Source organism: Gymnoscopelus braueri (genome assembly GCF_963280865.1).
Source record: "Gymnoscopelus braueri genome assembly, chromosome: 22".
Classification (NCBI taxonomy): Eukaryota; Metazoa; Chordata; class Actinopteri; order Myctophiformes; family Myctophidae; genus Gymnoscopelus; species Gymnoscopelus braueri.
In genome coordinates this window covers 18,036,368-18,180,546 of record NC_137624.1, presented here as the reverse complement: position 1 = coordinate 18,180,546, position 144,179 = coordinate 18,036,368, and the positions used below count along the sequence as shown (strand labels likewise).

At 41.6% G+C, this 144,179-nt stretch overlaps 1 protein-coding gene across 1 annotated transcript; it reads right to left on the bottom strand.

Moving 5' to 3' along the window:
• Positions 1-75,202: 75,202 nt before the first annotated feature.
• On the bottom strand, positions 75,203-117,387 carry LOC308078875 (UTP--glucose-1-phosphate uridylyltransferase-like; the record flags this gene model as incomplete). Its single annotated transcript, XM_080420218.1, has 6 exons — positions 75,203-75,349; positions 75,682-75,829; positions 104,280-104,472; positions 110,162-110,165; positions 116,004-116,259; positions 116,312-117,387. 6 exons carry the CDS (start codon positions 117,385-117,387, stop codon positions 75,203-75,205), a joined length of 1,824 nt encoding a protein of 607 aa, XP_080276344.1.
• Positions 117,388-144,179: the final 26,792 nt, after the last annotated feature.

Below are 144,179 nucleotides of genomic sequence, written 5' to 3'. Positions count from 1 at the left end.
AGACCGAGAAAGCATCTGTGTCATTTTAAGATCTTTGGCTATTCAAAAATCGCAGATCTACAAGCTCATAGCGCGGCACCGAGTGCCACGCTATGAGCTTGTAGATCTGCGATTTTTGAAAAATCTTGAAAATTTGAGCAAAGCTTGAATATATATATTTTTCAAAGCGAACATTTGTAACTAAAATCTTTGTTTCTGGGGGATTCTACAACTCTTCTAAATCCTAACAGTTTTTTGAAAAAAATATGCTATAATGCTATAACCAGTGGTTCTCAAACTTTTTCATGTCAAGGACCCCCAAAATCATATGAATTGTGGCCACGGACCCACATCTCAAAAATATTTTGTTCCAGGGACCCCCAAGAAGTTGTAACAGAGTTAAAAATGTTCGCTATGGAAACATAGATATTCACAAAGATTTTCACACATTTTCAAAAAAATAGCAGATCTACAAGCTCATTGTGTATGAGCTTGTATATCTGCTATTTTTGAATAGCCAAAGAAATCTTAAAATGACACAGATGCGTTCTCGGTCTGAAAGGGTTAAGCTCTGCACCTCACTACCGTGGCAGGTTTATTCCCCGACAGAGGGCCAAGAGGAGAGAGGAGAGAACACTTTCAATGTGAGCCAATTAAGGCTTGTTTGTTTTTCTCCACCGTCTAATAAACGTCAGTTGCTCTTTTTTAATGGCTTGGAAACAGGAGTGTGATTAAAATTCAGACCCTCGGGGTGACCAAACATGGAACCAGCCACCAGTTTGTGGCGCTTCATCATGCGTAGGTCCCTCCCCCAACCCCTCAGCAATATTACAGAAGGTTATGATGATGGGAATATTAATGGGAGCCTCCTCGCCCCTCCGTACAAGCACAACGGTAGCTCTGAGAGGTCAATACGCTTCATAAATAAAAAGCCAGCCACAAATAGCGGACCGTAGCTCTTTCAACCTAGCGTCCCTATTTTTGGGCATGACCTTAATGCAGGGGTCTTCAACATTTTCAGGCCAGGGACCCCCAAACTGATGGGGAGATGGAGCAGGGACCCCCTACCTCGTAGGGTAGGGGGGGCTACCACATACATTGTATATTTATGTATACAATTGTGTTTTATATTGCCTGCTCCTATACGCACCTGCCCCAGTAGTGTGCAAAATAAAAATTCTCTACAAAATATGTATAAACATACCATGTTATTGTGCATTGTGCCTCCATTTATCTGTTTGCTATGGATTCATGTCATGTTTAAAGACAATTTGACATTTTGGAGGAAAATTTTTTTTTTTTTCAAACAAAAATATTGTTTAATCAAACAACAATTTCGCGGACCCCCTGCAGTACCTCCGCGGACCCCCTAGGGGTCGCGGACCCCCTGTTGAATACCTCTGCCTTAATGTTATTGTCATTAAGTTATAAATGTTATAAAATAGTAAACAATGGTGAAATATTTCCCCCAAAAAATCCAAAATAGAGACATTCGCCATACAACAAAGTACATAGGGCTTAAGTGGCTTAAACGGACCATTCCAGCATCATTACATCATTGTCTATTCACAATTTCAGGCCACATAATGGGCCACATAATGGGCCTCATTTATCAACTATGAGCCCAAAGAATTTGATTGGAAATCAAATTAGTAAATGCAGATCACAGGGCCTTGTCTGTTTGGAGGTAGTCCAAAATGTTTAACGATGTTATTAACGATGCTATTAGCTTATTATTTTACCTACTTACTATTTCCATTTTTTCCTTCCTTCTCAAGCATGCTCCTTCCTCATAATTAATTTTCTTTTTCTTTTTTTCTTTTAAATATGTGACATTTAGAAATGTCAACAGCATGCACAACACCTAAAATATGATAATTTAGTAACTGATTAGCTCTCACTTGCTGAGACATTTTCAGCATTAAAATGAGGCATTATACTATTGTTTGGAGCTTCTAGGTCCCGGGGTTTGAATACATGTTGGTTGATTGATTGATTGATTGAATGAATGATTGATTGATTGATTGAAAATTAATATACAGTAGATAAATGAATGCTTTCATGTAATGTCTGATCAAGTTGAGGTACAGGTGGCAGGTGGCAAAAAAATCACACCCAGTGTGAAGTGGGCGGTGTGGTCATCACAGTGGTCATCACAGTGATGGAAGCTCACTTTAAAAAAAAGTGGGTTTTTTTAAGTGCATAGTCCTATTTATAGGTTATCAATTTCATCATGTGTCTCGCTAGCCAATCACAGTGCTGAATAGAGTCAACCAATAGAGTCAGCCAATCACAGTACAGCTAGGGGTGTACTAATGCTAGGGGTGTACTAATTATGAGCCAATCACAGTACAGCGAAGGGTGTACTAATGAGGTGTCCCAACCCCACTTATAGTGGCGGCTACACCGCCCAAAAACAAAAACAAAAATGACAAAAATTGACAAAACTACTAACCACTTAGAACCTATTTGACCGGGGTCATCCAGTGCGTTACACTTGCTCGCTCTTTTTTTCCCTCGACAACAAATCTCTGCCCGTTATCAATATCATAATACTTGGAGGCCAATATATGACGTCAGGACTATGACGTCATATTGATGACATCAGGGATCTCCATATAGGGGCCTAAACGGGACACAGACAGACAGACAGACAGACACACAGACAGACGGACGGACGGACGGACGGACGGACGGACGGACGGACACACACACACACACACACACACACACACACACACACACACACACACACACAGACAGACAGACAGACAGACAGACAGACAGACAGACAGACAGACAGACAGACAGACAGACAGACAGACAGACAGACAGACAGACAGACAGACAGACAGACAGAGATTTGGATTTTTGGTACTGGACAACTGGTGATCCGACTGACTTCCCACTCGGCGATACACACGGCAAGTTTGAAATCAATCGGTCGGAAGGTTCTCAGGGAAAGACACACATTGTGGTTAATGGCATTCTGTATTAGACTGTGTTAGCACAATTCTAATCTCTCCTTCAACACACGAGAGAAGGGGCCGGCCGTATCCTTCAGAATCAGGATAAAAGCCTGGGGAAATTAAATTGTTATTGTGCTCTTCTCAAGCCTCTTCCTGGTTCGTTTTCTGTGGTGTGCATGCTGCATTAAGTCAAAGTGGAAACAAACTCAAAGTCAGGACAACATTGCATGCTAGATTAGCCCGTTAGTGTTGGCAGGCATGCACGCCGGATGGTCGCGTTCCAAATCAGAGGCAAAATGTTGCAAAAATCTCAGCTGCAAAACCACGTGGGGGGCTGCCAAAAGCCTTTCTGTCCTAACTCTCAAAGAGTCTCTCACCCCCTGCTGCTGGCTGCTACACGCTCAGCTTGCTCCTTCCCCCAAACAAACAATTCTTTCCTCTCGCCGGATCAGAGCTGGCTGTTAGAATGTTTATGTCATTCTTCTCACCTTCAGAAATATGCATGCTATGCGGCACCTTGTGTGCGAGCATGCACACACACACACACACACGTGTGTGTGTGTGTGTGTGTGTGTGTGTGTGTGTGTGTGTGTGTGTGTGCATGTGTGCGTGTGTAAGTGTAAAAATAACAAGATAGGCTTGCACACTGACAATTGAATATTGAGGCTCTTTGGATGAAAAAATGCAAAAGTGCAAAAAAAGTGACATGGTGAAAATAAAGTGACACAGAGAGTGGATGTTTCGGTCCTCAGACCATCGTCAACACTACATAAGTGCCCATGCATGTTCTTTCTTACATGCATCTTACATTTGGGAGTGGCGCGCATGCGTGGCTGTGCCATGTCTGTGTCGTTCATCCGGGTCCTCCGAGGTGAGTGCAGGTGACTACAGCCGAGCTACAGCATTCGCTTTCGGTTTGCGTCTCGAAACAAACACAGCTGTTGCTTTCGCTTTTGGTTTGCGTGTCGAAACGGAAACGTCGACAGCCTACTACACGAGAGCCTCACACCCGTGTCTGTCAAGTTAAAACCGTGCGTTTGGCTGCTAGAGCCCCGTGCGCGGCTAGGGGGAAGGGCGCCCGTAGGCGCCCGGACCTCTACTATTGTACATGTCACAAGTCCAAGGAGACATATGGACCTATGGGGTGTGTGTGCGTGCGTTTGTTTGTGTGTATGGGCATATGTTTCTTTTCTACATTGGGGGAGGGACACTGTGTGGTACCATATAGTCATCCAGCTTCAAACAAGCCGCCCCTGCAGCCGTCCTGGGAATTACCCCATGGCTCTACAGGAAGCTGGCCGTCTATAAGAGGGTCGGTCAAGTGTGTGTGTAGTTTACACTGTGGTGTAACTAAGTACATTTACTCAAGTACTGTACTTAAGTACAATTTTGAGGTACTTTTACTTTACTGGAGTATTTCCAATTGTCTATAATTTTACTTCTACTCTACTACATCTCAGAGGCAAATATTGTACTTTTACTCCACTACAATCATTTTAACTTTAGTTACTAGTTACTTTGCAGATATAAAGTATCACGTTATAAATATATACATTAACCACTTCAGCCCTATTGTATACATAGGGTATTTGAAAATAGCAGATCTACAAGCTCACATCGTGTCGCATTGCGATGCGTTGTCAGCTTGTAGATCTGCTATTTTCAAAATGTTAGTACTTTACTTTTGGTACATTTTGATACCAATACTTTTCTACTTTTACTCAAGTAAATTTTGAATTCCAGACGAGTACTTTTACATTGCAGTATTGATACTTTCACTTAAGTAAAACATCTGAGTACTTTTCCCACCACTGAGTTTACAGAATATTTTTATTCGGGATTCGTGCCAAAATGACGTAGATACCAGAAATGTTCCGGAAATGTAATTATTTATCACACTCACTCACTCACTCACTCACTGTAACAAATAATTGTGAATTGCAGCAGAAACATTGATGTATTCTTCACATGCACCACATGAAATGAATGAATACATAAATAAATGAACAACATCATAATGTCTGAACAACGTCAGTACATGTATTACAGTATGTCGCCCTACAGCCTAAGAGGCACCATCTTCAATAATAAATGACAATGATTATACTGAGATAAACAAACATCAGATTTTAATCACAAAACAGGACATTTTATTCCCTCTGTCCAGAAGGTTTATTTTGTATTTATTTTTTAAATAAATATTTAAAAGTGAACATAATCGTTTATTAAGATTAACATTTAAAAATTATGTTGTGTTATATTTTGTTTAAAAATACAATGTGAAATTCATGGTAGCTTACAATTTAATTCATTGGTTTATTTTTGTTTTGTTAAGAAGAGCTAAACCAGCAGCATTTAATATGGCCCTTTGGTTAATGGTAAGTTTAATTCCTCCAGATCTGTAGAGGGCGCAGTGGAGTAAATACAAATGATTCCGTCTCCTGGACATATTTTATTTTCTGCCCAAAAAGTGTATTTTACAGAGTAGGTGGGGTGCTGAGAGGCTTCCCACCTCCGAGAATAGACTTTCAACAACACAAAACAGCCTTTGTTTTGGTGAGTAGCTAAGTGGTTTTGTTTATTTTTAGCGGTGCCAGCCGCTCTACATTAGACCGTGTGTGTGTGTGTCCGTCCGTCCGTCCGTCCGTTTGCGGACGGCAAATATGCATGCGGCACTTCAAGAAATGCACACACACACACACACACACACACACACACACACACACACACACACAGAACATGTGGTCCTGTGAGGCGCACCTTTGCAACACATGCGCCACTTAAAGACATGCATACACACACACACGACTGGCCCGCACGTGTGCACGCACACATACATACATACATACACACACACACACACACACACACACACACACACACACACACACACACACACACACACACACACACACACCCAACCACGCACACACACACACACACACACACATACACACACACACACACACACACACACACACACACACACACACACACACACACACACACACACACACACACACACACTAAAACGAACCAACATGAGTACAAATTATTAAAAGTAAATAAAGTGAGTACAAATATTTAAAAGTAAATACCTTGAGTAAAAATACTTCAGAGTACTTAAATTGAGTAAAAATACTTAAAAGTACTCAAAATGAGTAAAAATACTTAAAAGTTGATTTTTTTTTTAAATACTTAAAAGTTGATAAAAACAGTAAAAAATACTTCAAAGTTAATAAAAAGAGTAAAAATACTTTCAAGTAAATACATTGAGTAACAATACTTAAGAGTACTTAAATTGAGTAAAAATACTCAGTAGTACTTCAAATGAGTAAAAATACTTAAACATGGTTAAAATGAGTAAAAATACTTAAAAGTCGATAAAAAAGTACAAATACTCTTTTAGTACCGCCTCAATACCAGTCTGAATGCCAGCGCCCACACATCAAATAGATTTGTACCAACTGAATGACAGCACACACTCATCAAACAGAGTAGGCACCGCTTACTCACACTGGGTGTGATTTTTTACCACAGCTGGAGACCTCGCAGGGCAGTGAAATTCCTTGTACATGCGCAGAGCCCAGGGCCTGACAGGGCGTTAGAGAGAACTCACTAACGCTCTGGACCAGGGCTAACGTTCTCCATGCGTGAGTAAAAAGTAAACAACACGGATGTGGCGGGACATTATGGAATATAAAGACTTTGGGGCAAAACTAAAAGTTCATATTTACCACCATGCTCTCTGAAACCAAGACAATGTGGGCCTATGGAACAAAAGTGTGTTCTCTTTCGTCATCTTTGCAGAAGGTGAGTAAGTAATTAATCTAATGCTGACATTGGTGGAAAGTAACCAAGTACATGTACTCAAGTACTGTACTTAAGTATAATTTTAAGGTATTTTTTACTTGACTGGAGTATTTCCAATTTGCAATACTTTTACTTCTATTCCAATACATCTCAGAGGCAAATATTATACTTTTACTCCACAACAATTATTTGAAAACTTAATACTAGTTGCTTTGTAGATTTAAATTATTATGAGAAAACATACATAAACCACTTCAGCCCTATTTAAACTTTGGCTATTTGAAAATAGCCGATATACAAGCTCACAAGCGATGCGACGCGTGGTGAGCTTGCAGATCTGCTATTTTCAAAATATTTGAATACATTTGATTTTAGCCATGCACCCCCATCTGAAAATGGTTTGTGCCACGGACCCCCAGAAGAGAACATTTTGTCTTAAAAATTCAAAAGTATAAAAAAAATGTTGAAATACTGCACAAAAATAGCAGATGTACAAGCTAGCATCACGGGTGAACTGGTTTTAGAGTATTTGGTATTGTACAGTATGGTCAAGTTGGACAATATAGCTCTGTTTTCATCATGTGTCCCAACCCAATCGATTTAGCAAAAAAAATTAAATATATATTTTAATTAATTTTACATTTTTTGATAATAAATTGGTAAAATCAGGCAAAAATAGGAATTAAATAACATAACCCTAACCCTCCCAGCCAGCACGCCTGCGTGGGACCCATATGCAGGCTACTTGGGTACCAAGTGGGCATGGGCTTGAACTGGGCAAATTATGAGGGTCCCACATGGTCTGCATAACCCTAACCCTAAAATCGAAATAAAGTAAACGAAAAAAAAAACGTTACAAAATCCACCCAAAAAAAACTAAAAACATTGTGCGCGCGCACGTGCATGCTCCCGCTGCCCTCGCACAGGGCCTCGCATTTCTCCCAGACGGCCTCTGCCTCTGTCCCCAGCATCAGATTATCTCGTCTCAGAGATGCGTAGATCAGGTTAAAGATCCAAAGAAGTTTTTTCGGCCAGCGAATCCTGGAAGATTACCTACTTTCCTTTCTAACTCAAGTTTGACTTTGTGCACAAGGCAGACAGTAGCACTATTGTGGATCATAGCCATGTTTTCTGTCATCAGAGGGCACTAAATCTTCACTCAACCCCTGCAGAGGAAACAGGAATCACCGGCATCAACCTGATCAGAGCTTCCACCTGAGGAGACGATCATCTCACTTCTGTTGGCATTCCTTTAACCACGCTCACCCTGGCATCCCAAAATAGGGGCATGTCTTAACACATCGAGTGCCATAAACGGTCCGGACCGTTTTTGAGGATCCAAACGAGAAGTGCCGAAAACGGTCCGGACCGTTTTTGACCCAATTCTATTTTTATACGAGTGGCCCACGTGGGGCGCTAAAACGAAACTTTGACATCACCCAAGGAGTTTCTGAGAAGAAGAGGCTGGATGTGGCTCCATGTCAAAAATCCTTCCGGTCGGCGTTTTCAATGTTATCTCCTTGACTAAAAGCTTAATATCTCCATTTCTTTTTAACGTGGTGGAAACGAGCCGTTTTCGATCGGCGATCACGCTGCAATGGAGGATCGCGTTGGAAATATTATTGTTCCAGGCGTTAGTCGGGACCCTCCGCCGTCTCGCACGCACGCTTTGTTTACATGCACTTCCGCGTCGGGGCTTCCACAGCACGAAACGTATAACGCAAGTGGATGGAAGAAATGCAGGCACTCAACGTATATTATTTTAATAAACCTCTGGCACCCAATGTGTTAAAATGCCAAAAAGTTTCAATAAGTTAAACATTTCAAAAAAAGAAAATAAATGCTATTAATTTCCACATTTTAATAGCAGATTTACAGGCTCACAATGCATTGCAATGCACGCGTTGTGCACTTGTAGGCCGGTTATTTTCTCTATCTGTCATACAAGTAGGTTTCATGCATTAAAGACATCAATGGATGAATGGCAAAACAGACGGCAGAAATGCCTCTTGTGCAGTTAGAGAAACATGCACTGTAGCAGATACAAACAGCAGCAGGTATAAAATCCCAGTTTTGTGAAGTGAGTCATCCTTTAGCATCAGATATCAAACATGACAGCGTGCCTGTATACATAAGTGACAGTGCTAGTACTGCCACAGTTGAGCGCAGCCGCAGTCAAACCAAAAAAAAAAAAAATCCTGTGCGATGGCCTGTGTCGTCAAGCCAACATGGGACTCAGCACTTGTTTAACAACCTGATGGTTGCCAGGTGGAACTGTTCAGAGGTCTGGTGATGGGGCCTATTGCTTTTGATAGTACTGTATCCTGGTTTTCTTTCTTGGTCGTAACTCGGACTATACCAAGTGTGTGTGTGTGTGTGTGTGTGTGTGTGTGTGTGTGTGTGTGTGTGTGTGTGTGTGTGTGTGTGTGTGTGTGTGTGTGTGTGTGTGTGTGTGTGTGTGTGTCAATATGACTACTTTGTTGTACTGTACACTTGCTCACGGGGGGGGAGCTTGCACTGCTCCTCAAAGTATCTTTAGTCTCTGTGGGCTGCTGGTGCCTCCTGATAAGACCCGCTGTGCGCCGTGTGGTTAGTGGTTTAGTGGTTTAGTGCGTGTTCCATGGGGCTTCCAGTGTGTCACTGTGTTATCTGGGGGTCCCAGGGAGCACCTGAGGCCAGGCTCTCCGGGTCCCCAGTAATGAGAGGGGGATAATTACTGCACTCGGCTAATTGAACAGCGGGGGGGATAAAGGGGGCCTTTCTCATGCAGCCGCTTCCATTGCAAGCACAACATCACATGAACAATCATGCATAATGTGCAGTGGTGGAAAGTGGCTAAGTACATTTACTTAAGTACTGTACTTAAGTACAATTTTGAGGTATTTGTATTTACTTGAGTATTTCCAATTTCCAATACTTTTAGTTCTACTCCACTACATCTCAAATATTGTACTTTTACTCCACTACAATTATTTGAAAACTTTAGTTACTAGTTACTTTTCAGATATAAATGATTACATTATGAAACATACATTAACCGCTTTAGCCCTATTTTATACCTAGGCTATTTGAAAATAGCCGATCTACAAGCTCACAACGAGCTTGTAGATCTGCTATTTTCAAATATTTTAGTACTTTTACTTTTGGTACTTTAAGTACATTTTGATGCTAATACTTCTGTTCTTTTACTCAAGTAAATTTTGAATTCTGGACTTTTACTTGTAACAGAGTATTTTTATATTGCAGCATTGACACAGACACACACACACACACACACACACACACACACACACACACACACACACGCGTGTGTGCGGATGATGACTTACGCCGGGACAATTATGAGTCTCCTTGGACTTAAATTTAAACTTTCAACTAAAGCACGGTGTCAGCGTCGCGTTGAAAAACTGTTCCTCTTAGCGTTTTTCTTAAAAGTTTTATCAAAGCAGACATCCCATTACAGCTGATTGATGAACAGGCAGACAAGAACATGGAGTGGTAAGGAGAGAGGGGTTGAAAATAGAAAAATTGAGAGGCTTTGTGTATAGCCTCCTTTGACCTTGGTCTGTGATCAAACCGGCACACACACGCACACGCGCGCGCACGCACACCTTCGCCAGCTTCTTCCCTTTCTCCTCCACCTGCGAGTTGAGGACAAACATTGTTCCAAGCCAGAACAAAAAACAAAGGCAGGAGGAGGGGAAGACAGAGCACTTTGTCAGATCAGCTAATTGAGTAATTGGCCCAAAGCATTGGCCATTTATTAGACCCCTCCTCCTCCCCTCAGGCCCCCTGCATGCCCGGCCCACACTCGCACTGAGCTGCATGCTGCTCCCGGGCCCGGTTATACTATGTGTGCTGCTTCCACACTGCCTTTTTAACACCCCTGTTCCTTCCGCCCCCACACCCGTGTTGCCTCGTCTTCATTCATCACGGCGGGATGAGCCGCAGGTTTAAGTGAAAGTGATGAAAATGGCTGCGGGCCCACTGTGGACACAGCAGGACCCTCTGGGCTACAGTGCCCTGATCAATCACCAGCTCATCTGGGTCAGACTGTTGTCCTTCTGGTATCTGACTGGACGATGCATAAACCATAGCTACACGCGCACAAAGCTGACAAAAGCACACGCGCAGGATGCCGTGTACACATTGGAGGACAGCAACTGCGGCCCACGCACAGTGACTCACTGAAGTTTTCAAACACGCACGCACACATTATCCTTCGATCGGGGGAGAGGAAAGAATTGTTAGTAGGGTTAGTAAGGTAACCAGCATTTTCGCCAATATTTGTCCCATTCTTATTTCCTAATTTCAGCTCTCATTCCATGTCGTGGTCTGCTTAACTGTTTATTAAGTTTGCAATGGCAGATAACCACTTCTTCTAAATGGTGTAATTAGTCATTGTCCCAGAATGATACAAAGTCAAATTAATTGTGTTAATTTGAAGGAACCTGCCTACCAATGACATCATACAGTAGGTAGTAATTTCAAACATGATTTCAAACTTTTTTATTACATTTTGTATTGATTCAAAGAACAATGGCTTCTACTTCAGCATGTTAACATTCCAGGCAGAGAGAGGCTGTAGTTGGAATCCCCACTGATGATGTCATTGGTAGGCAGGTTTCTGAACTGTCCACAGCCCACCTCTAAAACACAGGAGTAGACAGAAATGGTACCTTGGTTGGTGGTAGCCTATCTTATAATGAGCATTAGTGAGGACTCGGAGGATCAATTATGAAGATACGGTGGAGAATGGGTTACATGCTTCTTAAACTCTGAAGATTGTACAAATGGGCCGGTCCATTTCGGTTCCATTTAGCTACTCTCCCGAGTTAAATTAAGGCTATGGATTGACTGTGTAATCAGACTGTCTACAGATTCTCCCTCTCCATTGCCATTAGAACAGCCGCGACTCCAGCAGTGCTCTTGGCATGCTCCTTTCCCTTTTGCCTCATTTAGTTGCATCAACTGAAGGGTTTGTTTGGAACAGTGTACACATCAAATGAATCGGAGGAGGTACTGGCAGCAGTATGGTGATCTTTTTGTTTTGTTCTAACCACTTTAAAAAAATAAAACACCCATATATGTTTAGGGGAAAGGGAATAAGGGACGGAATTCACGTTGACTGTATTCTCTTTGTTTGGTATACAAACAAAGAGAATTGAATAAACATTCTACAATTCAAACAACTACTCCCTAGAAAGTAAAGACACTCTGTGAATGCAGGTTATAGGCTCTATGCACAGCAGCCATATTATCCATTTAATCCATTTGGTTACACACCCGTATAGGTGCCAATTGGAAGCCCATGAGGGTCCCTGGACCACAACTTTAGACCCACTGGTGTAACAGAGTGTTTCCAGTGGGCCAACATGCACAATATCAGCACCCTGACCAGAATGGAACAGAGCCTTCATCATTAGTATCATTGGCAACACCTGTGAATGTCTTCACACTATGGCTGCTGTGCATAGAGCCTATTGGTACGCACTCCCTAAGCAGGTTTTGGGCGGGCTCTTTAAAACCCTCCAGTTTCCCCGCCCCCTCTCCCCCACACCTGCTGCAAACAGACAGACAGACAGACGAGTGTTTAATTGACACAAGCTCCATTATATTTGGAAGTAAAAGAGTGAAATACACAACTTGACGTTATGTAACGTTACACCTAATGGAAGTGTGTTGTCAGGGAGTGAAAAATCACATAGGCTATGAGTCACATAGGCTATGTGACAGTTGAAACAGAAGTTCATTATCGTCCATGACAAAACTGTGTTGGTCGTTTCCCCCCCCCCAACTGTGTTTATTCTCCAGGTGAATTAACATTTACATGAAATGGAGCTGAATTGTGTGTGATGGCACTGTCACTATTTTACTTGGTAAAACAAATGCTAGTCAGGGTAAAAGCACTGTTGTGTGAATATGTTGACTTTTTCATTTCAAGGACCCCTAAAACATTATGTATTGTATTATGTATTTGGACGTGGAACCCCAAAATATGTTGAGCCATGTTTCCAAAAATCTAGGATTTAACAAGATTTGGGGGAAAATCTTCAAGCCGATCTACAAGCTGAAAATAGCAGATCTACAAGCCGATCTACAAGCTGGCTTGTAGATCGGCTATTTTCAAATTTAAAATGTGTATAGGGTAAAGGGTTAAAAAGTGATTTTGATGCTACATTATCAAAATGTCTTTCTGTCTTTCTTTTTTGCGTTCTTTTTTGCTTTCTTTCTGACGCTCAAGGTTTATGGTGTCACTCCATACTTCGGACCATAGGAGCAATGTGCAGGGTACAAGAGCCAAGGTGATGACCCCAGACGGAAACGGTGAGGTGTTCTTCTCGGTCCTGCAGCGTCCGTTCTCCCATCTGTGAGTGCTGGACCCTGAAGCCTGCTCTGCAGAAGACCCTGGCCACTGTGCTACAGCTACAGCAGAATGCTACGTGTAATACTAAACGACAACCAGGATGAATATGTTACCAACAAGCTACCAAGGGTGAGTGAGAAGATGGCAGCCGGGAGAATGAGGCTGGTCGGTGCCAATGACACTGGGAGAGCCAGATTAATGGGGGATGGAGTTGACTGGAGACGCCAATGGAGGGCTCATCCATGGATGACCCAGAGAGAGGGGGGCTCTATCTTTCTATCCTGATGGGCTCCTAAGTTTGACCCTGGCCATCACTTACGCCAACTGATTCAATCAAGTAGAAGACGGCTCAAGGTAGGAACCTTGTTTTGTTTGTTTTTTGCTGCTGCTGCTTGTGTTTTATGTTTTGTGTACTAATTGTGATTCCAGCTGTTGTACTATTGTTGTCATTTTCGGACCCCCTCGGTGGCAATGAAACATGTTAAGTAACTGTTTCTGTTTCTGGCTCTGGAATTGAATGCTGATGTGAATCGACACTTTGGATGTTGTGTTGTGTCTGCTGTTTTAACGTATTGAGTTGTAACAGGGAACAGTATTATGTGTATGTAGTCCAGGAAAACTAGCGTTTCACATCAAAGTAACAGAATTGTTTTCACCATACATCATTTGTGGACTACCATGCTAAAAGTCCTAAGAAATCCTTGTTGCGGAAATATTTTTAATTGGCATCAATCCAAAATGGCCACCAATTATTGTCGAAAAGACATTAATGATGGGGAGTCCAATTTTCATTCGTCTGATATTTCAATTGACTCAAATACATTTTGAGGAGAGGAATTCAGATAAAATATTTTTTTAAACTAATATAACAGAACTACAGGACGTTATTACCAGATAATCTAGCAAACTAGCATTTTGCATTAAAGTAATTGTAACAGAATTATCACCAGAATTATCACCATACATCATTTCTATGAGGTGTCCAGAACATCATAACTAGGCCATTAGGATTTCTTAGGACTTTTAGTATGTTGTTCTGGACACCTCATTAAAATGATGTGTGGTGAAAAAAAAAATCTGTTACAATTACTTTGATGTGAAATGCTGCTGGAATATCCGGTAATGACATCCCGTAGTTCTGTTGAATTGGTTCAAAAATGGCTAAAATACGTTTTTAAATCTGAATTGTAAACCTCACCTCAAAATGTAATTGGAAGTCAATTGAAATCTCAGACAAATACAAATTGGACTCACCATAATTTCGTCTTTTTGACAATAATTGGCAGCCATTTTGGATTGATGCCAATTAAACATATTTCCACAACTAGGATTTCTTAGGACTTTTAGTATGTTGTTCTGGTGACTTCATAGAAATGGTCTGTGAAGAAAACATTTCTGTTACCATCATTTTATATGGCTTTTTGACAATAATTGCATTGGCGGCCATTTTGGATTGATGCCAATTAAGCGTATTTCTGCAAACTAGGATTTCTTAGGACTTTTAGTATGTTGTTCTGGTGACTGAGAAAAAAATGCTAATTTGCCTGGACTAATGAGGTTCTTGGTCACTTCAATACTTTGTGTGAGTTTGCTATTTCCTTTAAAGTTCAAGCTACATAGTAGAGGTTTTTGGCTCTGACATAACAGCCATCAATTCCAAATGTTCATTTGAAGACTGATGTGGATCTACAGTATGTGTGTTGTGTTGTGGCTGCTGTTGAAGGTTGTGACAGGGTGGTTGGTTCATATGATTGGCTTGACAACACTCTGTCCATGTAGGCCTTTTCCTAAGACATGTTGTGTGTCACGACTCACATCAGTTAATAGAAGTAAAAAAGTGGGTGAAATTCGTTTTTGTGCAAGTTCTATCGTTATGTTATTTCCATCGAAAGAAAAGAAAGGGGAGAAGGAGAAGGAGGGGGAGGGGGGAGGCAAGGGGGAAGGAGACGGGGAAAAGACTGGAGCACTGGTACAGGCAGGCAGGCTGGAGGCATATTAACCTAAAATAAATGATCTCAGAACCACTGGGCTAAACGAAACCTTTGGCAAATCATTACAGCTATGCTGTGTAGCATGCAGCCACCGACAATATTCTTCCCCCTGTTTCTTGAGAAAATAAGGGGAATATCCTGTGGTTGCATAGCTACGGTAATTTATCACCACCATAATTAAAAGAACATGAAAATCCCAAATGAACTGCTTTCAGCTTTATCCCATACCTCTGTTTTTACAGTTTGCCTTTTAGGCTTTTTGGCTGAACGCTCTCAGGTGCTCGCACACGACAAGCGGTAATACCTCTTTGCAATCCCTGAGACGTGCCGTAGTTTGAACATAACGAGAGAGGGGAAACACCTGCGTCCGCGGTGCACCACCTTTTGACAGAGAACGCCGCTCCTGACAACTTATCTAGTCGAGTCCAAATTCTGTTATAAATGAATGATATTAGAATAAAATCATACTTTTTTGACAATTATGTGGGGGGCCCACTTTGCGATATCCTCACGGCCCACCCCGTGAGCCCCAGCCCACAGGTTGGGAATCGATGGCCTATCCTATTAAGTTGAATGTGCCGTGCCATCCTAAGTTTTGCACTCAGTGGGCCATCCTTGCATTGGTGGAAAAAATACTCAAATTCTTTACTTAAGTAAAAGTACTAATACTGCAATAAAGAAATACTCTGTTACAAGTAAAAGTCCAGAATTCAAAATGTACTTGAGCAAAAGTACAAAAGCATTGGCATGAAAATGTACTTAAAGTACCAAAAGTAAAAGTACTAAAATATTTGAAAATAGCAGATCTACGAGCTCACAACGCGTCGCATTGTAGATCGGCTATTTCAAATAGCCTATTTATAAAATAGGGCTTAATGTATGTTTCATTATATCATCATTTATATCTGCAAAGTAACTAGTAACTAAAGTTTTCAAATAATTGTATTGGAGTAAAAGTACAATATTTGCCTCTGAGATATAGTGAAGTAGAAGTAAAAGTATTGGAAATTGGAAATACTCAAGTAAAGTACAAATACCTCAAAATTGTACTTAAGTACAGTACTTAAGTACATGTACTTAGTTACTTTCCACCACTGCATCCTTGTCACACAAAGCACCTCTATACAGAGCCAGCAGTAAACAAATACCATGCTTTTGTGCAAGGAAAACACTTGACCGTAGCAATTGAACGAGCAACCATTCTATTACAAAATGGTCTTTTCAACAGACATTCAAAGTCTTTTCAACAGACATTCAAGGCCACCTTGTCCCCTATTTAGCCGTTAAGTAAGAAAATGCAGAGACCACAGAGCATAAAGTCGTCCCATGTTGTGTAGACCCATGCTAGGTTGCGGCAAAATTCCACTTTAATTCTTGTATTTCCCTCTTCCCCCGCGTGTGTGTGTTTATGAATACAAAGTCTCAGGTGTATTATAACACTGCCCTGTTATATGTACTATCAAACAGGATGAAACGCCAATATAGAAATCTCTAAGTAGATTTATGCTGCAAAATAATCTCTATCACAACAAGCGAGATTACATTAAGATGACTATTTGAATGTCACTTTGAGAGACTAGCAGTGGAGCTCAGCTGTTCGGTCAGTTGGTCAGCTGGTTGTTAATCCAACATGTGTGTGTGTGTGTGTGTGTGTGTGTGTGTGTGTGTGTGTGCGCGCGCGTGCGTGTGTCTATGTGCCAATGGTCGGAAAGACTAGAACGGTGTGAAACCTATTCAATATTGTACTACCGTATGTGCCCATGCTTCGTTTGGAATAAGTTATTTTCCTAGTTTGTGGGGGAGATCAGATTGTATTGATGGTCCGTTTTGCTTGGCTGTACGTCTATCTCTTTGTTCCTCGCATTAAGGACAATTTACAGTCCTCCAATGAAACCACTTAATAATCAACAAAGTGAAATTAAAGTGAAGCACTAAAATGACTTCTACACCTCCTTGCTCACGCTCGGTCAATGTCCATCTCTAGAGATGGCAGCCATATTTTCCCATCTCATTAACAGTCATTTAAGCAGAGAGACGCGTGCAAGCTGGAAAACAATAACAGAAGTGAATGGTTGATGCAGAGGGAGGAGGGCGCTGCCTTCTCCTCCTCTCCACCCCCGGGGACCTCCCGTCTAATGAAATGCTGTCAAGGTCCAGTGAACTGAGCTGCAAGGAGAAAGCTTCAGAGGAGAGGAGAGAAGAGCCTGAGAGGCAACACACAAAGAAGAGAGGCAGATAGCAACACAAGCCCCTCATACACTTATTATATACCGGGAGCCATTCAGGCAGATAACGGTGGAGAAAACCACCTTCTGCTCGAGAACACGAGAAATCTGTTGCTTCGCTGCCAAAACTGAGATATTATTGAGTATATGTACTGTAACTCCCAACTGCTGACACAATAGGGTGAATTAATTTATCTACAGTAGCATTTCTATTAGTTGGAAGTCGTTTGTCCCACAAACCGTCGTAAAGAGCGAGAGGATAGAATTCCCAGTGGACCAGAGAACATTAGATCTGATGGAGGCATTTTTCAACAAAAGAAAGTACGGGCATGAAATGGAGAGCATATAAGAACGGGAGAGAGAGAGGGGGGGGTGAAGAACATACCGTAGTAATGGCAATAGTAGGGATGGAATTACCGAAATAGGAACCGTTAAGGTTATCCCCATGGCTCTGTCAGTACTAACTGATAGACCAAAGAAAGAGGTAATAAGAAGAGGAATACATACATTTGAGACTGACTTATACCATCCTATCCTACTCCCCTTGTGGTTCCAACATGTTAGAGAAGCTGTAATGGTTAACAGATAAGTTAAATTGTTCAAATAGCAAGCAAAAAGAGCAGTGTTTCTCAGCATTTTCTGGATCAGAGGCCCACTTGAAATTAAATCTCAAAAGCGTTTGCGGCCCACCCATCTGACCACTGTTCCCACTTGCGATATCCTTGCGGTCCGCCAGTGGGTCCCCGGTCCACATGTTGGGAATCGCTGTGATAGAGTTACATCTTGGACGAGCACCATACCTCACATAGGATTTTCCAGCTAATTAAACAGGAGGCCGACACAGACAGAGATGGATGAGACGTGGAGGGCCGGGATTCAACATGCAGCTGGCATAGCAAAAGAAAAAAGGAAACAAAATTACTCTGTCATAAATGCAGTGGTGGAAGAAGTACTTTAGATGTATTTACTTAAGTAAAAGTAACAATACCACTAAGGAGAAAATCCTCCTTCAAAATGTTACTTAAAAGTACAAAAGTATTGGCTCTTACAGTATACCAAAGCAAAAGTGTAAAAAAAATGATGGAAATTATTGGCATACTGGCAGAATATTGGCGATTAATGATACATGTTCATCACATTACTCCAGATATGATGTGCAGTGATTCTGAAGGAGTAGTGGTGACAAAACGTGGTGTTTTGAAGAAAAGCTAAATGGTGGAAAATGTGGTTAGGCAGAAATGGCACATGATTGAAATGGTGCATCCCCAGTGTTTATGCTCAATTTGGGTCATTTGGACACTGTCAGAGTTAAATTAACACTGCGGATTTACTGTGTGTGTCTCTCCAACAAAGAAGCATCACCTCCAGACTCCAGTTAGCCCCTCGGTGTCTGTGTGTGTGCCAAACCTGCAGTTTTCCACCGGTGTGTTGTTCTATTTCAGGTTTGAGCAAGATCAGAGAATGGCGCAGTATGAGGGGCATGCGGTGCAATCAGTTTCATGGTGAGCCTCTGAAAGCTACACAAAAGGAGCTAGACATGAAACAAACACTGAAAGAAACATCGTTTCATCCGCTGTGGCATAATGATAATGGTGCGGTTTCACTTTTTTTTCCCCCCGCAACACTTGTTTTTTGTTGAAAAAGGAGAAAAATAGGGGTTTTGTTCACCATGGCACTGTATAGAAAAACATAGGTCGAGAAAGACGAGACGGAGAAAAAGCTGAAGAGACCGGAAATTGTGAAATAACAAAAAATATCAGAGCTCATGTGCTGGATGTTTGTTAGCAGCTTTAACTTGCAACAAAACCCATGAACGCCATTCAGCAACCCTATAAGTGCTAGTGCTTATAACCATTGAACCGAGTTAAGTATCCCCTTTACAGCTGACCCCATGGTATGACAAGACAACCAGAGTCTCGGGAGACCAGAGGTTTCTATACATCTTGATCAATGACTCCTTTGAGGGAAACTATTAATATCCTCTAAACACCACGATCTATATAACTCATGGCTGCTGAAAAATTCAAAAGAGATGGCTGTCGATGGGAGACAGCAGTTTTAAAATAATCTTTATATATTATAAGTGCCATGTGAATATATATCATATTCACATGGCAGTTAACAATTTACACATACATACAATTTACAATTTACACATACATAGCCTAAGCAAGTATGCTTAGCCTAGCCAAGTATGCTTAGGCTATATTTGTCTCCGCCAGGCTGAAAGGCATGGCGAGAGTATGTTTTACCCCCTGTCCATCCGTCCTTGTGTGTGTGTCCGTCTGTGGACAGCTAATCTCCGGCACCGTTGGCCCGGTCGCTCTGAAACTGTGCACACACACTCCCTGGATGCCAATTCAGAACTTCTGCCCTTAATTTTTCACATGGGCCTGTTATAGTGCCACCAGGAGGCCGATTTACTCCTACAGATTTTATCCGAACGTCATGCAAATCGGTACACAGTTTCTCTATAGTCATGTGATCAGCACGGATCTGTCCCTTTTTCCATATTCCATCCTCATTGCCTATGGTTGGCTTCCAAAGTTTGCGGGATTGGTCAGTTTTGAACAAAATGCCTCAAATCATGAACGCAGCGTGTGATTTCCGTGAAATTTCACACGCACATTCCCACTAGGCCGAGGAAGAAATGACACCCTTTTTCACATTGGCCTGTTATAGCGCCACCAGCAGGTCTAATTTAGCAAAACACACACAAAATGCCTCAAATCATGAATGCAGTGTCCGATTGCCGTGAAAGGCCTAAGAAGAAATTACACCCTTTTCACATTGGCCTATTATAGCGCCACCAGGAGGCCACAATAACGTACCTGACCTGGCGGAGACCAGACCAAAGTGCTCCGAGGAGCACTTTTTCTAGTTCAAATGTTCATTCTATTTGGCATTTAAAATACTTGTGGGGTTGGGTGATTTTGGAGATATGAAGTTGAGTGCTACTCCTGGTTTGCTGATTGGATATTTGAGTACTGGTGGGTGGTGGCCAGGTTCTGCAGGGGGAATCCAGAATGCTCAGGGCAAAGACCCTATACACAATCTCTCTTCTGTCTTGCAGAGTGGACAGTGAGAGGGTGTGGAGTGCAAAGTGAAAGTAATAGAATAATACCCTGTCCTGCCAATTATGATTTGGCAGGCACGTTTTTGAACATAATCTGAACACTATCTGACCTGACAAAGCCAAGCTGCATTATTGCTACACAGCTCAGTTCAGTAAGAGGGAATGACAAACCTGTTTCTCTAGTTCTGCGAGTACAACACAAAACACCCAGGAGAATCAGATGAAGAAGTTCTGTCCTATAACAGTGGTTCCACTCACTTACGTAGCATAGGGATTGTCTGCCTGGTCCAGCGTTGTCGGATGATTAGAGCTCTCATTAAGAGTGCTGTTGGAGTGTATAAATCCCATGTGACAGTGAGGTTAAACATGTGTAGGGGGTCAGAACGGACAGAGCGTGGAGACGTGATGCACCCTGTCTGTACCGTCTGTCTCCAGAGTTTACAACTCTGCTGCTACGAGAGGATGAGGGCACCCCCGTAAAACATCTTTATGACTCTGTCAATAGTCTTGGTAAACTTTATCTTCATCCCGTTTCATCTCTCTCTCTCTCCATCTCTCTCGCTCTCTCTGACGTGGGCACGTTCTTGCTCTCCATTTCATGGCCTGTGCGTGTGTATCCCACAGACTGAAACCACATGCATAAAAGCATAATGTCATATTGTTTCTACAGCTGTGCATGTATATTCACAAATGTTTTCCAACTTTTACAGTAGGTACCTGTGGAATACAAGGAGCATGCATGACATGACAGATACACACACACAGAATGGTGTAGGCTACATAAAGTAAACTCCTTGGGTCAGTTTTACACTTTCAGATGTACTTTAACACTGAGGATTTTACTGTACAGCTCTGATATTAGGTCATTAAAAAAAAAGGTCAATGGAATTTTTTTAAATGGAAAATGTCTTAATGACTCAGGACCAGGGGGCATAGTTAATGACTCAGGACCAGGGGGCATAGTTAAGATCATGGCTTCAGTACTGTGTGCACAGCTGCAGGTGGGAGTGGTCAGACTGCAGGTGCAGAATAGCAAAAGATTGGTCCAAAATCCCAAGTGTTCATTTAACTGTGATAGTGTACGAATAGAGCCAAATGGACACGTGGTGAGGGTCCATTTTCTGTGTACCCTCTCAGAGTTACAAAGGGACACATTACCACTGAGGAGGATTATACCTTGTAGACTTCCTCCTTGCTTGATTGGCCTCACTTACAGTTGAGATAAATCAGGCCAGGCTGGTCTTTAACGAGGGGACTGATGCTAAAGTGTCCCTCCCAACCCCATTAACCTATCTGTGGGAAAAGGAAAGGGAGGGAGCAAAGAAAAAGGGAGCTGTACTAATAATTCAGCAGTATTTGCACAATTTAAGCAGGGTCAATTGATATGCATTTTACACCAATGTTTCCTCATTTATTTATTTCTTTTTGATAAAAACAAAAACAGATTTATAAATACAGTTTTTTGTTTTGCCTCTGAGGTAATTTATCCCAGATAGATTGAAAGCTGTAATTAAAATGTTATACTCACATACAGTATAATGGCCTTTGACCTTGAATAGCATATCCTTTTTAAATGTGATTATCCTTTTGTTTACTTTAAAGGACCATAGTGTTATTGCATGTGTAGCCCATTGCGAGTCACTGTATACTTCACATTACTGAGGACAAATTTCCAAAGCATAGTATCTTTTTTTAACATTTTAATCCATTTAGGTGATAAACTCACCTTAATATTCTTCGCTACCATTTCATTGATATACGACTCTAGACTTCAGAAACCCAGCTGACTCTAATGAGCAAGTACTTGGAAGACCAAGTAGGTTTCCCTGACAAGCAGCGGAACCATTACTTTAGAAACTATTTAAGACGTCTGCGAATGCAAAAATCCTCCACAGAGGACACACTGCACGAATGCTACAGTAGGTTGGCAAAGTTTTACTCAAACATAAGTGATGCCTCATGCCTGTAATGGATGTATAAGCAGTCCCCTGCAGACCCACCAGTCTGCATGCTGTGGTGGTTGTCTGCCCCAAGCTAAATGAATAGCCTGCTGCTGGACTATATATTTTTTAATCCTATAAGAAGGCTTTCAGTCGGACAATAGATCCTAACCCTCTTACCGCAATTTTTGGAATTCCAGCTGAGCCCCAAATACTGTACCTACTGCTATGGAAGGGATAATGGCCATCATCTCTTTGTTAGCTACACATCTCATACTACTTAACCTATTGAGACCGGGAACGCATCTGTGTCATTTTAAGATTTCTTTGGCTATTCAAAAATAGCAGATCTACAAGCTCATAGCGCGGCACCGAGCTTGTAGATCTGCTATTTTTTGGAAAATCGTGGAAAATTGTGTGCAAATCTTTGAATTTATATATTTTTAAAGCGAACATTTTTAACTCAAATCTTTGCTTCTGGGGATTCTACAAATGTCTTCTAAATCTTAACAGTTTTTTGAATTTTTTTTGCTATAATATCAGTGGTTCTCAAACTTTTTCATGTCAAGGACCACCCAAAATGATATGTATTTTGTTCCAGGGACCCCCCAGAAGTTGTAACAGAGATGTTCGCTTAAAAAAAAAAACATATTCAAAGATTTGCCCAAATGTTCACGAAAAAAAGCAAAAATAGCAGATATACAAGCTCATAGTACGGCACTCGGTGCCGCGCTATGAGCTTGTATATCTCCTATTTTTGAAAAGCCCAAAGATGCGTTCCCGGTCTTAAAGGGTTAAGCAAGTCTCTCCTCCTGGTGTAATTGTGTAAAACTGGAGGAAATCGTGTTCTGTGTGAAAGGCTCCTTTTGTTTGGTTTATTGTTTTTGTCATTATTGTTATAATGAAAAACACGTACAAGAAAGAAAAGAAAACACTACACCGGCTTGTCTCCTTTGAAAAGAGAGCATAATTTTCCAGTATGTAGCTGTCCAAAAACAATTAAACAGTATGTAGCCTAAGGCACAGTGGTCTTCAAAGTGTGTTCCGGGGACCCCCAGGGATCCTTGAGGCGGTTGCATGGGGTCCCCAGCCAAATGAGTAGTAGTTTAATTTCACTGTAATTCAATTCACTTGAAATGATTACAACAAAAGTGACCATTCTAATGTACAAAAAAAAGTGACCATTCTAATGTACAAAAAAAGTGACTATTCTAAGTACATTTATGACATTTAGACCCAGACCTCTTTTCATATCAGTCCCGAGCACATAATCATTTGATATGAATGTCCATGGACTGATCAAAGTCAATTTGGACGTCCATGCAGGCATAAAGGTTTTAAAACCTCTGGCCTAAGGAACACAACTTTTTTTTGTATGTGCGCTGACCAGAAACAAACAAATCGTACAATGCAATGTGACAAAGTTAGCTGGCTGACTAAGTTTAATGTACCCATTGAATGGGTCACCTTAGCCATCGTCATCGTCACAACAATTTAGCCACCCTGAGAGATCTGGCAGGAGCCTCCGCTTGCTCACCTTCTAACTGCAGGCGTTCTAATGCAATGAACTCTGGGATGGGCATGTGGCCAGATCTTATTGATCACAGAAGAACTATAGGTTACTGGACGTAACCCCGGTTTTATGATAATATGAGCGAGATGTCTCGCTATGGGAGAGCGCCCTCTGGCGTGATCACAGAAGTATTACCTTATACACTCCAGACAATTTCTATTGGCTGGACTCTGACCGCTCCCTGACAGGCGGGCCCGCCTCCACCTTATATCAGTCAGGGAGACGTCAGTTCATTCAATTCAAGATAACATTTTATTTCTTCTCGTTCGTAAACAAGAAGGGTGTCTTTCGAGACATCTCGCTCATATTATCATAAAACCGGGGTTACGTCCAGTAACCTATAGTTTTATTTCAAATATTCACTCGATGTCTCGCTATGGGAGATATAGTAAACTCCCTGATTGTTATCTCGAAGTCCAGAGTAACCAGCCTAGGGGCCTGACCCCCGTCTGGAGGCTACACTAAGGACCGTATGCGCCACAGGGGCCGCAATTACGTCCAGACTGTAGAATCTGGCAAACGTCAAGGGCGAAGCCCAGCTTGCCGCACTGCAGACATCCTGAATGGAGACCCCTCTAAACAGGGCCCATGATGCTGCCATACCTCTTGTGGAATGTGCCCTCAGCCCCGCTGGGGTCACCATTCCCGCACTGGAATAGGCCAACTGGATGGCCTCCACAATCCAGTGGGAGAGTGTTTGCTTTGTAATAGGTTTGCCCACCAACCGTGGGGCCCATGATACAAACAGCTGATCCGACTTCCTAGAAGTCCTGGATCTTCCGATGTACATTTTCAAAGTCCGAACCGGACAGAGACAATGCAATCGCTCATCCTCCTGTGAGGCAAAGGGAGGCGGGTGAAAAGCTTCCAAGGTCACAGGGACACATGGCATCAGGTGGTTTTTCGGTACAAAACCAGGTCTGGGTTTGACCACCACCCTCGTAGCCCCCTCATTGAACTGAGTACATTCCTCGTGTACTGACAGTGCATGAAGGTCACTAACCCTCTTAGTGGTCACCAACGCCATGAGCAGCGCAGTCTTAAAGGACAGATGCTTCATGTCAATCTGACTCAAAGGCTCGAAAGGAGGCTTGGTCAGGGAATCTAGTACCATGGCCAAATCCCACGACGGCACCGGGGATTTTGTCACAGGCAAGAGACGCCTGGCTCCTTTCATAAACTGACTGATCCTGAGGTTTTGGCCCACTGTCTCGCCACTAAAGCCAGTATGGCAAGCTGCAATAGCCGCCAAATAGACTTTTAATGTGGAAAAGGCCCTCCCTGTGTCTAACAGATCCTGCAGAAAGGACAGGATTACAACCACAGGGGCCTCAAATGCTATGGTGTGCGTTTTCTCACACCATTTTTCAAATGTGAGCCATTTGCCACCATACTGTTTCCTTGTGGATAGAGCTCTTGCGCACTGTATAGTCGAAATGACGCTCTGAGGTAGTCCCTCAGCAGCCAGATTCATCCTCTCACGGGCCAAGCCCATAGAGCTAGATGTTCCGGGTGCTGACAGGATATCTCGCCCCCTGCTTGTGTCAGCATGTCTGTGTGTAACGGTAGCAGCCACGGGCGGTCGTATAGGAGAGGTGTTATTTCCGACACCCAGTGTCCCCACTGTGGGGCCACCAGTATGACCGACAGTCCTTGCTCCTTCACTCTCCTGAGAGTGGGGGCTATTAGGGACAACGGGGGAAAAGCATACAGTAGTGTCCTGGGCCAGACGTGCGCTAACGCATCCAGGCCCAGAGGAGCCGCACCCCTCACTGCGAAAAACAACGGACATTTCGCGTTGTCTTGTGAAGCAAACAGATCCACCTGGGGCCGGCCAAACCGATCCCAAATCTGCTCCACTATTACTGGGTGTAGAGCCCATTCCCCATAATGGCACACGCCCCTGGATAGCAGGTCCGCTCCTTTGTTCTGTACACCAGCAACATGGGTGGCCCTGAGCGACAACAAGCGAGGTTTGCTCCAGACGAGCAGCTTGTGCGCCAGCCCGTGCAGTACACGGGATCGTGTCCCCCCTTGTCTGTTGATGTAAGACAGCGTTGACATGTTGTCTGTTCTGACTAGAACATGACGGGCCCGTAAAACCGGGAGGAAATGTTTCAGCGCTAGAAACACTGCCATTAATTCTAGGTAGTTTATATGGCAAGTTTTCAACCTGTTGTCCCATAAACCCCTGGCAGGTCTGCCTTTGTAGGTGGCTCCCCACCCTGTCAGGCTCGCGTCTGTGGTTATCACTTCCCTCGAAGTAATCATTCCCATGGGCATCCCCTCTGAGAGGAATCGTAAACTCCTCCAGTGGTTCAGCGCCGTCATGCATTCCTTGCTGACTTTCACACGGCAGTGATGACGCTGGCTGGGGATTCCCTGTGACGTCATCCACAGCTGAAAGGGTCTCATGTACAACCTGCCTAATGGTATCAGCGCTATCGCTGACGCCATGAGACCTGCCATTCTCATGCATAATTTGAACGCGACCCAGCGGTCCGTCTGAAATTGTGCTAGGCAGGATAGGAAGGATTGGACCCGTTCTGATGACAGTCTGGCTGTGAATGACAGCGAGTCTAGTGCTATGCCTATGAAATTCGCTGTTTGTGCGGGTATCAACACGCTTTTCTCGTGGTTGATTTTGAAACCCAGGTCTAAAAGGTGGGATATCACTCTCTGAGTGTGTTGTTGCGCTTCGTTTTCCGAAGTCGCTTGTATTATCCAATCGTCTATGTACGAAGCTATGCGAATTCCCTCCCTCCTTAGAGGTGCGATCGCGGCTTTCGTACACGTCACGAACACCCTCGGGCTGAGAGACATACCGAATGGCAGAACCATGTATTGGTAGGTCTGTCCCCGAAAACCGAACCTCAGAAATTTTCTGTGTGGCGGGTAAATGGGTACGTGAAAATAAGCGTCCTTCAGATCTATCATTGTATACCAATCGCCCTGGCGCAGCATGCGTAGGAGAGATGAGTTTGTCAACATTTTGAATTTGAACACTTTTAGGTATTGATTGAGAGCTCTTAGGTCCAATATTGGACGGAGCCCCCCCCCTTCTTTTTGACCAGAAAATAGCGAGAGTAAAACCCGCTGTTTGCCTGGTCTTTTGGCACTATTTGTATCGCTTGTTTGTTTAGTAGGGAGATTATCTCCTCCTGTAAAACATCGCCCGCCTGGCCCCGTGCCTGTGAGAAAAGTATTTCTCTGAAAGCAGGGGGTCTTGAGGCAAACTGTAGCATGTACCCTTTGGATATCGTTCGCAGCACCCACTGTGGTGCTTTGTATCGAACCCATGCTGGCAGTTTCATTGACAGGGGGAAATCTAATATTCTGTCCCTGCTCAAGAGAGGTGCAATGTCGCCCTCTAGTGGTCGGACAGAAATTTTGCCATAGGTTTGTTCCCACGAGAGAGGATTTTTTATTCCTCTCTCGTTGGAAAAAACCTGTCCCATCGTCTCGGGGGGTCCGTGGGACCCCCTGGACGTTGGGCTCATGTCTCTCATGTTCTGGGTATGTTTCATGTGTATTTCTGATGGCCCTGCCCCTGAAAGAATCAGTCGGTCTTGGCATTGAAATTTTATTTTCGAAACACAGACATTTGTTAAGCATACATTTACAACATTTACTAAATGTGGAATGTGCAAAGTCTTTTGTCTTTTTAACGGGCGGTGGAGCATGTGTCCCGAGTCCACTCTGCTCTGCCCGACCTCCAGAACTGGGAAAACAAACGAGGGGGGGGGGACGTTGTCCTCCGTCTCCCCCGGACACAGAGATAGCTATGTCCCCCTCTTCTTTTTGTGGTCACCCCTGTAGGAGCCTGCGTGAGAGCCTCCTCTGCCTGGTGGTGACTGGAAACGGCGTCTGTTCTGCGCGTTTCCTTGGCTAGCGCCGCGCGGGGCCGAGTGGCTCCGTGCTGGCTGTGCAGGCGCTGCTGCAGCCCGTTGTCCGCCACGGGGCGCCTGTGGTGCGTAACGGCGGGGGGCGGGTGCCGAGGCTTGAGGTGTGTTTTTCGGTAGGCACACAGTCATGGCCTCGTCCTCCTCCTTTTTAGATTTCAATCTGGCCGTCATCGCCGTCATGGCATTGCCAAACAGGCCGCTCTGGGAGATGGGTTGATCGAGAAGCTCAAGCCTCTCTTGGTCTGAGATTTTGGCGTATTCTAGCCATCTCGCCCTCTCCAGAGCCACCTGGTATGCCATAGCGCGTCCAGTGGCTACCAGGGTAGCTTGAGCGAGGTTAAGCATCTCATCTAGGATTCTGCGGACCTCTGCCATTTGTTCCAAAGTGGGGTTGTCTCCTCCGTCTCGGAGTAGCACGACAGCAGAGGCTCCCAGGAGCGCGGATGCGTTCGTTGCTCGGACAGAAGAGCCCAGAACGCCGTAGGCTCGTCTATTAATCTGGGAAAACTCTTTGTCTCGTTTGGAGACGAAACCGGGCCCACGCAGTAGTCCCGTTGCTCCCGTAGAGAGGAGGTATGAAGCGAGCCCCCTTTCCATCGGAGGGAGGGTCTCGAAACCTGCTTCTTTTGCCCCGGCACACTCCAGGTGTTTCAGGGGGGAGACTGCGGCGGTGATGGGTTTAATCCATGAGCCGGAGGCGAGTCTCGAGGCGTCCTCTGTGAGAGGAATCAGCCGTTTTGTCACCTTTCTAGCTCTCGCTCCGCTGAATCCGTCGAAGAGCGAGGCTACTGGTGTCGTCTGCTCTTCCTCCTGGGGCCAGGGGACATTAGCACGGGTGGCTGCCCGCTGCAGCAGCACGTATAGATCTGCCTGATCGACTGCTGGCCCCGCCGGTGGCGCGGTGCTCGTGGTCGCCGTGGCTGTACTGGCTGCTGTGGGTCTGGGTTGGGCTGAGGATATTTCTGCCTCCGCGTCCTCGGTCGGGGGAAGGATATCTTCTCCTTCCTCCTCGACCTCCGACTCGTCGGTCCCAGAGTACACTTCCTCATAATCACCCTGGTCCTCTACGGTCTCCTCGGGCTGGTAGTGCTCGAGGAGTCCAGACAGCTCGCCGTCGAGGATCGGGTTCTGTTCATCAAGGATCGGGTCCTCGGTGTCCATTTGACCGCCCCAGTCCTGTAGGATGAGGGTAAGGGGGTTCAACCCCTGGTTGGTCGACCGCCATGGCGTCCTCGTTGGGTCGCGGCGGTTTGTCGAACTTTTTAATTCTCTTCTTGAGGAACTTTTGTTCGGTCACACCGCAGGCCATGCAGAAGTTCGAGCCTTCTTGCATCCCGCGGATCGCATGGTCCCTTCCCAGGCATAAGACGCAGGCGGAGTGCCTGTCGGTTCCCGTCATTGATATGCCGCACCTCTCGCACTCCTTTTGTGGGACCGGGGCTCTGTTGGACCTGGTCCGGTGTCTTGGAGCTGCGGAGGCCATGTTCACTCTTGCTTACTAAGCTTTGTGAGGTGGGAAAGGGGCCGAAAGAAACAAACACTGGGGCCGAGTATATTACACTGGCGTGTTTTATCTTTCCAGCTGGCTCGGGGCTAGCTGTGGCTTTAGCAACATGTGAGGCTGGGGAGAGCGTATTAATCTCGTCCTTCGACTCACGGCTACTATGTTAGCAGATTATGCTTTCTTTTTAGCGTATTAAGCTAGGCTATAGAACGTATTAAGTTCTTTTTAGCAAGATAACGTGCGATATTATCACAGTTATATAGTCTATACCTTCGGTCGGCAGCGTCTCGCGGCCCGGGATACTATCCTGTCCTTTTGAGACTTTTCGCCGTGCTCGACTCAGAGAGGTAGACTGGGAAAAGGTACTTCTTCGATCGGACGAGAAGAAAACTGAATTGAATGAACTGACGTCTCCCTGACTGATATAAGGTGGAGGCGGGCCCGCCTGTCAGGGAGCGGTCAGAGTCCAGCCAATAGAAATTGTCTGGAGTGTATAAGGTAATACTTCTGTGATCACGCCAGAGGGCGCTCTCCCATAGCGAGACATCGAGTGAATATTTGAAATAAAACCTTTGTGTTACACTTAATTACATTATTTTTCTAAAACAATAGTGGAAGCCGTAAATGTATGTTTGAAAGTTTCGGACTGATGAAGGAACGAGATATAATTGTTGGGGATGTATCGAACTACAGTTAAACATTAAAATGCACCCTCAGTCGCGCACACACGCACGCGCGAGCGCACGCACACGTTGCGTGCACACTAGGGCTGGTAACTTTTCTCAGAAATGATATTTGAATATTGGTCTTAAAAATTGGCAGATATTGTTCTGCCAATGTTTTTTTTCTTCTTTTTTATGATTTGACAGGGACAATACAAAAAAACAATGTATCAAGTGCTCTGATCCAATAATACATTGTTTTTGTATTGTTCCTGTCAAATAAACATAAAAAATTGAATATTAATTTTCAAATTCGAATATACATATTTCCCCCATATTAGAGGAATATTCGAGATTTGAATATTAATTTACCAGCCCTAGTACACGCACGCACGCACGCACACACGCGCGCACGCACGCGCGCACGCACACACAGTACATGTTTACAATACAGTGGTGTGCAAGAATGTTTCTCAGTTTACAGAGGAGGGTTCAGGGCAGTGACCTAAACACTTAGGCATTGGGAGGTGTGTATATGAAGAAAATTAGAGATCTAAAGTACAACAAAGGCCACATTTAGAAACCCTAGAAACAAACAGCCCTGGTGTAGTCGTGTAAAGTGTTATATAAATATAATGCATTTAAAACATCTACTATTATGGCACCTGCAATGCTTCAAATAAGACCTGATATTATACACCACATCCAAAATATTAGATCTAGAAGCTCACACTGTGTCTGGAGTGCCATCAAGAGCTTGTAGATCACTTCTGCGACACAATGTGCAACCAAGTATGACTCTGGCTTAAGGCGTTCTGCCCTTCATGTCCTCTGCTGGAACAATCTCACACGATGACTTCTAATTTTATCAAAGCGTTTTCTCTAAAGACCTCTTTGATTTCTGTACGACTGAATTCATGATTATTAAGAGACTGGACATAAATTATCCCTCTGAAGTCAGTGGGATGTTGAAGATGAGATTCATATTTCAGCTTTTTAGCTTTTCCCTGGAGCACCCTCATGTCCTTTAGAGCACATTATCAATTTAATTTACATAGCACCATGTGGCCAGCTGTGACCTCACACTTGGAGTATGTTCACCACATGAACTCTAGCATCCCTCTTCTGGGGAGCGGACATTTAGCGAAAACAGACGATCTACAAGCTCACAACGCATCGCAAAAGATGCGTTATGCTGTATGCAGTGTCCAAGATGGCGACCACCTAACACATTTTTCTAAATGTACAGCTAAACTCGAGGTTACGAAGGTAGCCCCGGTTTGTTTAAATTTGGAGTAACATGCATCGCCAGGGGGGCGCTGATATCCCATAGTGAGTATGTTACGAGAGAATTGACAACAAACTTGTGTTTACAGTTAAAATTGGACCAGTTACTGCCTAGTGATATTTTAGGTTGTTGTCAGGTCATGGCTGCTGTCCATGCCTGAGATGGACACTCATAGGTTAGTAGAAGAAATGCAGATACTGTACTGCCTGTTTCTGGTGGTTCAAGCCCTGCTTTTAACTGTTTGTTACAACAAATATAATCTTTTGCATAATTATTGAAGTTCAGGAAAGAAGCCTTACTGCAATATTGTAGTGGCCTAACTAGAACAAGACTAAGCACCAAAAAAACTATAATATATTTTCTTTCTTTCTTTCTTAAACAGTGTACGTTTGGCTCCATTGAGCAATGTTTTTATTGCATTTTTTTTATTATAAATCTTTAACAAGCATTTTGAAAATACCCTCTGGAACACAAATATTGATTCACGTTGGCAGGCTCTCCAAACTTGCATGACCTTCAAGAGCTTTTGGTATCACTCAAGCTCACTCATTGAATCATATAGGCTACAACAGCAACACAGAAACAAGACTCCTTACTTAGAGAATAATGCAGAAATACATAATCTAATGTACATACATGGGTTTGAGCACAATGCATACATAATGTAATTTTTTTTATAAAATATATATTTTCTACCAATCGTTGTGAAAAATTCCTTCTGGAACACAAATATTGATTCACAATGGCAGGCTCTCCTTACTGGCATGACCTTCAAGAGCTTTTGGGATCACTTACTGTAAGCTCACTCTTTGAATCACAGTAACATAAAGACACCTTACTTACAGGCTAATGCAGAAATGCATATATGGTCTACTCTGTGCACCAACTGGCTCATGTGCACCAAATTCTGCAAATATGATGTGCTAGAGGTTTGGGGCCGCTGCGTGGCCCTCACACCTATAGCAGCGTTGCCAGATTCTGTGAGAGAAACAAGCAACCAGGTCTAGGAAAACCAGCCCAAAAGAAGCGACGATGGGCCACATGAGCACTTTAACATATACATCAGCTATTTGAAAATAGCAGATCGGCCATTTTCAAATAAAATCTTGCGGGGAAATTATTATAAGCAGATCTGGCAATCCTGAGTGTCGGTGGCTTTGTCAGAGCACCCGTTGTAGTCCGTTTGTCTGTGTCCCTTTTGTGCCCATATGGAGATCTCTGTATCAGTCTATCCTTGTCCCTTTTATGCCCATATAGGCCTATGGAGATCCCTGATGTCATTAGTATATGGCCATACCCTGTATATTGGCATGCCTATATATGGGCATATCGGTCGGATCTGCGGTTCTGGACAACAGCTTATCCGAATGACTCGGTCGGTCGGTCCCATATGTGCACTTGACCATATTTGGGCATAGCTGTCGGATCTGTGGCTCAAGACAACCGGATCTCCATATACGCCTATATATATGGCCGTATCTTTGGGCATGTGACTGGTACTAGAAATGTGCCGGTCCCATTTTATTAACACAAACTTTGGATTTGTGTCTGTAGGCCTACTAGAGGTTCCTATGTTGCCGAGCTCCATATATGGAGCTGACTGATTTGTTTGCACCTGATGCCATGACGACACTGTACATTGAGGTTAGACAACACACTCCATATTTGGGGGGGTAGCCGCAATGGGAACTCCTTATAGTTATGGCCGAGTCATAGTGACATGAGCATGACAACGTGGTCCGTCCGTCCGTTCGCCGGCCGGTCCTTCCATTAGACAATTTTTACCAGGTTGCCAAACCTGGTCTACATCTACACTCGCTAGTCACTTTTTCCTCTTTGGCTGGTCCTTTTGTTTGACTTTTGCGAGACTTTGTCCTCATTGGCTGGTCATTTAGCCAATGAGGGCTCAATGTCCTCTCAGAATATGGGATCTAAAGACCTCTCAGAATATGGCATCTAAAGACGACCCAGAATACTGTGTTCGGCCACTGTATGTATCTCTATGGTCTGTGGCGCTGTTGCGTGAAAAAAACGTGTGGTCGTGGCCACCAAACAAACTATTGACTTGACTCCTCATATACACACACACACAGCGCCGCCTCCAACAGCGACCCAGAAAAAACAAGAAAACGCACACAAGCCCTTACTGAGGCACACAAACTGATTTAGCTCTGTTCATAAACTATTTACTATTTACTGCCATTTTGGCCGTTTTTGTTAGTCCCCAAGCGAAAGGGTACAGGACCACGGGTCCATTTGGTTCCGTGCGGGGACACTGGAGAGAGCAACCTGGTATAATATGACTGAGTCATATCTTGCTTATATACAGTAGGATGTAATGTATTTTGTACACCTGTGAAAGCATTACATGAATGGAGAGAGGAGAATTTCAGTGTTCAGGGATATATGTGAACCATGTTGATGGTACTACACCATCTGCCTCAGCACAGCGAAGGAATGTATGGTTTAATGTGTAAAAGGAAGATTGGGGATACATGTGTTTTTTTTTATTACTTTGCACTGCATAAGGGTTTAGTTTTGCATAATAAGAGATGTACCGTAGTGTATGTGTTCCCGTGGTGAAAGTACAGTAGACAAGTGATGGATTGCACACACATTTTTTGGGTGAGTGAAATTCAACGTATATGTATAAGCTATAACTCTATGAGTTATGTATAGGGAGAATCATAAGGGAACTGCGCCAACAATCTTTCCTCCTCCATCGTCAGCCTGTCACTGATATTCCTGACTGCGCAAAATATTTTCCAGCCCCATACACACACACACACTGGAACTGTGATGAAGACGTTAATAGTTGCCGTTTCAAACAACCTTTTTTATTTGATGTGGGACTGTATAATCCCTGATTGAAATGCACGTTAGAATAAGGTTCACTTTAACCCATTTAGACCGGGAAAGCATCTTGTGTCATTCTAGATTACTTTGGCTGTTCAAAAATGAGCTTGTAGATCTGCTATTTTATGGAAAAAACTTGAACATTTGTTTTTTAAAGTGAACATTTCTAACTCCAATCTGTGCTTCTGGGGGGTCCCTGGAACCACATAGTTTGAGATGGGGGGGGCCCGCGGCCAAATACATATGATTTTGGGGGTCCTTTGACATGGAGAAGTTGGAGCACCACTGATATAGCAACATACCGTTAGGATTTAGAAAACATTTTTAGATATGTATTTGGCCGTGGACCCCCCCCCCCCATCTCAAAAGGTTTCTTTCCAGGGACCCCCCAGAAGCAAAGATTTGAGTTACAAATGTTCGCTTAAAAAAATGTATATTCAAAGATTTGCACACATTTTTCACGATTTTTCAAAAATAGCAGATCTACAAGCTCATAGCGGGGCACTCGGTGCCACGCTATGAGCTTGTATATCTGCTATTTTTGAAAAGACAAATAAATCTAAAAATGACACGGATACGTTCCTGGTCTTAATGGGTTAAAAGTCCCTCAGACGTTTCCCTCTTGGGGAATTAATAGAGTTAAGCAAATCAATTTAAACAAATCAACTCAAATCAAATCGAGCTTCGTTTAATACGCCAACAATTGGTGTAGGGGTGGGCAATACAGTAGATACATTTCTCCACTGGCATGCAGCTGTTGCCATCGTTATATACATTTTCTTTCTGTCTGCTATTCATGTTGTCCAACCATCTGCAATACAGCTATACCGTGTTTTTCTTGCCAAATATTCGCCTGCAAAAATGTGGGTTTGAAACTGACTTTGTTAGGTTGAGATTGCATGGCTGTAAAACACATTTTGGGGCATTACCACTAAACATAAACAAGCCCCATGTAGCCCCTCTGCATCGTTATGTAAACGCATGAAACCTGAGTGAATCACCCACTTTGGCCACTTTTTTGAGGTTGACCAACAATTAAGCATAACAACATCCAGAGTGGGTTTAGCCTGGCGGGGCAACCAGTGACAGTGGTGGAAAGTAACTGAGTACATTTACTTAAGTACTGTACTTCAGTACAATTTTGAGGCATTTGTACTTTACTTGAGTATTTCCAATTTCCAATACTTTTACTTCTACTCCACTAAATCTCTGAGGCAAATATTGCACTTTTACTCCACTACAATTATTTGAAAAAACGTTAGTTTCTTTTCAGATATAAATTGATATTATGAAACATACATTAACCACTTTAGCCATATTTTATACCTGGGCTATTTGAAAATAGCAGATCTACAAGCTCACAACGTGTCGCAATGCGACGCGTTGTGAGCTTGTAGATCTGCTATTTTCAAACATTTTAGTACTTTAACTTTTGTTACTTTAAGTACATTTTGATGCCAATACTTTTGTACTTATACTCAAGTAAATTTGTAATTCTGGACTTTTACTTGTAACAGAGTGTTTCTATATTGCAGTATTGGTACCTTTTCTTAAGTAAATAATTTGAGTACTTTTTCCACCACTGACCAGTGAGCCCTAAGTGTGGCGTTACGTACATCTCTGTGATAGGCCAACACCCCTTTTGGACAATACGTGTGAAAAGTGAATCAGTTATTCCTTGAAACAATAACTAACTTTTCCACACAAAGTATTTTGGAAATCTGTTCACACACTGTAGATTTGAGGTATTCTGCTGACTGACTGACAGACAGACAGTCACACGGGGCGGCAGTGACTCAGGGGTAGAGTGGACGGATGGGAACCACGAGGTTCCCAGTTCGATCCCGGGCTCCCCCAGAGTTAGTGTCGGAAGTGTCGTTGAGCAAGACGCTGAACCCCTAATAGACTCTATGCACAGCAGCCATATTGGAAAGAAATTGGGCCTCTTCTTACTTCCTTCACATGTGCTACCAATGATACTAATGAAGGCTCTGTTCCATTCTGGTCAAACAGAGTCAGGGTGCTGATATTGTGCATGTTGACTCACCGGGAACTCTCTGCAACACTCTCTGCAATCACCAAAGTGTGAACCAGGTACCCTCATGCTTCCTTGAGGGGGTTCCAAATGGCCCCCTGGCGGGTGTGTAACTCTGAGAGTGTACAAATGGAACCAAATGGACCCATAAGGGTCCATTTTGTACACACTCAGAGTTATGGGCAGTGGCGGACTTAACTGTAGGCAAGGTTAGGCGACCGCCTGGGGCCTCAAGAGTTAGGGGGCCTCATGAAAAAAATAAAATACATTTCTGTAGCCCTACTTTTAGCTTTTTAATGGATCCCATGTTAGTAAAGTCTGATAAAAGTATCAAACTCCCAAAATGCACCAGAATACTGGAAATTACATCTATTCTGTTAAAAAATAATCTGTGGAGGGGGTCTCATACTACCGTTCGCCTGGGGCCTCCAGATCCTTAAGTCCGCCCCTGGTTATGGGGGTCCTTGAAATTAAAAGGTTTGAGAACCACTAAAGTGCTACACTAAATGGAACAGAGCCTTCATTAGAATCATTGGTAACACCTGTGAAGGAAGTAAGGAAGAGGCCCAATTTGTTTCCAAAATGGCTGCTGTGCATAGAGCCTATTGCTCCCGATGAGCAGGTTGGTGCCTTGCATGGTTTCCTTCGCCATCGGTGTATGAATGTGTGTGAATGGGTGAATGTAATACACAATCTATGTAAAGCGCTTTGGATAAAAACGCTTTATAATGCATCATTTCACCATTTACAGACAAGTCAATATAAAACAATGTATGTAGCCTACCAATGGACAATAAAAATAAGAATAAAACAACGTAAACAAGGTATGGCAAAGCTGTGCAATTGACAACTCAACAGGCATTCAGAATTTATGTAGGCCTTTGTCATAATCTTTATAGGAGAGTGTGTCTTAAACCACATCTTGCAGGTTTCTTCACTGGGCTTGCAGATATAGTTAGGGCCTTATGACACATACTGTAGCACTAATGACATTCATACTATTAGCAAAGAGGTCTTCTGTGATCAGGTATTGCTCCTGACCCTTGGTTAATTTAAAATAAGGGTGAAATTAAATTAATTTCCTTTTAGCTTCAATATCTGCCTTCATGCGGTGGTTGCCCAAGGTTGAACATTAGACCTCCAAGAAAGTGGCTGAATCTGTTTCAGTGGCAAGGCATACAATTCTGCCTCAACTGAATTTACCTTGAAACATATTTCACTGTTATTAAAGTGAACAGAACTCATCAGCGTACTCATAGTTTGTTTGTTTAAACAAGGTAAGCTCTGAGACGGAAGGGCATACACATTTTTCATTTATTGAAACTGAAGTAATTTGTGATCATGGAAACTAACACTTTTGCCCTTAATTTTTCACCTTTGTAGGAAAGGAAATTGATTAGTTTGCCCCCACATATAATTGCTTTTAGTCCCATATAGTCAACCTGGAATTCAGGATGCCGACTTTAATCCATTTCCTACCCCTCAATTAACCCTTTAAGACCGGGAACGCATCTGTGTGTCAATTTTAGATTTCTTTGGCTATTCAAAAATAGCAAATATACAAGCTCATAGCGCCGCGCCACGAGCTTGTAGATCTGCTATTTTTTGAAAAATCTAAAAAAAAATGGGCAAATCTTTGGATATATATATACGTTTTAAAGTGAAATTTTTTTACTCCGATATGTGCTTCTGGGGGCCCCTAGAACAACATATTTTGAGATGGGGCTCCGCGGCCAAATCATTTTGGGGGTCCTTGACATGGAAAAGTTGGAGCACCACTGATATTATAGAAACATTTTTTTTTTTTTAAAGAAAATGTTTGTAGAATATAATATTCAAAGATTTGCACAAATGTTCACGATTTTTCAAAAATAGCAGATCTACAAGCTCATAGCGCGGCACTCGGTGCTGCACTATGAGCTTGTAGATCTGCTATTTTTGAATAGCCAAAGAAATCTTAAAATGACACGGACATATGCGTTCCCGGTCTTAATGGGTTAAGCCATAGATTTCAATCTCCCCCTCTTGCTTTGTGATCTTTTTTTATTATTTAAAGGTGAAGTGCTATTCATTTTCAGGATAAGAAGAGGTGGACTATTAGAGAAGAGAGGGACTTGCGATTTTAAATGGCTTTTTGCCATAATCTAAATCATGCCGATGCGTTTGCTGCAAAAGGGAATAGCTTGACGTATGATGCACATACAAATAAAACACAGCATATTTATAACTGAAAGTAACCATTAGTTTTCTCTTAAGAGCTGATCATTTGCAATATGATGTTAACACATGTGGAATGCTATCTGAAGGGGTATATAATGAATCATGGTATCGTTAGTCTGCAGGTGGTCTGCATGGGAACTATGATGAATGATTGATTTTTAGCATTGTTTTAAATTTAGTCAAGCATCGATTATTTTGCAAGTTCCAGTCCTAACATTTTGGCACGTTCATCTAGCAAGCTGTTATGCAAAATATGGCTTTATTAACTTCTGTATGCAATGGGAGTTATTCATTTTTCACAATGACCTAGCTACCCTGATGCAGTATGCCTCTGTTCCTTGTCAATGGATTCCGGAGATATAAACGTAGCTAATTCACTACTCCTTTTAACAGTAAAGCTTGCACAAGGCATTCACACTACCTCTTAATAATAATAATAATAATACATTTTATTTGAATGCCCTTTGCATTTTTGCAAATCTCAAAGTGCTACAGCATTTAAAAACATTGGCCAAAAACGGCAAAGGCGTGAAAACAACATAAGACCCAGCTAGGGATGAACAGTAAAACCAAGGCATAAAAACCTATGGATAAAAACTAAGAAAACACTTTGTTAAAAAAGTTAGCTTTTTAAGCGTCAGTAGACTGTGGTGCTCTCAAGTGGTCAGGGAGGGCATTCCACAGACATGGAGCAGCCGAGCAGGAGGCCCGGTCGCCCATGGTGCAGAGCTTGGTCCTGGGGGGTGGCGGTCTGTGGGGTGAGGAGTGAGGAGTTCCTTGAGGCACGGGGGAGCATTGCTGTTGATACACTGATGTGACAGAAGGGAGATTTTGTATTCAGCAGTGGTGTAAAGTAACTAAGTACATGTACTTTAGTACTGTACTTAAGTACAATTTTGAGGTATTTGTACTTTACTTGAGTATTTCCAATTTCCAATGCTTTTACTTCTACTCCACTACATCTCAGAGGCAAATATTTTACATTTACTCCACTACAACTATTTGAAAACTTTAGTTACTAGTTACTTTGCAGATATAAATTATTACATTATAAAACATACATTAACCACTTTAGCCCTATTTTACACATACTGTAGGCTATTTGAAAATAGCCGATCTACAAGCTCACAACGCGTCGCATCGCAACGCGTTGTGAGCTTGTAGATCTGCAATTTTCAAAGATTGTAGTACTTTGAATGTTGGTACTTTAAGTACATTTTGGTGCCAATACTCCTGTACATTTTTAATTTTGGACTTTTACTTGTAACAGAGTATTTCTATATGGCAGTATTGGTACTTTTACTTAAGTAAAGAATTGGAGTACTTTTTACACCTCTAGTATTCAGTCCTGAAGGAGATAGGGAGCCGAGCCAGTGAAGTGAACGGAGGATGGGTGTGCTGTGGTCGTATTTTCACGCTCTAATCACCTCATACAGTACCTCTTGCAGATCATATGGCTGCACATTGTGTAGTTTATGCAAAGATGTACAACATGTATCAGTTGTACTTATGGTAGCCCTATCTAAATTGTGTGTTTTTTATGTCAGATTAAAAAATACATTAAAAATACATTAAACTGTATTTTTATTGTTTTAGTAACAATATCAAAACTAATACAGACCCTTCACTTGCAGAACATGCAAGACAAAACCGTGTGTGTGTGTGTGTGTGTGTGTGTGTGTGTGTGTGTGTGTGTGTGTGTGTGTGTGTGTGTGTGCGTGTGCGTGTGCGTGTGTCATATGGTCTTTGTTTTTTATGTTATTTGTTTGTTTTTTATTTATTTAAATTAGCAAAATGACGCAAATTTGACACATTTTACCCTCCAGTTCCAAGACAGCACTGCATCTCAATTATGAGGAATATCGATAATGAGGAATGGTCTATCCTTCTTGGTCTAAACCCATACATTTAAAAAAAAAAAATTAGTTGTATTCTTCTCTTTGACAGTATGGTCGTTTATCTGTTACAAATAGAATTGATATGCTCAGTGAAAGTCAAGAATATTGACTTTTCCAGTGGAGGCAAACTCTGTCCTCACTCGAGGTTATTAGGGGTCCTGAAATTTTCCTTCAAGTTATTTTCAGCACTCGCACACTGTAGGGGATCAAGGGATCCCTTCATGTCTGTCTGACTGCACAAAATGTGCATATATACAGCTATAAATTAATATTGTGTTGAACTGGAGAGGCAGAGCAGCGAGTGGAAAACTAAATAAAGGACCAAAACATGAAAAGTAGCATTGAGACCGAAGGAAGCATTTCTGGGAGAGAAAAAAGGTTAATGGAGAAAAATTATCTGCCTTGTATTTATTGCTAATCCCATCTGCTGTCTCAAAGGAGTGCAGTTTGAATTTAGTTTGTATAGTACGGAGGACAAGAACTGTTCATACATCCCACCACAGCTATCACTCAGAGGAGTGGTTATCTCCGTTTGCCCGAGTGTGCTCTCTCATTTGCAATTCCGCTATGAACCCAATCACCTGTTTGTAGGTCTAATGCAGGGGTGGGCAACTTTGATGATGGAGGGGACCACTATATTTCCACACTCACTCCAGAGGGCCACATTGCATATACTGTCTCTCCGTATTTATTTATTTTTTGGCCATTCTATGTCACACTAAAGTAGCAAAAATAGCCGACCTACAAGCTCAAAAGCTTGTAGATCGGCTATTTTTGCTATTTTTGAATTGGAATCCTGAAAAGTAACATTTGTATTTAATTTCAAATGCATTTAGTTATACTTATGTTAATTTTATTAACTTAAAGGGTCTACACCATGAAAATCACTTTTTTCTTGTTTTTTTTGTATTTTTTGGGGTCCCCAGTGTCTCTTGTACCCAAAAAAATGATTTTTTTTAAAATTCAGTCATTCCTTCTCATTTCATGGATTTCCAGAATGGGCGTGTCTGAACAGGCGATCTCAGAATGGAAATGTTTATGATGTCACAAACATTATTGATGGCAGTGTCGTGGTCTAGGTATTTTTTCGGAGGTATACGATAATCATTCCCTGCACGAGATGCGCATGGTCGTGGGTATACGCTAGCGCGTTTTCAATGGATGAAATGGTTAGTAGACTGTATACGCTTTTCCCCAAAAAAATCTACACTGTCTACGGCGTATACAGCGGGACACGGTAGAACACACCACTGATTGATGGCAAACCCAATGTTAAATGAAAAGTGCCCGAATCGCTCCGAAACTTTTTCTACCCCCCCTAAGTGGGGGTCTACGAACAAATACTTCGGGCTCGGATTTTGGCTCCGCCCCCCGGAAGTGGGTGAAACAGGCACCTCAAACACTTGGTGGAATTGTTCAAAAATGTTCAAAGTGTTTTTTTTTCGATTTTGTATTTTTCTTAGATGCTTCTTTTTATGCAGAATTTTTCCATTTTTTCTTCTTTTTTTTAAATAATTTTTTAAAATATTTTTTTGTATTAACAGACAGAATTGCTCAGTAGCCCCCCCCCTGCCCAAGAGGACGTTTTGGTATTGCAGCTGAAAGCGCTGTATAAGCCAGAGACAATTGACTTGGGATGAGTATATCGGAGTGATGATTTAGGCTCAAACCTTTTGAAAAAGGTTTGAGGGACATACACCATATGATATTAAATATCAAATATTTTTTTTAAATTCATGGTGTAGCTCCTTTAAATACAAATACATTGGACATAAAAAAGACAATAAGCGGGTCATGTTTGCATGTTTGGAATTGGAACAGCTGAAATCAATAATATATCAGTATTCCGATATTAACCTGCAGGCCGCCAGTTGCCCATGTATGGTCTATTTGGTGGCAGTAACTAAGTACATTTACTTAAGTACTGTACTTTTTGAGGTATTTGTACTTTACTTGAGCATTTCCAATTTCCAATACTTTTCCTTCTACTCCACTACATCTCAGAGGCAAATATTGCACTTTTACTCCACTACAATTATTTGAAGTTACTAGTTACTTGTCAGATATAAATTATATATTATGAAACGTACATTAACGACTTTTATACCTAGGCTGTTTGAAAATAGCCGATCTGCAAGCTCACAACGCGTCGCATCATTTTCCAAATATTTTAGTACTTTTACTTTTGGTATTTGAGTATACCAAAAGTACTTTTTCCACCACCGATTGTCACACCTCTGCCTAGGCACCCTAGGTAACCTTTTAGCAATGCTCTATTACTGTATAATGACCCATAAAGGATGGCAAAGCACACCGTTTGGCAGAGTTGACCATAATTTGTCCAAGTGCCAGAAGTGGCAAAACAAGGACACCAGGGGGTGGGGGTGGTTTGGGGGTTTGTGAAATTGTAGCCCTCCAGTAGGATCAAGGTAATCTTGGTATTCCTGATCTAAGTGGATATCAGAGTGATCCCAATCCTCCTTCTTTTCTTTTCTCTACCCCGAAATCTAAATCTGATCTGCTCAGATAGGGATTCAAAGTTTTGAACTCACAGGCCCTGTTGATTTGGACTATCTGATGGGATAAGGGTCATGCATGTGTATATAAAAGGAGTGAGATGCTTGTCATTCTGCCCGTCTGTCTGCTGCTGTCTGCTACCCTTTTGTTATTGTGCAGTGGTGGAAGAAGTACTCACATTTTTACTTAAGTAACAGTATCAATACTGCAATGTAGAAATACTCTGTTCGGAATTCAGAATTTACTTGAGTAAAAGTACAAAAGTATTGGTATCAAAATGTACTTAGAGTACCAAAAGTAGAAGGTACTCATTATGCAGAATGTCCCATTTCACACGTTTTCAAATGTATAAAAGTTATTTAAAAACATGAAAATGGCAGATCTAGCAGATCGGCTATTTTCAAATGGCCGAAATGTATATGGTTTACTGTATGTTTTATAATAATAATCAAAATCTACAAAGTAACCTGTAACCAAAGTTTTCATATAATTGTAGTGGAATAGTAATAGTAAAAGTACAATGTTTTCCTATGAGATGTAGTGGAGTAGAAGTAAAAGTATTGAATATTTGCAATTCTCCAGTAAAGTAAAAAATACTTTAAAATTGTACTTAAGGACAGTACTTGAGTAAATGTACTTAGATACTTCACACCACTGTTTGCCAGGGCGCGCACCCAGAGGCTATGGCTTTTCGGGGGTCCTTGGCATGGAAAGGTTTGGGGACCCCCCCTGTGTTAACTGATAAGAGAATTGAGTGCATCCTCTCAGCTAAATGACACAGACTATTGATTAGTCTGGAGGGAGGCTGTAGTTTGTAATGATTTGTCCACAGTTGACCTTATACACTCTTAGTGTGAAAGCGACTTGCCGAAGGCAGGCCACACCACAAGCTAATTTAAGTAGAGTGTGTACGCATTGTCACCCGATATCAACTTTTGCACTTATCCCAGTTAACACATTCGGTGCCAGAATTTTATAATAACAGATTACGTTCGGTACCATAAATCTCACCGTTGCGCTGTGCGCGGCGCTGTTTAAGCTGTAGACTCCACGACGAGCAATCCATGTGAAACAATGCATGCGTGCAGGGTGCACGATGGTCCTGGCTAACGCCTGGAACGATAACATCTCGCACACGAGTCACAATGGCGCAGCGATCGTGCATACAAAATGAGTATGTTTCTATATCAGTGGTTCTCAAACTTTTTCATGTCAAGGACCCCCAAAATGATAGGTATTTGGCCGCTGACCCCCATCTCAAAACATTTTGTTCCAAGGACCCCCCAGAAGCAAATATTTGAGTTAAAATGTTCGCTTTAAAATAATATATATATTCAAAGACTACGAGCTTGTATATCTGCTATTTTTAAATAGCCAAAGTGTAAAATAATGCTTTTTAGCTCAAATCAAAAAGTGACACAGATGCAGTTAAAATAAGTGTTAAATATACAGTATATTCCAATATGAATCATTGCAGAGAGTGTTAAATACTGGGTATCCCCGTCCCTCCAGCTCTTTAGTAAACAGGACATAATACATGTTCTGGTCATCATTCCAATTTCTTCCAATTGGGAGAGAGAACTGATTGGAACATTGGAAGCGATGAAACAAAAATTTGCAGACAAAACTGCCAGTGGAAATTGAAGCTGATAATGGGTTCTCTCTCCTGATTGGACTAAATTGGTGACCCGACGAAGAAAAAAAAGACTGCTTTCATCTGGTGAGTGAATAACAAATGACAACTTGTGATTTTGCTTTCAGCCTATAGATAAAGGTATTATTCCAGCCCCTTGTGTTTGGCCAAGCTCTGAATCACTTCCGCCTTTCATGTGTGTCCTTCATTTCCAATTTGTCCAATTTTCTCGGCTTCCTTTAATATCCTAAGGCTGGTTTGCTGTTCAAACAGCATCTGTCTGGCAACCCTTTCTTCTTCTGCCTGAGGAATGGGACAATTCTATACTCAATCTAATCCTCCCTGCGAGGGGAGGTCAGAATGACGCATATGGAAGACCCCAATCTTGATTTATTCCTGTTGACCCACATCCTCTAACCTCACCCACAGCCATACTGTATTATACTGTATTAACAAGTAATCACACATTGGTAAATCATAGGATAAATTATTAACACTGACAATTAAAAGTTTGTCACTCACTAATTTTCTATTTTTGACTTATCCCCTACATTCTGTTTCACTGTTAGATGGGAAAAGTGACGTAAAGGTGCGTTCACACAGGAGGAGATCGTTCGGTTACGTTGTAACCTTTGTTCTCTGAGTGAAGAGACTATCTCTCCACCTCGATGTCGCTCGTCAGCGGTGTCGATCAAAGTAAAACCAGTGTAATCACGCACACCTGGGCCTTATATAGGGCTGGGTGGATTCTGCAAAATGTCTTCTAAATCCTAACGGTTTTCTGAAAAACGTATGTTGCTCTATCAGTGGTTTTCAAACTTTTTCATGTCAAGGACCCCAAAATGATATGAATTTGGCCACGGACCCTCATCTCAAAATATTTTGTTCCAGGGACCCCCAGAAGCAAAGATTTGAGTTAATGTTTGCTTTAAAAGAATATATATATTCAAAGATTCACACACATTTTCACGATCTTTCAAAAATAGCCAAAGTGTAAAATAAGGCTTTTTTGCTCAAATGAAAAAGTGACACAGATGCAATCCAGGTCTGAATGGGTTAAAGAAATATCCACGTTTTATGCGAGGTGGGGTCATTCATATCCATATGGGTGGAGAGTGAGTCTCGATACGATAGAGAAGATATTTTCTTGCGGCGCGATTACATACCAAGTCAATGCAAAGACACCAATTGACGCGACGGCGCATTGTGTGAATGTGGAAAACTAGCCTCTTCCTTGTCTTTGCTTAAGTTGTAATTCTGTATCCCATCTTTCGCAAATGAAGCGACGCAAAAAACATCTTCGCCTCCAGTGTGAACACAGCTTGAAGGGATATTTCACTTTTAAACATGTTTGGGGTCATTTTAACGTCCACTCTGGCTTTTGTGTTTCAACCCAGAGTCCCAGACAGTTGCTTGATTCAGTATTCAGATATTTTATATAAATGTTATCAGACACGCCCCCTTCCAATACAAACCCATTGTAACTTAAATACATTTTAACCATCCCGTCCTTGGTTCTGGTGACTGATAGTGCCCTTCTAATGCGTGAGGTGGCCGTGTTTTTTCAAAAACTTTAATTTATTCGTTATGTTTTTGAGGGGAAAAAACATATATTGTGTTGTTTCTTAGCTGAAGGACAAGTTCCTATGAGAACAAATGGACCTCAGTTTACAGTTGGGAATAGGAGAGTTCAAGTCCATTTCGATTCCCTAGCTTAGAAATTACATTATCTTAGCTTGTAAATAAACTCATAATTGACATATTCAAATCTATCAGCCCAGGTCCTACTGTTATGAACTAAATCAATACCATCCCCACAGTAATTGGGACATTGCAGTACACTGAAGCACACAGAATCATACTCCCTTAGGTACGGCCATTGGCATAATGCTGAGGGATGGTGGAGTGAGCTAAAGATAAGAGACAGCAAACGGAGGGTACGGAATAAAGGGAATCGGGAGGTGAGTGAGTGTGCTTCCGCTTTTCTTTTTTAAGACGCAGCACAGTAATGTCCAATTGTGATGCAGGATAGCAAAGGAACTGTGGCGGTTCTCAGCGGGCCCATTACAGTGTCTTGGCTAGTCATTGTCCACTGGGAACTGCATTTGTGCCCTTGTTCTTAATCCATTTAGACCGGGAACGCAGCTGTGTGTCATTTTAAGATTTCTTTGGCTATTCAAAAATAGCACATATACAAGCTCATAGCGCGGCACTCCCGCACTATGAGCTTGTAGATCTGCTATGTTTTGAAAAATCGTGAAAATGTGTGCAAATCTTTGAATATATATATATATTTTTAAAGCTTTTTTTTTTACTCAAATCTTTGCTTCTGGGGATTCTACAAATGTCTTCTAAATCCTAACAGTTTTTTTTCTTTATAACTTTTTCATGTCAAGGACCCTCAAGGATCATGTATTTGGCCACGGACCGCCATCTCAAAATATGTCGTTCCAGGGACCCCCCAGAAGCGAAGACTTGAGTTAAAAATGTTCGCTATAAAAGAATATATATTCAAAGATTTGTACACATTTTCATGATTTTTCAAAAAATAGCAGATCTACAAGCTCATAGCGCGGCACTCGGTGCCGCGCTATGAGCTTGTGGATCTGCTATTCTTTTTATAGCCCAAAGAAATCTAAAAATGACACCGGTCTAAATGGGTTAATTAAAACAATAGATAATCCCAAGGCGGGAAACAGCACTTTGGTACCACATTTATTGGAGCATGCAGTAATTAATTGTATCATTAGTATCCATTTTGCATTTCAAATGAGTCTTATTCCCAGTGTTCCTGGGGGACTGTGTCCACATACTATGATACAGCACATTATGAGGGACCACACCGCACTGTACAGTATGCGTTGCTCACTAACAATTTTTACGACCATACCATTTATGAGTGCTGATAGAAACCATGGCAGCAGCAGCATAATCTAATTGAATGTAATTGTACTGGCAAGCTTATGATAACCACCTCTCTGCCACCACGGCCTGTATATGCGGAGGATTGTGGCCATGCAGTGTGGAAGAAGTACGCATCCGTATTTTGAGGGGGAACATTAGCATTACAAGCAACGTGACGCGTTGTCAGCTTGTAGACCGGCTATTTTTGCCGAAGGGAATTGGTGTAGAAGTGAAAACGGTGTAGAGTAGGCATAAGTAGAGTTGCAACTCAGATCCGTTTTAACCCATTAAGACCAGGAACGCATCTGAGTCTCTTTTTGATTTGAGCTAAAAAAAAAGCATTATTTTACAATTTGGCTATTAAAAAATAGCAGATATACAAGCTCATAGCGCGGCACCGATAAATGTGGCAATAACACAATGTAGAAATAAATACATAAAGTACACAATGTAAAAGTACTCATGCAGAATGGCCCATTTCACAATCAAATTATTGGACTGTAATTAGTAATGCGTTAATGTGTTCATCACTTTAATGTTGCAGCTGGTAAACGTGGTGTAGAACTGTTTAATTACCTCATGTGCTGCTGGGTATCTTAACCTATACATTATAATTTATCAGTTAATGGGTGTTTTGTATTAATGATCTAAATCTGCAAAGTATCTAACTAACTAAAGCTGTTGAATAAGCTGTAGTGGAGTACAAAAGTACAATATGTGCCTCTGAGATGAGTAAATGTAATGTACTTTTGCACCACTTTTTAATTTCTAATTTTGGCCTTTTAGTTTATCCTAGTTGGGTCTCTTGTAATTGTTTTGTTGCCTATGCTGTTTTTATGCCATGCTTTCTGTAGCACTCTGAGATTTGTGAGAATGTAAAGTGTGTTATAAATAAAATGTATTATTGTCTCCGCCAGGCCGAAAGGCATGGCGAGAGAGTATGTTTTGCACCCTGTCCGTCCGTCCGTCCGTCCGTCCGTCCGTCCGTCCGTCCGTCCGTCCGTCCGTCCGTCCGTCCGTCCTTCTGTCTGTTAACAGCTAATCTCCGGCACCGTTGGCCTGGTCGCTGCGAGACTCTGCGCACACACTCCCTGGATGCCAATTCAGAACCTCTGCCCCAAATGTTTCACATGGGCCTGTTATAGCGCCACCAGGAGGCCGATTTGTGCAAAACCCATTTACTCCAACAGATTGTATCCAAACGTCATGCAAATCTGTACACAGTACAGTATCTCTCTAGTCATGTGATCAACACGGATCTGTCCCATTTTCCATATTCCATTCTCATTGGCTAAGGTTGGCTTCCAAAGTGTGCAGGATTGGTCCGTTTTGAACAAAATGCCTCAAATCATGAACGCAGCTTGCGCTTTCTGTGAAATTTCTCACGCGCATTCCCACCAGGCCGAGGAAGAAATGCCACCCTTTTCACATTGGCCTGTTATAGCGCCACCAGCAGGTCTTATTTAGCAAAACACATTTTTGGAACAAAATGCCTCAAATCATGAATGCAGTGTCCGATTGCCGTGAAAGGCCTAAGAAGAAATGCCACCCTTTTCACAGCGCCATCAGGAGGCCACAATGACGTACCTGACCTGGCGGAGACCTGTGCTCCGAGGAGCACTTTTTCTAGTTATTATTATTATTATTACCACTGGCTGTGGATGATTGGTGGTGGCACGCGATGGAAATAGTCAAGCTCTCTGTGAGCTTGTAGATCGGCTATTTCGGGTGGCGTGACAATACCGCATGACGGAGCATAAATTAGGTATTACACCGCTGGAGCCCTCGCACAATGTTTGTTTTCCTTTTCTGTGGGAAAGGTATTCCGGCTGTGATAAGTCATATGAGGGTGGTCCGCCTCTGATAATCCTTTCCTTAGACAAGCCGTGACCTCCCTGGATTGTGTTTCATCCAACAATTTAATGAGTTCTCGCTATCTGGACTGAACAGAATGAAAGAAAGTCAGTAACTCTGGGAAAAAAGCACAGGTGACGTGGGGTGAAATTGATCAGAAAATGAGTATGACATTATCTGAGGCTCAGCGTGTACATTTTTAAACAATATTTCATTCCTAATTGCAATTTTTGTTATCGCCCCCCAGCCCAACCACATACATTCCCTCAGGAGTACACAGACGCGCGCACGCACACGCACACGCACACACACAAACACACACACACACACACACACACACACACACACACACACACACACACACACACACACACACAATTTATATCACTTTAGTTGATAGTTATCACGAACCTGAACAGTACGCAGGACTAGACTCGTTGACTACTCGTTGCCGTTTTAAAGAAAGCGGAAAGGAGGTCAGATACTGAACGTCAAACATTCCTAATGAGTAAAATGTATAGCCTACATAAGTTGCATGGTTAGAGGAAATAGCAATGGAATTATGAGGCGGTTAAAATAGCAGCAGACAACGGATACATAAGGTGCGGCAATAAAATAGCAACAGATATAGAACATAGTCCCTTGTGTGTGTACACAACTTATATCTAACTGCCCTCTTTGCTTATAGGAGTGCAGTGAACACTAGCTTGTTCAACTGGCCCTTTCACATGAAGTCCAGATCAAATGGCAAATTAACGCTCGTGCGACTGGACTCCCGTTAATGATACCGTTACGGCTTTTCTTTATGAGCCTTTCATCTTATAGCTTTGCTCTGCAGTCACCATTAACCTGCATTTACACTTATACCCTATAGATTAAGTTGGCCTTTGCAATACTGCCAAGTGTGCCGTAGAATTGCTTTACACAAAGTGTTGTCCAGGGATGTGGATGTATCAGCCATTGAACACTATGCTGTCTAAGCCAGTCGTTCTCAAACGTTTTCATGTCAAAGACCCCAAATTGATATGGACCCCCGTTTGAAAAGATGGAAGTGCCAAGGACCCCCATAAGAGAAGATTTGCCAACATTTATCAACGTTTTTTTAACCCATTAAGACCTGAAGAAGCATCACATTTTGATTTGAGCTAAAACGCATTATTTTACACTTTGGCTATTCAAAAATAGCAGATATACAAGCTCATAGCGCGGCACTCGGTGCCGCGCTATGAGCTTGTAGATATTTTTTTTAAAACGTGAAAATGTGTGAAAATCTTGTAATATACAGTATATTATTTTAAAGCGAAAATTTTAACTCAAATCTTTGCTTCTGGGGGGTCCCTGGAACAAAATATTTTGAGATGGGGGTCGGCGGCCAAATACATATCATTTTGGGGGTCCTTGACATGAAAAAGTTTGAGAACTGTTAGGATTTAGAAGACATTAGTAAGAATCGGCCTCAGGTCTTAATGGGTTAAATAAATAGCCAAAATAATATAGGCTTAAGTATTTAAACTGTTCCTTATTTTCCTGGGGACCCCCCGGAACCCTCTCGATGACCCCTCTAAGCATCAGCATGGTAACCAAATTGGATTAACTTGTGCTGCAAAAGTAGCAAAAAATATTCATCAAAACGGTAGAGGAAATGTGGATGGGAGTCACAGGGACATAGTTTCATATTTCAGTGCAGGTATATGTTCGCATGATTAATAAGACACTAAAATTACAATATTCCAGCTTGTCGTTTCATAGGGAGGTGTCAGACACGTCTAGTCTTCCTGTCAGATAGAGAGATCAGGATAAGGTAACATCCCCGAGAACTCTCCTCCGTGTTCCTTTCAGCTTCCAGAGCCGATCTTCAGGGTGTTTCTGCTTGTGATGCAAATAAGAGGTACTACATTCTGCTTTTCTTAAAGATTATTTTAAGGCATAGCCGTTTCCACCTCCCCTGTTTTTCTTTTCTGCAGAACACACGGAGAGAGAAAAGGAGGGTGTCGGTAGAAAAAGGAAGACGGCACAATTAGCCAGCTAGATTCAACCCAATAATGTCAAGACTAAGGTTTGTGCCTGCCTTCTACAAGCGAGCCACACGGAAATGAGATGAGATGGTGACATTTTGGCACAATTATAACCTCAATATTGTACTCAGGAGGCTTGAATGAGTATGTAAAAAAAAATGTTTTGCAGACCTTATTAATCCTGCAGGGGGGAATTCAGTTCCAGCTTCACCCAGCTGATGGCTGCGATCAGATGGTCAGGATGAGCACTCATGTGGGAGCAGTTATAGGGTTAAGTGTCTTGCTCAGGGACACTGACGTATTACTGGGCGGGGCCGGGAGGCGGGGCGGTGACCCTCTGATTACCAGACAGCCTCTCTCTACCAATAGCTACGGCTGGCCCCTTAACCCATTAAGACCTGAAGCCGATTCTACAAATGTCTTCTAAATCCCAACAGTTTTGTGAAAAAGTCCTATGTTTCTATATCAGTGGTGCTCAAACATTTTCATGTCAAGGACCCCCAAAATGTATTGGCCGCTGACTTCTCAAAATATTTTGTTCCAGGGACCCCCAGAAGCAAAGATTTGAGTTAAAAATGTTTGCTTTAAAACAATATATATTCAAAGATTTGCACACATTTTCACGATTAAAAAAAAACAGCAGATCTACAAGCTCGTAGCGCGGCACTGTGGTTTGACATTTTGAGTTTACATTTCTCTACAAGCAAAGGACCACACAGAGTATATGCTAGAGCAGCGCTACTCAACGAGCGGCCCACGGGCCGCATGCGGCCCCTCATGGTCATGAGGGGTCTTGGCGGCCCCTCATGTTTTTTTTTTAAGCACAGGATAAAAATATACATTTCCGTTCAAATATATGGGTTGCTACATTTTTTTTCAAAAACAAACATCAATTGTTACAGGTATAATGCATAGTTTTCTATGCATTTCAGTTTTTTGGGGGGGTTTGACCCCCATTTTTTTCCGGCCGTGCGGCTTTGCCGCGCGCCCAGGATAGGTGTCCCTTATTTCAATCTCTGGGAGTTGGCAACCCTAACCTTGCCATACCTTAGCTTTTGCTGAACTGATGCCACTGGACATACACACAAAATAAACAGGTACAGTGAAAAGAATATGATGTCAAAATGTACATTTTCTTATAACAATAACAATGCGTAGTATATGTTACAAAATCGAAAAATCCAAAATAGGACCGTCATTTTTAGCTTGCGGCCCCTTGGACTTTTGGTATTTTGCTGAGTGGCCCCTGAGCCATCTTAAGTTGAGTAGCCCTGTGCTAGAGCAAATTCTGTGGGTTTCTAGAGTGATATATTTGACTACAGTATCACCATTTGCATGATTGGCATTATTATTGAGCATAATGGAAGGTGGCAACTTGGCAAGACGAATTCCCTGACAAGAACAGAGTTGGTGCTGGTGTGTTTCAGGCTGTGATACATTTGCTAGTTAGTCGGGCTCATGAATCCAACACAAACCACCAGTGATGGATGACCAGAGGGGCCAGTGCCCAGGGGGCCCCTTGGGGCCACAAGGCTGATAGACAATTTACAAAACTATTTATACTGTAGGTTAACACTCAAAATGTGTTGTCCCCCACTGCGTATACAGTACAAGGTCCCTCCTAGGCTATATAGCAGTGGCGGAAAAAGTACTCAAATTATTTACTTAAGTAAAAGTACCAATACTGCAATATAGAAATACTCTGTTACAAGTAAAAGTCCAGAATTCAAAATATACTTGAGTAAAATGACGAAATAATTGGCATCAAAATATACTTAAAGTACCAAAAGTAAAAGTACAACAATATTTGAAAATAGCAGATCTACAAGCTCACAACGCGTCGCAATGCGACGCGTTGTGAGCTTGTAGATCGGCTATTTTCAAATAGCCTGTGCATAAAATAGGGCTAAAGTGGTTAATGTGTGTTTTATAATAGAACAATTTATATCTGCAAAGTAACTAGTAAATAAAGTTTTGACAATTGGAAATACTCCAGTAAAGTAAAAGTACCTAAAAATGTTACTTAAGTACAGTACTTGAGTACATGTACTTAGTTACTTTACACCACTGCTATATAGTAATCCAAATAACCGTGTTGACAAATATTTGTACGATTATTTTTTAAATTATTATTTTCTTTTTTACATGCAAAGTCATAGACTATAAATCCTGCATGATAAAATTGTCAACAGATTTCTTCGCCCACACATGCCTTCCAGCTCAAACAGCGTGTTGTCATGCCCACCCGACTGCCTAGTCAGCTAGGGGGGGCCTCCGTGAGTCTTAATGAAAATATCAGCTCTACAAGATCGGCTTGTAGATCGGCATTTTCAGTGAATATTGGTGTAGAGGGGAAAAAATATGTCTATAATCCTTGTCATCTGTAAGTTGGCAGTGTTTTCCAAACACTGGGATTTATGTGATTTCTTAATGAAATGTACTTACTTACTTATTTGGATGTCCACTTTATACTTTATTAAAATATATATATATTTGCCAAAACACTAAAAGCTCTGAATTATTAACAGAAGCCTATACACTACTAGACCAGTGAATATTGCCAAAGCTGTTTCTCTGCTAAATGACTCTGGGCCCCTCAAGGAGTTCCAAGCATCAGTGAGAGACGATGCAGTATACTGCATGTCAAGAGTAATGACTAATTGGCCATTTGTATTGTGATTTATTTTACGCTATATTAACACATTCACGTTGCATATTGATGCTTGTTACGTTGAATTATAAGTGTCAAGTTTCACATTCAAATTTAAACCACAGCAAATACGTGATGTTTCAATGTCGCCCAACAAAGTATAAATTAGCCTGAACGCAATGCTTGATTAGTCAAGTCCACATGAACCATGTGCTATGCTATGTCCATTTAGTGACAACTTGTTTTGATCGTTAGATGACGAGATTTCAAAACATCACATAAAAAGGACGTGGTTCTGCATATGAAAAGACTCTCATTAATATGGATGTCATGTTAAGCTGTCCATGCATACACAACTATTCTGCAGCATGACATATTGGGACGACACATGCAAAGAGAAGTGCTGAAGTTCCTCCTCATTATAGATTGTGTGCCTGATGAAGAGTATAATTGCTGCAACCAGGGGAGCAATATCCAAGTTCTGTCACTAAGTGATCATGCACTCTGGATGGTACCTACTGCCTCCCTTTCATGTCCAATACAGAATATTAATATTGCCAGAGGCCAACTCCAGGGAACTTCACAAAATAGAGTATAATAGACTTCTCCCTCAAAGAAATTCCGTCAGAATATTGATCATATCATTATATGGGTAGAATAACAATCAAGGTTTTTTTCTTTTCTCTCCACACATGATTGAATATATATATTATATTTCTCACCGAATTCTAGATAATAACCGTCCTATGCCTTTTGATCCGACAATTTCTTTTTTTTACAAAGAAATTGAAACTAACATTAGCCTCTCTATCTTATAAAAGATTGATGCTGTCTTTGAAGTTCCAGTGTGGAAGTGTTGGAGCACAGTGGCTGAAACGGAGGCAAGTGTTTTTTATCTCAATGTTTGGGAGAATTCCCCCAGTGAGCTGAAAACTACCGACTGTAACTTGTTTTATTCCATGGAGAAGGATATGGATAGCCTCAAAAAGAGGGTATCTCTATTGAGAGTTATGTGACTAAAGTAATGGTTTATTAGAGCTAATGGCTAGGGCAACCATTTCTAGGGTGAGTTCACAAAGTGAATTGGGATAACTATCCCTGTAGTGTATGGAATACCGTTTTTACCCAGGACGGCTAGGGAAGACTTTAGCTGAGACAGGCGGTGATTGCCTGAGACAGGTGGGAGGGAGTGCTCGTTTTGCTTCACGCGATAAACGATTCCGTCCGCCATGGCTTGCCAACTCGGATGGCGTGCTTTTTTTTGCGCGGGCACTTGTTCGCCTAGCGGGTCATACACAAGCCTCAAGGCCTCACTGTCGGCGTGCCTGCCTTGTATGACAAGTGATTTAGGGCGTTGAGTTAACAAAAACAAGCTCTCCACTTCCCCAGCCATCCTTGGAAAAAACCATTTGGTGTACAGTTTTTCAGAAAGAAAAAAAAAATGATCCAAAACAAAACTATATGATATATCTTAATCATTTGACCCAAAATGTTTATAACTAATTATTATTAAAATTAATTATTATTAAAATTAAAATAACACTGTCTGTCAGTTATGTAACATAAGATAATTAAATCTGAATTATTTACTGATTTAGGCAATTATTTTGGCTTTTTTTTTTAAGTCACAAAACCATGTGACTTCGGCCAAAAAAAATGCCTATTTTGGCCTAAGTCACACTAGGGAGATAGGCCATTATACTAAAAGGGGAGTGAACAGCATGATCCTTTTCAATTAGGAGATGGGCGATTTTACCAGAGGTGGCCAGTGTCATGAGGAGCTGACTTAGGCAAAAATATAATTTTCCTCAAAAAATTACGTAGGCCATTAGTTTATCAAGGTGACGCTATGGTAATCCTCAACAATTAATTCAAATGCACTTCAGCTTCCCTTTAACTCTTCGACTGCCAATGACGAGATTTCTCGTCATATTTTTGCAATGGCACATTTTCCCCCCGATTCTCCGAGACCCCTGTACGCGTAATGAGGCGACCGCTAGGTGGATTGCTGTGAAAGATTATATTCCATGATTTTTCAGTTAGTAAAAACGCTCGGAATCGCTGGCAGTGGCTTGACACTTTTCTGAAAACTCTGGCAGTTAAAGAGTTAAATGTGGAGGTTGCAGCGGCACAACATTATGACTTGTCAGTTCATCCAAACATGTGAGGTGCAGTAGTTCAGCCAGTGGACAAGCCAGGTACGGCACAGTATACAGTGTCATGTAACGCTATCCGATGTCTCCTTTACTTTTTTATCTAGCTAAAATGTAATGTAAATTAGACATGAACTAATGAATTATTCAACAACGAAGCCCGTAAAAAAAAAAGTACAAGGAGATTTCTTCACAGTGTTCTCCCTATAGGATTGCAAGGAGTCCCGGAGTGTAGAACCAGGATGAAATTAGAAACGAGGGCTGGTTGTTATACGCTGTGATGCTACTGTGTGAACATCTTTATCCCATCAAGACCGGGAACACATCTGTGTCACTTTAGATTTCTTTGGCTATTCAAAAATAGCAGATCTACAAGCTCATAGCGCGGCACCGAGTGCCGCGCTATGAGCTTGTAGATCTGCTCTTTTTTTGTAAAAAGGTTGTGAAAATGTCTGCAAATCTTTGAATATACATTTTTAACTCAAATCTTTGCTTCTGGGGGTCCCTTGAACAAAATATTTTCAGATGCATATACATATAATTTTGGTGGTCCTTGACATGAAAAAGGTTGAGAAACCACTGATATGTATAGCAAAATACGTAAAAAAAAACAACAACAAAAAAACGACATTTGTAGAAACCCCAGAAGCAAAGATTTCAGTAAAAATAGTACGCTTTAAAAATATATATTCAAAGATTTGCCAAAAAATCTCAAATTTTCAAAAGATAGCAGATCTATACCGCGCTATGAGCTTGTAGATCTGCTATTTTTGAGCCAAAGAAGCCTTACAATGACACAGATGCGTTCCCGGTTTTAAAGGGTTTAAAGTGAAGTTCTGGGGTTTTATTGTTTGAAGTGTCTCGACTGAACTTTATCTTCCAAGATGTCCGGAACAATGCAACTACTGTCTACAATTGCTTTGCTGGAAAATAATTGCGGTAATATATTTTAGCACCGGTTTGATGTGTTTCTGTTCAGGAACTAGACACAAAATCGAAGACGCATTGAGGAATGTGTGCTTTTATGTTAAAGCTGCACTATATCACTTTCCTGTTCAACGCCGGATTTGAACGCAAGTGCTCTATTACCACTGAGCTAATAGAGCCTGCCTGAGAACTTGAATTTTGAACTTTGAATCACGTCAAAGATCATGTCTAACCTAGACACAGGATCTAAATGTATCCAGTGGTGTAAAGTAACTAAGTACATTTACTTAAGTACTGTACTTGAGTACAATTTTGAGGTATTTGTACTTTCCAATTTCCAATACTTTAACTTCTACTCCACTACATCTCGGAGGCAAATATTGTGCTTTTACTCTACTGCAATTATTTGAAAACTTTGGTTACTAGTTGCATGTACTTTTCAGATATAAATTATTACATTATAAAATTAACCACTTTAGCCCTATTTTATACCTAGGCTATTTGAAAATAGCCGATCTACAAGCTCACAACGCGTCGCGATGCGACCTGTTGTGAGCTTGAAGATCAGCTATTTTCAAATATTTAGTACTTTTGCTTTTGGTACTTTAAGTACATTTTGATGCCAATACTTTGGTACTTTTACTCAAGTCAATTTTGAATTCTGGACGTTTAGTATTTTTATAGTGCAGTATTGGTACTTTTACTTAAGTAAAGAATTTGAGTACTTTTTCCACCACTGAATCTATCTATCTATCTATCTATCTATCTATCTATCTATCTATCTATCTATCTATCTAATTCAAATGTGCTTAGTTTCTTAGGTCTTGTTAGGCCATATAGACCGTTGGTATGAATTATGATAAGCAAGTTGTCAAAATCACTTTTCTAATAAAATGTGTTGCATTAATGTGGTTAATTAACGAGGGAGACCGTTGTGATGATGTACAGCTGATAATCACAAGCCATTTCATGGCTGTAGATAGACATTTAACTGCATGCATCACATTTTATTAGTGCACGCCTCCTGGCGTAGATCTACTGAGTGCACCTTTCTAGTTAGACCTTCGGTTTTTCCATTTTGTCCAACGTGATTAAAACGTTGTCAAACGTTCCAGAATATTTGGGTCAGTGTTGCCCGAACGCGAAGGAAAATATAAGATCGAGGCTAGTGTTGGCCAAACATAGTTATGCAGTCTTGGACATTTGAAATTAGTTGGTAAATCATTCTGTTCTCCAGGGCGTATTTTTGGTTAGCAATCCACACATTAAAAAGTGAAAATGCAATAAGATTACCCTAGCTTCCCCTTCTCGTTCATCAATAGTCCAATTTCTGCACGTAGCCTAAATTCAAGAAATTTGAGCTCAACCACTGGAATTCAGTGTAACAGGATTGTAATTATTATTTATTTTTTCATGGGCTCACCTGGTAATAATGCATACCTTCAAGGCTATACCTGTAGTCCTTCCTGTGGCTTGCCTGGGTTCGAAGCCGTCATGTCGTCCCCTTTATCTCTCCCACCTTTTCCTGCAAAAGAATACAAAATACAAAATACAAACGACACAAAAAAAAATCTTACAGAAGAACATTAAATTACCAATGTTTGTGTCCCTCGGGCTGAAATAAAATCAACCATTTTGATTACCATTTTCAGGCTTTCGCTACATACAGTACACAGTACCTCGGCACTAGCTCCACAAACTCCTTGTTGATGGTGAAAGATGCACCACAAATAAATATTCCCAATGGCGCTCCATCAGTACCGTCGGTGCTCTCATCAATTGCAGTATAGAGAAGGCAATAAATGACTTAAATTTGTCTTTTATTTGACAGTGACATATTCTGCAAGGTCCCCTATTCTCTCTACCTCGTGGTCTTAAGTGCAGCGCTGGCGTGCAGGGGTGAGACATAAAGTGGGGCGCTCGCACTAGGTACGTGGGCGGTTACTTTGCCGCCTCCATTGTTTAACGATGTATGGCAGCCTTGAGAGACATGAGAGAGAGAGTGGCTGCAGCACATGGATAGATGATAACTGGAAGTGCATATTTTTAATGAAAATACTTTATATCTGTCTTACTTTTTAACTTTCTTCTTTTTCCCCTAACTCATCCAGTTTGACACCCTTTTGGCTACAGATTAGTGAGGGAAAAAAATACCTTTGAAGTATGTTTGAAATTTGATGTGCTATAGGAACAAACATTCAATTCATAATCGCCAAATTATGAGGATGGATGTATGCAGGTCCGCACGGACATAATATTGGAACCTGAACAGATTTTTTCCTAGGAAGTACCACAGCAGTCTTAAGGGGATAAATGGAAAGAAGTAGCTCAGTCTGAAGCCCAGAAGTCTACATCTCCCCTGGCCTTGGGGGATTCCCTCTTGGACAAGAGGCAATTGGTAGATGTTTGGCTTCCCACACGGGAGACCTGGGTATCAAATCTCGGGTATTACATTTGCTGTCAGTATGCTTTGAGTATACTGGACTATGAAAGGCTTGCCTGGACTCTCCATCCATTTACGTGTCTGCTCCCAGTTTTAAAGACTGTGTAAGCACCTTGAAATGGTTCAATGATGTGCACCAATGACCCAAACAGAAGCTGGCAGCATGTGGAACAAACTATACAATCTATTATTATAGTTGACTAATCACTGAGCCTGTACTTGAGTAAATGTACTTAGTTACTTTCCACTACTGATGGAAACTAGCATAGTTTTGTGTATTCTGTATTGTCTCCAAACGTGTTAATATAAAGTATTACAAGTGTTTCCTGTTCAACTCTGAGGAAGACACAAGTCCAAACGTCAGTCACCCCCTGCACAAATAATAATGAAAGTGTGCGTTGAGTGTTCCAGCATTTTATTTGGGTAGTCTCCTCTGAAGTGGCCAGGTATTGTTCTTCTTATTGTGTTAATAAAGTATTCAATAAATAAATAAATAGCAGATCTACAAGCTCATAGCGCGGCACCGAGTGCAGCGCTATGAGCTTGTAGATCTGCTATTTTTGAATAGCCAAAGCGTAAAATAATGCTTTTTTGCTCAAATCAAAAAATGACACGGATGCGTTCCAGGTCTTAATGGGTAAAAATGTCTCCCTCCTTCTCCCAATTGCAAAGTGTTGATAGCTTGTAGATCTGTTCTTTTTGCATATTTGACAACCTCCTGCTATGGGTTAGGGTTAGAGGGCTGCTACACGGATCTGAGCTGCCCTACACAGCTGGATACACTGCGGTACCGGCTCATAGACAAAACTGACAGACCTACAGCAAAGAGAAACCGTTTTTTTTTACCTCGTCAGGAACACAAAAACAAGCGTGACACAGTAACAAACACATGTGTGTTTCTTGGATCAGCAATACTATTACTGTTGTTGGAAAATAGTGATAAGTTACACTACTCGTTACTTTGGAAAGTTATGATATTACAGTCATATATTACTAAGTAATGCGTCACTGCCCAACATTGCATATTATGAGAAATAGTGAAAATAGTCTACAAGCTCACAATGTGATCGTGTGGATCGGCTAAAGATTGCAAAGCTTTGTTTTTTCCCCCCAAAAATAGGGACACCAGGGATAATGTGGTTAACATGCATTTTGCAGAACAAAAGGAAATGCATATATTTAAAGACGGGAAGATTTTTTTCAAAAAAGTGTACAGAAAGTGTTAGAATTATGTTTTTATGTGGACACGCCTCCAGTTCATTAAGTATACCTGGTTCTCCACCACCTTAGCACCACCCACCTGTCCTAGTCCCTCCTCCTCATGCCCACACCTGTTGTGTTATGATAATGAGGGGGAGGGTATAATTTTACTGTGTCATTAAAGTGCTGTTTTTCTATTGGCACGTTTGACCCTCAAGGTTTCAGCCTCCAGGAAGAAACTCAAAATAGTCAGAGAAGACATAAAACACCACAAAAGCACCACCAGTGAAGCTTAATGAAGTTCTATCAACCTCATAGACACATGAAAAACAGAAAAGGTGCAAAACCATGGCACCACCTCTTTAATAAAATCTGAGCAGAAGCAGGTGCAGGGATATACCATATCCCCACCAGCAATAAAAAAAAAGAATGACCAGAGACCACCCCCGTCCCCCAACAAAGAAAAAGACAAGTTGGAAGCACACCAAATCTCTTCTGTCAGTCAGTTACATTTTTCTGCACCGCATTATCTACGATTATGTGTGCTCTGTAGACCCGCAATTATCATTGTCAAGTATACTGTAGCATCTATCATGATTGGTCCACCGCTCAACTAATTGGCATCAAGCAGATTGTTTTTGTGGGAAGATATTCAATTTCAGTTCAGAGTGAGAAATTGTGTAATCGTATGTGCCATGTTGTTGTTTTCCAAATAAATGATGTTAAAACTGTCCCCATCCATTTTGTACATAACAAAATTATACTAACAACTGTGAAATGTAAACGGTGATGCTTGTAATGAAAAACTGCTCGGAGGAAACCCGTCATAACCTAATGACAGTGTCTTAGTCTTCTAATATTACGGGAAGGACTTCAGGCACTATTGAGGAGGGAAATAATATAATTTTCATCATAAAAATAGACAGAGAAAAAGAACTGAAGATACATAGACAGGAGATAAAACTGCTTTAATGTCACTGATAAAACTGGAAATGGATGAATAATAATTGGGGGGGGGGAATGGAGACTGACTTACACAGGAAAGAAAACCAACAGATGTGAACACTGTGATAAGAGTTTCAATCCGTTAGTTGGTCGATGGGGGTCCAATCGTGCCCAGATGTGGAGGCATATATCATAAATGATTGACATCATACACTGGCTGCATGTAGACTGATCCACATGGGAGCCATATATTTTAATTGAACTAATTATCCTGCTGAGCTGACTGATATATAGAATGTATTTCTTTTGTCTTGTTGTTCCCTTTTCGTCTCCGCCAGGCCAAACGGCATGGCGAGAGAGTATGTTTTGCACCCTGTCCGTCCGTCCGTGTGTCCGTCCGTCCGTCCGTGCGTCCATCTGTCTGTGAGCAGCTAATCTCCGGCACCGTTGGCCCGGTCGCTGCGAAACTGTGCACACACACTCCCTGGATGCCAATTCAGAAACTCTGACCGAATGTTTTCACATGGGCCTGTTATAGCGCCACCAGGAGGCCGATTTGTGCAAAACCCATTTTTTTATATTACTCCTACAGATTTTATCCAAACATCACGCAAATCAGTACACAGTATCTCTACAGTCATGTGATCAACACGGATCTGTCCGATTTTCCATATTCCATCCTGATTGGCTAAGGCTGGCTTCCAAAGTTTGCAGGATTGGCCCGTTTTGAACAAAATGCCAAACAAAATTAACGCAACGCACGTACATTCCCACTAGGCCGAGGAAGAAATGCCACCCTTTTCACATTGGCCTGTTATAGCGCCACCAGCAGGTCTAATTTAGCAATACCCATTTTTGGCCCAAAATGTCTCAAATCATGAATACAGTGTCCGATTACCGTGAAAGGCCTAAGAAGAAATGGCACCCTTTTCACATTGGCCTATTATAGCCTCACCAGGAGGCCACAATAACCTACCTGACCTGGTAGAGACCTGTGCTCCGAGGAGCACTTTTTCTAGTTTAAAGGTGATCTAACCGACTGAAACTCTTGCCACACTCTTTACAGTAGAAAGGTTTTTCCCCAGTGTGAATAATAAATAAAAACTAGACTAAAATGTTAGTGAGGGATCTAGTGGAGAAGAGATCCAGTAGAACTAAGACAAGTCATTTTACGTTTGGTTGCTCGTGGGTGTTGCCCTCTGAAAATAGCAAATCTACAAGCTCACAACGCGTTGCGCTGCGACGCGTTGTGAGCTTGTAGATCGGCTATTTTCAGAATGCAACCAAGTGTAAAATTCAGCCATTTATGACGCCATCAAGGCACCGACAAAATACATTTTAGTCGACTAAATCAACTGTAGATTTAGTCGACTATAATCTTAGGATATTTAGTCGACTAAAACTAGACAAAAACTAAAACATTTCAGATTAAAACTAAATGGATTTTTTTTTTTAATTCAAAAGACTATGACTAAAACTACATCAAAATGTGCTGTCAAAATCAACACTGGTTAGTTGGTAACCTCACACAACCTCATAGTGAGAACTGGGCTTGTGAGATTTGGGCTGGCTTTCATGAGGCTATGGTGCAAGGCCATGCGAAATGAAATTCAGTTCATATGAGGGTACACACAATTGTATATATATTTTCAATTTTTTTCCATTGTGTGTGTGTGTGTGTGTGTGTGTGTGTGTGTGTGTGTGTGTGTGTGTGTGTGTGTGTGTGTGTGTGTGTGTGTGTGTGTGTGTGCGTGCGTGTAGCCTACATATTTTCATATTGAAAATATCTTTGTGTCAAGCTTGACAAGCTATATGTGTGTGGTTTTTGCTAAGCAATAGACACTAACAGACACCGCAATCACATCCACCAGTTTAATTGAAAAGATAATGGGACAATTAGCTTCTGTCCTCTCCGTTAATACGTTTTTAAACTATGAGGGCCCAGGCCTGATCTATGGCGCACTCATTTAGGAAAAATGGTGGAATAATAGCATGTCTTTGTGGAACACATAGCTAGAACTTGACTAATTAATGCGTTTTAATGCAGTGTACTTGGTTGATTTGTACAGGTGCTTTCAATAGGAGGGTGCCTTTACAGACTCCCTCTAATGTGTAAATCTGATCTGTGTGCACAATGACAGTTCATAATTCTGTGTGCGTGCGTGCGTGCGTGCGTGCGTGCGTGCGTGCCATTATGTTCCCAAATACACTGAAGCAGTAGCGTATCTATTAAAGTATGCACACAAGTTATTATACCTTATATACCATATATTTTATTCTGCAATACCAAAAGCCGAGGCTTTCTCCATTTATTTACATAGTGATTAACACATTAACACAGTGCTGAGATTAAACAGCAGGTTAAACAGCTGACTTCATTCACTAATCTTCGGTTGATGAGGGTGGCCAGGTGTCCCACTTTATGTGGGACTGCGCAGAATTCTTATCCTTTTATACCCACGTCCCACATATTGAGATGATGGCCCACATTTTGATGTGCTACATAGTTTCTAAAAGTCAAGCCACTGCAGGACAGACTAGTTTTTCTAAAATCTGCCTGTGAGGAAAGCTGGGATGGCGGTCATCACAGGACTGTGTTTGATGTCAATCAAATTGCTCACACATGGGTCAAGTGTTAACGTGTCACCATCTTAGCTGCTTACGCTATGCCCAACGAGGACCATTCGTAGTCAAATTGCTCACACATGGGTCAAGTGTTAACGTGTCACCATCTTAGCTGCTTACGCTATGCCCAACGAGGACCATTCGTAGTCACCACAAAGTCACAAGTGCTGCAGATTTTGGCGGAATACAATATGGGAACCCATCGCCAAATAAAAAGGAAAAACAGCGCCCTCTGCTGTTTTTTACTTATTGGCTTGGCTCTGGGCGGAGCTGAACGGACGACCCGTGCTCAGGGAAACCAGGGTTTTGGTCTGCCTTCAGCCTTTCACTTCCGGTGGTGCGACTATGTTTTCATTCCCACTAACAATATTTCTCCACGTAACACTAACACCACTTCTCCCAAAGAACATGGATCGTTTTGGTTATAAGCCCACTTGTTTCTGTAAAGAAAGAGCAATTGAAAATGTTACTACCTTTCCGTGGTTTTGTCGGCTTCGAGGACGCTATTGTTAAATGAGTTTCGGTTTGTTTCCAGTAGGGAACGAAAGGCACACACGTAAATCCCACCCACTACATTTGATTGGGTAAAGCGCGGCCTGCCTCCTGATCTGATGGCACACCCACTTGTAGCCAATTGTCAACGCGGCTACCGACAGATTCAAGCGCAGCGATGGATCTGTTCTTGAGAGATTAGGCGGAATATGATAGAATCTATACCATATTACCAAGTCTCCTTCAGGAGGCGCGTCTGAAGCCTGTCCTGGATGGGAGTCTCCAGACTTAAATCAGATGAAGATGATATGGGTCATTGCAGAATTGGAGGACATTTGCTGTCCTCCACATTCAATTTCAAATAATCCATGCACAACATTCTAATCTAAAGCATGCACTTGTTTAAATTATACTTGTCCTGAGACAAAATGTAGATATATTTGCACAAAAGGTGGTTCTAAATACGTTTTAAAATATCACATATAGCTCTCGAGCTCCCGCTTTTCTTTGTCTCTTGCTGACCAACGTGTATGTCAACATGTTTATTGATCAACATACAGTATTTTAAGTAATAGTAGGCTAATCATTCACTGAGATTGTGTCCCCACAACCCTGTTACCAAAACCTATTTAGCCTGGCATTGGAAGAGAAAGAAATGTGAGTCACACAAGGAAACACGAGGAAATCACATCGTCATGACACCTTCTTAGACCAGGCAAGTCCTATCTTCTGTTTTCATGTTTTACAATCCTGTCAACCTTGATTGAGAGCATCACTCTAACCAATGCAAAACAGTTACTCATATTATCAGAATAAGACACATATACAGTATGTCAAACAGTGGTGGAAAAAATACTCAATTAAGTGAAATCAATACTGCAATATAGAAGTACTCTGTTAAGTAAAAGTCCGGAATTCAAATTTTACTTGAGTAAAGTATTGGTTTCAAAATGTACTTAAAGTACCAAAAGTAAAAGTACTAAAATGTTTGAAAATAGCAGATCTACCAGCTCACAACCGTCGCGATGCAAAGTAACTAGTGACTAAAGAGTAAAAGTACAATATTTGCCTGATGTAGAGATGTAGTGGAGTAGAAGTAAAAGTGTAGACAATTGGAAATACTCCAGTAAAGTAAAAAATACCTCCAAAATGTACTTAAATGGCCTTTTTGTAGGATACGCAGACATCACCACCTCTCCTGGAAGTTCCGGGGAGTCTCCCGGGCAATTAGCGTCCGCTCCGTATCTATCTATCCATCCATCTAAATGAGCTTGTAGATCTAAAATGTTTAGTTTTTCAACTTTTAGTTTTTTCTTAAATGATTCATTATAGTTGAAAATTGTCCCATGTGGTGCAGTTGTCCCCTATACCAGGGGTCTTCAACAGGGGGTCCGGGACCCCTAGGGGGTCCTTGGCCCTATACCCTTCTCTGGCCTCCTGAAGTGCTGAAGCTCACTCCTTCTCATCAGCCATTGCTGCCATCCATGGTCCCCGTGGTCCACCTCATAGTTGTGCAGGATACAGGCGGCTTTCACACAGGCTTCCACATTTTCGGAGGTGAGGTCGATGACGCGCCACTCTTGCAATCATTCTGGTACGTGAAAGCCTGAAATGGAAAACACTGTTCCTGTTGGAGAGGTTGGAGCCAGGGAAGGGCCTCATGAGGTCTCTCTGGAGGAGAAAGGCCCGCAAAGACATGGGGCGGCAGTCCCCCAGGTGGTGCTCTGCTCCTGGCAGCAGAGTGTCTTCAGTGAGGGCCTGGACCAGATTGGCCGTCGTCACTGCTCTTCCCATAGCCATCCACATCTGCTTTGAGGACTTTAGAAAATAATCCCCTTTTATAGTTGTAGAAAAGTGATCCAGAATTCCCAAGAGCGTGGATCACCACATGCTTCCCATCGATAGACGCACACAATTTGGAACGTTCCAGCGCTCAGCCTGAAGCCTGAAGCAATGGCCCTCCAGTCTTCCTGGATGGGAACAGGGATGTACTCCTCCACCAAAGAGTCCCAAATAGCCCTGGAGACATCAGCCACAATGCCAACCATAGTGGCGTGCTGTGTCCCATGGCTGTTGGTTATGGTTTGAAAGTCCCCAATTGCCTATCTTGGAAATTAAAGAGCCAATAAACAAGAAGTACCCTAACCCAGTACGAGTAGGCCTATAAGCAGTGTTATGTATTACACTTTTGTCAGACCACAGAATAATGTTATAAACCACCCAGACAAAAAAAAAAGTTAAGTATATAAAAGTTGGTTTCAAAGTCATGAAAAAAAGCAGAATTTTTCCTGCTAATGACTGTGGGGGGGGGGGGGGTCCACTGAAGGTAGTGTAATAATTATTTTAGCCAAAAGATGGCGATGCACACTATGGCATAGCATGACACACTGGCCAAAAGATGGCGGTGCACTCTTGGGTGTAGCATCAGAAGACTGGTGTACCTTGGCAGAAGACTGGTGTAGTTAGGAAGTGACTCTGATGACATCACTGAAACTCACCTGAGCGTGTCATCAGGGGAGGTGTTTAGCCCCGCCCACAAAAACTGCTCTCTGCTGGAAATGCCCAAAACAGGGCAGTTCCTGTTTAAGGGCTCTTTAAGTTACATCACTTCTTAAGTTATACGTTTCATAGTAATGCCTGCTTAAACATGTGCAACCTAATGTCTATACACAACATTTTAACTATACAGTACCTAAACTTGGTATACGGTTCACATGGTTGTGTTACACATTGTTAAATTATTCTGCTATTTTATTTGATAGATTTCGATAAATCCATATGTTTTGATGGCCTTTTATTTAAAGGAATAGCTGCATTAAATGACTCCAATCCTAAAATAGTTTGTACTCACAAAAGAAACATGGTGAGTCATGCAGCTGGAGAGATAGCTTGCCGGTAATTGGTGTCCTGCCTGGCAATCCGGGGTGCCACCTACTAGCGGGGCACTGAACTGGGTTATCTCCAGCCTGAACCTGCCATCATCCAACCGCAGCTTCTGAACAATTCCGATGGAATTCACCACGCTGGTTACGGGTCTGCGGAATACTGTGGACCCCTATGGTCTCTGTAGATGGATAGCGGCGGACCGGTGGTTGCAATAGTGATGTTGCGGTCCATGGTGAAACGGTAGAATTTGAATCAAGATAATATTTATAAGATAATACAATCCCTCTAAAACATTTCTTCAGCAGGAATGCACCTGGTTTTTGGGGTCAGCTGGTGTACTGGGCAGGCCAATTATATTGGGTGATCTATTAATAGGCCTGCCTTTAAGAAATACAAACATTTAGGCTACAACTCCTCGATGAATATAGCAAGTATTATGTAGATGTGAATATATATAAAACATAATACACATAAAACATATTATTTTTGTATTTATCAAACTGATCTATCTCCTGTAAATACACTTCCAAATCCAGTCCTACAGGCCTAGTTGTCAGTACTATTGTCAGACTCACACAGTGGTGATATTACATTATGCCATTATTACACAATTATTACAGAATAATCCATAAAATGTTTCTTAAGCACAAACTTTATTTTATTCATTCATACTATAAGTGAAGCGCAACAGAGCGTACAGCCCCCTGGTAAAATGATGGACTCCGACAGCTCCCAAATTCTGTTAGCAAAATGTTAAACTATAGCTGTTGTAAATGTGAATTGAATCACTATTCAGCATGATACTGTACATGGCCCTCTTTGCCTAAAATGTTATCAGAATCTATTTTTGTACTACAGTATATGGAATCTGCTGTTGTACTTCAGAAACACCCGAGACAGACACGTCTGCACCATACATGGCTGTGAGCTCTCAGTAGTTGAATTTGTAACATAACATAGTACTGTATAGAGCCTACATATATATTTTCCCACTTGTTTCCTCCAATAGTACTATATAGTTAGGAGGAAAAAAGTGGCGAAATAAGGATTTATAGGTTAAAGAAAGAAAGAAAGAAAGAAAGAGAATAAAGAACATGAAGAATGTCAGTTCTCATTGATTTACCCATGATATTTCTAGAAGTGTTATAAGCTTAATTTGATGAACTGTCTATGATGGAAGGCTTCAACATGCTAGCGGCAGTGATTCATTTAATGGCTTATTCTCTCAAACAACGTTTTCCTCTAACATGCCTGCGTTCTTCATCGGCTGGTCATCCTAGAATAATTGGGACATAGGAAGCATGAGGTCTTTCAAAGAATAACGATTAGTTTCAGCTGATTTTGTGTGTGTGTGTGTGTGTGTGTGTGTGTGTGTGTGTGTGTGTGTGTGTGTGTGTGCGTGTGTGCGTGTGTGTGTGTTTGTGTGCGTGCGTGCGTGCGCATGCGTGCATATGTGCGTGGGTGTGAGGTGGGGGGATGGATTCATGCATAAATGCATACATAAATACTGATATGGACACGTACAGTATGTTGTTAGGACAGATTCACATAAATATCTAGGGGAAAATCTGCCCGTCCTCCCCATGGGAGGAGTTTCGATACATTGAAACTGGTGAAATATGTCAGATAAGTACAAACGGCGCCAGGGGATGCTGAGGTTCTGCATTTCTGAGTATAATTAATACACAAAGGAGTGGCAGAGCCGTGCGGAAGCGAGGCAAATGAGACACCTTCTGGTGAATTTCTCAGTCACACATAAGTCCTCCCACTCACCGTCTCCAAAGGTATCAAGAGAGGAGGGAGAACTATTTGGCTTTATAGAAAAGGAGGCCTGAAAGTTATGTTCGAGCCCAAAACAATAACAGGAGTCCATATATTTAAGTTAGCAATTGAATGGCTCTCTCTTTTGTTTTATTCTTTCGCAAAGTCGTTGGTCTGTTGTAGCTGCCCCGCTATCCCAGGTGCATTAATTACTCCAGGTTTAACGGAACATGTCCTCTTTGTTACATTTACACGATCCCTTTTTAGAAGGGATTGCGTTTGGCAGTGGCCATGAGAGCTCCCATTAAGATGATAAAAGACAAGGGATAGTCTTAGGTGAGAGAATCCTACAAACGGTGTGTGCAGGGTTCAATTTACTGGGAGTGATAGGGGGGGATCCCTGCCTCTGCTTTTGATATCCCCGTCACGATGTGATACATTGTGGGCTTGTAGATTGGCTATTTTCAGTGTTTCTCGTACAAAGAAAAATACAGGCCTTTAGTGGTTGAGAAATTGTTCCCTCGCTTTTTAGTTTTTACAAATAAATCCCTGTGTATTGTCTGCATCAGGAGTATCAAAAAACAATCCTTTTTGTTTCTTCACCATTCATCTGCCCTTGCTTGTCAGGGTTTAGAGTAGGTATGTAGGAAAGTGAGAGTCTGGAGACATGCAGACTACAGGATGCATGTTTAGGTTACCTTTCTGTTGACAAGAGTCCTTGAACTAAGAGATCCATTTGAAGAAACACGGCCTCAGTGATAAAGGGAGGCTAAGACCTTTAGCGTGTAAAGAAGTGACTAGGATGACAAGTCCTTTAAACGTGCGAGAGCTGGCTTGCACTTTGTTCGCCTCGTCTCTATTCCTCCTCATTCCAATGAACGTTGCCGAGGAGTTGCAATGTCGTGTAATTAGAAGCAAGTGCCTCCACGATTGATCCAGATTGAGTGTGTTTGCAGGTGTCAGGCCTTGATCCTACACCCCCCCCCCTCGCCCCCAAAATCCCCCGATCATGAGCTCACAACACATTGCATTGCGATGCACTGTTGGCTTGTAGATCTGCCGTTTCTGAAAAGAAACGATAAAATACAAAAGTAGTCACACAAACAAACAAGTTGCTGTGCAAATGCCCATGAAAGGTTCCTATTGCCTTGGCATAGGAAAAACAAAATTGCACGGTAAAACATCTATGGAACATTACGGTGAATATATTGTAAACGAGTCGTTGGCACAGTGATACCGATACATGCGGTCCAGGTTTGTGTTTATCGAGTATTTCACAACGGGACGCGGCCAATCATAATCAATGACTGGAACTCTCCATTTTAGAAGCAGTAATTTGTCACAGTAAAAAAATGTGAAATTGTTCTCTTTGGCACAACACACCATAGCATCTGCCCGGCAACAATAAGACTGGCAGCCTTCACTCTATTCTGATTGTTCTCATCAACGTCATCGGTCAAGACGAAGAGTAGAAAGCCATCATTCTGACAGATTATAATCATAGAACCTCCAGCAAAGCGTCTCAAAGTGCCTCATTACAATGCTCACGGAGAGAGAAATGGAGGCCATTAGCATACTTTTCATTTATATTCCAGACTGTATGCAGATCAGAAAGCCCTATAGGATGTAGCCTACACCATGTCATTGATCTTGCTGATCTTTTGGAAACATCAGCTGACTGACATACATTGAATATGCATTTAATCCATTCAGAACGGAAATGCATCTGTGTGTCATTTTTTAATTTCTTTGGCTATTCAAACATATATAGATATACTTCTATTAATAGCTTGTAAATATAGATGTACAAGCTCATAGCGCGGCACTGAGTGCCACGCTATGAGCTTGTAGATCTGCTATTTTTGGGAAAGAAAACGTGAAAATGTGTGCAAATCTTTGAATATATATATATATATATGTTTAAGCGAACATTTGTAACTAAAATCTTTTGTTCTGGGGATTCTGCAAATATCTTCTAAATCAGTTTTTTTTTAAATATATATTTGGCCGTGGACCCCATCTCAAAATATTTTGTTCCAGGGACCCCCAGAAGTTGTAACAGAGTTAAAAATGTTCGCTTTAAAAATATATATATTCAAAGATGTGCACACATTTTCACTATTTAAAAAAAAAAGCAGATCGACAAGTTCATAGTGCGCGATGCTGCGCTATGAGCTTGTATATCTGCTATTTTGGAATAGCCAACGAAATCTTAAAATGACACAGACGTGTTCCCGGTCTTAAAGGGTTAATTTGTTTGATGTATGTCTTCAGATCACTTCACAATCAGTGGACACACTGAGAATACAGCTCATCTCTTATGCATACGTAGCTGATCGTGCCTGATTGAGACCAACAACCACATTTAAAGGGACTAGGGGTTTTGGTCTCCCTTACCTCTCTTCTATCCCCAAAAATACCCCAGTTTGAACACTCAGGCTTTCACAGCAAATCTGGGGTTTTCTGTAAATTGGTCTTAAAACAGGCCAAACTGATTTGCACCCTGACGTGACGTCACGTCAGGGTACAATACCTCTCGTTTTTCAGTTCCAACCCCCCAAAAAATATTTTTTTTTTCTTATTTTTTTCTTCTTATTTTTTCCCCCTTATTTTTCTTTTTTACTTTTTCCACACAGAACCAGGGGATAACATGCATACAAACTGGCTCAATAGCGCCCCGTGCCAAACAGGACAATGTGGTATTGCAGGTGAAAGTGCTTTATAAGCCAGAGAGTTATTTGGAATGAGTATATCTGAGGCTTGATTTAGGCTCAAACCTTTTGAAAAACGTTTGAGGGACATAAACAATAAGATATTGAATATATATATATTTTTTAAATTCATGGTGTAGATCCTTTAAACAAACCTTTCCTTTTTTCCATGTATAGGCTACTGTAATTCGATTTTTCGATGATTCATGGATTGTACTATGCTTTGATGTTTATCTCCATTTAACCATACATTTAGTCACCCTTAAAAAATAGCCAAAAGATCCTGACAGATATAAGCGTCAGTGACACTTGCATCAAAGATGTGCATCGTGTGAGGCACACACACACACACACACACACACACACACACACACACACACACACACACACACACACACACACACACACACACACACACACACACACACACACACACACACACACACACACAATTCCGCCCCCCCGACCGGCAAAGCTGAGCTCTTGAACTTGCCATCATAGAAAAGGGTCATTTTGTACGTTGTTCTCATCCATATTTTTGCCGTTTAAAGCGCTGACACGACCGCTAATGTAAAGGAAGACAGGACTGCTGTAGTTTCACCGACAAGCCTGTTATTCTGTTCCTCTGAGGTCGTACAGTTATTGTGCATACATTATGTATCATTGCTCATTTTATGATAATTGTGTTAATTTGTTAATTTTAGAGTGTTTCATTTGTACACTGTTAGAGTTAGATTAACACTGGAGTTTACAGCGTGAGTATTATGCCAGAGAGTGACTGCATTTCGGTTCAGCAAGAAAGAAATGAATGAATGAATTTCGGGCAGTTTCTTCTATTAAGGCACTAGCACAGTGGTGGGCAACTTTGATGATGGAGAGGGCCACTATATTTCCACACCAACTCCAGAGGGCCACATTGCATATAGCCTACTGTCGGGCCATTCTATGTCACACGAAAGTAGCAAAAATAGCCGATCTACAATCTCAAATATCTGCCATTTTTGCAATTTTTTAATTGGAATCCTGATTTAATTGTTGCTATTTTTGAATTGGAATCCTGAAAAGTAACATTTGTATTTAATTTCAAATGCATTTAGTTATACTTATTTTAACTGTATGAACTTAAATACAAATACATTGAACATAAAAAAGACTAGAATTTCAATACTAGTCATTAAGCTACTAATATAGACTGAAGTAATTAAAGTGGGTTATGTTTGAATGTTTGGAATTGTAACAGCTGAAATCAATAATATATCAGTAATCTGATATTAACCTGCGGGCCGCATTAAGTGAAGGCGGGGGCCGCATGTGGCCCCCGGGCCACCAGTTGCCCATGTATGCACTAGCAGGTGCTTGGGCAACGTTTGGCTCCTGCAGTATGTGTGCATGTGTCTGGTGATAAGCATGGTCAGCTGCCCTATCTTCCCTAGGGGTAATATAGCAGCTGACCAATCTGCACAAGCTAAAGAGCCAGCATGTGCAGATCTGGAGTGGAAAACCGCTACCTCCGGCGGCTCAAAGAAAGGCTGCATACAAAGTTAGCCAGGATTTTGCAAGAGAAAAAAGTGACCAGGTAAAAAAAAAATCCAAAAATAAGCGACTAGGACTATACATTGGCCATGAAGTGTTAATCAAAAGCTATTTTCTCATTGTCCTTGTGAATAAAATAAGGGTATGGGTATTTGATAAATGAATCGAAGACTGCCCGGCATTCATCTATGCTCAAGTTGCCAACTGAAGGCTGGCTGCCCAAGGGTGAGAATCAATCAATCAATCTGTCTGTCAAGAAATATCTACCAGAGAACATGTGTATGGAGTCTATCTGTTCATTTAAATATCTTCTTAAAATACATGTTTATGGTCTAGCCTTCCAGTGATCATCCTATCTTTCTTTTCCCTCACCATTTGTTTTATGGCGCTGTTCATTACTGTATTTTATTGCTTTTGCTTATAGTTTTATTGCTTTATTCCCACACTATTTGCTTTATTATGTTTATGACTGTGGTTAGTGTTTTATTGCTTTTATTTTATTGCTTTATTTTATTTACTGTTTTATTGATGGTGCTATTTGTCGTACTGTTTCTACGATAAACACTTTGATGATTCCTGTTCGTCAGAGGTAAGCTCGGAAATATACAAGACGCGTTGTGAGGCCTGTAGCAAAGGCTGAGTGGATCGTCAAGGACACTCACCACACTAGCCACAATCTGTTCATACCGCTTCTGAGGTCACAGCCAGGCACGCGTTATTATGTACATACGGTTACCTAAGTATGTTTCTTCTGAGTGAACTGAAGAACATAATGTGCAAAACAGTAATAAGGTTGCAAGTAACCATGTTTAAAATCAATGCAAATGTTAGCTTTTGCTCAGTAAAATATTAGCTGTGGAATGTAATGATACATTTACTCAGATACTGTACTTAAAGGAGTAGAACAAAAGTAGAAAAAAATAAGTACTATCTTTTTTATTATACTTTTGCTTGTCTTGCACCTGGGCCACGGATGTGCGTGCACTACCTTCCTCATGCAATTAAAGGAGTCCCCACATATCTAGAGTGAAAAGTATACCTCTTAAATCTCAAAGGTCACAATACAATAATATCTTATTTTACACTACATTCACAACGTTACATGAAGTCTATCCCTGATATTATTTTGTCAGGTAACCTCTTTTTTTTAAAGGTTTTTAAACCTGCTCCCCTTTGAGCTGCAATGGAAAAGTGAACAATGTGTTCCTTTGCAAAACATACTTACGTAGATGTCACCTTTGAAATCTAATCATGAGAGACTTTTTATTAACAAGAGCAAATCTCTTCAACAAGGCTGTCACCTAACCAGCATACATATGCAGCCTCACTTCCTGTAAATAGTGTAAAACCATTCCATATTCAACTAGAAAGGTGCACTCAGTAGAGCAGAAATCTCAGCCAGGAGGCACACCCTACCTCCCTGACTGTCACAGGGGCATGTGTTGACTATGTTTTGCATACAGTACATGTATAAATGCACAAGGCGGTGAGAGACAGATGTCTCTTGCATGTCTGGAGAACTGGTAAACTGCTGTCAAATCGCACACGCACGCACGCACGCACATGCACATCTATGTCCCTGGCCTTATGGAAATAAACACCTCCTCCTCATACTGGCCACACCAGGCCTCAAAAGCCTTCTGGGGCATTTTTTAAAATTCACTGCCTCCTTCCTCCTCCTCCTCCGTCATGGACTGTAGCTGGGGCAGTAGACCGCAGAGGAATATTTCATCCCGATCCTCTGCGGCGGTAGACAGGGTATAGATGGCTTTGATCGCACTTATGGCGCTCACCACGTCCTGTTCAAAGGACGTGGAATCAACTCTTACGTCCTTTTAGCTGATGACACCTGATGGACGCCCTGTGCCACCTGACGCTGCATGGCTGGTGCGGGCAGTGTTGCCAGATTCTGTGAGAGAAACCAGCAACCAGGTCTAGGAAAACCAGCCCAAAAGAAGCGACTATGGGCCACATGAGCACTTTAAAATATACATCAGCTATTTGAAAATAGCATATCTATAAGCGCACAACGCGTCGCGACGCGTTGTGAGCTTGTAGATCGGCTATTTTCAAATAAAATCTTGCAGGGAAATTATAATAAGCAGATCTGGCAACCCTGGGTGTGGGCTGCCTGCCTCTGGCTGGAGGAGTTCCTGGCTGTGGGTGTTGTGCGCTGCCAGGCTCTGGCTGGGGGGCGGGGGATCTGGCTCTGGGTGATGTGAGCTGCCTCGCCTTGGCTGGTGTGAGCTGCCTGGCTCCTGCGCATGGGATGCCTGGCTCTGAATGGTGTGGGGCTCGACACTGTGTAGTGAGTCACCTCGGTCTCACTGTGGCCAGTGAGGGATGACTCCTCGAGCCCCCCCCCCCCCCCAGGCACAATGCCACTGGAGGGGGCCCGTCATATTGTCACTGGAGGGGCCAGGCATATTGTCACTGGTGGAGCATGACTCCATGAAGGGGCTCATGAAGGACTTTGCAGCAGCGAAGCGCCAGGGCCTATTGCTGTACTGCACCTGCTCCACTTCTTTGCCTTTCCTTCTACTTTGCTTCTCTCTCTCTCTCTCTGTACGTGTCCTTCAATTTGTCCAATTCCATTTTCCATTATTGCTCATTATTTTAACCAAATTCCAAATGAGCAAGTACACATAGTCTACAGTTTGCATGAGATGACATTCTGGATAACGTTGGAGAGCAGGGTGCCATGGTCCCTCAGCTGGCAACCGACTTAAATCAGTGTGTGCTGGAACTTGGCTGTTGGCTGTTCTAGTACAACCAGCCTTTCAGTGGAGCAGCTAGCTTTAATGCTCATGGAAAGTTACTCTCCCTGTCTTTCTATCGTTCTCTTCCCCAACTTCTTCTTCAGTCTTGGAGACAGCGACGGGAACAGAGGGATTCTGATTTACATTTTCCACTGCTAGCGCTCTTTTGTTTATGTGGATTTGAAAGCGGTCCATATATTGTAATTTGTGCGAGCCCCCCCCCCCCCCCCCACACACACACACACACATACATAGCATACACACACACACTGCACATAGTCGATAATACATTATTTAGGGTATGTTCACTACTACTTGTAATATAAAAGGACGTGTGAAGATTAAGAAGTTAAATATAACCTTTATTTAACCAGTAAATACACTGAGACAAACTCTTTTCCCCCCTATATGAGCATATTTACCATATAAGCCTGGATGACATTTCTTTCATGTGGATGACCATGCCCGAGTCTCGTGGCTTCCGTTCCCTCATCCCAGCTGTCTTTCCGAGCAAAGCTTTTTCCAAGCTATTAATCTCGGTTTGTTTTTACTTGCTTTTTAAGCCACCCGAGAAAGCTCATCTGAAAGTCCTGCAAGGCCGTGCAGCCCAAATATTTACCTTTAAATTTCAAGCTGTACTTTCACGCTTTATTGCACGTTCTGTCTCTGTTTGAGCGCTACATAGTTCACCGGGTCTTTCCCTCTTTAGAAAACTATACAGAATGGGTTCTGTCATGCAGTACATTCACTTAAAAATGCATAAACAACCCCATTTGCACTTGACAGAGAGAGGGTAAGAAATAGGCACACGAGGATATCATCAAACAACTTCAAGTACTTTGACGACTTGGTGGACAAAGTTTATGAAATGCGCCCGTTGCAAAGTAAATGTGATAAGTGATTTGTGGGATCTTATCTGACAAGTAAAGCTATTCATCATGACAAGTTTACTGATAAAAATGTCTTCGGTTGTAGGTAAGTTATGGGTGTCTAAACGTATGGCAAATTACATTTCGGGTGATGAGAGTGATGGATGAGGGTGATTGTTATAATCACCACTATAGTGGCTCTATAGGGATGGTATGGTTGGTCGGTCCACCACTTTGGTCCCAAACAACGTATCTTGAAAGCTACTGGCTGGATTTCAATGAAACTGCGCTCCACAGAGGATGAAGCTTAATCCATTAGGACCGGGAAAGCATCTGTGTCATTAATTTTTTAGATTTCTTTGGCTATTCAAAAATAGAAGATCTACAAGCTCATAGTGCGGCGCTATGAGCTTGTAGATCTCTTATTTTTGTTTTTAAATCATTAAAACTTGTGCAAATCATTGAATATATATATATATATATATATATATATATATATATATGTATATATATATATATATATATATATATTTTTTTTTTTGTAAAGAGAACATTTGTAACTCAAATCTTTGCTTCTGGGGGTCCCTAGAACAAAATATTTTCAGATGGGGGTCCACGGCCAAATACATAATCATTTTGGGAGGTCCTTGACATGAAAAGGTTTGAGCAGCAACATATGTTTTTTCTCTCAAAAAAGGCAGTTAGGATTTTGAAGACATGTAGAATCCCCAGAAGCAAAGATTTGAGTTACAAATGTTTGCTTTAAAAATATATGTATATATTCAAAGATTTATTTATTGTGGGGAATATTGCATTTATAGCGAGGCATATGCTTGTCCATTGTGCTGGAAATAACAATGGGCGAGGCGAGCATGACTCACTACAGTATATGCCGGTACACATGAAGGCATAATATATAGGTTTTTCCTTAGTAGGCTACTTAAGTACAATTTTGAGGTACTTTTACTTTACTGGAGTATTTCCAATTTTCGATACTTTTACTCCACTAGGCCTACACCTCAGAGGCAAATATTGTACAATTATTGAAAAACTTAACTTTTTGTAGATTTTGATTATTATTACAAAACATACACTAACCTTTTCATCCCCATTTAAATGCTGTCTATTTTCAAAATAATTTTATACGTTGTATAGATATTATAACTTCTGCAATGGGATATTCTGCATAATGACTACTTTTACTTTTGGTGCTTTAAGTATATTTAGATGCCTATACTTTTGTACTTTTACTTAAGTACATTTATATTACCAGACTTTTATTTGTAACAGAGTGTTTCTACATTGCAATATTGATACTTTTACTTAAAGGTAGGTAAGTGATTACTTATACTTTGGTTAAAATAAGTGTTAAATAGCTCTATATTCTGATAGTACTCATTGCTACAGAAAATGTATTTTCAGTGCTCTCTCCTGATTGGCTTAAATGTTGTCACCTACCTGAAAATGTACATAATTCTGTTTACTAAAGAGCTGGAGAGACCCCTGTGTGACCGAACAAACGCTCTGTAGCAATGATTACTATCAGAATATAGTAGGCCTACTTTAACCTTTTAAACAAAAAAACGTACCCTACCTTTAAGTAAAACAAAATTGTACTTTTTCCACCACTGGTTCATTGTGGTCCATTGTGTTAGCTTAATGACTTCCTTTTCATCTGTTATGATACTTGACTTTATAAATGATCCAATGCTCTGTGTTATATAAAGCATTATTAATGCTGTTTATTATTAATAGTGTTTTGAAGCGTTGATATTTTATCAGTGCTTATACAATAATTATACAGCGTTATAAATGGATTATAATGCATTATAAGTATGTTTATTATGCAATATGGACATGGGCTTCATAGAAACATCTTATTATTTATAAATATAATGTATGTAAAGGAGGATTGCACAAATAACGAGCAGTGATAAGTGTGGATTATAATGCATTCCACTGCATTTGCTAACATTCACGCAATTTGTGACATATTGAATAAATCTTGTTGCACTGTCAACCGGCCCAGCGTAATTAATACCGTTAAAATACAGCCGCCTGACTTCCCTCTTATTTGTGATGTAATCTCTGTTCTGTTCCGGTGGCAGGGCTGGTAAACTGGAAGTCTAATAATCATTTAAAAAATGAATACATTACGCTTGGATGGGAATGTGTTTATCTTGCCATGCCAACGAGGATGAACTAACGGAAGGATTTTCCCTGCCCAACGCTTCCCTGTCAGTGTATTTACCTACAATAGACGGTTGAATTTATGGTAATTCAGTGCAAAGAGAGCACGAGTGAAGCGTTGGATAAATAATATGAATTTATGGACGAACAGGGCGGGAGTGGAGAGCTAATTAAACATTTTACTGACACCCCCCCCCCTTTTTTCCCCCCATCTGTGTCCTTCATGTGTTGGCAGTGTCCTTGTGAAGTGATCTTTTACTTAGTGAGGCCTTTTAAATTGGGGAGGGAGGAACTTAGGGAATTGTTTGGTTGGCATTCCTGTATTTTTTAAATATATATATTTACCTTGATCAGCTATTTTTACTACTTTTGAGTGACGCTATCATACAATGAAGTATTGTATGTTTTTTTTTTTTATTATTGTAAAACCACTGAAAAAGGCAATTAGTGCCAATTTACACCTTGTCTATCAGAGATATGAGTAATTCCACGTCATTACATCAAGCCATGATATCACACTTTAACAGCAGCCTGTTGATATGTCTTTTAGTTAATATGTTAATCAGTGACAAGCAGCACAACAGTAACCAGTATTGTATTATCATAGGTTGCTCCACAAAATAAAACGGTTAAACGAGGTAGCCGCGAATTGCTACAGACTGCACACTCCGAAGAGGTTTAGCATCGGGGTTCTGTCATTCTGAATAAAATAAACTATAAAAGAATAGTATAATGATACTGAAGTTTTCCAATACTGCTATTTGATTTGCTTCCATTGTTTCCCTGTACACATCATACAGTAAATGCTCTTGGCTGACAGCCAGCTGGCAAGTAATGGAATCTATGAGAGCTTACTCCTAAAAGGTGGGTTTATTTGCACCGGAGGGTTTCATTAATTCAAATAAGTGCTTTAGACTTCTTCACATCACACATTCTGCCAGTCTTCCAGTGCAGCCTTACCTACTCATCAAAGCAAGTAGTCCTTACACACAATGAGTTCAAAATAGTCTAATTTGACACATTTATTCAGCTTTCCCTGTAATTTAGACCTCAAAGATGCAATAATACAATATAGGCTTTTATTCACGTTTTCTATATAGAATATTTTATTCACTGGTTTTATACTTATTGTTCCCACTCAATTACATTTCATAAAAAATATGTATGTTCTATCTATCTCTCTGATGTTGTACAAACATGGACTTTAGACATCACTTTCAAATAGTATATTGTTGAATAACCCATTAAGACCTGAGACGATTCTTAAACATGTTTTCTAAATCCTAAATCCTTAAAAAAAAAAAAAAAAAAAATCCAAGATTTTTCAAAAATCTTGGTGCCGCACTATGAGCTTGTATATCTGCTATTTTTTAATAGCCAAATAAATCTAAAGTGACACAGATGCGTTCCAGGTCTTAATGGCATAAGGAACGATCAACTTTGTGAGACGCGGTAGGTAAATATTTCAACACGTTGACGCAAAATAAAAACGGCTAATGTGTGGCAGTAACTATCATAACGCAGTCTATTCCGTCAAGCCTCGTCCCTCAAAATATGCTCCGTAAATTTGAGCAAAACAGCTATCCAAACCACTTCAACATGATATCGCAACTTGTTGCGCTACATGAGTTATGAACAAACACCGAACGCTAAAAATAACACCCGCTGTGATGTTTCCAGAAGACACAAAGACACGTCTCCCAAAAATAGACAAAAACACGCCCTCCCTCCCTCCCTCCTTCGACACCGTTCTGAGAATAAGACCTTCACAAAGGAAGCCATTACTCAAGGTGTGGGAAATTGAAAAATAGATTCTTGTTTTGGCTTTCATCATTCTATGTTCATAGCTGGTGCTGATATCCCTGTGGTGACAGCCCAATTTATCAGCCCGAAAAGCACACAGCATAGACTGATTGGATCATGGGCCAACGAGGATGACATGAAGACACTGATGGGCCTGATACTGAGAAGTGATTACCGCCAGACTTAGTTCACACAATCAGAACCGTCCGCCACGGGGAGCAAAACCTTTCTTCATCAGATCACTCTCCCTCCCATGTACCCTTTAGGTCCTTCGCTTTAACCCATTGAGGCCTGAGGTTCCGATTCTTAAAATGTTTTCTAAATCCTAACAGTTTTTTGAAAAAAAAAAATATATATATATATATTTGTTTTCATGAATTTTTCAAAAATAGCAGATCTACAAGCTCATAGTGCGGCACTCGGTGCCGCGCTATGAGCTTGTATATCTGCTATTTTTGAACAGCCCAAAGAAAACTAAAATTACACAGATGCGTTCCCGGTCTTAATGGGTTAATTGAGGGGAGAAAAAAAGGAATAATCACCCTGAAAGATTGAATTTTTTCCTTTTTGTTCTTTTCCGTCTTTTTCTTGTGCTGTTGCTCTGAACACACAAAGCGTGGGAAATAAAATGATTAAACTTTAATTCTCAGCTCGTATATTTATGTGAAGGCAATTACATAGTGATCACTTTAATCACACTTACTGCACAAAAGCAGGGACAAAAACATGCAAGGATATCAAGTGGATTTTTTTATTCTGGCACAATAATTGTTAGTACTGTATAACCTCAGTTTACATGCATAAATATTTGAACCTGTCCAAAAAAAACATATTCCAGGCCTCTGTATTTTGTATTTACTCCAGTTTTAACAGCTATCTCCAGTTGACACGTGATTGATGTAGGACCATATGTTCCTGAAGGAATGGTTTACTCTTTTTGACTATACCATCCCAAGTCCAATATTTGCCTGTCGAAAAGTGTGCGTTTCAAAGTGTGCGTTATTCGAGTCCTTTCTGGTGACTTTATGATTATTGGTTCGAAAGGTGGAGGGACAGCCTTCTTTTCCCATCGTCCGCTATCGCTTCCCAACTTCCCATGCTCTGAAGGGGTGGGCACAGACGTGAGCTATTCTGGCCGGTCACAGCGCTCCTCAGAGCGACTTTCGCTGGCCGGTGCTGGGAACAGACAGGACAGACATACAGCGTGGGCTCTATTTGTGATTAAAACCAACATATTTCCACAGAGAAGAAGTCACTGAGTTAACAAGCTAATCAAATGAGAGCTAACCTGGCTTGAAGGTGGATTGACTTAAGGTAGATCAGCAATTCTAGACCTAATTAATGCAACACCATGTCATAACCCCTGTTTCATCAGTCTCAACGAGCCCTGAGGTGCAGTCAATACCAATATCAATCCCCATTATGTAAAAAGAAGGTCTACGGTAAAATACATTGTTGCTTAATAGGGGATAAATGTTTAATCTGTTTCTTAAACGTTATTTCGTAAATATAGAGACAATCAAATGTGATTGGTGATTAATAATGAATAATAGCCTATTTTGGGGACCCCTGTGATAGGAGATATATGTTTTCAGACTGGTATCCCAGTCACACACTGACATTTATGTTCTTGTTTACACCTGCGGGTATAAGAACATTTGTACACTGGCACACACACACGCACGCACGCACGCACGCACGCACGCACGCACGCACGCACGCACGCACGCACGCACGCACGCACGCACACAGTTAAAGTATAGTACAACTATATATTTTATTTCCTATATATTTTTTTATATACATTTGTGTAAATATTTAAAAGAAGGCGTTGCATTTCTTTCTCACTATAAAGAAAACATAACATGGTATCATCAGTGTTGTCGCCTGGGGTCATCGGGTGTTTCAGGTCTCGCAAAAACATACACCCTCGCCCAGGTGACCCAGCCGGGGTTGATCAAGCACCGACTTACCCGTAGCTACCCACGGTCAGTCCTCTAGGGAAAGACAGTCGGTCTGCTTCTCCGGAACTACTCTTCCGGGACCGGGGGAGGCTCTGGCACGTGTAGGGACTAGGCTCTGTGGACCGTGCTAATGATATAGAATTTTTAGACCTTTGATTGTGACTTCAATCATTTACATTACTGCTGACCATTTTCCAAAGCCATAATGCCATTCCTTATATTTTGGAATGGTCGCCGATCTGGCAACGCTGCTAACCAACGGTTTCTTATCATTATGGCCGCTATGACTTGAGCAGCCATCACTGTTGATGACGTTACCGGATTAAGCTCTCTTAGAGTAAAGTTACGAGTGTCACCTGGGACTAGGCTACAGTAATGCACAGAGCCGTCGTGTGTGTGTTCCAAAATGGGGAATTAGTTGAGATGCTCTCAGACACGGAGAAACGGCATGCACTAGGCTACTTTAAAATCTGCCCTCCCCTTAACCACATTTAGGTTGAGAGGCTCATTTCTTTTCTACTGCTACTCTTAAACTACTGACTGCTTCACTTGACCACGATAACAAAACCGGAACAGCCTGCCGGTGTAGCCGAGTTTATCACGCTTTGGCTGATAGTCTGTTGTGTGCGTTTGAGGTTTTATTGATGGAAGGATTTGTCACCAGGACAATCAACAAACAGTGGACGCAAATACACATCACAACAAGGGCACAGAGGCTAAAGGAGTTGCAAAGCATATAATAAACCACATATGGAATAATACATAGCTACTGTAGTCTCTAATGGTATAGACTTAACAAATAACGTTGGAAACACAATCAATAATACTCCATAGTTTTTAGCCTGACATGGCCAGACTAATATCACTGCGTAGATTAGTCTGGAATCTCTGTGTGGAACCTGCATTTACGAGGGGCAAATAAAAAAAATGCCTCTGGTGATAAACCCGCCCCATATTTGCATACTGGGCCCTGATTGGTCCCTCACAACTTCGGAGGGAGAGAAATCCAATCTTTATAGGCTCTATGCACAGCAGCCACATTGTGAAGAAATTCACAGGTGTTACCAATGATACTAATTAAGGCTCTGTTCCATTTTGGTCAAACAGAGTCAGGGTGCTGATATTGTGCATGTTGGCTCACTGGAAACACTCTGCTACACCAGTGGGTCTCAAAGTGTGGTCCAGGTACCCTCATGGTTCCTTGAGGGGGTTCCAAATGGCCTCTTACGGGTGTGTAACTCTGAGAGTGTACAAATGGAACCAAATGGACCCGTAAGGGTCCATTTGGTTCCATTTGTACACTCTCAGAGTTGTGGTGGTCATGGAAATTAAAACGTCTGAGAACCACTGTGCTACACTAAATGGAACAGAGCCTTCATTAGTATCATTGGTAACACCTGTGAAGGAAGTGATAATATGGCTGCTGTGCATAGAGCCTAAAGTCAATGAAAGTAGCCACCCCGGGTGGCGGCACTTTCAATGTTAAATTCCAATATGGCCGCCGTGTGAATATGGTCTATGGAGAGGGGCCAGACCTAATCTGCCAGGGGCAATTTCTCTTTGCAATGGCAGATTCGTCTGGAACCAGGCTACATAGTTTTACCCTTCTCTTTCTGGGGTGTGCTACAGTTAAGTTGTATGTAAATTAAACTCACCACAGATCGACAAATGAAGAACTACAGTTAAGTTAATTTATGCCAAATACCTCAAAGGTTGTATTATTGAGCATGTTTGTATTTGTGATTTTCATAATGAAAGTAGAGAATTAGAGCTGCAGAATGAGCTATCATAATTATGCTTATATTGACAGTTCTGGAACAACAATTTAGAGATGTGCGTTTCAAAAGGTTAAGTTCAAAAGGGGCTTCAAAGTCTTAACACACGTGTTGACAGTTTTTCAGCTCAAAATATGTCTTTGGAAAGATAATTATGCTTTAATTAGTTTAATACCAACAGAACAATCACCACCTACACTAATCATACAAAATCACCACTGGCTAAGTACATAATGATAAATGATTTTTTTTTTTTGTTGTTCTTGTTAGGACAAATAAAGTCCTCCGTGGTTTTGAAATATTGCCTGAAAACGTTTAGGCAACAAATTGGTTATTTATTCATTTTTTGAAAATGGATACAAACTTTTAAATGAAACCCTTCAATCCCATCACAGGGAAAGCAAGTCAATAGTTTTGATAGCTCTATTTCTTGCTAAAGGACAAGTACCTATGGAAAGTAAAGGTATTAGTCATAGTGAATAATAATATTTGTAGTCGTAATATAAAATGCCCAAACTAAAAAGCGAGAAAGAACAGCTGTGCCTGTTATTCTATTAATTCCAGAGATTGCTTGTGCAAACAGTGTGAAGAAACATGTTGAAAAAGCTATTACAGCAGTGTTTTCCAAACTTATCAAAATGACAGGAAATGATTGAATATTAGTCCATTCATGTGAGTCTCTTTGTTCAGCCGTGTGCAGTGGTGTACAGCCTTGTCCGACTTATTGGCTTTTTAATACTGTGCATAAATCCATTTACCGAGGGGTGTGAGCAATTCCAGCCTCCCTCACTTCTCGCCAGGCCCCAGGTGTTTTAGACAAGAGGCGGAATATACGAGACCATCAACGGTCTCAATCTCAACTCGACTCATGAGTCAGCGGCAATGACTCATGAGTTACAACATAAAAGCAAATAAACAGCGAGCAAACTTCCTGACTATTGTTTTTATAAGACACCCATGGACATCTTAGTAATCACCGGGGTCAGTATAGCTTGAGAAAACCTGGCCAGTATAGGGCCCTGGCAAAAGCGTTCAGGCATAGACTTAATTTATACTCCCATCACATGACGGTGTTGCTCACCCGAAAATAGGCAATTTACAAGCTCACAAGCTTTTATGGCTGCGAGTAGAGTGTGGGCTTATACTGTACATTGGCTATTTTGGGGCGAGCGACACCTCAGCATGATGAAGTATAAATCGGGTGATATATGGTGAAACAGAAACCTTAGTCCTTAGTTGAATTTACAGGTACATTCACTGCACCTCTTGAATTACTGTAGATCCTTTTAAGGTGGTAGATTGAATTAAACTGTGTATTCAAGTTTGTGGTGACGCTACCATTTTTCCAATCACATCTCCATGTATGTATTCCTTGAAGTGCATACAAAACAATCTTCCTCCTATCACTCGGAATTGCTGCTGGAGATTTCCCTGGCTATACACCATGAATATTTCAGTACCCAGAATGCTTCGCTCTCGACTTTGAGTAGCTCAGTTTCTCCCTCACCAGCAGTCTCTGGTACGTTCTTCCAGGCACCGCCACCATCGAAAATTCTTAAGTGGTTTTCTGCCCTGGAAGTAGGTCAAGTTCCTGCAGGGGATATCGCATTATGTGCTTCACGCAACAAACAAATGGTGATAAAGGTTGTAAAGTGGTGAGATATTATTTTAAGTGCCTGCCAGTTGACAAGTGATAACGTGAAATATCATCTAGCGTAGTGGCTTCCAACCTAAGAACCCCGGAGGGGGTTTACAGAGGCCGCTAAACGAAAAAAAATATGTGGGAGCCACTGGTCTACTCTACTGCATGCCTTCTTTCCACTTCTGCATAATCAATAACTTATTAGGCGACATGCAATAGGCTTACCTTGTAACAATTCTAATAAGTGCCAATTACAACACAATTAGGGAACTAGCATTCCAAGTGATTACCAAGGGTTTTCCTATGAACTTTGCTCACTTCAAACGGATACAGTATTACCATGTAGCTCTGTGCTGTGTGCTGCCATACCAAGACTTCATTTCAGCACTATACTCTCTGTGGACGCGTGTGTGGGGAAACGAAAAGCCAAATTAGAAAAGCCATAAAGCCAAGCTAGAGTGAACTTGGAGACTCAATTATTATAGCTCTGGATGTATTTGGAGGACTGCAAACCATCAGTATGAATGAATCCCTATTTTATAACATTATCTGCCGACAGATGATTTTTGTCTCTGCATTGTTTGTCAAAACAACCTTCCGTTTAAGAGAGGATGACTTATTGCGAATGTCTAGACAATCATTTTCCAGCTTGCTTGCAGAGAAGCCGAACCCGTGACAGCCTGCATTGAGGAATTGAACAGGGAATTAATAGGATGTGATGGGGGACTGCGTTTACATGGTTGAGTTCCGAACAAGCTGTTCAGCAGCCCAACACCACAGTGTCACAAGCGTCTCTCTCTTTCCTACTTACTTATTTACGAAGCTGACACATTCGCAGGAGTTGTGAGATTCATTTCCTGACTCACTGATTTTTGGTGAGTTCACGAGGCTTCAGTCGAAAACTGGGTCTTTGTAATTGGGACGTATCTGTCAGGGGTCTCAGAAGGAGAAAGAAAATCTGTCATTGACGATGTGTACCGACTGACAGAAACTATAGTGCAGGCTCCTATTATGATTTAATTGTCCAGTGTTGCTTCACTCTGAGCAAAGTTAACCCATTAAGACCAGGAAAGCCATCTGGCAGTTTAGATTTTAATCACTTTAGCCATTATTTTAAACTTTGGCTGTTCAAAAATAGCAGATATAGCTCATAACACGCCACCGAGTGCTGCGCTTTAAGCTTGTAGATCTGCTGTGTTTTGAGAAATCATGAAAATTCTTGCAAATCTTTGAATATATATATTTTTAAAGCGAACATTTGTAACTCAAATCTTTGCTTCTGGGGATTCTACAAATGTCTTATAAATCCTAACAGTTTTTTGTAAAAACTTATGTTGCTAAAATCAGTGGTTCTCAAACTTTTTCATGTCAAGGACCCCCAAAATATGTATTTGGCCGCGGACCCCCATCTCAAAAGATTTTTTTTTAGGGACCCCCAGATGCAAAGATTTGAGTTAAAAATGTTCGCTTTAAAACAATATGTATTCAAAGATTTTCACACTTTCACGATTTTTCAAATATATCAGATCTACAAGCTCGTAGCGCGGCACTCGGTGCCGCGCTATGAGCTTGTATCTGCTATTTTTGAATAGCCAAAGTGTAAGATAATGCTTTTTAGCTTAAATCAAAAAATTACACAGATGCGTTCCAGATCTTAATCGGTTAATATGTGTGACCCCATTATAATAGCTAAATAAATGAGTCTGTCTTGTTTGACCTCTGCCCTCTGATGGCTGTTTGTCTTTAATCATCTCTTTGAAGGAAATTCATAATTTAATTATCAAAATCGTATTTGCAATTATTTTCAGATTTTCTTTATTCTTATTTTTTTGTAAGTTGACTTAGCACTTGAATGTTAAATAGATAGGCTACTATGGTGTGATCAGATCTGTGAATCGATCAGCTGTTGAGTCCCAGTGAATACAACTCATTTATTGGGGAACATTTCTGCCCTAATAGGGTATAGTGAAGATAAGTGACTGTGTAATTGGACTGAGTTGGCTAATGATGCAAATTGCCTTCAAGGAAGGCTGTGGTTTAAATTAAGACCTAAAACAACAATGTTATATTAGATTACATTACATTTATTACGTTCTCTTTTCTCTAATCAGTTTCCCAAAAAGTAATAATGAGAATATTTTACTATATCCTCTTCTCTCTTTTATCAGACACATGGAAAGGTTGGCGTCTTAGACAAACTGCTACTATTACCTCTAATGTGACGCAGACACATTGTACTGTATATACACACACGCACGCACGCACGCACGCACGCACGCACGCACGCACGCACGCACGCACGCACGCACGCACGCACGCACGCACGCACGCACGCACGCACACACACACACACACACACACTTACCCATTGAGACCTGAAGTCGATTCTACAAATGTCTTCTAAATCCCAACAGTTTTCTGAAAGACGTATGTTTCTATATCAAACTTTTTCATGTCAAGGACCAATATTAAAAAAAAATATATGTATTTGGCCGTGGACCCCCATCTCAAAATATAGAGTTAATAATGTTCGCTTTAAACAATACATATTCAATGATTTGCACAAATTTTCACGATTAAAAAAGAAATAGCAGATCTACAAGCTCCGCGCTATGAGCTTGTAGATCTGCTATTTTTGAATAGCCAAAGTGTAAAATAATGCTTTTTTAGCTCAAATTAAAAAGTGACACAGATGCGTTCCAGGTCTTAATGGGTTAAAGGACAAACATGGCCATCCCCAATTGAGATATAATTATGTTTAACAATAACAAAATAGGCTAATTCCCTACTCTGGTAAGAATATAAATGTTCTAAATGTACCGTATATTTACCTGGGAGAAGCCTGCAGTTTTTGGAGCCACAGGTGATCTGATTCACATTCTTTTCTGTATTGTGATTATGTGTTTTTTTCCCGGTGTGGTGAGGAGTCTGTGGCAAATAGAGAAGAATTACATTTTGAAGTGTCCCTCTGCTGTCAGTAGTATTAGCATCCCTTGACAGCTGCTATAGCACAGCAACAGCCAACGCTCGCTCATTTAAAGCTCCTTCCTGCCAGCCTCCTTCACATGCAAGTTAAACACAGTCGCACTGCTCTATGTCAATTGTGTGGAGATCCGAGAACGCATCTGTCATTTTAGATGTCTTTGGCTATTAAAAAATAGCAGATCTACAAGCTCATAGCGCGGCACCGAGTGCAGCGCTATGAGCTTGTAGAAAAATCGTGACAATGTGTGCAAATCTTTGAATATCTATTTTTCCATAGCGAACATTTTTTATTATATTACAACTTTTTTTTTACATAATATTTTGAGATGGGGGTCCGCGGCCAAAATTCATATAATTTTGGGGGTCCTTGACATGAAAAAGTTTGAGAACCACTGATTATAGCAACATATTTAAAAAATTAAAAAATAAATGGGATTTAGACATTTGTAGAAGCAAATATTTGAGTTACAAAAGTTTGCTTTGAAATATAAATATATATTCAAAGATTTGCTAAAATGTCAATTTTTTTTTTTAAATAGCCAAATAAATCTAAAAATGACACAGATGCGTTCTCGGTCTGAAAGGGTTAAGAGGAGACACGCTTTCTGGAGATTTTCAGGTCTCTTATCAGTCACTTCAGTGACAGCAGACTCTGGTGCAGTGGTTTGCAAAGTGGGAGCAATTGTGTGTTGCCGTTGATTGATTGATTGATTGATTGAATACTTTATTAACAGTTTGCAAAAGGTACAGAGGTACAGTTAAATACAATAATGCTAAAAGGATAACACAAAAAGTCCTGAAGGCTTGTTTCCATTGCGGTCCAGTGTATTCAATTCGTCAAGACATATAAAGATGAGTTGGGCCTACTCTGTGTGGAGTTTGCATGTTCTCCACGTGTCTCTCAGGGTAGTTATTACCCTCACAAAAACATGTAGTAATCCTGGTCGCTATACCGCCTCCCCCATGACAGCCCGGGGCGCCTGATGGAGGGGAAAGGAACTGGTTGGAATAACGTGTTCCTTCCACGCGCTACGTCCAACCAGGGAAAAAAAACATTGGGGGGTAATAAGTCATCATCATTATCATCATCTTCACGTAGGATGGGGCCTAACGCCTGCAGGGCGCTTTTTTCCAGTACTTTATTTGTGCTGTTTGTTTTCTTGTCTGTCCTCTCCTCTCTCCAGGCACCGTCCTCCTTGCCCCTGTGTGAACTGCTGAGATTGAGTTGATAGAACACAAGTGTGTTCAATCAATTCATCAGGGCTTTGGCTGTTAACCCATTAAGACCGGGACAGCATCTATAGTTTCATTTTAGATTTTAACCACTTAACTTTTGTAGAATCCCCAGTTACAAATATTTGCTTTAAAATAAATATATATATATATATATATATATATATATTCAAAAATTTGCACAAATCTTCCACAATTAAAAACAAAATAGTAGATCTACAAGCTCATATGAGCTTGTATATCTGCTGTTTTTGAATAGCCAAATAAATCTTACAATGACACAGATGCGTTCCCGGTCTTAAAGCCTATAGGGAAGAGCACAGACAGGGCCAGCTGGCTGTTTGGCAAGGTTATCTTTAACTAGTTGTGGGTGATTACTTCTATTTCCAAAAGAAGGTGCTTATGTGTTACATGTATTTGGCACAACCAAGGTGACTAAAGTGCAGAGTTGTGTATGTGCACTGGTGTTCGTTGGCCTTTCCCTTTTTAAGGGTGTGCGTGCGTGTGTTATTTATTCTTGCTTCATACAGACTATCATTGTTTGGTGGTCTTGTTGCTGTTAATTCCCTAAGTTTGTAAATACATTCTTCCTTAGTTTGTACATTTGTTGTCCTCGGCTACTTATTCCCTGGTTTCTTTTATAGTGTTTTCTCCCAGCTCATCCCCTAGACATTTTGGGGTCGAAACAAGCTCATTTTAAAACAGACTCACAAAGCACTTTGCACAGCATCCAAGACAAAAAACAAAGGACAATGTGTGAGAGAAACATAATAAAAGAGCATAAAACGTTAAGTCTGCGAGGCACATAATGGAGCATAAAAAGAGAAGATCACAAAAATAGACCCCAAACTGGTAGTGAAAGGGAGTCTATAAATGTATGGTTTAAGAAGTTATTTAACCCATTTGGACCAGGCAGAGAATCTGTGTCATTTTTAGATTTCTTTGGCTATTCAAAAATAGCAGATATACAAGCTCATAGTGCGGCACCGAGTGCCGCGCTATGAGCTTGCAGATCTGCAATTTTTTGAAAAATCATGAACAATGTTTTTTAAAGCGAACATTTTTTAACTCCGAATACATCTTTGCTTCTCGGGACTCTACAAATGTCTTCTGAATCTTAACAGGTTTTTCTTTAAAACTCATGTTGCTAATCAGTGGTTCTCAATCTTTTTCATGTCAAGGACCGCCAGAATTATAGGTATTTGGCCGCCAACCCTCATCTCAAAATATGTTGTTTCAGGGACCCCTCAGAAGCAAATATGAGGAAGTGACGAAGTGACGCGATATGAGCTTAGGCCTATAAATCTGATATTTTTGAATAGCCAAAGTATAAAAGTAATGGTTCAAGTGGTTACACAGATGCGTTCCCGGTTTGAATGGGTTAAGAAAGAACACTGAGCTTCCTAGTCTGACCTCCTCACGCAGGTCATTCCAGGGGCCTCTAGGAGGCAACGTCCCGATCACCTTTTGTCTTTCAGACTAGACTCTGAAATGACTAGAAGGGCTCTGCCTAAGGATGTCAGCATGCACTCCTGCTCACATGGGGTTAAACACATAGACATATATAGGTAGACGCCTCCTTCGGCTCTGAGGCATGTGTATCTTGGGCGCCATTTTAGCGTAGGAGAGCTTCCCTGAAGCTTCCGCGTGTGTCACAGAAGGGGGCGTTCGGTAGGCCAATCAGAGGCAGGTGGGGGCGGGACAACTAGATTCTGACAGGTCTTAGAAAAGACGCACTGTGATTGGCCTGTAGTCAACGCGCTGTGAGCGCTGTGATTGGCCAGTAGTCACTTTGAGTGTCCGTTTGCCTACGCGAAAATGGCGGCCGCGATACAAGTTGCTCCAACGAACTGCAGAGGCCAATGAGGTATCTAGGTTTCTATATCTATGGTTAAACAGGTCTGTGATGTAGGAAAGGGGCTAGACCAAGCTGTGCCTTAAGAGTAATGCATAAAATCTTCTAAAAGACTAAAAGTTGGCATACAGTAATGTGGCTCTTCTGGTTTTAGTTAACAGCCAGGCTGCTGGGTTCTGAAGTAAATGGAAACAGGATAAACTGTAGGTTATTCTTTATGAGGACAAAGTATATAGAGTTGCAGTAATCTAGATGGGAGGAGATAAAACCATGGCTGACTTTTTCCCCCTACTAGATCAGCAGCAAAGACTTACTTTTAGAGATGTTTCTTAGCTATATGGTTATGTCAGGTGTAATGTAATGTTATATGTCTTATGTATACTCCTTTAATCAATTAAGACCGGGAAGGTCTTTTTAAGATTCATTTGGCCATTCAAAAATAGCAGATATACAGTACAAGCTCATGTATAGATCTGCTATTTAATTTTTATAAATCATGAAAACGTGTGCAAATATATGAATATATATATTTTTTAAGCGAACATTTCTAACTCAAATCTTTGCTCCCTGGAACAACATATTTTACAAAATGTTTGCTTTAAAAAATATATATTCAGAGATTTCCACAAATGTTCACGATTTAAAAAAAATAGCAGATCTACAAGCTCATAGCACGGCACCAAGTGCTACTGTATGAGCTTGTGTAACTGCTCAATTTGAATAGCCAAAGAAATCTTAAATGACAGAGACGCGTTCCCGGATTGAATGGGTTAAATTAATTTTCACCCCGAGGGTTTTCATGTATAGCAAAAAAATAGACTGTTGAAACCATCTACAGTTTCAAAAGGAGAGAACAAAGCAATTTAGAACCAGCGGGACGGAGCAGGAGGGAGAAGGCAGGGTAGGGCAGGGTCACCGATGAAATTGCGGAGCCGGGGGGGAGTGTTGGAGCAGCGGACTAACAGTGAGGGCAACGGGAGACAATTCAGGGGCAACGGGATCCCCGGGGGATAATGCAGGAAGGAGAGCAGCAGGACATCTGGTTTGTGTGCAGTTGGTTGTGTGGGGTATAATATAGCCTACACATTGTGTGCCATACAGTAGGTGGACTTTAGGACATCCACTAACAAAGATCAATGGTGGACAAAGCTCTCAACCACAGTACTTACAAAGTTTAGATATTCCTGGTCACATATTATTCAACTGCAAGTGAAAGTTTCTCAGTACTCAGTATAGTCAAATTTGTACTTGAGTAAAAAAAAACTAAGAAAAGAAAACTTTTTTACACTGAGTAATTAAACTCATTTGCAGTGTCGTCGAGTAATACAATACAGTGCAAATTCAACGACATCACAGTTTAAAATACATTACATCTGGGAATTGGAAAAGACAGCATTTTTCAGAGTTCTAAAAACAATTACACATTGTGGTGACCTGTTTGGTCACCAGAGTTCTAAAACGACTGAAGGGTACTAGAGTGGTTAATTTCAATGTAGTCTGCAGGTCATTCCATGTGGTAGGACCACAGAAGCTAAAAGCAGATCTACCAAATTCAGAGTTGACCTTGGGCACCTTAAATGTGAGAAAACTAAAAGTAGGGTAAGTGATATATTTTTTTGTTTTGTTAAAAAGGTTAAAGTACTATATTCTGATAGTAATCATTTCTACAGAGCGTTTGTTCGGTCACAGGGGTCTCTCCAGCTCTTTAGTAAACAGAATATAGTACGTTTTCAGGTAGGTGACAACATTTAAGCCAATCAGGAGAGAGTACTGAAAATGCATTTTCTGTTTAATAAAGAGCTGGAGAGACATGGGAGACTCCTTTTACTGAACAAACACTCTATAGCAATGAGTACTATCAGAATATAGAGCTATTTAACACTTATTTTAACCAAAGTAAATCACTTACCCTACCTTTAGTATTCAAAAGTACATGCTTTTAAAAAATACTTACGTATTCAGTACAAATGACAAAGAACATTGTATTTTTAATATCAATGCACCGTATTTAAATTAAGACATTTTCATAATGAATACATTCAGAAGTTTTAAAAAATTTTGCAAAATAGCTGATCTACAAGCTCACAATGCATTGCATTGTGACACGTTGTGCGCTTGTACATCTGCTATATTTTTATTATCTAAAAAATAGAATAGGTTCATTCATAATGTATTACTGTCCACCACAAAAACACTAAAGAAAAACGCAAATTCTGATTCCCTAATCTAGGCCGGCAGAATATTTCCACAACGGTGGAACTCAGTGGGAGAATGCCTTGGAACCAGCTGAGTTTTTATTGTATTTTTATTTTTCACTTGAGGTGAGTAATGGACCGGTATTCTGTGACCGTAAATTACAAGCAGGCTGTGTAGAGAGATGCAGCATGTCACTAACGTATGCAGGTGCAAGACCGCACTGTGATTTATTGTTAAGGGGAGATACCGTATGGCCTATTATCAGGAAATCAGAAAGGACAGGATTGGGTTGATGTGGTTAATTTATTTTTTATTTTTTCTATATAAATTTAGAGTAGCTAATTATTCTTTTTACACAATTTTTCTAAATGTTTTCGTTATGTCAATTAATTATGCCATTTCTGTGTTGCACCCTATACTGGCTGCCCGCTGACAGGCACCTCCCCGGCCCGTAGGAATGTGTGCAGCAACCATAGACTCCTCAGTGGTGAGCAATACCTTTACCTCTGCGCCACATGAGCGCACACATTTCTGTGTTTTAATCCGAAGTTAGATGGTCTTATACTAGCCACAGTGTTGACCGTATAGAAATTGTCATCATGGAAGAATACCGATTTATTTGGAAATGTGTGGGGTGCAGTGGTGTAAAGTAACTAGGTACATTTATTTAAGTACTGTACTTAAGTATACTTTTGAGGTACTTTTACTTTACTGGAGTATTTCCAATTGTCTATACTTTTACTTCTACTCCACTACATCTCAGAGGCAAATATTTTTTACGCCACTACAATTATTTGAAAACTTTAGTTACTAGTTACTTTGCAGATATACATTATCAAATTATAAAACTTACATTAACCACTAGCTCTATTTTATACTCAGGCTATTTGAAAATAGCCGATCTACAAGCTCACAACGCGTCGCACTGCGACGCGTTGTGAGCTTGTAGATCTGCTATTTTATTATATATATTTTATTATATATATTTTTACGCCAATACTTTTGTACTTTTACTCAAGTAACATTTTGAACACAGGCCTTTTACTTGTAACAGAGTATTTTTATATTGTGGTATTGCTACTTTTACTTAAGTAAAATATCGGAGTACTTTTTCCACCACTGGTGGGGTGATAATTGTGTAGTTTATAAATACTTATTGTATGAATTTAATCCAGTGTTGCAACTTTTTGTAGATTTGATGGACAAGTTGAAAAAAACAACAACCACAAAGCAGTGCAAAACACTGAACCATGAGGCTGAAAACGGAGGGGAAACCAAATAATCACTGCAATGTATTAAAAGTATGCTGTCAAAAACTCAACTCAATATCAAAGTGGTCCAATTATATTGACACATAGTGCCATTTAGCTCAGAGTGTGAATTGAATACTGCATTATAATATTGTTATGCCCAGTCTTGGAGTGTTTGAGACACAACAAGAAAAGGTCCTATTTTGCCCAAGTCCCAAGCAGCCACAAAGACAAATGACCTTGTTATAAAAAAAAACTTGACTGTATTGTCTCAATATTATTTGTGAGATATAGAGCGTGCTGGGACTTCCGGGTGGACGCCAACATACAGTAACAAACGAAACCGATCTAAGTGGGAAGTAGCCAATATAACCTTGCAAAATCAAAGAAACCAAAATACATCAAGAAATTACAAACAATCAAGCACAGCTTGGACATGTGGCTGGCTGGGCGAGGTGAGAGATGGGAGATGGCCCTTGCGGAGCAGCAATGATATCCTGGGTCCTTAGACTTCCTCTCGGAGCAACCAATCATCAGCCTGAACGGGAAGTTGACCCTTGCGCATACCTATTTACATAAATACACACACACACACACACACACACACACACACACACACACACACACACACACACACACACACACACACACACACACACATCCAGTCTACTACAATGACATACATCTCACAAATCAAATTAACGACCACAGTCGTAACCCATATCTTCAGAAAATAAAAAAGGGAAATTGTTTCTCTGGGAAACAATGACATGGAACAGAGGCCAGCCCAGATGTGGAGGCTTTCCCTCTAACCTTGCACTTCTTAACCTATAGTGCGTCGCGCTGTTATAAATACATTTACACCCACTAACACCCATAGTTTAGTCAATCTATTGAGAACATCTCATCCATAAGAAAGTGGTGCCAAACACTGCCCACGGAATAAACACCTGGGGAGCTCTGTCTTTTGTTCTTTGTTCTTTGACCATTTTCAACAAAGTCGTCATGGCTAAAAACAAAACATTTTTTTACACGTTACATGACCTTTGACCTCGACTTTGACTCAAATACCTCCACAATTTAATAATTCCATGTCATTCCATGCGGCCGTTTTCCCATACCCACTTAAACCACTTTGCTGACAGGTGTCCCCAAGGGGTCCGTACTTGGTCCCCTCCTCTCTTTCGATCTATACACCAAATCTCTTTGCCGACGATAGCCGATCTCCAAGCTTATACAACGTGACACAACGTGACACAACGTGACGCGTTGTGAGCTTGGCATTAAAAACAACACACTGTTTCTCTCACTATACGCTCCCTGATGGAGAGCTATTACACGCCCCGCCTCGACTTGAAATTAGTAGGACGGCGTAGGCATTGTTCGGGTTTTAACCGTTTGATAAATGAGGTTTCATTTACCCAAAGCAAAGCCCCTCCATCCAATTAGTCCTACCTCCAGGAAGCATGTTAGAAGTGAGAGATTAACCCATTGAGACCGAGAAAGCATCTGTGTCATTTTAGGTTTCTTTGGCTATTCAAAAAATAGCAGATATGCAAGCTCATAGTGCTATTTTTGAAAGATCGTGAAAATGTGTGCAAATCTTTGAATGTATATATTTTTTTAAAGCGAACATTTTTAACTCAAATCTTTGCTTCTGGTGATTCTACAAATGTCTTCTAAATCCTAAAAGTAAAAATATAATAATCAGTGGTTAAGGACCCCCAAAATGATATGTATTTGGTCGCGGACCCCCATCTCAAAATATGTTGTTCCAGGGACCCCCCAGAAGCATTTGAGTTAAAAAAAACGCTCGCTTTCGCACATTTTCACGATTTTTCAAAAATAGCAGATCTTACAAGCTCGTATAGAGCTGCTATCTTTTGGAATAGCCAAATAAATCTAAAAAATAACACTGCTTTCCCGGTCTTAATGGCTTAAGGCACAATCAATGGTCTCCCTTCCTGTGCCCTTTTTTTCACCGACAGGTTAATGAGGTTGGGAAGGGAGACTTTAGCATCAGTCCCCTCGTTAAAGACCAGCCCGGGCCTGATTTATCTCGAGTGTGAGTGAGGCTGACGAAGCAGGGCGGTTTAGACACGGATTAATCACTCCGACACCAATTTCAACCAAGGGTGACTCCAATTCAACACCTATACCTCCACGAGTGTTTAGCATCAGACTTCCAAGGATTCATTCCATCTAGGTCTAGATGAGCTTATATAGCCAAGAGAGCACCTCTCATACTTATATATGTCCTGTGGACTTGATTTAACTCACTCATTTGAAACTGCAGGTCTATTTTCCTTTGTCTGCTGTCCTATTTCTCTACCTCTCCATTATTTATTAATGAACTGTGTCATCAGATAGTAGTTTATTCCGTATTGTGCTTAGTATGGAGATTTTCTTTTAAAGGAGAGCATGGGCCACCTCTTGTATTTTTAGCCCCACTAACTGTGAAGCTCTAAGGATCTATTGCCATGCACGCTCATGCTCCCCGGAGGATGAATCTCCTTATTTTGGTGAACCCATGTGCATGGCTTTTCCTCTATTAATGTAGATCATTTCTATTGAATCCCTAAAAGGCTTTCCACAACACTGCTTTAAGAGGTTACAGAAACGTGAGTGTATTGCAGACAGGTTACGACAGACAACGACGAATATAATCACATATTAGTTTATTCAAATAGTCAGCCATCCATAAGCCAATAACACAAGCTGAAGCAGACCGCTGCAGGTCTGCCTAGGATTTCACAGGATTCAGGGTGTCTTTATACATGAGATGAATGTCGTCACAGTGTAATCCAAGTACATTCATTAATGTTATTCATAGACAATTTACCCATCTGAGAGCTTTGACCTTTCCAAGTCCATGTCACATTGACTGGTCAAACCGGGAACCCCTGTCTTACATTTGCCAGTTCTTGTCTATAAGTAACCTGTTGACTTTAGGATGGGATATCCTAATGTCCGAATCTATGTTGTGCTGTGTCACAAGTCATGCATCTTAACTCGTGTGTCTAGGTTCTTATTACTGTGGTGGTCCGTGTATTTTGCAATGAGTCTTTCACAACTCCAGGTATGACATTACGTTACTGAGCGGACTGGGTGAGAGTTTAGAGTGTCAGTTTGCAGCAGGCTGCAAACTTTCCCGCCTCTGACTCTGTCCTTCTGTCACCCTGTATCTGACAAGGCCTCTTACCCAGCTCTCTACTAATACATTCAAAAAGTGGTAAACTTCATATATAACACTAAAAGAGTACAACACTACCACCCCATACTCCAATTTTCACACTTGCTCAAAAGATATGTCAACTGACAACACATTGATCCCAAACAATATGTCTCAAAATGTTAAGGATTGCCATGGAATTTTCCCTGCAAAGAGCTTTGGAACAGATTTGAACATTGCACGTGTCAATCTGCGTGCTAGTGCTATGAAGATGATATCCAAAGCGCCCTCCCGCTCATATAAACGCAGTGTGTGTGGACCCTAAATGAAAGTCCTATACGTTTATAGCATGTGTGTGTTCTGTGTGGCAGACTGACAGATTGCGGCTATAGATTCCATAGCCTGCAGGGCTGTAACCATGACGACAGTCAGATCCCATACTAGGCCGAACTGGCAATCTCCGGTGATTACACAAAAACGCTAATAAACAGCTTACATTTTGGGTAATTTTGTGCATATGCTAATGCAAAATGTGAGTTAGGACCCTAAATGAGTTGGTCTATTTCAATTTATTTAAGTGGAATGGAAAAAATGAGCTATGGTACACGTGTGGCCGACACTGATATGCGAACAGGTGTGTGTGTGTGTGTGTGTGTGTGTGTGTGTGTGTGTGTGTGTGTGTGTGTGTGTGTGTGTGTGTGTGTGTGTGTGTGTGTGTGTGTGTGTGTGTGTGTGTGTGTGTGTGTGTGTGTGTGTGTGTGTGTGTGTGTGTGTGCGCGCGCACGCGCACACGTGTGTTATAGAGAGAGAGAATCAGAATAGATGGAAGATGAAGTAAAATCTTAGACGTTCAAGTTATGTGTTGCACCGGCCTGACATTCTCTATCAATGGAAAGCCGTGACCTGAGAAACGTGGAGATTGGGAAACGGCATGAACGCATGATTGCGCCTCGCGGAGTCAGGTGTTATTGAGGCCCAGGCCTTTTGAGTGCGTACTGTATCTCTTAGATGAAAAGAATAGCGAGGCCAGACACAAAATCGAGAGAGAGAGTCCACTTTGATCTAGATGGGAATACAGACACAGCAGGCCAACAAGGCTCTTCACTCACCCTTTTAATCTCCAGTGTGCTGCGGAGGGAAAATAGGGTTGCCCTTCCCTCAACCTGGTGTTGAAAATGATGGATGTTGAAAACATAGGGAGGGCAAAGGTCATCTCTGAAGCGGGTCACGGCAAGCAGATCGCTGTAGTTCTGGTTAGACACAGAGATAGAAGTTCTTAAAATCTGCCCCGAGAGCAGAATTGGATGGTACTGGGTTTTTATCTTGGACATATGTCAATGTCAGTTGATATTTCTGATCCAACATCTGAACATGAGCAAAGCTCTCCAAAGCAGTACCCGATACAGAACGTGTCTAATGGAAACATCTGAATACTTTTTTTTAAGCTTATTAGATATTGTAATGGCAGGTGGATGGCGTAATCATGACCGTTTTTTTTTGGGTCTGCTTTCCTCTAGTGGCACGTGGAAAAAATGTACGAGGCACATATTTTTTTGCGGTGTACGCGCGCTTGAGCTTCTGGGACACGTCTGAAATGCGTCAGGTGGAATAGAGTGGTAGCGATCAGCTGTGGCTATACCACGTCATGGCCAGAATGCAACACTATGTCATTTTAGTCCTATGAAACAAGAATTATGACATCATCAAATAATGAAATGCTTGTTTTGAGCTTTGTATGCTGTAATGAACTAACTGAAATATATTTTCCCCTGGCAGTGGTGGACAAAGTACTCACCCCCAGTACTTGAGTCAAAGCTTTAATTAGATACTCCGGGTCAAATATTACTCGACTACAAGAGAAAATTGCTCAGTCAAATTTGTAGTTAAAGTGGGAGTACTTGCTTTTAAAAATCTATTCAAAAGCACATGCTTTTAGAAATAAATATGAAGAAATATTGAGTGTAAACAGCTGGCTGGATATCGACATGGGTTTTCACACGTCTCTAAGCAGTCATCAGTAGACTGTTGAAAGACTAATACCATACAGATCAATCGCACATGGATAATAAAACACTAAGAATATGTCTGTTATATATTGTCATTTATGTACTGTCCTGCACTATGCCTTTGCCTTTTTTCTGCTTAACTACAAACTGTCAATTTCATGATAATTGTGGCATACTGGTAATTGGCAAATAAAGTGATTGTGCATAAGGAAATACAATATCATCTGGATGCAGTTTCTCTTTCTGTTGCTTCAGCAGTTTTTATGTAATCTCATTTTTGTTTTCACATTTCCCAGTCTTGTTTGTATTTGCTTGTTAGCGGCATGATTTGTTTGTTTCACAGTCTGACATGGCTATATTACCCTCTCTTCTAAATTCTAGGTCCAGATCACTTGCTGACCGATCATAGTAGCAAAGAGCTGTTTACTCACTTGACAACAGGGAAACCCAACATTTGGTGAATCTAGTCTGATGCTTTGAAATGCTAATTCCTCTTTCTGCTTCTTCAGTAGAGAGCTAGACCAATGATGTCTATAATTCCTGAAGTCATAATAGGTTTAACAAATGAATATGGAAATGGGTTATTTGTGAGGCTTGGTCGAGATCAAATCCAACTTTCTCCAACTGGGGAACTCACAGGCAGTGTGGTCAGCATGATGCTTCACTCAAGTAGTTTGTAACAGCTCATTAAATACTAATTATCCCACAATATATTGTCATTTTTCTAATTATATTACAGCTGCCGAAACGAGGGAGCAGTAAATTAACTGGTTTTGCAAAAATGCTTACTCTAAAGCTTTTGGCAATGCTGTTAATTGAATATTGTTTGTATTAAAAAGGTGACCGGGTGTGCGCGAGACGCCTCCCACACCACCTCCCCGGGCTCCTGCTCCCTTCCCTCACTCCGGCTGTGTGTTATACCGAGCAGGTGTTCTCGGCCTTGTTGCAGGTGAGGGAAAACAGGGTCGACCCGTCCTCGACCTGATGTTGGAGAATGATGGATGTTGAAAACGTGGGGGCGGAGCAAAGGTCAGCGTCGAAGCGGGTCAAAGGAAAGCAGCGGATCATAGTGGTCCCAGATAGCCACACAGGGCTGCTCCCACTGTATATCATTTTAATCTCTCACAAGCCCGAGTCTCCTCTCCCTGTCAAGACGCCATGACTTGTACTGGATGGTTATCTCTCTCTCTCTCTCTCTCTCTCTCTCTCTCTCTCTCTCTCTCTCTCTCTCTCTCTCTCTCTCTCTCTCTCTCTCTCTCTCTCTCCTTTCCCAGAGGGACACATAGGCACATGTACTCTATACACTTCAGTATGTGTACACAAGCACACAAATGCAAACATTACTAAACTCTCAGATACACATCAAACCTATTGACTGTAGGGTCAATAACGGCTTGGCTTCCCTTTGAATCTCTGACATCACAATGATGACGTTGGTTTTGCCACAAATATGGAGTAATAAGGACAGACGGACGGACACAAAAGCTTTAAGGACAAACATACGGACTAACTCGCTTCTAGCCGGTAGGCGCCGCGCCGCGTTAATAAAACAATCACTTTAATCCATTATAAAAAACAATCCATTTTAATAAAGTAATTAAAAAATGTTTTCAAAATAGTATTCATTCATTGATATAAAGAGGAATTGGGGAAAAAAGGAGAGATATCCCACAAAAATGTGCTTCTCCATTATTTTATTAATCAGAAAAGGAATCCCTAGAACAATCCTTAAGAAGATAATTGATAGTCGCAGCCAGCTACTCTCAAATACACTAAACCACTTGGCATTAACTCTGACAAAAGGCCTTTTGCCTAAACGGCTGACACACAGACTGGAAACAAAAAGTAAAGGACCCCAATGGTTTAGTGATTTACGGGCGCAACACTTTGTCATCAGGCTTTAAGGGTGCACATTGACACTGAAACAGAATACACACAGACTATTGACAGAATCATAAAGCTGTTTTACAGGGGGTGCCCTCATCCTCTCGTATAGCAGTGGTTGTAAACTCCGGAGACGGACGTATACCGACACTGTGCATCACCGTCTCCACGCTCTGTCTGTTCTGCTCCTGTATGCATGTTTAAGCTCACTGTCACATGGGATTTACACACACCGACTGCACTCTTAATGAGAGCTCTAATCATCCTATACGCTGGACCTGGCAGACTATAATTTAGCTGTCCTTGAGTCTGCAGATGTGGAAAATATAATTATTCATTAGCCCAGTGGGGGGACGAACGTAATTATGAGGAAAGAAATTGATATTTTTACTTATAAACCTTATACTACATCACACCCCCATGATTTGGCCCTGCTTTATGTAACCACTTGAACCCTATAGTGAGTAGTAATGACCCTATTCTGGGTGTCTCATAATAGGCGAACGTTTGGCGAAAATCGCTTTGCGATGTGATCTTGTAGATTGGCTATTATTGGCGAAGAGATTTGGTGTAGAGGGACAAAAGGAGGGGGGGAAAGTAGCCTATAGGTGATCAATTCGTCCATGCTTTGTTCGTCATGGGACATTATCACTGACGAAAGAGTGGAGGGACTGCCATTTCATAGATTATTTCACAACCTGCCATCGTCGTCACGTTAACAGTATGAATATTATAGTTATTTTTTCGGCTGTCACAGAAGGCACATGACAGGGACGTGTCAGACAAGGGGATGGTGACAGTTTTTATCATAATGGCCTTTGTCAATCAGTCACTTCACAGATCTGTCACATCCTCAAAATTGCCCCCCTACTGTGGGGGGCCCCATCGAAAGCCTGTATGATTAGAACATTTGTTATAGCATGGCGTGTGCCGTGGGACTTTGACATAATTTGAGCTGTTGAAGGTGCAGGAGAAGGAGGACAGCCCCCTCAGGACACACAGTGTGAATGAGTGACACGTTTTACGAGGATGTATGCGAGAGACCGACGCTCCCCGTGGTGGCGTGACTCGACGCGAAGCCGCCGCCTGTCAAAGTGACGCCTTGGGAGGACATATAGGAGGAGAATCTACTCCACTCCATCACACCTTGGGCACGCCGTGCGGTTCTTCTGACAGAGGTTTCTCGGGGACCGCCTCGGTGGGGCTTTGAAGGAGATTTTTGGCCCGGGAGAACGAGGACGCTCGAGATTTTGAAACCCGGAGGAGCCGCAGATATCAAACGCGCCCAGCCCGCGTTTGAAGGCTGGCCCGTCGTCATCAGCGTGCAACTGACGGGAGCCTGTCGAGGACAAACATGGCCAATGAAATCAAACGCTGTGCTGTATGTGCAGCGGCGCTTAACGGCGTGTGACAGACATCTGTATCTACTTCCTGCGTCGTGTCACCATGCCACTTAGGGCAATAGACTAATCAAAGGGAGCAGCACTGTCTGTTCTATCAGGTCCTTTTCATGTGACTATGCTACTTTAGGGCCCGCAGGATCAGCGCAGCAAAGAAAAGGGGAAAAACATCAATGGAGAGAATCTATCACTTTGACTGGCCATGTCCTTGGCCCTTAATGGTTTAGGGAAATGTGTGTGTGTGTGTGTGTGTGTGTGACTACTCTTGCCGGTGTCCATGTTTGTTGATATAAAGTTATAAATATACGTTTTTTTGTCACTGTATATTTGTATCCTAGGAGCAGTGAGCTGCTGTTGGTTGTAGCACTCGGGGAGCAGTTAGGGGTTTAAGTGTCTTGCTCAGTTTGACCTTTGACACATTGTTGAGGCCTGGAATCGAACCTGGGACCTTTGCCTTCCCAGGCGGGCTATTTAACGATTCAGCTATGGCCTCCCCATGTTGCCATGGTTACCTGATGTGTCCAATCACAGTACGTTGTGGCCGGTCTGGAGTCACATGGAACTACATTTTTGGGAAAATGACGTCATATTTGATGATGTCGAGATTTGAGGAGCTGGATTTAAAGGCTGATTCCACACAGTGTGAGGACATTGGTGAAAGTGAAGCAGACTTTAACATCCTCCAGTTGAAACCATTAGAGCACCGAGTGGAAGTCAAAACTGACCAATCCTGGATCGTAACTTGAGACATCACTGGGACCGTTCTAGACGCTTGGAGAAGACACTCAGTCAAGTGATGGAGAGAAAGCTGTGTGATGCTGAGATGAGGAGGATCCAGCAATATGAGGTGGATGTAACTCTGGACCCTGAAACAGCACACTGTGAACTCATCCTGTCTGAGGATGGAAAACAAGTGAGTCATGGAAACGTACAGAAGAATCTCCCATACAACAGAGATAGATTCTCTACAATTTTCTATGTCTTAGGGAAACAAAGTTTCTCCGCAGGAAGGTTTTACTTTGAGGTTCAGGTTGGAGGGAAGACTCGCTGGAATGTAGGAGTGGCCAGAGAGTCCATCAACAGGAAGGGAAGGGATCAGAGTACCAACACTGATTACTGGACTATATGGTTGTGGAATGGAAATGAGTACAGGGCTCTTGCTGAACTTGGCCCTGATGTCCTCCCTGTAAGAGAGGAGGTCCAGAAAGTGGGAGTGTTTGTGGATTATGAGGAGGGTCTGGTCTCCTTTTACGATGTGGAGACCAGAGTTCATCTCTACTGTTTCACTGGCTGCACCTTCACTGAGAGACTCTGTCCATTCTTCAGTCCATGTAACAACCTTAATGGTACAAACTCTGCTCCTCTGATCATCTCTCCTGTCAATCACACTGATTGACAGGATTAATCCTTACATTTACAATAGAATATGTAAATTACACAGTATAATTGTAACTCTTAACAAACCTGCTTATCTGCAGCAGTTAGGGCTTCAGTGCCTTACTCAAGGACGCTTCATCCAGTTCAAAACACTGGTGACGACCTACAGTCAAGGTCACGTCACTTCCTGACCTTCACAAACACTTTGCATCAGATATCAGGTTTTTCTTCTTTTTTTTTACCAAATTAACCACCACATTTTTACCAAATTAAAACAACTTTTTAGATTTTTACCGAAGCTATGAGCCGTGCTATGAGCTTGTATATCTTCTATTTTTTAACACATTGAATGCCAGAGTTATTTCAGATTTTTTAGCTGTTTTATGCCAGAGATTTTTCATTAAGAAAAAAAAAGTACTCAGGAGCCGAGATACAGAATTTTTAAGTTTTAAGTTAACAAGGAAGTGGATGGGAGTTTAAATCTTCAAAAAATCATATCTCCTTGGTCTTTGGGTCAAATTTAAAAAAAAAAATGTAAACAATTTTTTTTTCAATGCGTTTCAATGCGTTCTTGGCACACAAGTGATGGATTCAAAAGAACGCATCGATGCGTTCTTGGCACTGTATGTGTTTATAGCCAAAGTGTAAAATAATGGTTAAAGTGGTTAAATTGACACAGATGCTTTCCCGGTTTTAATGGGTTAAAGCAGCGCTACTCAACCCAAAATGTACATTTTCTTATAACAATAACAATGCGTAGTGTGTGTTACAAAATCGAAAAATCCAAAATAGGACCGTCATTTTTAGCTTGCGGCCCCTTGGACTTTTGGTATTTTGCTGAGTGGCCCCTGAGCCATCTTAAAGGATCTACACCATGAATTTAAAAAAAATATTTGATATTTAATATCATAATGGTGTATGTCCCTCAAACCTTTTGAGGTTTGAGCCTAAATCATCACTCAGATATACTCATCCCAAGTCAATTGTCTCTGGCTTATACAGCACTTTCAGCTGCAATACCAAAACGTCCTCTTGGGCAGGGGGGGGCTACTGAGCAATTCTGTCTGGCCAGCATCAATGCAATGGCAATGCAAGTGATGTCACTTGCATTGCCATTCTGAAATGGCCTGTTCAGACACGCCCATTCTGAAAATCTCTGAAATGAGAATGAATGACTGAATGTTAAAAAAAAATATTTTTGGGGGTACAAGAGACACTGGGGAGCCCAAAAAATACTAAAAACCAAAAAAAAAATGAAATTCATGGTGTAGACCCTTTAAGTTGAGTAGCCCTGGGTTAGAGTATACTATGTTAGTTCCATTACACAATCGATTGATCTATCATTAAAATAAAATATGCTCTGAGAATGCACGCCGAGCATCTGGCCACACATCTGACCACTTAACAAGTGGTCAGATGGGTGGGCTGCGAATACTTTCGAGATTTTAAAGTGGGCTCTCATCAAAGAAAAGGTTGGGAAGGTGAGACGAAGGAGGGGCCCAGACAGGAGGCCATCCACAGAGCCTAGTCCCTCCACGTGCCAGAGCCTCCCCCGGTCCCGGCAGAGTAGTTCCAGAGGAGCGGATTGATCGAGGAGCCCTGTCTTTCCCTAAGAGGACTGACCGTGGGTAGCTACTGGAACGTAAGTCCCCCGATTTACGTCGGGTCTCGCAACATACACCCGGGCCCTCACCCAGGTGACCCAGCCACCTGGGTGAGGGCCCGGGTGTATGTTGCGAGACCCGAAACACCCGTCGACCCCAGGCTACAACACTGATGATACGTCCCAGGCGCATCCACGTGATGTTTTTGGGTGGTGTAGCCGCCCCTACAAGTGGGGTTGGGACACCTCATTAGTACACATTTGCTGTACTGTGATTGGCTCATTAGTACACCCCTAGCTGTACTGTGATTGGCTGACTCTATTCAGCACTGTGATTGGCTAGCGAGACACATGATGACATTAATAACCTATAAATAAGACTATGCATTTCAAAAAATCATTTTTTTAAAAAAGTGAGCTTCCATCACTGTGATGACCACTGTGATGACCACACTGCCCACTTCACGCTGGGTGTGATTTCTGGGCGGTGTAGCCGCCCCTATAAGTGGGGTTGGGACACCTCATTAGTATTAGTTTCCTGCACTGTGATTGGCCCACTTGGCCCACTTTCCTGTACTGTGATTGGCTGACTCTATTGGCTGACTCTATTCAGCACTGTGATTGGCTAGCGAGACACATGATGACATCAATAACCTATAAATAGGATTATGCATTTCCAAAAATCCTTATTTTTTGGAAGTGAGCTTCCATCACTATGATGACCACTGTGATGACCACACCGCCCACTTCACACTGGGTGTGATTTAATTTTATTTATAGGAAGCATTGCTCTACTAGTACAATGGGATAGTACAATTGAAAATAGTTCACATTGATATTGTTTGGGACTAAAGTGGTGGGGACCGACCGACATTGGCATAATTTGTTCTTTTTATACCACAACAACACCAATAGCAGAAAAATATACTATATTCACAGAAAAAAAGAGGGGTGCGGCGGGGTGCAGAGGAGGCCACGCCCACTAGGCTCCTTCCATGGAGCTGGCTGAGGGAGTGAGTTGTTTGACTCTCTGTGGTCAAGCTGGCAGGAGATAGAAGTCCACTTGTAATCTGAGGGCAGACATGCTTTTAGGTCAGTGTTCAGTGTTTCAATGTCCATCCTAAGATACACTTCATTTACTATTTTGGCCCCACTTTGAAAACCGTGTGTGTGTGTGTGTGTGTGTGTGTGTGTGTGTGTGTGTGTGTGTGTGTGTGTGTGTGTGCGTGTGCGTGTGTGCGTGTGTGTGTGCGCTCGCTTGTACCGGCATGGGTACAAGGCAATGCAATTGAGCAATCTTGTGCATCTCGAGCGACCAACAGTAACCCGAAGTACATAGCTGTACATTTGTTTTAATAAAAAGTCCAAGCTATTCTGAAAGTAATCATTGCTATAGCGTTCGTATGATTCTAAAGGATTATGATCAGATTACGATGCCTTATAAGTATGTGTATAATGCGTTATACACACGGATGCATAGCAAGTGCTATACCCGGGTGTCCCCGTCTCAAATAAACAGAAAATACATTTTCAGGTGGGTCACTAGAGAAAGAACCCCTTCATCAGCTTCAATGTTATAGTGTTCCAATTCCATTTTGTCGGCTCATTGTTTTTGTTTCATCACTTCCAATTTATCCTGTATGAGTTGAATGAAATTGATTGAACGAAATTGGTATCGCCATGGGTGACCCCCGAAAATTTATTTCATGTTCACTAAAGTAGAACACACGTTTAACCCATTAAGACCGGGAACGCACCTATGTGTCATTTTTATATTTCTTTAGCTATTCAAAAATAGCAGATCTACAAGCTCGTAGCGCGGCACCGAGTGCCGCGCTACGACCTTGCAGATCTGCTATTTTAGAAAAAAATTGAAAATGTGTGTACCTTTTTTAATATATATATATTTTTAAAGCAACATTTGTAACTCAAATCTTTGCTTCTGGGGGATTCTACAAATGTCTTTCAAATCCTAACAGTTTTTTTGAAAAAACCTTTTCATGTCAAGGACCCCCAAAATTATATGATTTGTATTTATAAATCTATAATCTATATAATCTATATATATAGAGAGAGAGATTTAAGTAAAAATTTTCGCCTTAAAAAATATATATATTCAAAAATGTGCAAAAACAAATCACGATTTAAAAAAAATCTGAGTGCCGCGCTATGAGCTTGCATATCTGCTATTTTTGAATAGCCCAAAGAAATCTTAAAATGACACAGACGCGTTCCCGGTCTGAATGGGTTAATTACAATACTACTTGAACGCATGCATTTGATTTAGTCATGTGCAGTGCGTGCCCTTTTGTGTTCGAGGAAAAGTATAAGGAAAACAAGCAGTGATTGTTTCTTCTGATCCGTTTCTGTTTGTTTCAAACTTCTGCAAAAAAGTCTTCACCTTACAAATGTCCTCAGAGACAGTATGCCACCCATGCAGGACCACTGAGGGAATAACAGCACAGTCGAGTAGGTTCACTGACACTTGGCTGTGTAAAAGGGCAACCTTCGAGGATCACCAGGCTTAGCATTTACCAGCACTATGCGCTCACCATGCATCACAATGACTCTCAATGACACAGCATGAGAGTGGAAATATACAGTTAAAGATACGCTATAATAGCCTAGCACATAATACATTCACTCACAGAACTGTTTTCACAGAGACACAGTCAAACATGCACACCCGTAAAAACACTTCCCCCCCCCCCCCCTCTTCTCATTAGCTGGTCGCTTCAACCATTTTAAACCCGGCGTACCTATTTTGGGCATGTCATTATAGGCAAACATTTTCCAATATTTTCACAAATATTCAGTTGGCAGAAAATGGCAGATCTGCAAGCTCACAACGCGTCGCAAGGCTATCTTCTTCGATTGGCTATTTTCTACAGGCTCTATATTCTGATAGTGATCATTGCTATAGAGCAGGGGTGGGCAACTTTGATGATGGAGAGGGCCACCATATTACCACACTCACTCCAGAGGGCCACATTGCATATACTGTCGGGCAGACACCCATTATCTCTGTATTTTAACTTTTTTTGTAAATTAATGCCGTACTTCGCCATTCTGTGTCACAGAAAAGTAGCAAAAATAGCAGATATACAGTACAAGCTCAAAACGCGTCGCAGTGCGACGCGTTTTGAGCTTGTAGATCTGCTGGTTTTGCTATTTTTGAATTGGAATCCAGATTGTTTTGCTATTTTTTTTATTTGAATCCTGAAAAGTTAATGTTTTATTCAATTTAAAATGTATTTAGTTATACTTATGTTAACTTTATGAATGTGAATACAAATAGGCCTACATAGGACAAAAAATACAATATAATTTTAATACCAGTCATTAAGCTACTATAATATAGACTGAAGTAATTAAAGCGGGTCATGTTTGCATGTTTGGAATTGTAACAGCTGAAATCAATAATATATCAGTATTCCGATATGAACCTGCGGGCCGCATTAAGTGAAGGTGGGGGCCGCATGTGTTCCCCCGGGCCGCCAGTTGCCCATGTATGCTATAGAGTGTTTGTTCAGCAACAGAGGTTTCACCGTCTCTCCATCTCTTTAATAAACGGATGATAAATGCTCAGGTGGGTCACCAGTTTAATCCAATCAGGAGAGAGAACCCATTTATCAGCTTCTGTTTTATAGTGTTCCAATTCCAATTTTGTCTGGATTTGTCTCATTTCTTTGTGTCATCACTTCCAATTTCACTTGTTTATTTGTATCCTGTAGGAGTTCTCTCTCCTGATTCCATGAAATTACCCTGACCTGAAAAAATATTTTCTGTTTATTGAAGAGCTGGAGAGACAGGGAGACACCTGGTATATAGATACTAAGGGAATATAGGCCTAGAGCAATTTGACACTTATTTTAGCAATAAAATATCACACCACCTTTAATTTGTTGTTCGTACTTGGCATTCCTCTACGTAAGGGAATGTGTTTCAGAAATGAATCTTAATTGTTTGATTCTTTGCTGGCAACGTTTTATTGGTGCAGGTTGCAAACATTAAGAAAGAACACACAATTATACTTAATGCTTGTGCCCAGATCTCCTAAGAGACAAAGTAGCCGTGCTGAGAATAATTGTACAGGCAGCTGTCCAACTCTCTGCATGTGATTTACCAGTTGCTTATTATACAAATGTAATAAATGTAGCTCAGATGCTCTCTGGGGGCTTGCATTGCGCTTGAACGTAAAACACATAATTTGAAACGTGATGAAAAATACTGCTGGCGTTATGTTTTTAAGCTACATTTAAATTAAATGCCTAATATGGCCAAACATACTCTCCCTTTAACGTTCTTCTAAATTAATTTGTCAGATCTGTTGCCTATTTTAAACAACAACCAAAAAACAGGCTGATACAGTACAGCATGTGACTTATATCTACACATTTCTTTGCATTAAAATGTCCCACTATTCCCATTTAACTTGGACTAGGGCAGTGGTTCTCAAAATTGTTCATGTCAAGGACCCCCAAATTGACACTTATTAGTCCGCGGACCCCCATTTGAAACGATATGTCAGGGGACCCCCCCATAAGAGAAGAGTTTTACGGCCCTAGCAGTGATTCTCAACCATTTTAATTTCAAGGACCCCCAGTTTTACATGCTTTTGGCTACGGACCCCCATTTAATGGCATTTCTATCTCTGGGACCCCAATTTATATTGTAAAATCTATGTTAATTTAACTCTGAGAGTTTCAAATGGAACCAAATGGACCCGTTAGGGTCCATTTGGTTCCATTTGTACACTCTCTGAGTTACAGACCCATAAGGGTCCATTTGGTTCCTAACTATATATCATTTAGCTGGGGACCCCCTGGAACTCCCTCACGGACCCCTGGGGGTCCCCGGAACCCACTTTGAGAACCAATGGACTAGGGAACATTGTTAGACTGCTAAACCAAAACAAACCACGTGTCATTACTGTGATAACATAACATGAATACCCCATTTTCATTACACTTCCTTGGGTTAATGTCGTTATCGCTCGTCGTTTATACGCTTTTAATTAAATAGTTAAATTGTGATATTATCAAAACATCTCAAACATAGCAGACAGTCTACATATCCCCAAAGGACATGCATGTATTCAGTCAGACCAGAAGCAAGGATAAACATCCCACTGATCCTTAAAAATGAACGACCAGAGGGTGGATATCAAAAGCGGAGAGATGGACCCCCCCCCCCCCATTCCCCCAACAAATCAAATCCTGTGTATATTCATGGCTACAGTACACTACAATAATCAGGGATGCTGTTGAGGTTGCTTATAAGCAACACTGATGCAAGTTAGTATTTTGTATTCCATACGAGTATAAAATGTACCCAGATATATACCCAAAGTAGCCTATATTGAGCTTCGGAATGTACATCCTCTCGCCTTTGAAAGTGCCTCTTTTGGGTTTACATTATTCATCCTTTCTCAAGCGTAAATGCCATTTACTCACATGAGTTACACAAACGCATAACTTTGGTTGATGCCGCTGTGCTGATTTATTTTGGGGGGATATCGTGGGTATGTGGGCTTTCCCTGTTTTTATTACTGACAAGGTGCAATAACTTCAATCTGCAGTTGTTTTTCTCCTCTGTTTTTGTTTGTTGTTTCCCAGATCCTTCATGGTTTCTCTATCCTCCTTCTACTGTGTATTTAATCTGCTTAGGCCTTACAATAGAAAAATACCCGGGTGGCAACTTATGATAGATGTGCCACTGAAATAGCAAGAAGTGAAAGTAAGAATAACATCACCTGGTGTTTCCTCACTGTCAGGTGCAATAGCTATAATGCTGCCAGAAGCTATATGCGAGGAATTTCTTTAATGACAAAGAAAATGCTATCCTGCCGGTGTCCGCATATTAACAAGGCAGTAAATAATGGGCTCCGTTATCTATCCCAGTTTTTGCCAAAAGTGTGGCATTTTTCTCCCCATGCGGCGTGGTGTTTTTCTATCCTGTTCCGAGCTGATTCTCAGTTAATTGGTTGAAACAGCCTGCAGAATGGTGTTGTATGTGTGCAGTTCATTAAGCAACGTAGATAAGCTCGTCATAATTTACACAGCGCACGGGGACCGTCCGTCGTGAGGTTTCTCCTCGAGTTGTATTGTATCGCTTATTTATATGGCGGACTCATAGGGGTTTGGAGCTACTTTAGCTCATTTAGCTGAAGACAAAACATGCAATCATGGCAATAACAACAGACATTAGCAGCACATGTTCAGGGCAATTCGTTATGGGTTTATCAGATTGGCATACAACCCCATAACATGCACTCCAACCCCCATCCTCCTCAGTGAAAGGGCCAAATGGCTCTCATTGTATGCCTCACTGTCAGTCAGTGAACAGGTGGGGCCACTCCAAATATTAATTAAAGGACATCTCATCCGTACCCCTCTTTGCCCCACCCTTCCCAACACCTCACACACACCCCCACATTGGACATGCCTATTAGCCGTGAGAAGTAATTAAAAGTGGCACAGACATATGAAAACCTTACTAATGACTCCATAAACCTTTCACAGTGTGGGACTATCACGGCTCAGCCACGTGGAAAGACTTCATTGTGAAGTGTATGGAGCACCCATAAGAGCTAGACTGTTATACCAGGAGCAGGGAGGAATGGGATTATTTCCTCCTTTCCTGCCGGAAGCCTATAAAATTGAGCAATAGAAAATAGTAATGGAGTTGCTGTGTGTGGATCAGGCTAAACCTCACAAATTACACCGTAAAATCCTGGGTGTTAATTCTGATAGCGTACAAATGTAACCAAATAGATGCGGGTCTATCTATCTATCTATCTATATATACAATTGGCAAGTGGCAAGTGTGGCTGTGTGTTTGTTTGTCTGTTTGTTTGTTTGTTTGTCGGGGTCTCCAAAAAGTTAGGTTTCGGTTTGCATGTTGCAGTTAGGTTTCACTTTCGGTTTGCGTGTTGCCAAATCATGTGTGAGAAACAAGCACGTGTACACGCTCTACTGTCTCTGTCTCCGATGTGCGGGCCAGGCTACTAGACGGGAGGGCCGTGTAGCAGCCCGAACCTCTAGTTTGGTTACTTTTTGTATCTTATTAGAGTTAAATGTCAATGTATACCATTTATACATTTATTACTCTGATAATGCAACTTTCATTTTAAATATAACTGAGTATTTTAGTTATTGATTATTATTTAGGCAATTTAGTGGCAGCCAACTACATTTCACAGTGATGGATATAAGAATGATGTGGCACCGTTCAGGACAAATTTGATCATTTCATAATTATGTCTTTAAATACTCCCACTATTTAACATGACGTCAATCTCATGCAGACTGAGAAAGAATGTATCATAAGCCAGAGAGGGAAAGGCAATACATGTTGGCCAATTTAAACTCTGATTATTACTGGATATATCTTTATAAAGTCTTGTTTGGAATGGATTCTGTTGTTGTTATGCCTGTCTCCTGTATCAAAACACTTCAATGCTCATAGTGATTAGACATGGGCAGATGTTTGGCACATTTTGGTGGCAATTATATAAACAGTATTTATGCGTCAGATGTTATCTGTTTGTTGATTACATTAATACTTAATATAAGTAAAAACTTACTTAAAATCCCTTTCCTCTACTCAATTGTTACAACTTTAAAATTGTCCTGAAATGTCTACCTTTGACCACTGCTAGTGTCCTAGCACTTCACAACACTCCCTAATGCACACAATATTCACCCAAAAACCAATTCCACTTGTATGTTCATCTCTAAGATGAACTCAGAGGTTGATTTGTTCAACTTATCCTTCGTGAAGGAAGCGTGCAGGAAATGCTATGGCATGCTCTTTTCCACTGTGAAACTTTTCCTTTAGCAGTCTGGCTCACTGGACCCTGACCGGCATCTCATTACATGTCAGGTCTCAGGGGGAAGGATTCGTCGCTCCCCCCCCACAACCACACACTGCTATTGTTGCTGCTGTCTGGCTCCCATCAGCCGTCTGTTAAACGGCTGTTAATGAGATAACGAAGCGCGCACGCACGCACGCACGCACGCACGCGCGCACGCGCGCACGCACGCACGCACACACGCAAACACACACACGCGTAAACACACACACACGTAAACACACACACACACGTAAACACACACACACGTAAACACACACACACACACACACACACACACACACACACACACACACACACACACACACACACACACACACACACACACACACACACACACACACACACACACACACACACACACACACACACACACACACACACACACACAATAACTTATTCCGTTCACCACAGCCATCAGCTGGGTGAAGCTGAAACTGAATTCCCCTCATCTGTCATAAGGTCACGACTCGGATGAAGGAGTCTTGGTCACATGATGTATGACAATGAAGGTTGGACGCTGAAGGGGAGGAAAGGGAGAAGGCCTTAGTGGTCCAGGATGCAGAGGTTGCCAGACACACTTTTATTTTCCAGCACAGAGCGGTGATGATTACCGTTCCCTTCAGTGAAACGTGCTTGCCGAAGGTGACGTCTCCAAACACTGTAAGGTGGTCCAGCTCCAGCTTATTAGGGATGCTCTGAAACCTCCTCAGGTACTCCTGCACCTTTTCAAAGGAGCTTCCCAGTTTGATGTGGGGTGTGGTGGGGATCTCTCTCTTGCTGTTCATGGTGAGAGAGCCCGCCTCCAGGCTGTACAGGTTGGACGTGACCAATAGCAGGTCAGAGGTGGTTTTGACGGGCAGGAAGCGGCTGCGTGGCACATTGACGCCCATGGCGTCGCTGAAGCACTTGATGGCCGCACCCACGGCGGTCTCCATGCTGGATCACGTTCTGACCACTGTCCAGCGTCCTGGGGTTAACTATGATCTCCATGTCTATGGCATTCTGCTCCTGCAGCCTCTTGATTGCATTTAGAGAGATCCACAGATTGTTGGTGTTGAAGATGTTAAACTTGGTGATGGACTTGAACTCATCAATGTGAGCCTCTGGCACCTGGGAAATGTCCAACAGCCGCAGTTTACCTTCATACTGGACCAGGGTTCCACCTTTAATGTCAGCTTTAGTTCTGTCTGTCACTTCCATGATGAAATCGCAGCGATTGCCGTTGGACTGTCTGACCAGGTGGCGCAGGATGTGGAGGTCCACGGAGGCTCCCAGGTTGTCGACGTTGGACACAAAGATGTATTCCTTTCCCAGGGCTATGAGTTGGTCCAGCAGGCCAGAGTTGTACAAACTGGCGAAGACATCTCCGTGGCCGGGCGGGTACCACACATCTGTGTTCTGATCGGTCATGGCCATGGCCACTGGCAGAAGGGACTCCTTGTTGATGCGTGGGTACCTGCTCTGGGTGAAGGTGTGTATCTTCACACGGTGATGAGTATACTTATGCAGAATCTTCTTTGTGTCCTCGTCCGTGTTGAAAGAGTTCATGAGAACAAGAGGAACATCCGTGTTGTACGTCTTGTTCAGATGCTCCATCTGTTGCACAGTGAGGTCCAGGAAGGTGTTCATGTTGCGGACGGTGATGAGGCTCTTTGGGCCCTTGCACCCCATGCTGGTCCCCAGACCTCCATTAAGTTTCAACACCACAAGCTTGTTGAGACTGTCAACCACACTGCTGTCCGGGAGGCCATGAGCAGCTATTTTATCATAAGGCTGGATCAAATCTTCTGCGGGTTGTTGTATCTTGTTCCATTCGACGGATGGTCCCTTCATGGTTCCCTGAAGAAACCTGTGGAACAGCTTCTCGAAACCTTCAAGGTCTTTTCTGGACAGCTCCCTCTCGGCAGCCGTTGATATTGTGTCCAGTAGCTTCTCCAGTTCTCCGTGCATGGAGCTCTCCAGCTGTTGCCGCATCACGTCCTGGAACTGAGACATCAATTCAATTCAATTCAATTCAATTTTATTAAAGTGTCAAATCACAACAAGTTGTCTCAAGACACTTTACATGTAGAGAAGAGACCCGACATCCCACCCTGAGCAAGCAATTTTGCGACAGTGGCAACGAAAAACTCCCTCTTAACTGGAAGAAACGTCAGGCAGACCCTAGGCTCTAGGGTGGCGGCCTTCTGCCTCGACCGTGTCGGGGGAAAGAAGAGAGAGAGAGGGAGAGACAGACAGAGGAGAGACAGAAAGAGATACAGTGCAAGTAGTAACAATAACAATAGTAGCAAATATAATAGTGTAAGATAGTATATGATAATATAATATAGTACAGCAATAGTGTGTATGCAGTATATAATGGTATAATATAAGAATGTTAAGATAATATACAGTATAGTGTAGTGGTATAGTGTAGTGTAGTAGAAATCCACGGTCGTGCTCCATGGAGAGGCCCGGTCCACAGTCACAGTATTGAGCCGCAGCTGGGGGTCCGTAGTGACAGTCCATGGACCTGCGACGTGGGAAATAAAAGAAACTCCGGGGAGCGGGTCCCCGGTTGTAGAATTAGTGGCAGGCCTTACTAGAGCGTGAATCCGTACAGGGTTAATTACGATTGTACGATATCATACTGTATTACTGTTGATGCTGTCGGAAGTAATGGCCAAACTTACTTTAACCTCTTTAACCTCAGTTAAACGACAATCTGAATAGGAACCTGTTACAGACTGTAACATAATAAATTATTAGTAGGAACCTTCTTCTAGTACCAGCTTTTATGTTGGTGATGTCACAGTTAGTTCCAACCTGCGGATGATGTCAGTCTTGTGATGTCACAAGCCGCATGTCCATATTTTGACAAGGATGGAATGATCATAACTGATTCCCACCCTATCGGTATGCAACTCGGTGGCTTGGCCGCAACCACACAGGCTTAAGCCTGCTTCTGTCGGTGTGCCTGTCTTGTTTTCAATTGACGTGTTTTCAATTTCAAATGTACATGGTCCACATTATGTTGTTGTCTCCCTCTCCTCCTTTTGCCACTTGGTCAAGTACAGTGGTGTAATGTAACTAAGTACATTTACTCAAGTACTGTACTTAAGTTTGAGGTACTTTTACTTAACTGGAGTATTTCCAATTTTCAGTACTTTTACTTCTACTCCACTACATCTCAGAGGCAAATATTGTACTTTTACTCCACTACAATTATTTGAAAACTTTAGTTACTAGTTACTTTGCAGATATAAATATATTATAAAACATACATTAACCACGTTAGCCCTATTTTACACCTATAGGCTATTTGAAAATAGCCGATCTACAAGCTCACAACGCGTCGCATCACAACACGTTGTGAGCTTGTAGATCTGCTATTTTCAAACATTTTAGTACTTTTACTTTTGGTACTAGTAGTAAGCCTACATTTTGATAGCAATACTTTTTTACTTTTACTCGAGCAAATTTTGAATTCCGGACTTTTACTTGTAACAGAGTATTTCTATATTGCAGTATTGATACTTTTACTTAAGTAAAATATCTGAGTACTTTTTACACCACTGTGTATAGTGTATCAGACTGTATAGAAAGGTCTAAATGATATAATGCAGATGGGGAGTGCTGCCCCAGGGCCCTGAAACCCCAAACCATAACGATTAGCTCTACAAACAACATCTGAAGCTTTCCCCACTGCTCTAATGGAGACAACGTATGGAGTGATACTGAGAGTCTCTCAGACTGGCACGGTGGCTCAGGGGTAAGCACTGTTGTGTTGCCTCACAGCAAGAACCGTCCTGGGTCCAAACTCTCTCATGTGGACTCTTTGCATGTTTTCCCCCATGTTCACATGGCGTCTCCTCCCACACCATGAAGTCATGCATGTTAACCCTTTAAGGCCGGGAAGGGAACGTGTCATTTTAAGATTTCTTTGGCTATTCAAAAATAGCAGATATACAAGATATAAGGCCGGGAAGGGAACGTGTCATTTTAATGAGCTTGTAGATCTGCTATTTATTTTAAATCTTGAAAATCTTTCAATATATCTTTTTTTAAAGCGAACATTTGTAACTCAAATCTTATTACTTCTGGGGATTCTACAAATGTCTCTTATTACATTTTTTTATGTTGCTATATATCAGTGGTTCTTAAACCTTTTCATGTAAAGGACCTCCCAAAATGATATGTATTTGGCCGTGGACCCCCTTCTGAAAATATTTTGTTCCAGGGACCCCCAGAAGCAAAGATTTGAGTTAAAAATGTATTCAAAGATTTGCACACATTTTCAAGATTAAAAAAAGAAAAATAGCAGATCTACAAGCTCATAGTGCGGCACTCGGTGCCGCGCTATGAGCTTGTATGTCTGCTATTTTTATATAGCCAAAGAAATCTTAAAATGACACAGATGCGTTCCTGGTCTAAATGGGTTAAGGGCATACTCCATCTCACTAGCCTTAGAACTGGTCCCTGCGGCGCTGCTTAGTGGCTGCAGCCGCTGCACGCTAGCACGCTAATGGCTAGGATGAGTTACAATAACAGTAAATTCAAGATCCTGGGTATTAGAAATGTATTTGGCAAATAACTGGAGGGAAAAGGAAAAAAAGTGCATTTTAAAGTATGTATTCTTTAATGGAAAACCACCAAAGTTCAACCTAAATCCCATTGTTCTGATGCGTCATTTGATAATTTTATCACTGTTTCGCGAAGACAACATTCCACAGTATAACACAGAGGAAAATTTGAATTTTTTTGACACACAATATCACAGATTTTCTCACATTATAACAGTGGGATTATGGCTGAAAATCTGAAACTTTTTTTTTGTTTAATGCAGGGCAACATTGTCTTATTTGTCCATTATTAAAACAATCAGCCAAACAATGAATTTTACTGTGCACCTTTATGCTCCCTGGAGGATGAACCCTACTGATGTTGCTGACCCCCTGACCTTTCCTCCAGCGCCACCATTTGGCCAAAATCTATCTTCTCACCAATTTATAATCAGATATTGCAGTTTAGACTGCAGACGAAGCTGCTAGCAAAACTAATATAATTCAGAGCCATCTTGAAATCACAGACATGCTGAACGAATATGTTAGATTTGAAAATAACATGTTTGTGCACCGGAACGACGCAGTTTGCATAATCCTGTAGAAATGCATAATACATTTTTAGATTACTAAAGCCTATGTCATCACACATTCACACATTCAATGGTCTAAGTTGTCATATCGACATTTAAGGTGTGTTGGTTGATTCACGGCATCAACTCATGCATTGAGCAGCATGCAAAAAATAAATAAAAAAACCTTCCATAGCATCAGTAGCCCTTGAGCTGCACAGTAAATGATTTTTGTTCATTTATCTTTTCCAGTATATCTAGGCTAACATTTACTAGTAAAGCTGAACAGGCAGCAAACCATCCTTTTATTATTTGTAACAGCTTAAAGAGGGAGGAGAGAAAATGGCTCTCGAGTTCCAAGAGGCATGAGGGAGAGCGCACAGTTAAAGCACACCAAATAACAATCACTCTGACAACAGTCAATACAGACTGAGTCTTAGAAAAACAACATATCCGCAGATAGAAACAAAAGAAAGAGCAGATAATTACAATTGTTAATCCTGTTATGATACTTACAGTTGATGTGTACCTTCTCTTTTAAATCATAGCCTGTAAAGTATTGATTTTTTTATGTTAAGTGATAGCCTATGCTACTTCAGCACACGCAAACTTTTTAAGTATTACTCGGACCGCTACGTAAAATTGCAGATGAATCAATAATTCACATTATAGACACTCCCATTGACTATCCCTCTACAAATTGCCCATCATTTCAGACATTTTAGATTGTATATTTACTAGAGGTTCGGGGTGTTGCGCGCCCCTCCCGTCTATCCGCTGCGCGGGGCTTTGTGTTTGTTGAAAGGCAACCGGGGGAAGTGCGTCGTCGTCGTCGAGTAGTGGTAATATTGCCATGTCCGTTTACTATAAGCGATGCGCCTATTATCTGCGACTGTGGATTAGCAAGAGTGTAACCTGTTTTCATAGACCTGGATGCTTGTTTCTCTCGCTGCACCTGGTGGCCATTTAGGGTCAGTGTTGCCATGTCCAGTTATTGTAAGTGACTGTGAGCGAGCATGAGCGGAGGCAAATTCATTGACCGGAGGTAAATTCATAGACCGGTTTGCTTGTTTCTCTCGCGTAACCTGGCCACCCTGAAAGTGGCTTCAGGAAGTGGCTTCAGGGACTGGCTTCAGGAAGGGCTGACTTTTCTCTAATGTATAAATAGATATTCACTGTTCATAGACTCTACACACAGTACCTGTATATCATCCGTATTCCCACTGTATAGGCATGTACATATTATCCACTGTAGTGTGGGCATAATACTGTATACACTGTATATCCATTTACAGGCTATAGATTCATGTTCATTGAAGCTGCACTGTGTAACTTTCTTCTTCTACCCCGGATTTGAACCTGTTTTCCTGCGCTGAAGTGCTGAAATATTTGCCATTGATTGATTTACCATTTGATGAATTGAATCTTGACCCTCAGGTCAAAATTCTTGACCTTTGCTGCCGTGAAGCCAATGTCCCTGGTGGTGGGTTGAGAGGCCAACATAGCCGCCCGTGGCGGCCAACTTCCACTGGATAGGTTGTTGCTCTCCAGCCTTTCTCTTGGCATTCTGCCACTAAGGGTGCATCCACACATGTACGTCAAGTTGTCGTACGGAAGTCGGAAGTCCCATCCACTCCCATGTTAAGTTAAAAACCGGAAGTTCCGGTCCGGTTTTTCCTATAACATGGGAGTGGATGGGACTTCCGACTTCCGTACGACAACTTGACGTACATGTGTGGATGCTCTGTCAGCATACCGTGCCTTTTTCCTCTCGTACGCTTCCTGAATGTTCTTCTCCCGTGGGACCGTCAAGTCGACTAACAGGACTCGCTTCTCAGTTGTCGACCGTAGTTGTGTGTCGGGTCTTAAGTGTGGTGATTGTGATGTCAATGGGGAAGTGTAGCTGTTTGTCGAGGTCTGCTCTCACTGACCAGTCTTTTGCCTGGAGCCATGGACCGATGTTCTGTCAGATTTTGGGCAGTTTTTCCTGGCTTGTCCTGCCGTTACAAACTGAACCAGCTGCCTCTGGTTGGGATCTTAACTTCTCATTGGCCAGTACTCTCATGCTTTCTGTGTGTTACTGCCAGTTTCCTTAGTACCTGGTCATGCCGCCAGCCCGCCACCTTGTAACGACCCTGGGCCAAGGCCGTCCGGCAGCCCAAGATTTGGGGCCATTCTGTCCGCCCCACCAAAAAAAAAAAAACAGACCCCAATGCAGTTCAAACTGGCCAAATGTTTAACCCCACTGCTGATATGCACTGGCCATGGGGCCATATACTGTACTGTATGTGATAAGGTGGGAAGCAAAGTGGACTGGACCAGCTCAGGAGGTCAACAATGAAATCAGAAACAGAGTCATGACTCTGAGGAAGGTCGAAAGACCGAAACGTCAGTCTATGTATACTTGCACCTAAATAAATAAATAAATAAAAGGCTTAAAATGTCCGTGTTGCTCCAGCGTTGATCTCTTCTGCATCTGTTGTCCCCCCACCCCTGTGACGCACCGGACTGGCCGTTTAAGGCCGAGGCGCAACTGTAGAATCCCTTTGTTCTCAAGAAACATAAAGGCCTTGCCACCTCGGCACAGCAGTCAACGCCTGCAGGAATCACAAGGCAGCAAAGCCGTGTGTGTGTTTGTTTGTTTGTGTGTGCGCACATGCGTGTGCGGTGTGCGGTGTGCGTGCGTGCCTTTGTGTAAAGTCTACTTTCCAAGTGCAACCGAAATGGTGCAATTTCTAGGCTTTTTAACTGAGACCACACACTGCCAGATAAGCCACTCTTGTCGGTCGAACGGTTGGTCGATCCAGAGAGTTGTTCCCAGCTTAACACAAATGACGTGCGTGTTTTCAGAAAGAGGAGGAATGGTTCTCTACTGTCTTTTCCTTGAGGACCACTAGATTTGGGTTTTTTAGGCCACTTGATTTGATAGGTAAACTGTCTGTATCTGCTGTGTGAGAGGCATCAGAGCGTGTGTTAACCCATTAAAACCAGGAAAGCGTCCGTGTCATTTTCGATTTTAACCACTTTAACCATTATTTTATACTTTGGCTATTCAAAAATAGCAGATCTACAAGCTCATAGCGCGGCACGACGTGACGCGCTATGAGCTTGTAGATTTGCTATTTTTGAAAAATCTGGAAAATGTGTGACAAATCTTTGAAAATATAATTATATAATTATATAATTTTAAAGCGAACATTGTTAACTCAAATCTTTGCTTCTGGGGGTGCCTGGAACAAAATATTTTGCGATGGGGGGTCGGCGGCCAAATTTATGTAATTTTGGGGGTCCTTGACATTAAAAAGTTTGAGCACCACTGACATAGAAACATGTTTTTTTCATAAAACTGTTTTAGAGAACGTAGTTAGAACGTAGGCCTATTTAGAACTGAGATCTCTGGAGCTTTCAGAGTTGCAGTACTAACTAACACACAGGACTCTTCTACGGTGTTGGACACAGGTACTTTACCCCTGCACCGCCTGAGTGCCCGCAAAAAATGACATAATTGTCTAGGGTTTGAACAATATTCGGGAATTGCCTGCTGACAGCGTGCACAAGAAATATGACGTTGATCAGCCCAGCAGTATACGAGATTACTTGTGGACACGCGCACACACACACGCACGCACGCACGCACGCACGCACGCACGCACGCACGCACGCACGCACGCACGCACGCACGCACGCACGCACGCACGCACGCACACACACACACACACACACACACACACACACTAGGTAGATGGGGTTTTTCCTAATGGTATAATAATTTGATAACATTCACATTTTCATTAATGCATAATCACCACTGTGATGATTGAAATTGTGCTCATACTGTATGTCTTATAGCCACAGAAATAATTAGTTTGATAATAACGGCATGCATAGCTTGAGCTTTCTAGTTAGGGCCTTTTCCATTCAAAAACGGAGACTTCCAACCTAATTAACTGCTAAACAAAGATTCTGCTTCTTGATAGCACTTTAAAGATCTGTCATCCAATTTGAAAAAAATGAAATAATGAGTTGATCAAAAATGTTTATTTAAACTAGACAGAGGTTAATTAATTACAGAAACTGCATTTGGAACTCCATTGGAAGGACTTGCCTAAAATACAGTAGCCTACAGTAAGTCCTGAGACCTAATGTCCTGAGACATTTTCAGTTTAGGTCACAAATTGCACGTACTATTATAGGCATGATGTGTGTCTGCGTGCAGTGGTGTAAAGTAACTAAGTACATTTACTCAAGTACTGTACTTAAGTACAATTTTGATACTTTACCGGAGTATTTCCAATTGTCTATACTTTTACTTCTACTCCACTACATCTCAGAGGCAAATATTGTACTTTTACTCCACTACAATTATTTGAAAACTTTAGTTACTAGTTACTTTGCAGATATAAATTATTACATCATAAAACATACATTAACCACTTTAGTCCTATTTTATATCTAGGCTATTTGAAAATAGCAGATCTGCAAGCTCACAACGCATCGCATCGCGATGCGTTGTGAGCTTGTAGATCTGCTATTTTCAAATATATTAGTACTTTTACTTTTGGTACTTTAACTACATTTTGATACCAATACTTTTGTACTTTTACACAAGTAAATTTTGAATTCTGGACTTTTACTTGTAACAGAGTATTTAGATATTGCAGTATTGTTACTTTTACTTAAGTAAAACATTTGAGTACTTTTTCACCACTGTCTGCGTGTGACCCTGGACTGGTGTCCCATTTCAGTGGAAAATGTTGACTTGGCCAATGTGCTCATCCAATGTGGATCTTGGACACTGTGTATATATATTTTTCAAGCAAACATTTGTAACTCAAATCTTTGCTTCTGGGGGGGTCCCTGGAACAACATATTTGAGATGGGGGTCCACGGCCAAATACATATACATTTTGGTGTGTCCTTGGCATGAAAAAGTTTGAGAACCACTGCTGTACAGTACAGGTGGAGGAGTGGGGGGAAAGAAAAAGCCTGACGAAAAGCTAAGGTTAAGGAGTGTCATTCAAACTATCTCTTTCTCTCTTTCCTTCTCTTTCCTTCTCTCTCCGTCCCTCTCGTCCTCCAAAGTAAGAGTGAATGTTTCATTTATGCAGCTTTGTCCAATTTGTCTGATACCATGTTCCCATAAGTAGGACCTCCTTGTATGATAATGACGGCTTCATTATCGGGGGACTGCACTCCTGTATTCCAGGAAAGGAGCCAAGATGGTGCTATAAAATGAGAGGGGAGTTGAGACCGTCTTCCCTGCTTATCATTACACTTGTGGAGCACCCCCGTGACATTTTGATGTACTTGAGAACGCCGTGTCTCACAGGGCACCTTAAAGCAATATGTTCACCGTGGGCTTGGGCCAATAACGCTTCTGCCATTAACTTTGACAATCAGCACAGCGATGCATTCAAATAAAGTGTTTTTTCATAAGTACAGCTAAGTGACAACTGCACTGAGAGCTGTCATTATTTTTGATTCACTTCACTGCAAGGGGTGTAGCCAGGACCGTTTGGTTTAAGTGGAAGAGTTGGAGTGTCCGTTTGTGATTGCTTTGTGTGGTCCATGTTCCATCGGCAAAGGGGTACCCTCTGCCTCAGCAATTGGTTAGACCTACAACTAACTACCAATTACAGTCTCCCATATTTGAATACTGGGCCCTGATTGGTAACCCCAGACTTCGGGAGCAGGACATGGATTCACAATGTAGCGGTGCCAGACCCAAATCGCAGAGTGCAATTTTATTTTTGCACTGGCAGATTCGTCTGGTCCCAGGCTATAGGGATACCATATGTCCCTGACAAAGCCTCGAAGCAACATTCAGCAGACATACAGTAATGGCACTGATCAATATGGGCACACGCTAGCTTTCTGTGTTGTTTCTAGCTCTCCTTTCTAAAGCAAGACTTGATTGATTGATTGATTGAAATTTTTATTAGGCAAAAGAATGTAAAACAACACAGTTACATTTATAATACTTTTGTCTAAAAGGTCCGACCAAAAAAGTCCTTGCGGACTTGTTTCCGTTGGGGTCCTTGAATTAATTTCATAGACATATATAGTAGCAACCAAACAGTTCAAATCAACATAAAAATACAGAGAAAAAAACCCCACTATGTACAAAAAAAAAAGAAGAAAGGATGAAAAATATATATATACAAAAAAAGGGGAGGGGGGTCGTCTGTCTACCGGGACCCATAGTTTTACTAATCTTAAAAGAAAACTGATGCCGGCTTTTGAGATCCAATCTTGGCGTGCATCTATATTGAGGTTGAGCTGTGTTTAAGGATTACAGTCTGAGCTTTGTTGATTCTGTGGCCATCGTCTGCCATGACACGAATAACTCGCTTTTTTACAACAAACAGTGATCAGGATTCAGGCAGGTATAGATGACATTGTGGACAATTTGGAGCAGCAAATTAAAGGCAAAGTTCACCCATTTTTCTGTGCTGCGACGCATGTGATACAGCCGACCTCATGATCTCCGATCTCCATAAAGCTGAATACAACATTTTGGGCCTGCGCCTGCACCCCCTTTTCCTTTTTTCTCATTAAAAAAAGTAAAGGAGAAAACTGGCTTCAGCGCGGTCGATGAAAGGCACCACTACAGGTAAAGATTTATTTGACAAAGTTAATTCATGCATTGAAAATCTTGGACTGTCCTGACTCCTGGGGAAAATTAGTCTGCGTTACAAGTGATGGTTCTCTGAGTTTGACCGGAAACGTTTTTTGACTTTTAAAGAGGATTCGGGAAAAAGTTGCAGAACTCTATATTTTCCTACACGGCATAATTTACCAAGAAGTGCTTTGCAAATCAGTTATAATAATTTATCATCTGGTTGATGAAAAAGAATGCTCAGCAGGTGTTGAGGGTACCATAGACAGTTCATTGCTCTAATCATGGATGGGATCTGAATGTTCTAACCTGGGCTATCACAAATCCATCACACCACTGTTTATCAACATGGGGTCCGGGGACCCCCAGGGGCCATTGAGGCGGTTCCAGAGGGTTCCTAGCTACATTATTGATAGTTACTGTAGGAACCAAATGTTCCCTTACGTATTTGTAACTCGGTGACAAATGGAACCAAATTCAGATCCATTTATACTCTGAGTTAACAGTGCTGTAAGTGATCATTTATTTTGTCAAAATAAATGTTAAATATGGCTCTAGTAATCATTGCGAAAGGGTTTTCACTCGCCAACAGGAGTCTCCTTATCTCTCCAGGTCTTTAGTAAACAGAAAATACATATTCAGGTCAGGATACCAATTAAAAAGACAGTTAGGCAGAAATGGGCGTGGCCTATATGGGGAGTTGTATCCTGATTCAAGGAATCCAGGGTATTTTATTCATTAATTAATGTACTTATTTTGTATTTTGTACAAACCGAGAGTTCAAGAGTTATACGCAAAATCATAAAGCAGCCTGGTATAGTGCCACCATGAGGCTGATTAAAAGCGAGTGTGCATGCTAAGTTTGACGCCAATTGGTCCAGCAGTTTGCAAGATTAGTTTCTCTCTCTCACACACACACACACACACACACACACACACACACACACACACACACACACACACACACACACACACACACACACACACACACACACACACACACAGGGGGTGAAAACATAAACACATAATTTCCACCTCTTATTGGCCTGTTGGAGATAACAAAAAATGAAAAGGTTGAGAATCACTGCATTAGACAGCTCGGCTAAGCCAAAGTGCTCCAGAGAGTGTAGCACCTGAAGGGTCAGTCAAATAAAAGGAAAAGATGTCCCTGAGCTGACTAATGCAGACTGGCTGGCTGACTTCACATTCACTGTGCATGTAACTGCAGTACATGAATTAACTCAATACCAGGCTTCAAGGCAAGGGCCTTTTTGGTAAATGGTGCATTTATATAGTGCATTTCTCCAAAGCACTTACATCTCTTGCACACACGCACGCACGCACGCACGCACGCACGCACGCACGCACGCACGCACGCACGCACGCACGCACGCACGCACGCACGCACGCACGCACGCACGCACGCACGCACGCACGCACGCACGCACGCACTCACACACCCACGCAGTGATGTAAAAAGTACTCACATATCTTACTTAAGTAGATGTATCAATGCTGCATTGTAGAAATACTCTGTTAGTAAAAATGTTGAATTAAAAATGTACTTGAATAAACATACAAAAGTATTGGTATCAAAATATACTTAAAGTACCAAAAGTAAAAGTACTAAAATGTTTGAAAATAGCAGATATACAAGCTCTCAACGCGTCGCGTGAGCTTGTAGATCGGCTATTTTCAAATAGCCTATGTATAAAATAGGGCTAAAGTGGTTAATGTATGTTTTAAAATGTAATAATTTATATCTGCAAAGTAACTAGTAACTAAAGTTTTCAAATATTTGTAGTGGATTACAAGTACAATATTTGCCTCTGAGATGTAGTGGAGTAGAAGTAAAAGTACTTAAAATTGGAAATACTACAGTAAATTAAAAATACCTCAAAATGGTACTTTCCACCACTGCACGCACGTACCAGCGGTGGAGGCAAACTGGAAAGGCACCGCTCACGAGGAGCGGGGGCTAGGAGGAGACGAGGATCGAACTGGCAACCTTGTGATTCCAAGACGGCCACTCTTACCTCCTTACCCACAGCTATTTTATTTATAAGCTATATTTATTTTCATCAATCCATGCTGTGGCCCCCTACTGGTAGAGGATGGAAGGGCGGGGGGCTGCATGAGAAGGCCTTTTATACTCCCGCTGTTCCATTAGCAAAAGTGTGATCAGTAATTATCCCCTCTCATTACTGGGGAACCTGGAGAGCCTGGCCTCGGGAGCTCCCTGGGACCTCCCAGATAACGCGGTGACACTGGAGGCCATTGAGCACGCTAAACCGCTAAACCACTAAACCGCGCCGCGCACATGCACAGCGCATGCAGGCCTTATCGGGAGGTTCCAGCCAGCCCGGAGAGACTAAAGACACTTTGAGGGAGCACCCCCCAATTGAATATGTATACATATGACTACACACATGCACACACATAGCACACATGCCTGAGCACGGCGCAAATGCCTCCCCACCACACACACACACACACACACACACACACACACACACACACACACACACACACACACACACACACACACACACACACACACACACACACACACACACACAGACACAAACACACCCCATGCTCGCACATATTCTGTACACACATCTGTTTTGTGGTGGCTTTGCAATTTGCATTTAGATTTAATAATTTTTGCTCCACAATTCCCTCACCTCCCCCACAGTCACTGACTCCATCTGCCCCGTCAGCACTTTTCAGGTCACTCCTTCCTTGCATTTGTCTGCTTTATGTGACCAGAGGAGTTAGTATTGTGTTGCCCCCTTGACCTGCAACTTCACCCTGGGCCAGGGCCCGATGAGTTTTTTTGCTGACCCCTTGGAGGTTCCCTGCCCCTGAAGTTGAAAGCAGTGGTTATTTTCCCCCTAAGGTAGCACTGCAGCTCATACAAAGCAGTTGGCTAGTCGAGAGTGATTTTTTATTCGATTCAAAGCATCAGTCTTTTTGCCTAGTTCTCCTGAGTTTTTGCTGTATAAAAATGCTGCAAGTATACTGCTGATGAACACAAATTAGATTGTTGCAGCAGCTTAAATCATCACAAGTAGCTACAACTATGCCCTTTTGTGAATAATGTGTAACAAGGCTGCACGTAACTTGTGCATTAAAAGGCTTGAAATTGGGGAAAAGAAAGAAAAAAACAAATACTGGGAATGCACTGGCTATTAGAGACGGAACAAAACTCAATAAAAGCCAAGAATTCAATTGCTGAGTACTGAATAACGAGGCACTGACACTAATAAAAAAAAATCCTGCATTCGAGCTTGGACAGTCACGTGAAACCGGAAATAAGCCTTGCCAAAAATGGTTGACACTGCTGAATTCCGAACACTTGAGTGGTGATGTACTGTACAGTAAAGCAAATGTACATACACAATAAATCTGTAGTAAAAATCATCACAATAAAAAGGAACACTGAACAGTTATCTGGGTCTGGAAGTGTCTGTGCTGCTGACACTACAACTGCAACTTGAAACTTTTCAGTGGTACGCCTTAGAAGATGGCATCCCCTTATCATAGAGGTTCACCTGTGCTGCAGATATAGCCTACTGCAGTCTATACTCAGTTTATGGAGTTGCTGTCCTCTTTTCGCTAAACCAGAACAGTGACCAGTTTAAACCTCTCTGCAGGCCATAACCAAACCAAAGCCAAAACCAAACCTTCAAACCCAGCCTTTACTCTGCCGGAGTCCGGACAAGCCAGCTGCCACCAGTGGCTCCATTTCATTGGACTTTGCTTGGTACTGGATGCCTGTTATCTCTAAGAAAGAAGATGTTTGTGAACCTTGAAAAATGCATGGTTAATGCAATCTGTTTCAAACCTACCTGAAAGGTTTCAAAGATACCCCCATATTGGCAATACTAATTTAAGCTGTTGTAGTTTGGAAATAGTTTTCCCAAATTCTATTATCAATGGGCAATTTCGGCCCTAAAAGTAAAGGGAAAGAAAGATCCCTTAGCACTTATTTTAATTTCAGTCACTACCCTCCTTCATTAAGGAGGTGGAGCAGGACTAATACAGGATCCATATTCTGTCTGCTTATCTGCGCTTTGACTGGCACCTCTTCAGAGAGCTCGCTCTAATTCAATTTATTTCTCCCCTCTCCCTTCACTGTCTCTGTCAAACCTCTCCCGGTGGAGAATACAGATTCGTGAAAACTTCCATTTGCATTTAAAACTGACATGATTGTTATTAATGCTGCAAACGTACACACCATTAGGATGTGGGATTTTAGATGACTAAACACACTTTTACAACAGTGTAATATTATAAATGCTCAATTATGCATTTTAATCATGAAACTATCATGCCGAGCTGAACATTTTTAAGCAATAGTTATTACTTCAAATTATGACTGATGAATGAAAAAGTTCCCCATTACTGTACCACTGTTGACTGTCTTGTGGACTGTCAATGGTGCATTATACAGTATACATGTAGCGCTTTTTTCTCCATAGCGCTTCACAATGTTGATTACCTTCACCCACTCACACACTCATGTCAGAGGAAACCATACAAGGTGCCAACCTGTCGTTTAGGAGCAGTTAGGGGTTTGGTGGCTTGCGGAGGCTTTTTTAACATTTAATATCATATTGTTTATATCCCTCAAACGTTTTTCAAAAGGTTTGAGCCTAAATCAAGCCTCAGATATACTCATTCCAACTAACTTCTCTCTGGCTTATAAAGCACTTTTACCTGCAATACCACATTGTCCTGATTTGGCACGCGGCACTATTGAGCCAGTTTGTATGCATGTTATCTCCTGGTTCTGTGTGGAAAAAATAAATAAATATATATATATATATATTTATTTTGTTTATGTTTATGTTGGAACTGAAAAACGGGAGGGATTGTACCGCTAGTGACGTCACTTTCGGGGGCAAATCAGTTTGGCCTGTTTTGAGACCAATTTACATAAAACCCCAAATGTGCTGTGAAAGCCTGAGTGCTCAAACTAGGGTATTTTTTGGGATAGAAGAGAGGTAGGGGAGACCAAAAACACACAAAAAAGAAGAAAACGTTAAAATTCATGGCGTAGTCCCTTTAAAGATCGGCTGAAATAAAAAATATGTTCATACACGTTTGAAGCCTGCCAATCAGAATGCAGGACAGTAGTGATGAGCGGGCCGACCAGTAACCCGCGGGACCCGCGGGTCAACCCGCGGCGAGGGTGGTCGAGTCAGGATTTCAGAGGCAATTTTGCGGGCTGCGGGTGAGCGGGTCAGCCACTCTCACGCGCAAAAAAATATAAAAAATAATATTTTGAACAATATGCTTGTTTATTTAGCCCATGATAATGTTGTGCTACTGTAGACATTTAAAGCGTCTTTGGGTACTTAAAAGAGCGCTATATAAATCTGAGCTATTATGATGATGATTATCTTTTTTTTTCCCACCGTGGATCGCGGGGCGGGTTGAGCCATAGATTTATATATGGGTTCGCGGGGCGGGTTGAGGCGGGTTGGGTTCCGTGGCGGGGCGGGGCGGGTCATGAAAAAACCCGACCCGCACATCACTACAGGACAGCGTCTCAATTTTCTGGTACTATCCCCCTAAAAAGCAGGGCATCTGGTCACATTAAAGAGGTGGTGCCATGGTTTTGCACTTTTTCTGTTTTTCATGTGTCTATGAGGTTGATAGAACTTCATTAAGCCCCCTGGTGGTGTTTTTATGGTGTTTTATGTCTTCTCTGACTATTTTGAGTTTCTACCTGGAGGCTGAAACCTTGAGGGTCAAACGTGCGAATAGAGAAACAGCGCTTTAGTGCCATAGTAAAAACATACCCTCCCCCTCATTATCATAACACAACAGGTGTGGGCATGAGGAGGCAGGGCCGTGTTAATGTCAGAATGGGCCCTAGGCAAAGGCCAATTTTCAGACACCCCCCCCCCCCCCCGCCCCCCGTGCATGTGCGCGCGCTGAGCGTTTTATACCGGGTTTATTGCTTCTTTGGGTGTTTTTGTTACATTAATTTGGTTAATTTGGTTAATTCTGTGCTGTAGTTTGTCTTTCAGTATTGTCTTTCACCGACAGGACATAGGCATTTGCCTACATTGCCTGTGCATAAAAACGGCCCTGTGAGGAGGAGGAGGGACTAGGACAGGTGGGTGGTGCTAAGGTGGTGGAGGAGGTGTGCTGTATATTTCTGCTGTATATTTCATTCACAAGTAGGCTACAGACAGAAGAGTGGATTCAGGCAGAGAGGTGACGGTTGGTCTGAGCTGGGTGTGGGGGTACAATTAACATTCTCTTTGTTGTTTACCTGGGAGACAGAAGGTCTTGGCATCCCCCTTCCTGGCCTATACAGTTTGCAAATGTCTGGGCCAGGGGGTGGGGTCTCACCTTCCAAAGCTCATACACCCACATGCATCTTCTTTAGATCTCTATGCTATAAAGACCATACTGATTTGTATCTAACTGTGTGTGCCACTCCAAGCCGAGAGGCTGTGGAGCTGGCTGTGGAACTCTGTACTATGCAATAAATCGGAAGCGAACTAACCTCACTGACTGGAGTGATGACTCAATTCATTATACAACCATTCATACACACTACTGGAACAACAAACTATCTACAATATGGCGTTGTTGGCAACTACAAAAGTGCAGTAGAACCTTTAAGTCTGTGGTTTTCAGATACCACAGGTGCTAAGGTGAGAACCAGGTATACTTAATGAACTGGAGGCGTGTCCACATAAAAACATAATTTTAACAATTTCTGTAGACTTTTTTGAAAAAAATCTTCCTCCTAGTATAACCATAATACCTGATGATTATGTTTTAGGGGGGGGGGATCACTGAAAATCACGGCACCACGTCTTTAAGCATACGTTTATATACAAGTGCATACTTGTTTTATAGAGTGGATCAAGTGGATTGATAGTGGCAACCATAGCCTTTCGAGGGTTGGCTTACTAGGCAGAGTGGCCGTTTAGTAATCTGAAGGTCACCCTCTCAGCATGCATGTCCAAGTATCCCTGAGCATGACACTTAAACCCCCCCCCCCCCCAGGTGTACCGTCTTTAAACACCAGTGGTACTACCTTTGGTGGTTCATTTGAATTGCTCTGATTTGTTTCACACAGCCTGTATCATTCCTTTTCACCCAAGAGTTATACCAACAGGTTTTCAACACATAATGTAGAGGTGATTTACAGAGGGGGGGGGGGGGGGGGGACATAATGTAGGGCACCATTAGACAATACTTTGTATCATTCTGGGAATTTACTATGATCCAGAAAGTAGCAATAATAGTCTTTTAGACCAAGTCATAGATAATTTAAATCAACACAATGTCCAGATCTCAATCTAAATGTTTTATTGTCTTTATATTGTGTTTTAACTGCAAGATAATAAACATCTATGGCCCCAGTATAAAAGTGCCCGGTGCAGCCGGCACAGCAATGTCTTAAAAAATATACTGTAGCTGCCATCCCTTCCTTGACAATTCACCTCCGTAACGAATCCAATCTGTGGACCCAATGACTTGGCGGATCAAATGAATTAGAATTGATCAGTTGAATGGGATTTCGGGCCCGAGCATTGTTCAGTCCATAACTCTGGTCACGGTGTGTTCTGTTGAGCTGCAAGTTTATGGAGAAGGGACAAAGTAGTTCAAGGTTTCAGCTGCCGCCGTAATTACTTGGGGTTTATTGTCTGTGCGTTAACCTGAGGAATGCAGTCCTGAAATACCTAAGTTCTGCCTCTGCCATACTTATTTTTTGACTCGGCTACTGACATCAGTGGTGCACGCACGCACGAACGCACACACACACACACACACGCCAGGGTTGCCAGATCTGCTTATTATAATTTCCCCGCAAGATTTTATTTGAAAATAGCCGATCAACAAGCTCACAACGCGTCGCATCGCGACGCGTTGTCTGCTATTTTCAAATAGCTGATGTACATGTTGAAGTAGTCATGTGGGCCATAGTCGCTTCTTTTGGGCTGGTTTTCCTAGACCTGGTTGCTTGTTTCTCTCACAGAATCTGGCAACACTGACGCACGCACGCACGCACACTAACACAGACACACACACGCAAACACACATAAACATACACACGCATATTTGGGATTTGAGCATTGGAGCATAGAACGGTGGAACTGAACCACTTCTTATGTTTCGGGATATAAAGGTGGCCAGTGTGTTTCTCTTCCCACCTTTCTATTCGAAAGGTCGGAAACACCACCCCAGGCATAGTAAGAGCAAATGTGTGAATATGGCCAACGCAGTTATCCAACTATATTGCCTTGTGCTTTCGGGTTTCATATTATCAGTTTTTAATTGCTCTTTCTTCTTCGTAATTTTTTTTAATTATGTTACCTATTGATTTTATGTGTTGCTTTTATGGATGTTGTTTTAACCTGTGTGCTTATTATGCTGCTCTTTAAAAAAGCACTTTGTAACCTTGTTTGGAAAAGCGCTATATAAATAAATTCATTATCATTATCATTATAGAGTCACCAAACACACACACACACACACACACACACACACACACACACACACACACACACACACACACACACACACACACACACACACACACACACACACACACACACACACACACATACACTGCCGTAGTGTGAACATTTTCTCACAAATGAATACAGTACATTTCGACAGCAGTAATACAGATGACACCAGCCTATACTTCATTGTATGTCGTCCATTGATATGGTTGTCTGCTTCAAACAACTTCACTAACGTTGTCAACGTGTCCTATACTCGACACGACTGGCATTGCACAAACAGGAAAACAAGTAGCAATTTTACTTGGTTGTTGTGAAGTAAATACAGCACTAGTAGGCTACTCATGAAGGAGTTCAAATGAGCAGTTGTCAAGTACAATTCAGAGGCTTCTTTCTCCCTCTGCTCTCCTAACGTGGTAAGCAAAGTACGACACCGCTGCTCGCGCAAAGCTGCTTTACTGTGAGCAGCCCCAGGTGCAGAAGGAAACTTGGAGACGGAACTCACTTTTATTTCATAATTGTACCGCCCGTCGTCGTCACTAAAGCCGAATAGGGGGTTTCCAGAGATTTTTTCCCCCGCACATTTCAGTGTCTGACTATGCCCAATGTTTGTGTACTGGCTGCTATCACCGTTCTGTTACCTGCTGCACTGCAGCTGTGATCAACTGGGCAGCCGGCAGCCAGACATGGGGCTAATAAACAAATCTTTCTATTCATGCCTATACTCCTCCTTGCCTGAGGGCATCTTACCATACGGGCATCACTACGCTCTGAACCCCATTAACTGCTGTGCCAGGTCGCCAGCAGATTGTTGTAGGCTACATAACAATAGAAGGCAACTACCCCGCTTTGCATAGACCCCGTGCCTCAACTCTGCCGTGTGGCCCATACACATATAGCAGTAGCTTAAAATGGATGAGCCAAAGCACGTGAGTTTTCCAAAGAAAATGTATTATTAGTTTCTTGACAGTGTGTCTGTCGCAGCTGCCCTGCGCGAGGCGGTCAGCATGCATGGGTGATGAAGAGGAGGATGACGTTTTCTACATTCATGCCTGGAATTTGGTGACAGTGCCTCTGTGTTCCAGGCGGCACCGTATACGGCTACAGGGTCCTTTGCCTACTCCCGCGCGGAGTGTTGGGTCAGGGGGCCCGATGCCATGCTGCTGACACGCCTTTCGCCATGCGTGTCCTCTTGGATAAGGTGGCGACGACCCTTAAAGGTTCTATGACATTCATTTTCACTTTTTTATTTTTTTATGTTTTTTGGGGGGGTTTATGACCTCAATTACACCCCAAAAAACTGAACTTTGAACATTCAGTGGATTTTCTGTGGTCTGGGGTTTTCTGAATAATTAGGCTGAAAAGTAATCTGGTTTTGGCCCTTGGGCAGTGAAGTCACAGGCCATTAATCCCGCCCACTCTCCTCCTCGCCCCTCCCCTCCCCTATCCTTTCCTTTGGGGGGGCGGAGCAGAGGCGATGATTGACAGGCAAAATCCCTCAACAGCGACACCCGCAGGCAAAGATTTATTTTTTCATTGCAGTTGTAAAGGCTTTAGAAATGTGAGAGAAAAACACCTGCCATGGATCAATGGAGTGGATTTTTTTGTTAAAACTTTTTATACACGTTTGAAGGACCATGACAAAGACTTTTAATGTGTTGTAAAACTGAATGTCATGAAACCTTTAACCTCGAGTGGGGTGGGCAGGCCACTGATGAGCTGCTTGTCCCCGCCTGCCCTGGCTACTATATGGTCCTTCCCTTGGAGGACATTGTCGGAAGGACACCGCAGCTGAAGTCTGGCCCTTAGGAAGGTCAGTGACCAGTTGCTGGGCTCCACTTTCGCCCGTCCTCTCCTCCAATGCCCGCCTTACGAACACACGGCCATGGTGCTTAGCTCCTACCTGGCCAGTCTTCTCCCTTCCCTCTCGGGTGGGGGGTCCAGGACCCCCTCGAGGAGGTAACGTCGGTGTACTGTTGACGGAGCTGGCACGGGCCGATGGACCGTGCCAGACCTGAAAATGTATTTGTTGTTTAACCCATTGAGGCCTGAGGTTCCGATTCTGCGAAATGTCATCTAAATCCTAACGGTTTTCTGAAAAACGTATGTTTCTATACCAGTGGTTTTCAAACTTTTTCATGTCAAGGACCCCCAAAACGATATGAATTTGGCCACGGACCCCCATCTGAAAATATTTTGTTCCAGGGACCCCCCAGAAGCAAAGATTTGACTTAATGTTTGCTTTAAAAGAATATATATATATATATATATATATATATATATATATATATATATATATATATATATATATATATATATATATATATATATATATATATATCCAAAGATTTGCACACATTTTCACGATCTTTCAAAAATAGCAGATCTACAAGCTTGTATATCTGCTATTTTTTTAATAGCCAATGTGTAAAATAATCCTTTTTTAGCTCAAATGAAAAAGTGACACGGATGTGTTCCAATTCTTAACTCTTTGACTGCGGACGACGCGATAACGCGTCAAGTGCTACTTTGTCCAGTTGGCCGTCGACGCGCTCGACGCGCTGGACGCGCGTTCATTGTTTAATCTCTGATTGCGCTATGCTGCTTAATATTCAATGTTATTCTCGAGTTCCACTTACTTCACGGACATCTGCATCCGGTTTCATGACCTGGATTCCGTTTCCGGTTTTTGATTCTTTTCCCCAGTCATTTTCGTCCAAAATAGGTAAATAAACGGTCTTTCACACGGTATGACGGACAAACGGACAGTTTCTCTTCTATAATCTATGGTCTGGGTGACGATCAGTCATCGCCGTCGTGTATCACGACGGCATTTTGGCGATCAAAACAATCTGGGACGACGTCACTTCCGTTTTCATGTTTTTCTCTGTCTAATCTATCAAGAAGGCTGAGAGAGACCCAACGACCTGATCTAGCTGTCATGTGCTGCACTCTAGTGGCGGATTTGTGCTGGGTCTTTACATTATGTCCCCTTAAATTATTTTCATGAGAAAAATTCAAAATATAAAAATAAAAAAACACGAAAATTGCTGGCACTGGGGGAGTACTTTATGAAAATACTCTGGCAGTCAAAGAGTTAATGGGCTAATAAAGAGAGATTGGAGAGACATGGAGACTCCTGTTACTGAACAAACACTCTACAGCCATGAGTACTATCAGAATATAGAGCTATTTAACACTTATTTTAACCCAAAAAAAATCACTTACCCTACCTTTTAATTAAACTCCGAAGAGTATACAAATGTACACTCTTAGGAGCTAAACCAACACTGAGCATCTGACAGTGTGGCCACGCCCACCATTAATGTCCCCCCCCCCACTTTATTTTCCATTCCAGCGCCTCTGCTTACAAGGACAGTGGGTGGCACAGGAAAATAAACTAATATGTATGTATTTCTTACATAAAATAACATTAAACCAGTGTTCTCAGTGGGCAAGTAACGTAATCAGTGTGTGCCCACACACACCGTGTAACGCCGGACTCTGTGGCAACCCTAACGCACACGATTGCAATATCTCATGCCCGGTGGAGATGAGAACAGGGAACACAGATTCTTATGTACTTTATACAATATTCATGTATTCTGGAGTCTGGAGGCAGAACAGGTCTAAAGTTGAAAGACCTTATGCCATGAATTTAGTCCTTTTTAATGCTTTCAGAAAAAAAAGAAACATCTATAGGGATAGGAGATCTTAGAGATTATATAATAATGTAGACCTTCCAACATGGTAAAAATGTGCAAGAATGCGTTCCTTGGATTTCACATTAAGTCTGGGCAGCTGGTGCATCTTAACAGAGATGACCTACAGTATGGCATCGTAAAATAACCTCTCCCACCATTGCTCCTCGCCTCTTTACCAAATATTGGAGAGAGCTGAAATCTGATCCTGAACTCGATTATGGGTTTTCAAAGTTAATGGAAGCCAATTTCCTTGAAGTAGTAGTAGTGGTTTTGTTTTTGATTATTTCTTATTTTCATCCCTGTGTGCATTTGGTATTTTGGTGTTTCGCAGTGGTGTTAACCAATGTGGGAGGAGTAGCCCAGTCGCAGGTGTATGGAGTTACATTTGTAAATCACTTATTCTGTTGTCAAAGAAAGACAATGATTTGTGCCAGCCTGTTAGGAGCAGGTCAACCAGTGTATCGACACTCAGGTTTTGTGCTATTTTTGCCAATTTTATTTGGCGGAGGAGGTGGCCCAAAATAGACCTCTCCAAGATCACACAAACCCGCTTTCTATGGTATTCTTGTCTGTTTCACTTTGATATGATTGCCTCAAGCCGGGGGAAACAAAAGATGTTTTTTATGTGCGCGCACACGCGTCGTGGCTATGAATCAAACGATTAGATGATGATGAAAACTGTCACGCCACATGACGCACAGAGAATACTGAGGGCTTGCACTCGCTCTTTATAAATCGGATATTTTTCAAATGCTTTGAAAACGTGCTCACAGATGTGTTGCCTTGTTGTGTAGGCTTTTTTACGGAATGAACAAACCAGATATTATGCTGGATAGCCTATAGACCCCCAGGACCCCATGAAATAAGAATAGTGTAGGTTTGGTTGTTATGGTCCTGTCCTTTGGCCTACCCATTGTTCTCTCTCTCTCTCTCTCTCTCTCTCTCTCTCTCTCTCTCTCTCTCTCTCTCTCTCTCTCTCTCTCTCTCTCTCTCTCTCTCTCTCTCTCTCTCTCTCTCTCTCTCTCTCTCTCTCTCTCTCTCTCTCTCTACCGGAGAACGGAGGCTCCCCGGGCCGCTTGGAGCGAGTACTACTGAGGATGCATCACGTGTATCCTTCATGTCGCTTTTGCAGAAGTCTTTTTGTCAGAAAACGTGACGTATACAGTACGTCTTTTCCTTGTTTTCTCTCCCGTGACGTATCATTTCTCCTCCTCCACATGACAACGATTGATCCAGCTGTGTGACTCGTATACGCAACCGCTGGTGCTTCAAAATGACGCTCGCAGAGCGAGGAAATGTTTCATTCCCTAAAGCGAACCCAATCGATTCCTCCGTCCTTGCCCCTCCTCCTTGCCTCCTCGCTCAGAGGCGGGGCTAAGCAGCGAAGAAAAATGTCACAAGTGGAGCATTGGGATCAGTGTTGCCAGATTCTGTGAGAGAAACAAGCAACCAGGTCTAGGAAAACCAGCCCAAAAGAAGCGACTATGGGCCACATGAGCACTTTAACATGTACATCAGCTATTTGAAAATAGCAGATCTACATGCTCACAACGCGTCGCGATGCGACGCGTTGTGAGCTTGTAGATCGGCTATTTTCAAATCAAATCTTGCGGGGAAATTATTATAAGCAGATCTGGCAACCCTGATTGGGATCTGGCTCATCTCTTTGGAGGTGAAGTGGTGGATAGTTTTACTTCCGCTGATTGGCAAGAGGATAAAAGGTCTTCTTTCCAGACTACCTCGCTCCCTCTTCCCCTGACAGCCTTTAGCTTTTGTCTTCCATTTTGTTAACCTTCTGTATTCCTTATTCATTATTTGAAAACATTTTCTTTTCACAATCTGCCATGCGTGCAACATTGGGGAAATTAGAAACGTTAATGGAAATAATTGAAAATGTTTGTTTGTTTCTGTAGAATGTTCTCCGTTGATCAGTGATCACACATCTTTTTTTTTCACACATCTTGAAAAAAATCATATATTAGAGCAAAGCTAGGAGTTGACAAGTAAACAAAATTACAGACACTAGACCATACCCGTCGGGGGATATGAGCACCCAAAGTATGTGCAGTTTTGGTTATGCGCTGTGCACAGACCCATAGCTCGGGGGTCATCCCATAGCTCGGGGGTGCCGTGACATCATTTTGCATAAAAACGCTAATAAACAGCTGACATTTGGGGAAAGTGTGAAACGGGCGCCGGTGTTCCGTGCGCATGGTAATGGTCAATGGCCGTGTGCAAATGCAGATCACTTGCTCCAGCCATTGAGGAGAATCGGGTAGAAGAGATTTTGGATGATACAGAAAATATCAAGACGAGTCAACCTGTTAACACGTGACGAGGGGATTGAGAGCGTCTCTGTTTAGTAGGCCTTTATGCCGAAATCGCTGTTCTATGACATTCTTGACTCCATATGTTGCTGCCTTGTGATTCTACGTAAGCTCACAGTTGCTTACCAAATGTAACAGGTTTAATGTGAGATTCATAATGATTTAAACTATCCACTCAGCGTGATGTGCATGTGATATTTACTGTATACATATGCAACCATATCAGATCCATTATGCGAGTAGTAAAAGTCTATATAAATACACTATGGGTTACACATTCCAGAGGTTTTTTTCAACCACCACCGTAAATGAGGCCTACGGTAAAATCAAGTGGGCGGTGAGAATGTCAAATCTATAATGTTCACGAAATACACTTTTTTTTTTCACATTCGCAAATGTGCAAATGACCAAAGAAAAGAAAAGATAAAGATCTATAAAAGTAATATCCAAGAGTCATTATCAAGGAGGAAATAGACCTGTGGCACTGCAACTTTTACATTATTTTGGCATGGAGATGTTACAAACTAATGTCCTGGTTTGAATGTTAGGATTGATTGTCCAAGGTTTCTTTCATCATATTGTATTGATCTGTTTCTTTTCTCTTCTTCTTGCAGACTACTGTATTCACTTATCATTTCTATTTGAGCCTCACAGCAAATTATGCTTTGGTCTCAGTTGGTCCTCCTGCATAACAAAGACTTTGATAAAGGTTGATTTGATTTGGTTTGAATTGAACTACAGTACTTGACAGCACTGGTGCACATAGTAACAATGGACAGTACATTTTGGTGTTTAAAATAATAAAATAAAATGACAATTATGAGCTATTTTGATCTGCAAATGTGTCGATTCGATTGCATCTCCGTGCTGAAGTTTTAACCAGCGGTGGAAAAAGTACTCAAATGTTTTACTTAAGTAAAAGTATCAATACTGCAATATAGAAATACTCTGTAACAAGTAAAAGTCCGGAATTCAAAATGTACTTGAGTAAAAGTACAAAAGTATTGGCATCAAAATGTACTTAAAGTACCAAAAGTAAAAGTGCTAACATTTTTGAAAATAGCAGATCTACAAGCTCACAACGCGTCGCATCGCCTAGGTACTAAATAGGGCTACAGTGGTTAATGTATGTTTTATAACGTAATAATTTATATCTGCAAAGTAACTATAGTAACTAAAGTTTTCAAATAATTGTAGTGGAGTACACGTGCAATATTTGCCTCCGAGATGTAGTGGAGTGGAAGTAAAAGTATAGACAATTGGAAATACTCCAGTAAAGTAAAAGTACTTCAAAATTGGACTTAAGTACAGTACTTGAGTAAATGTTCTTAGTTACTTTACACCACTGGTTTTAATGTTTCTGTAAGGTTTGTGTAGCATAGTGGCTCTACAAGTAAAGTGTGCATTCCATTGTGTTTTCAGAGAGTCACAAGGTTTTGTAAATGCATTACAGCAATCAGATTTAATTTAATTTAGCAGCGCGTTCCTCCACTGCTTCAATCCGATCATGTTTGGGTGACTAGACATGCCAGAGAAGATATCACATGTCTCCAAATGATGGGGTAGTCTTTCATAATTATTTCTGGAGTAGGTGACAAGCTTATATAATTACCATGATTGTCTGATCATTCCTCCTCTGAGTGTCCCGAGGATGCCTGTTCCATGCATTCTAAGGAACACATTGTGTTCAACCCTAGTTGACTGGGGTACGTACTTAAAGTAACTACTTAAGTACAATTTTGAGGTATTTGTACTTTACTTGAGTATTTCCAATTTCCAATACTTTTACTTCTACTCCACTACATCTCAGAGGCAAATATTGTACTTTTACTCCACTGCAATTATTTGAAAACTTTAGTTACTAGTTACTTTTCAGATATAAATTATTATATTATGAAACATACTTTAACCACTTTAGCCCTATTTTGTACATAGGCTATTTGAAAATAGCCGATCTACAAGCTCACAACGCGACGTGTTGTGAGCTTGTAGATCTGCTATTTTCAAATATTTTAGTACTTTTACTTTTGGTACTTTAAGTATATTTTGATGCCAATACTTTTGCACTTTTACTTAAGTACATTTTTAATTCTGGACTTTTACTTGTAACAGAGTATTTCTATATTGCAGTATTGGTACTTTTACTTAAGTAAAGAATTTGAGTACTTTTTCCACCACTGGGGTACCCCAGGAGTTTGCACTTGGTCCCCTTTTTTTTTGTTTTAAACCACTTTGATAAAGATAGCCAAACATAGCAGATCTACTATAGAATCAGCTTTATTGTCACATCACAGGTTTACAAGTTTAAAGAAGTGGGGGAAATTCTTTTTTTCGTGCAAGCTCCATCATTTTCAAACTACTTCAAGCTTCTATAAGTTTGCAAATGATCTAAGCTTGTAGATCTGCTATTTTTGCCGAATGTTCAACCCAGAATAGGGACGGGTTCATGTGGTTAACACGTCCCTATTTATTTTTTACTTGTTTAATGTAAATAATGCTTGTTACTCATAATACATTAAT